The sequence below is a fragment of the Peromyscus leucopus genome, chromosome 9, assembly GCF_004664715.2.
Source record: "Peromyscus leucopus breed LL Stock chromosome 9, UCI_PerLeu_2.1, whole genome shotgun sequence".
Classification (NCBI taxonomy): Eukaryota; Metazoa; Chordata; class Mammalia; order Rodentia; family Cricetidae; genus Peromyscus; species Peromyscus leucopus.
The window spans coordinates 62395121-62517016 of NC_051070.1; the positions used below are offsets into that span (position 1 = coordinate 62395121).

Consider the following 121896-nt stretch of genomic DNA (forward strand, 5'->3'; position numbering starts at 1 on the left):
TGCAGGCCAGGTAGCGGTGGAAGGGAGATAGCCGGGGCGCGATAGGAGTCCACAAATATTTAAAAGTGTTAACGCAGAGGAAACCAAGTCCTTATTTTGCCTGCATGGAGGAGGCATGGCTGCCTCATACCTCCAACTCTGCTTCCTGGCTCTCCAGGATGGGAAATAGCAAAGGCAAAGCTCACAACAGAGAAATGTGTCCAGAGGAACAGAAAATATTCCTAACAGAGAAAATACAAACTACATCTATCTGTCCAAAGCAGGAACTAACCATGAATAATATCCCTTGTTCACAAAGCACTGTGCCTGAGACTGCCCTCTTTGTTCCTAATTAGCACGTTATTTAACACTCTACCTGACCAAATGCTTCCCCGTCTTTTTGATCTTATCAGTGACACTGGGTGTGTTTTCTGAGTCTCCCTGTGGAGCTCTCTGTTGGAGGCTTAATATTCAGCGTGAGGTGGTGGAGTATGCTGTACACCTTCAAGAAATGGGACCTAGCTAGAACCTAATAAGCCTCCAAGGACATGGAGCGCTTTCTCTTAGGAGTCCGAGTTAATTCTCCTGCTACAGATGCAATAAAAGTCAAGCATGTGCCCAACCGGCTCTCTAGGCAGCCCGGGATGAAACGTGACCACTTGCTCCCACCATTGAGTGACACTGCGCGCCCACAGGATGAGGCTTCCTGCCCAATCAGAATGGAGGCTCTCTGACCGGCAGGAAACTTTAGCCAGGAGGACAACGGAGCGATGGCAGAAAGAAAAGAAAAATTCCCAACCTCAGCTTTTGAGACACAGAGAGAGAGAGAACCGGGGCAAAGCGGCGGCCAGACTGGAAGATCAGCAGATGGAGGTCTACAAAGACGCTGCAACCAGAATGCTGGGCAGCTGACAGCTAACTCTTCTCTGATTGGCTGGATGTGGTTAAAGACTTGGGGAATCAGGGCCCACATTGGTGGTCCCGGGACTTAGACACCCTTTCTCTGCAGAGCTTGACCAAGGAGGGAGGTAGGAAGACTTCAGAGCTGACTCCTTGGGCCAGGCCCCTGTGGACTGGTTGGTTCCCCACGCCATGCCTGAGACTTCTGGCCAGGCAGAGAGATCGTGTGAGCCAGCTTCCAGGACTCCCCCAGCAGTAGTAGATAAAGGGACTCATTCCCTAAGCCACCAGAGACTCCATTCTCAAAACCTACCAGAAATGAGAGGCCGGTGCCCACTACTTCTGCCAGTGACCTGCAGACTTGCTCCACAAGGGCCTGTGCTCATCTGGTACCCGGGACTCCTGAGCTTTGGGCGATAATATTTTTTAGAGTTTTACCGGCTTCATCATCCCACTACCTAGAATTCAAACTTGTATCATTGAAATTCTTCCTGACAATCCATTTTGTCATCTTACCCACATTGGCAGTGAAGCATCGCTGGTTGGTACTCTCCTCTCTGCCCACTCCATTCTTAGAGGCAGAGTAGACAACAGGGTGGGAAATAGATGTGTCTCTGCCCACTGACTGTTTCAACACCTTCCGCTGCCCGCAGGGGTTACCTGAGCTCGAACTTTGAACATCCACAAATGTGAACTAAACAAACTTTCTTATAAGTTGTCTGTCTCCAGTATTTTCTTGCACTAACACAAAACTAACTACTAGTCTTTGGTAGACTATGACTCATGCGACAAAGCCACTGGCCCTACTTAAATAGGACAGCATTTGAGCAGTTGCCATAGTCCAAACACAAGACCTTTGTTACCTTGGGAGGGTGGACTTCAGAAGCACAGAGTTTGAGCAGCAGAAGCAAGTTCAAGGTGACCCAACCCAGACCAAGAGCCTTGATGAATTCTCCAAATGCACAAGCAAGATGCAATGGTAGAGAATAGCCTGAACCTGATGATGACAGCAGAGACTGTTGGATAGCTGGTCACTCATGACCAAAATCTTCCCTCTTAAGGGAAAAGGAAATTCAGAAAGCCTTAGAAAACTAACACAATACAGGCCTCACTGGTCCCCATTGTTAAAAGGCAGAAAACAGACTGGTAGAGCTGCCCCCAAGCGGAGGTGAGATTCCCCATGCATGCAGCTGCTTGTATTGGTTCACAAAGCTAGACTTGGGGGACTCTTGGTTTTTGTTTGTTTTGTTTTTCTGTAGTCTGTGCCCTGTTCCCAGGAAAAGTCACAATGTAGATGCTATTAACTCTATCTTGAAAGAAAATGTGAGGTCCCATTCCTACCTAAGGAGTTATTGGCAAATGATAACTTCAGGGAGAAAGAGAGTTGTTTTTTTAAGGATGTGGCTCCTGGTAAGAGTGACCTCAATCGATCCAGTAGAAGGCCACACATCCAAAGGTATATGAGTAGCACAGATTGGACTAAATGGGTGTCTTAGTTAGGGTTTCTATTGCTGTGAAGAGACACCATGACCACGACAACTCTTATAAAGGAAAACATTTAATTGGGGTGACTCACTTTCAGTTCAGAGGTTCAGTCTATTATCATCATGGTGGGACATCAAGGCATGCAGGAAGACATGGTATTGAAGCAGTAGCTGAGAGTCCTACATCTTTCAGGCAACAGGAAGTGGTCTGAGTGTGACACGAGGCAGAATCTTGAACACAGGAAACCTCAAAGCCTACCCCGACAGGACACACTTCCTCCAACAAGTCCATGCCTACTCCAACAAAGTCATACCTCCCAATAGTACCACTCCCTATGAGCTTATGTGGGGGCCAATAATATTCAAACCAAAGAGGACAAAGAATTAGATGGTGGATCTGGGAGGAATTAAGGGAGTGAATATGATCAAAACACATTGTATAAAATTCTCAAGGAACTAATTAAAATTGAGAAAAATACAAAGCAATAGTTTTTAATTAACAAATCTTGGACTTTTTTTCTTTTTGTCAGATTCCCAAATTTCCATTCTTTTATCACCAATAAGGTAGTGTTAAAATTGAAAGCTAGGTTTATGACAGCACAACACTTGTCTTAACGGAACATGACTTTGGATCGGGGTGTAAGTGGAAGTCATCCCAACCATGTTTTTGCACCCCGTGAGATGCTTGGGTAGAGAAAGAGCTCATCCTCACACACAGCATTGCTCTGTCCAACCTCCCGACTCATCTCACTCCACCTTGAGTAATTAAGATCCATGAGGACTGCTGGGAGCCAGGTCCATCCAAGGCTTTTCCCTGAGGCCCTGATGTTTGGAGAAAGAATGTAGTTCCCTGTCTAAAACCAGTAACCTGCTTGGCAAGGCCAGTGATAGCCTGGGACCAGGGCCTTGGGGGCGCTGTGACTTTGAATCCTGAGAACCCAACTCTTCTGCCGAAAGGGCTATGGTTATCAGTCCCAAGGCTGTGTGTGCTGGTCTGCGACACACTTGAGATATCCCGTGTTCCCTTTGAGGAACATTGTTTGATTAGCTTCCTGCCGACTTCATCCCATTGATGATAATTTTTGCTTTGTTGCCCTTTCCCACCTTCAAACCGTATATAAGATGCTATGCTTCCTTTTATATGTAATTGATTTATCTTATGTGCATTGGTGTTTTGCCTGCATGTGTGTCTGTGTAAGGGTATCAGATCTTGGAGTTAACAGACAGTTGTGAGCTGCCATGTGGGTGCTGGGAATTCAACCCAGGTCCTCTGGATGAGCAGCCAGTGCTCTTAACCACTGAGCCATCTCTCCAGCCCCAAGATGCTGTGTTTCTTAATAAACTTGCTTGCATGAGCCATCAGCTTGTGAAAGATTCTCCTGTTCCCAACTTTCCTATGTTTATTTTCTCATTTCCTGGTCCTCTTTCTCAGGAACCTGCCAACAAATGACAAGGACAAGATGACATTCTGACAAGATTTTGGGAATATCCTTACCAAATGAAGTATACCAGAAAGTTAAGATCATGGTGATTTCTTCTGACTGAGGTATGTCCAATCAAAAGATGACTAGCGATTCCTACTCCGTTGAAGAGCTAGGTGGTCCTCAGTGTTGAGCTAGCCAGGCACAGTGGAAAGGGTATGCCATGGTTTCTGCCTTCAGAAAGCAAAGTGGAAACAGAAACCAAATTTATAGATGGTATTCTTTGTCCTTGGAGAGCTAGTTCAGTGCTGTGATGAGGGGTCAAAATTCAAAGACAGTTAGTTAAGAAAGCCTCCAAAAAGAGAAGTACTTTATACAGTGTTCATCTCTCTATCTCCCTGTGTGTATGTGCCTGCATAGATACTTCCTATGGGTTTATAGCACACATATTGTTCTGTGTGATGGTTAGTGTAGACTGCCAACTCGACAGGATCTGGAATAACCTAGGAGACAAGCTTCTTGGCACCCTTGTGGGGAATTGTCTAGACTAGGTTTGCCTCTGTGCATGCCTGTGAAGGGTTACCTTGATTAGGTTAACTGAAGTGGGAAGACACACCCTCAAATGCTGTGGGATGGTCTGTATGTCAAATCTGTTGCTCTGATTTGTCAATAAATAAAACACTGATTGGCCAGTGGCTAGGCAGGAAGTATAGGCAGGACTAACAGAGAGGAGAAAAGAAAGAACAGGAAGGCGGAAGGAGACACTGCCAGCCGCCACCATGACAAGAATCATGTGAAGATGCCGGTAAGCCATGAGCCACGTGGCAAAGTATAAATTTATGGAAATGGATTAATTTAAGCTATAAGAACAGTTAGCAGGCCGGGTGGTGGTGGTGCACGCCTTTAATCCCAGCACTCGGGAGGCAGAGGCAGGCGGATCTCTGTGAGTTCGAGGCCAGCCTGGGCTACCAAGTGAGTTCCAGGAAAAGGCGCAAAGCTACACAGAGAAACCCTGTCTCGAAAAACCAAAAAAAAAAAAAAAAAAAAAAAAAAGAACAGTTAGCAGAAGCCTGCCACGGCCATACAGTTTGTAAGCAATATAAGTCTCTGTGTTTACTTGGTCGGGTCTGAGCGGCTGTGGGACTGGCGGGTGATAGAGATTTGTCCTGACTGTGGTCCAGGCAGGAAAACTCTAGCTACACTCAAAGGAGGTGGCAACATTCCATGGGCTTCAGTGGATCAAATTACAGAGAGGAAACTGATGAGCAGCAGCACCCATTGCTTGCTGACTGTGGGTACCATGGGAGCAGCTGCGGCATGCTCCTGCCGCCAGTTTCCCCGCCATCACCGTGCACCCTCAAACTGTGAGCCAAATGGAACCCTTCTCCCTGAAGCTGCTTCTGTCAGGGTGTGTCATCAAGTATCTAATGCATTCCATAACTTAGTTTTTCTTTTAAGACTCCTAACATAGCACACGCATCCTCCTGTGCATATAAACCTCATTTCATCTGACAGGTACAAGGTGTACGTTTCCCTTTTTATTGCTAACATAGTCGTGGAAGATAGCTTCTCTTTCATTATGGTCTCTACAAGAGGTGTTATTAGTTGACTATGTCCCCCCAAAGGTCACACTTCAGAAATCTAGTCCCTAGATTTGTACACTGACACTATTTAAAAGTCAGGCCTTTGAGTAGTAGAGTAGAGGAGGCCATAAGGATGAGGCGACCCGGCAACCTTGTAAGAAGGAAGAGCCGGGAGCTAGCAGATGGCCCCGCCTTGGCACCTGCCTCTGCCATATTGTGATACACCACAATGCCGAGCAGACACTGCTTTCCTGCTCTCTGGTTTTCTAGCCTCCAGAGATGTGGGCCAAATAAACTTCCTTATAAACCGCTTGCTCAGACCCAGGTCTGTTGTCATAGTGGCAGAAAGCAGGCCCATGCAGGAAGTGTCTGGCTGCCTCCTGGAGGGGAGTAATGACGGGCCAGTGAGATTACTCCTGAAGCCCCTGGCCCTGGTCCTCAGTTGCCTGGCACCCTGCTGACCTGATGCTTCACAGCAAGTTGGCTGATGTTTTTCAGAAGACCATGATGAGGAGACATGCTCTTTCAGAAGGAAAAAGAAACATGATTCCCTTCCGCTTCTTTTTTTTAATCAGAGACATTTCCCTGCACAGATGCAGGAGTGAGACATTTCCTGAAATAATGATGCAATGCTCCAGGTGTCCTGGAGTATCTTGGAGCTGGTGGGGGCAGCTGAGGAACTGCAGTCATAGGTTGTCCGTTCGTTTTGATGTTCCACACAGCATCTCTCTCTTTTGACCACTTATGAGGCATCCATGACTCCCCAAGCCTCCTCTGCTCTCCTAATGGTCAGTCTCCTGTCTGCACCCCATCATGAGAGAGCAGGCTCCATTCTGGAGGGCACAGATTCAGCCCCTTTCTCTGTCCGTGTGCTCTAAGAGGATCATGCCGACATAAGGAGGGTGGACGGGAACAGGCATGTCTAGGTGCTTCTCCTAGAGAAACCTGAGTCTGGCTAATCTCCTCAAGGACTTGAAGAAAACATAGTTTACCACAAATCTGCACCTGCATAGAGAATCTGTGACCAAGCTGATGTGCCCTCCCACTTGGACTCAGACCCCATTGCTTACAAAATGATGACCTTCCTGAACTGTGTCAAAGGTGCACGGACCCCCACCCAGTCTTGCAGCTTTCCCAGTGGACAACTGCTATTCCACCCCTGGAGCTGCTCTCGCCCCTTCTCACACAGGCCCCCAGGGGCTCTCTCCTCAGCCCGACACAGACACCTTTCTCTCAGAGTCCCTGGGTTGCTTCTGTCTTCTGCAGCCTGGTCTCAGAGATGCTTCCACTAAAAGAATGATTGTCGGGCTGGAGAGATGGCTCAGCAGTTAGGAGCACTGGGCTGCTCTTCCAGAGGACCCCGGTTCAACTCACAGCATCCACATGTGGCTTACAACTGTCTGTAATCCAGCTCCAAGAGATTGGATACCCTCACACAGCCATATGTGCAGACAAAACACTAACACACATTAAAAAAAAAAAAAGTGATTGTCAATCATGTCTGTGATAGAACATGATTTCTGATGAGGATGTGAGATCAAGTGGTGACGACACAATTCAAGAATTAACTTTACAATTCAAGAATTAACTTCACTGAAGGAACAGCCCCTCCCCCCCCTTCCCCGCCATGCTCCCACCCCAGACATCCAGGAGAAAACAGGAGAGGAGGCACACTGTTGGAAGAGGCTGCCTTCTTTATTCAGAACTTGCCAGAAAAAAAGGCAGTGTGGTGGCAGAGCTGAGTCAGGGCTCCCAGCCCTGGAATCTGTCTGGAAAGGGGTGTCTGGTAGTGCACAGGAGGTATCTGAGGATGATGGGGAAGCAAGGCTTCCACCTCTTTAACTATTTGCAACCAAACCATTTTTAAAGAAGAATAAAAATTACATGTAGTATTTTTTTATTTTTTACATACTTACCTATTTTCTGTAGTATTCAGGAGAAGAAAAAAAACAGAACTTGAAAGTTAGTAATTTTGTGACAATGTGAATATTTAAGACATTATTTATTACAGAGGGAAATAGAAATACTGAAGAGAAAAGGCTTATCAAAACACATACACAAGGGGCAGAACAGAACAGCACTGCAAAAAGAATACCTAATGTCCGGCGGTGGTGGTGGTGGTGGTGGCACACGCCTTAATCACAGCACTTGGGAGGTAGAGGCAGGTGGATCTCTGTGAGTTTGAGGCCAGCCTGGTCTGCAGAGAGAGTTTCAGGACAGCCAGGCTACACAGAGAAAATCCTGTCTCAAACACACACACACACACACACACACACACACACACACACACCTAATAAACTTGCAGGTTCATATGTGTACTGAGTGAAACAACCTGACCAGCAAATAACACAGTGGGATACACAAAGATAAAGGCTCCATAGTTCAGGAAGACCGCAGCTCCTGGCCCTGGGAGTCTAAGCAGCCCAGTAAGTTAGCAGCTGTGAACCCTTAGTTGGCAGTGATCCCTACATTCCTACACAAACTGCCTTTGAGAAAGACAGTTGTCAAACAAGGGCCTGGAGAGTGGAGGCTCCTGAGGTGGGTTTACTTTTGTGGCCTTGCAAGGTGACTTAGCTTTCCTGCCCCAGCTCCCTGCCTTGTGAACTGGGAACTCGGATTAAGAACTAACAGAGCGGGACTGAGGTGTGGAGTGTAGCTCAGTGGTGGAGGGCTTGCTTGGTGTGCAGAAGCCCCTGGGTTCCATCCCTAGCCCTGCAAAAACAACAGGCCCCAGGACAGCACTGGGGTGCAAGGAAAGGAACTCTTGGGGACCAATACACTGCCCCCAACTTCCAAAACAGGTGTGAGCTACCTCACTGCAAAGCAGGCGAGGGAGACCTGGGCACGTTGCTGAGCCCCCAATCCAACGGTGTGGAGACAGAGTCTTTCCTCTCCCACCATGCCTGGATTCGCTCAGCAGGTGGACTTCCTTCTCTTCCACTAATGTCTTTTTACTCACAAACCCCCCCCCCCAACCCTTGGCAATTACAGGCTTTAACTTAGTGCTGGCTTCGTGGCGCACAACTTTAATCCCTGTGCTCCAGAGGCAGAGGCAGGTGGATCTCTGTGAGTTCGAGGCCAGCCTGGTCTACAGAGCGAGATCCAGGACAGCCAGGGATACACACCTCCTCCCTAGATTACCTCCTCCCTAGACCCCTTCGACCCACATGCTCTGGCCTGCTCTGTAGTACTGCAGATGTCCCTCCATGGTACCACCTCTCTACCCTAGACTTGGGGACTTTTGAAAAAGCAAGCGCCTTCACTTGCCCTGGCTCTCTCTGCTCTGACATTAGGGGCCGACTCTAGACAATGGCTCAGAGTCTAATAACCTGCACAGGAAGCCGGTCAGTCACTGGAATTCACACACAGGTACCCACATGTGCATGTGTGTGAACACACACACACACACACACACACACACACACACACACACACACTTTATGCCTTCGTTTGAGAATGTCATGTATAATTTCACATTTCATCTAAAGAGTGGCATAAACCTAACCTTGAATTCTAACATAAGTGAACTGTTCCTTCTAGAAAAATTCATAAAATTCTTCGGGATTTTTCAGCTCTGTGATATCATGACAGTACTATAGAGATTATTAAAAATCAAAGTGTCACTTTCATTTCTGGGGGAAAAATCCAGTTTTAAAGTACGTTGTGAGGTGTGCTATGAGGTACATTGTAATGTAAACTCTTTAGGCTTCAGAATGAGAAATGCTTGGGAAGAGCAGAGTACATTGTGTGGTTCTGTATTTCTTAAGGGAATCAATGTTTTTTTCTCACCTGCTAAGAATTAGAAATAAAGTCATTTTTTAAACCAGTGCTATTTAAGTGTGCAGTGCTGGAAAACGAAATCCAGGGCCTCATACATGCTAGGTTCACACTCTCTGAGCTGCATCCCAGCATACTCTTGATGCTTTAAATAGCTGGTTAGTGTGCTACATGCTGTCAGCATGATTTTGATCTACAGTTTAAGAACTCCATGAACTAAGTATTCTGCTATGCCTTTCATCTTCCATATCCCTTAAAGGCCCATGTGCTATAAGTTCTCAGTCCCCAGCATGCTGTCCTTGAGAAGTGCTATCACCCTTTGGGAGGAAGTCGGGTCATTGGGGCCATGCCCCTAAACAAGCTATTGGTACCCAGCCCCATCTCCTGCTTGGCTTCTTCCAACATACATCGCCACCCAGGATGGTGACGTTAACAAATGGTAAGATGTCATTGGGAACACTGCCCTCCGGAAAGGTTAATGTAGTTCTAAGGGAACCCATTATTTCCTACAGGAATGAGTTGTAACAAAGCTTGCTCGGCCCCTCAGTCCTCTGGTTTCCCGTCTTGCCTCTGATCCCCTCTACATTTGTATCACAGTGATACCATCGGCCACAAAGCCCTCGTGAGAACTGGGCAGAGGCCAGTGCTTTTGACTATAGCTGTGGGCCAAATTGACTTACTTTCTCCTTACAATCCTGAGACCTCCATGTTTTGTCATAGTAACAGAACATAGGCTTCATCTTTTTTGTTGTTGGAAGCACTAATTATAGCTAGCTACTGACCTCAGAACTTCCTGAAGGTGGCAGATTATCCAAACCACTAGTGCTTTGGTGTCCTGTAATTATAGTTAATTGATTCTCGCTTCTAAGTTTACACAAGGGACATTTAAGAGTTGAAGTTAACGGTGCTGTGGCAGCCAACATGAAATAAACATAAGGTCACAAAAGTCAAGAACTGCGGCAGGGCGCAGTGGCTCATGCCTGTAGTACCAGCTACTTAGGAGACTGGGAAAGGGGGCTTGAGTGAGTCTGGGGGTTCAAGGCCAGCATGAATGACACAGAAAGACCTAGCTTTAAAATACATTTTATAAATAAGTTCAAAGAAAAGTTAAAAAAAAAAAAAACTAAATCCTAGAGGCTAAAGAGGCAGCTCAGTGGTTAAAAGTACTGGCTGCTCTTCCAGAAGACCCAGGTTCAATTTCCAGCACCCACCTGATGGCTCACAACTGCTTGTAACTCATCCCAAGGGATCTGATGTCTTCTTCTGGCCTCTGAAGGCACTGTACACACACACACACACACACACACACGCACGCACGCACGCACGCACGCACGCACGCACGCACGCATGCACGCACGCGGTGCACAGAAATTCATTCAAGCAAAATATCTAAACATATAAAAACAAATAATAAACATGAAAAACAAAATCCTAGTACCAGATATGAGTGAAATGGATTGTATTGCTCTAATGGCTGAGCAATAGTCCTCTTCATTAGACTCATGGTGCAATGAATTTGTGTGTGTGTGTGTGTGTGTGTGTGTGTGTGTGTGTGTTGCATGCATGTGTGTATGCATGCTCAGATGAACAGAGGCGTGTGTATGTGTACACATGCATGTGTATGTATGTGAACATAGAGGCATAAAATTGACATTGAATGTTTCCACCATCGTTCTCCACCTTTTACTCACTGAGGCAGGCCCCTCATTTGAAAGCTGAGCTCACCTGTACAGGTTGCCAGGCGAGCCAGCTTGCTGCAGGATCTCCCACCTCCACCTTCTAAGGCACTTGTGACAGTTCTGAACTCCGGTCCTCACACTCACATAGCAAGCACCATGTTCACCGAGCCTTCTCAGCCCCATAATATTGAGGTCACAGAGAAAGCCACAACAAATCAGATCTTGAAATAACACAATTCCCAGTATTTGCTCACGGTTTTCATTCAAACAGATTCAAACTGAGTGTTGATGGCTAGGAAATGATAACACTACAGATGAAACACACATCAAAATGAAAAGTGGTATCTGGGTCATGATGATTGTGGAAGCACTGTGGTGTTCACAGGACTTCCGGTTCCCACGTCTGTGTGTGAAGAGCTTGGAATGCATCATCCCATCTGCACAACACAAAACAAAAAGCTGAAAGTCAGTGACTTCTAGATCCACCACCAACGGACTGGGACTGAGTTCAGAGGCCAAACCTGTTTCCCCAGTCTGGTAATCTATGTGAATACAGCCTCGCCACATCATCTTAACTCAGGCAGATCTCATCAGAACCAGCAAGTCTGAGGAACACCTAAGTGATGACTTGGGTGACTTCCCAGAACTGTGTGTAGACTCCTGTGCCTTAGAGACCCTTGGAGGACCAGTCTCAGTGAGAGCACCACACCTTCTTGGATTTTTACCTCCAGAACCACCCCCCCCCCGCCCCCGCCGCAAGGTGCTCACAGAGAGAGACAAGGGAAAACCCTTGGCATTTGGGACAAAGATGGGGTGGGCAAACATCTGAACTGTGGTCGGGATAATCTCCATCATACGGCCCGCCTCTGGAGGATGCTGTCTTACCCAAGCCTTACCTGTTGTCCCAAAGAAAGAAGACAGCCCTCCACTCCTGCCATTCTGCTTCCTGTGAAGCCTTTCTGAAGATCTCCAAAGTCCTTCTGGAATTCACAGGGCGAGGATGTGGGCCGCTGACACCTGAGCTCTCACAGGAAAACACAGGAAGCTTCCCACCACAGCAAAGGCTCTAGGAAAGCAGCAATGGGTTACACAAGAGAGCGGCAAGATTGTGGAAGGAGTTCCTGGGGATGCCAGGTCTGCAGGGGGAGAAAACAGAAAACAGGAAGGGGTGAGAGGAAACAGTCCTGAGGCTGCCATAGGAAACACTAAACACAGATTCTGCACCAACAGCATAAAACTTAACACTAAAAGCCTCCTCACCTCCCTCCCAATTACCTCACACATTGGGACCCACTTTCGGCAATTAATTAGTTGACTGATTGATTGAAATCGCGAGGCATTAAGAAGCAGTCTGAAGGAGACATGGCAGCGCTGGAACCAGACTCCTGCAACACAGGTTTCATGGTGTGAAACAACCACTCAAGTTGTGGCAAATGAGTAATGGGGATTTGAAAGGAGAAAAAGAGAAAAACGCAGAAGAAACGCCTAAAATAGGAATGGGAACTGGAAAGACGGCTTGTTAGAGCACTTGCTACGCTCTGGGGAGGACTGGAGTGCAGTTCCCAGAACCCACATTGGATGCCAATTGTCTGTGACTCTAGCTCCAGGGGATCTGACATGCTCTCTTGGCCTCTGCAGGCGCCTGTACTCAAGAGTACATGGACACACACACACAGACACACACACACACACAGACACACACACACACACACACACACACACACACACACACACACACACACACACTTAAAAAAGCAAGCAAAATAAAATCCCCAAATCTTAAGTAGTAAAGACTGAGAATTTTTCAAAATTAACAAAAACCTTCAAGTTACAAATCCAGGAAGCTCAGGGGCTATCGGCCAGGAACAGAACAAAACCAAACACTGGAAACATCTACACCTTGGCACGTCACATTCAAACAGCAGAAAATCAACCAAAGGTTAAAAACAAAACAAAACAGGACACCTGAGCATGTTGGGCACACCTGTAATCTCAGCACTCAGGAGGCTGAGGCAGGAGGAGGGTGAGTTCCAGGCCAACTGATGCTACCCAGAGAGACGGTGTCTAAAAAGTCAATCAAACCAAATCAAATCTGGGCAGGTGACGGCAACAAGGAAGCTGAGGTCCCGCTGAGGGACCAAGGCCAAGGACACAGCAGAGAGAGGAGGGCAAGGTGCACACAGAGCAGGACAAAAACATGGAATTCCAATTCTGTAGAAAACGAAAGCCTTCAGAACAGAAAAGGAAAAGGGACTCACCCAGGCGATCAAAGCTGGAGGCATCTGTCACTAGCAGGAGCCTGGGGAAGGGGTTCTTCAAAGAAGAGAAAATGACAGGGGTCAGAATTTTGATCTCTATAAAGAGAGAGAGAGATAAATGACAAAATCTTTAATTTTTATTTTTATGGCTACCAGATATTTTAATATTTTATAAGGCTGCACTATTGGTGAAAGGATAGAAAAATCCATCAGTGGAAGCAGACACTTGGGGATATGAGCATCTGGTCTTAGACACAGAAGATATGGGAACTGAATGGAAAAGGAGTCCCCACCCTTCTCAGAAATTACCTGAAAATGGGTCTCAAATCTAATTTACAAAAACTCAAACTTCTAGATGAAATATAAAGGAAAATCTGGATGACCTTAGATTTTTGCAGGGTTTTTTTTTTTTTTTTCACATAAAATATCACAGACACAACCTATCCAATGTTAGTGAGTGGGTCTTATTAAAAATATAAAAGTTTCCTTCCTGTGAGATCCTGGGGTGGGGGGAGCACAGACTAAAGAGCAGAATGACCTCCTCCTCACCCACCGAGGGTTCAATCTGACTCAGAAACCCCTCCAAGCCCCACATACGCTGTACACGACTGTGGGAACATTGAATTTATAAATTAGAAACAATATGAGATTAACAACATCTGAAAATAAAATAGACAATGACAACAAATAGGCTCAATTAAAAGTTGTGTAAATGTTGTTTCTCAAAAAATATCTGCTGAAACGCTGATGTCAGCAACCTCTGCCCACAACTTTTCTCTTCCTTAATAAGTCAAAACCATTCATCCTTTCCTTGTTGGAAATGTGGCTTTGCTTCACAGCGCTGCTCTTGTGCTTTGAAGCTGTTGTCAAATGACAAAGTCAGGGTCCCTTGAACATGGCACCATCGATACCATGAGTCCATGTGGTGGTTTGAAGAAAAACGGACCCCAAAGCTGGGTAGTGGTGGCGCATGCCTTTAATCCCAGCGCTCTGGAGGCAGAGCCATGTGGATCTCTGTGAGTTTAAGGCCAGCCTGGTCTACAGAGAGAGAGATATCCAGGACAGGCACCAAAACTACACTGAGAAACCCTGTCTCGAAAAAACAAAACAAAACAAAAAATGGATCCCATAGGCCCATTAGGAGTGACAGTATTAGGAGGCCAAACCTTATTGGAGGAGGTGTGGCTTTGTTGGAGGAGGTGTGTCACTGGCTTTGAGGTTTCAGAAGCTCAAGCCTGGCCAGTATATCACTGTCACTTCCTGCTGCCTGCAAATCCAGATGTAGACCTCTCAGCTACTTCTCCAGCACCATGTCTGCCTGCATACCACTGCCATGACAACAATGGATTAAACCTCTAAAGTGTAAGCCACCCCAGTTAATGCTGTCCTTATGAGAGTTGCCATGGTCATGGTGTCTCTTCACAGCAATTGAGCCCTAACTAAGACAGTCATAAGATGTGATAGCCAGGAGAGGTACCAATCAGCCAATCAGGTGAGTCATAGATGAAGCACACATGAGAAACTGGACATGAGTGACTCACGCCCCAGACAAAACAGAACAGACTGAGCTATTCTTTTTTTCATCACGTTGCTCACCAAGACATGTATACTGTTATTTTTCTCATTGTGCTGACAAATATGTGCAAAAGCTCTGGAAGGAAGGAAGGAAGGAAGGAAGGAAGGAAGGAAGGAAGGAAGGAAGGGCTTATTTTGACTTGGTTTGAAGGGACAGTCTATCATGGAGGGGAAGGTGGGGTGGCAAGAGTGTGAAGCACGTTGTGTCAACAAAAAGGAAGCAGAGAGAGACGGATGCTGTGCTCAGCTTGCTTGCTCCTTTGGATTCGGTCCAGGAGCCTAGCCCACGTGACAGTGCCATCCACTCTGAGAGTGGTTCTTCCCACTTCAAGGTCCGATACCTGGCACTGGAGAACAAACAGTCAAACCCCAAACCTTTGTTTTATGTTATTGAGAGAGGGATCTCATGATGAGCTGGCCTCAAACTCATCATGTATAACTGAGGCTGACCTTAAATTCTTTATATGCCTGCCTTTACCTTTCAAGGGCTGTTATTATAGGCGCGCGCGCACGCGCACGCGCACACACACACACACACACACACACACACACACACATTATGACATTATGCTTGGTCCCCAAATTTAGAAACTGTCTATTTCTGGAATTGCATATCCATGCTTTCTGATAGCTGTTGACATTGATGACTGAAACCATGGAGACAAAATTTCAGATGGGTGTAAATACTCTCCAGCTGTATATATGTGTTTATAAAACATATATCTGATATAGAATGTATACCCAAATAAGCAAGCAATTGCTAAAATGCAGCAGTTTATAGCGTGGTAAAGATCTGAACAGACACTTCTCTGAAGATGGATTATAGAGGGCAAATTAACCTGCGAGAAAGTGCTCCATGGCATAGGCCACTGTAAACTAAAACAGGGGCAGGTCATTACACTACAGCCTGGCCAAAGTCTCAACTGACCTAGCATTGCTGAGGTTGCAGAGGACAGAGCAAGGGTAGTTTCCTTTGCTGATGGTGAGAGTGCAAAACACAGGTATTTTATAAGACAGAATCATGGCTGACTCTTAAACACTAGCCCTAGTCCTGCTCTATGACCCTGTCACTATGGCCCTAGGTTTTGACCATTATTCAGTTGAAAGCATATGCCCACACCAGAAACCTACACGTACATTCACAGCAGCCTTATTCACAGCTGCAAAACTGAAGCAGCTGAGGTGTTGGTTCACAGGGGAATGGATACAGAAATGGGGGAATGTCCAGACAATGGGGTACTCTCAGTAACTTCAAAAAATCCAATATTTTTTTCTCATAAAGATCTCTCCCCACCTCTCTCTGTAAGTGTAGTTGTTTGAATAAGAATGGCCCCCAGAGGATCATATATTTGAATGCTTAGTCATCAGGGAGTGGCACTGTTTGAGAAGGATTAGGAGATGTGGCCTTGTTGGAGTAGGTGTGGCCTTGCTGGAGAAACTGTGTCAATGAGGATAGTCTTTGAAGTTTCAAAAGACCAAGCCAGGCACAGTATCTCCCTCTTCCTGCTGCCTCTGGATCTGAATGTAGAACTCTCAGCTACTTCTCCAGCACTGCCTGAGTGCTGCCAGGCTTCCTGCCGTGATGATAATGGACTAAACCTCTGAAACTGTAAGGAAGCTTCATTTAATTACTTTCTTTTATAAGAGCTGCTGTGGTCATGGTGTTTCTTCACAGCAACAGAACAGTGACAGAATAGAACAAGACAGAAGTTGGTTCCAGGAGTGGGGTATTGTTATGATAGGCCTGACTGTGCAGTTTGTTGAAGGAATATGGAAGACTTAGGAACTCAGGATTAAGGAAGCAACTGAACATGTTAAATGGAGCTTAATGAGCCATGCTAGTAGGAGCATGGAAGACAGTGGTGCTGAGAACAATGTAGATTATGATGGCCCAGCTCAAGAGATTTCAGAGGGGAGGAATATTAGTAAGTGGCCTACAGACCATTCTTATGGTATTTGGCAAAGAATGTGGCTGCTTTCTGCCCTTGTCCAAAAAAATCTGCCTGATGATAAATTGAAGAATTTTGGATCAATGGTATTGGCAGAGGAGATTTCAAGACAGCCTAGTCTTGACTGTGTGCTGTGGTGATTAGGAATCACTCTTATACAGATCTATAATGAAAAGGAGCAAGCTGGACAAAGAGAAATACAAAATGTACAGTTTGAAGGGAAAAAAGAGCACCAGAAAGTATAATGGAGCTAAATCCAGTGCTCACAGAGATAAGTTTAAAGAAAAACATGATGGTAAATGGAATAAAGGGAGTGGTAACCCCAGGAGGAAGACCCCATCCAGACAAACTTCCAACTTGTGAAAAGGAATTAAAGAAAAGCTTAAGAAGTGAGGGAAACTATCAACAAAGAAAGCTGATGTAGATGTAATTGAAAGAGGGGGCGTGTTCTATTTCCAGCAAGCAACAGAACTTGACCATATGGTCCTAGCTTTAGAGTCAAGGGTAAAAGAAAGGGGTTGTGAAATCTCCCTCTGTGACTTAGGAAAACCACTGAGGCCAGGCATGTGTCAAGGATGTCCCTGCATGGAGGCCTAGAGAGGCCATTATGTGAAGCTCTGAAGCCTGGATTGCCTTGGAGACCCCAAAATGTTGGAGATGCCAGATTCTTAGGATGTCTACCAAGGAGATCTTTTAACAGGGTGTGGAATCAGTCCAAGAGAGAACAATGTGTTGCAGTCAACAAAGCTGAAAAGAGTTGGTGTCCTGAAGAGAACTTTGACATCAGACATAAAGATGCAGAATTTGGAGTTTTCCTTGTTATTTTTAGGTCTTACTTTGGTCCAGTATTTCCCAACCCTTTACTCTGAGGTAATGTCTGTTTTTGAAGTTGAGGTGTGTTTCTTGTATGCAGCAGAAGGATGGATCCTGTCTTTGTACCCATTCTGTTAGCCTGTGTCTTTTTATAGGTGAATTGAGTCCATTGGGGTTAAGAGATATTAATGGCCAGTGATTGTTAATTCCTGTTGTTTTGTTGTTGGTGGTGGTGGTGGTGGTTTTTTGTTTGTTTGTTTGTTTGGTTTTTGTTTGATTGTTTGTTTGTTTGGTTGGTTTGGTTTGGTGGTAGTGGTAGTTAGTATATGTGTGTTTCCCTGCTTTGGGATTTGCTGGTGTGAGATTATCTGTTGCCTGTGTTTTCATAGATGCAGCTAACTTCCTTGGGTTGGATTTTCCTTCTAGTACTTTCTGTAGGGCTAGATTTGTAGATAGGTATTGTTTAAATCTGGTTTTGTCATGAAATATCTTGTTTTTGCTGTCTATGATGATTGAAAGTTTTGCTTGTTATAGTAGTCTGGGCTGGCATCCATGGTCTCTTAGTGTCTGCAAAACATCTGTCCAGGACCTTCTGGCTTTCAGAGTCTCCATTGAGAAGTTGGGTGTAATTCTGATAGGTCTGCTTTTATATGTTACTTGGCCTTTTTCCTTTGCAGCTCTTAATTCTTTCTTTAGTCTGTATGTTTAGTGTTGTGATTATTATGTTATGAGTGGACTTTTTTTTCCCATAGGCATTTCCTTCTTTAGGTTGGGAAAGTTTTCTTCTATGATTTTGTTGAATATATTTTTTGTGTCTTTCAGCTGGAATTCTTCTTTTTCTATTCCTATTATTCTTAGGTTTGGTCTTTTCATGGTGTCCCAGATTTCCTGATGTTTTATGTTAAGAATTTGTTTAATTTGATGTTTTCTTTGACCAATGAATCTATTTCTCTATCATGTCTTCAATGCCTAAGATTCTCTCTTTCATCTGCTGTATTTTGTGAGTTATGCTTGCATCTGTAGTTACTGTTTGTTCACCTAGATTTTCCATTTCCAGCAGAGTTGTGGGCAGGGCCCAGCTGTCTTGCTGGGGCTGAGATGGCAGGAGGAGGAAGGATAGGATGTGCCCTGGGGCTTAGGGCCTAGAGATTGGGACAGTTTACATAGGAGACCAATCACTCACCTCTTCTAATTGGCGCAGGTGGTGCTTGTGCCTCTAGGGGTTGTTGAAGTTGCAGGGGATGGTTAGCCAGGGGGAGGATGATGGGTTCAGTGGATTTGAGCAGCAGTGGATCTTGTAGGTGGCGATGGTGGTGTAGTGGCCTGCCTGCAGGACTCTTAACTGCTGGCAGGCTTCTGGGGCTAAAATCTTATCATGGAGGTCTTAAATGCACCCTGCTATGTGAAATAGACACACAGAAAGGCCATGTATTGCTATGTCAGGTATGGTTTGGACCTGGAAACCTGACTGGGGCAATTTGGGAAAGAAAAAATGACAGACACTGAAGAAACAGCAGAAGCATATACCCCAAAATAAGCTGAGATTGGATGAGCTGTTTGACATCTGATGGAGGACTCCTACTTTGCAATTGGGAAACTTGGCCCCCATATTATGTGCAGTACAAGGAGGTAGGTTAGCTAGTCTCATTGGGAGCTGACTGCAGGGTAACAGTCTCAGTCTGTAAATATCCTGGAGGTTGAAGCTGGGTTGATGCTTTCAATACATTCAGCCAACACTGGAACACACACTGGTTTTAGATAAAGGTCAATCTTTCCTCAACACAAGGATTTGGACCAGAGGAAGGCTTTGTCATGTCTGTGGGTCTGGGACATTGGCTGTGCTCATGTCAATGACACATCTTCACTCAGGATTTCATCCACTCCTTATATCATAACTTCCATCCATCAGCATCCTGGAGAAGGCAAAACCATGTGACATCAGAGATCATTGGTTGTTCTGGGCTCTAGGTCAGAGCAAGGGAGCTGTAATTCCAGCACTTGGAAGGCTGTACTGCTCAGCTTTTACTGTTAACTTGGCTGGATCTAGAGTCATCTGGGAAGAAAGACTCTCAACTGAGAAATTGACCTGATCAGATTATCCTGTGGCCATGACTGAGACATTGCTTGAATGATGATTGATGTTGGAGGGACCAGCCTACTGCAGGATGCACCATCCCTAGGCAGGCGGGTCTGGGTTGTAGAAGAAAACTAACTGAAACGAGCCAGAGAGCAAGCCAAAAAAGGGCAGCGTTCTTTCATGTTTTCTGATGACTTCCCTCAGTGATGGGCTACGACCTGGAGACTTAAACTGAAGCCAAGCCTTCTCCCTTTCCTCCCCACGTTGCATTTTAGTCAGAGTGTTTTATCACACCAACAGAAAAGCAAACTAAAGGCCAGTGGCAGGAGGTTCATGAGTTTGAAGCTAGCCGGGGATATATAGGAAATTCTGTCTGAAAGGAAGGAGGAGAAGGAGGAGAAGGGAGACGGATCTGCAGGTGAAGAAACCAAGAAGAAAGAAGAAAGAAACCAAGAAAGAATGTTTCAGGTGTTGGGGAAATCAGGGGCAACATGAGACTCCTCTCCAGAAGCCTGCTCCTTCCTAGGTATAGATGGTGGCTGGATGACTCCTCAGTTACCGGGTTACGGAGCTGTGTCTAACTCTCCACTGGATCAGAGGGCTGTCTCCCTGTGGCGGTTTGTATAGGAATGGCCCCATAGACTCCTGTGTTTGAATTCTTGGCCCAGAGGAAGTAGGAGGTGTGGCCTTGCTGCAGCAAGTGTGTCACCGTGGGGGTGGGCTTGTGAAGTCTCAGAAGCTCAGGTCAGGTCTCTCCCTGCTGCCTGAGAATCAAGATGTAGAACTCTCAGCTCCTTCTCCAGGACCATGTCTGCCTGCATGCCACCATGCTTCTCACCATGTCAATAGTAGACTAAACCGCTGAAACTGTAAGTCAGGCCCAGTTAAATGTTTTCCTTTATAAAAATTGCTATCACCAGGCAGTGGTGACTCATGGTTTTAATCCCAGTACTTAGGAGGCAGAGGCAGGTGGAACTCTGTGAATCCAGGCCAACTTGGTATTCTTCAGAGCAAATTCCAGGATAGTCAGGGCTACATACAGAGAAACCCTGTCTCAAAAAAAAAAAAAAAAAAAAAAAAAAAAAAAAAAAAAAAAAAACCAAAAAAAAAAAAACGCAAAAGAATTGTTGTGGTCATGGTGTCTCTTCACAGAAATAGAAACCCTAGCTAAGACACTCTCCCACTGCATAGTCAAGTGACCAAAGAGAAATTTTGTAAAGAAAGTAAGAGGCACCATTTATGTTGTGACAAGGTGCTAGGAGTCAATGGTAAGATACTGTGTCTAGCTGTTCCTAAAACAGCATTGCCCTAGAATGATAGTAGGGTCAGTGAGGGACAACAAGTGTGAGGGTGGAATCTCAAATCTCCTAGAGATGTTGGAGCAATTTGTTACTCATGTGTGGTGTGTGCATGGTGGGGAGGGGCTGGGGCTGGTATAAACACACTATGCTGCCCATTGCATAAAAATAAAGCCATCAAATTAGGGCTATTACATAATCCTTGTTAATAGTAACAAACAACCATGCTACTGGTTCATGTATTTGTGTTTTTCATTATCAGGAGTATATGTTTTCTTTAAAAATTTTTTAAAGGTCACTGTAACACAATAGGCTTGTTACTCTGCCACCAGCTTTGTGCATCTCACATCTACTGTATCACTTTCTCCGTGTTTTGAATTTAATATTACTTGGTTCATCGTGAACAATATGCTAGACTGTGTGTATGTGGTGTGTGTGTGTGTGTAAGTGTATACCAGATTCCCTAAGTGTATGGTAGATGACACCCTAAGACCAAGTTCTCAGCACAAAGGAGATTTATTTGCCCCAGAGGGACAGAGGGCAGGGAATAAGAGTCAAAGACAGGAGATAGAGGAAGATGGAGAAGGACAAGGAATAAAGGAGATTTATTTGCCCCAGAGGGACAAAGAACTGCCTCTGGGTAGAGAGGAGACAGATGTGGGCCACAGGAAAATGGCGATTTATAAAGGGAATACAGGAAACCCTGTGTTAGGAGGAATTGGTTTGTTTTGATTGGGCGTGTTAATTAGGTGATCCAAAAGGGGGCTTTTGATTGCTGGACTTCAATACTTTGATAGATGGACATTGGTAATTAGCCTCAGGAGGAGGAAGTGGCCAAGTAAGGGAACATACATTGGTGACTAACTTTAGGAAAGTAATCTAATGTTTTTTAGCAAGGCAGAGGGGATGGGGGAAGGGCAAGGCCTGCCATAGTCATGGTGGCTATGTTTGGGCTGGCTAGAGTCCCTTTAGACACCGTCAGATGTGTGTAACACATTCTGATGTTTGTATGACATATTTCTCAGAAGAAATCCCTGTGATTAAAGACACATGACTATGCCAGGCGGTGGTGGCACACGCCTTTAATCCCAGCACTCTGGAGGTAGAGCCAGGTGCATCTCTGTGAGTTCGAGGCCAGCCTGGTCTACAGAGTGAGATCCAGGACAGGCATCAAAACTACACAGAGAAACCCTGTCTTGAGAAAAAAAAAAAAAAAGGCACATGACTGTATGTCAGGTATAATGACATGTTTCTTGTCACAAAGTGTCTAATTTTATTTCACTTATCTGTGTTTCCTTTTAATTTTTAAAATTTTATTGCATTTATCTATTTATTGTATGTGTGTGCATGTGAAGGCAGAGGATCACTTGTGGGTCCTGGGGATGAATCGTATGTCATCTGATTTGGCAGCAAGTTCCTTGACTGGCTGGGACATCTTGCTAGCTCTCTTCTGTGCCTGTTGGAGGTAAGGGGTAAGAACCTCCCAGTCAAGTTCTTCACAGTGCTCTTCAGGATTGCAAGGGCTGGGCCACACCTCACATTGTGGGGAGTTCAGTCAGTTGAGCAAAGTGCAGACAAGCTTCAGGTCAAGAGGTCATTCTTCCTTGGAGGCCAGCCTTTAGCCACACTCTGCATCTGGGGACAGAGGAGGCTCTGCCTTCAGGCCTCTTTCATTTCACTTCGCATAGGGATAGTTCGCATCGAAAAGGGCCAACTGAAAACAGTTCTCAGTGCAAAGATGTTTGAACAGCCAGGGTTGTTTTGTGTGATTCATCTAGAGCTGTTTTGATGGGCGTGACTGTCCACTGAAGCTGTTGCTTCTAGATGCCTTCTGGAAGCTTCTAGAAATATAATCATGTGACTGGAACCCTTGGATTATCGATGGGTGGTGAACTGTAGAGACTACGATCCACCTGCTCACCCCGAGATAAGAGCACTCAGCTCTTTCCATTTGCTGTGATGGGTATCAGGAACAGCACAGGCTGTGGAAATGGCCCCCATGCCAGGGGACAGCTGGGTGACCTCAGAGAAGAGTCAGCCTAGGCCTTCTTGGAGATAGTTTGTCCCTGTTCTCCGGAGTCCCAGGGGCTGTGTAGACACAGGTGTCTCAGGGTGGCATGCAGAACCATAACTGCCAGTTCAAGGATGTGGTTCAGTGCCTGTCTAATAGGCATGAAGCCCTAGGTTCCGTCCCCATAATCCCATAAACTCGGTGTAAGTGCATGCCTGGAACACCAGCATTTAGGAGGATCAAGTGTTCAAAGCCATCTTTGACTAAACAGCAAGTTTGAGGCCAGACCAGGATACTGGGGACGAAGAAGTACGATATGAGTTCTGTGTGTCTCAGGTTGAACTTGTATCAAAGAAGACTAGGGCTTAGAGATGGAAGGCTTACCTAACATGATCAGGGCCCGGGGTCCAGCCCTGGCCACAACTGGGGAAAAAAGGGAAAAAAAAATCTATTGGAAACTAAACAGACCTATCTAAAGGCTACGCTGAACTCACATGCTATTCAACCCACATATTTTGCTATCAAGATTTACCCAGGATTCAGAGATGGATGGAAATGGACAGACCACAAACTGTTTTCAAATATCACATCAGGAAAAATGAGATGCCACCGATAAGAGAGGGAGTCACAGGAAGGAAGTGCGCTCTATTGTCCTCTGAGCGTGCCACAACAGATAGTTTTCACTGCCCTTCTGCAAACTGACCCATTTCCATCATAGAAGGGAAATCTTCCTCCCAGAATAAACAGCTCCAGGTTCAGAAAACCGCCGCGTTTCCCCTGCAGTGGTTTATCCACCATTGCGGGCATTCTTAATAATGGGCAGCGAGTTTCATTTTACAAAGTGACAATGAAAAAAAGGAAAACGAGGTGGCAATTTCTTAGCTGGGTCCAAACTGTGGGTTTGTGCCTTGACTGAGCCAGAAGCTGTGGAGTGACCGGAAAGCAAATGTTCACCTTTAAGTAACTCCTTTGTGACTTTTCGAATTCGAAAGAACTCTCCATGAAGTATGTCTAAGAAGGAAGCATCCTTAAATCGAATTGTTTTGCTTTGTTTTGTTTTAAAGATCCCAAATTTAGATTAAGAGGTTTCTGACCCAGGTGTCCGGTGAGCATGCGGTTGTCTCCTGATAAGTTGTAGGGGGGGCGGGGGGGGGGCTTTCACTACTTAATGAAGCCACTACTTGAATGACGCCATCTGTAACCATTTATTTCACCAGGAAAAGACATTTTATTAATTCTTAAAGACCTGTCACAGTGTGTGTGTGTGTGTGTGTGTGTGTGTGTGTTTGGTGGTGGGGATGGTGATCATGAGGGGGTGGGGGATGGGGATCAAGCTTTTAAAAACGTTTGCCTGTGACCCTGGCTGTTTAAGGCAGGTGTTCGGAGAAACGGCCTAATTAAACACTGCTGTGGAGTTCGGCTGCGTTTCGGACACCCTGAGCTGGTGGGACTTCGTGCTTTTTGTCACAGTCCGATGCTGCCTGTCTTCGGGAATCTGCACGGGTCCGGGACCTTACCGGCCAGGAGCACAGAGGTAGCAGTCCTGATGTGTCCCTTCCCAGTCAAAAGACACACTGCAGGACTGTCGCGGGCGAGGCACAGACCAACGCGACTAGAAATCAGGCTGGCTGGCTTCTCCCGACCAGCCCCACGGCACGGCATGATGTCATGGGAGCTGCCACTCAGCGAGATGAAAGGGATGCGGCACAGCCCGCTGGCACTAGGCAGCCCCGCTGGGGCACCGCGAGAGAAAGCTGCGGATCCAGCGACTCAGTCCAGGCCGGGGAAAGCCTGCTCTCCAGAGCCGAGGCAGAACAACGTTTCCCACGTTTAACAAAAGAACGTGTGGCCAGGGAGGCGGGAGCCCAGCTAAGAACCCGAGGGTGGCGAACTTTCTAGATCTGCGTGCCTGGTGAGTAAATTCATTCAGCCTTGGCTTTGATGAGCAGCAACTGATAGGCGATCAGATTACAGGCACTCCATCTCCCAGCTCGCCTGCCTTTGATCTGCGCGGGTAATCCATTTTCTTGGATTTGAAGTTTCGTCTGGGCTTGCGCCCACACACATTTTTTGGGAAGGTAGAAGCGTTTGGCGCGGAAGTGTTACCACGCTGCGGAAAGCGTGGGGCTGGAGCACAGGCGGGTAGCAGGTAGGCGTTTGTGTGTGGTTGGAACTTTCACTGAGTTTTCCTCGCGTGTTCAAAATAAAAATGGCTTTCTATCAACTCCCAGCAAGCATGCCTGTAGCCAAGTCCTGCACCAGGCTGCGTGCATGTGAGACTCAATTTGATTCTTGATGCAACTGTTTCGCGGTTTGCACAAGAGTTTTCGATCTGTCATGCAAATCTTACTTGGAAGGCAGTAGTTGAAACAGGACAAAAAACAGCCGCACTAACTTATGTTGGAAGCAGGGTTTCAGACTGGAACTGGGCTGAAAAACGACTTTGTTTAGTAAACGGCGAGACTTTGATGAAAATTCTCTCTCTCTCTCTCTCTCTCTCTCTCTCTCTCTCTCTCTCTCTCTCTCTCTCTCTCTCTCTCTCCCTCCCTTCCTCCCTCTCTCTCCCTCCCTCCCTCTGTCTCTGAGCAAAACTCATCTCTGGCAATACTATCAGTTTATTCTCCGGCCTCCAAGATAAAAATCTATCACACGTGTGTCCTTGCCATTTGCATTCCCAAGGGAACCTCTGCAAGGCATTTAGGATTGAAGCCTTTCAAGTGCAAAGCGGAAGAATTCAGAAACAGTGAGGGCCAGGCTGCCCTAGGTTTGGCTAAAAATACTCAGTCAGTCTCTGTAACCTTTGAAAATAGCCGGAGCTTTGTTTACAGAAACACTCACGAGGTTAATATTCTTAAATTAACATTTACTCTAAATATATAGTGACAGCTGTTGTGAGTTACAGTTTGCCAACTGTTTACCAAAACTATCTGGCAATCAACAGTTATTATGTTACATGAAGTATTTTAGCCACATTTTCACTTCAATTAGTGCCTTAGAAAACCAAATTATACAGGGCACCGAGCTTGCCAGTTAACTGCTAGTTGTGAATTCATCACTTCTACATACAAACACACACACACACACACACACACACACACACACACACACACACAGAGACAGAGAGACAGAGAGAGACAGAGACAGAGGCAGACGTGTGTACACACACACACAGAGACAGAGACAGAGAGAGACAGAGATAGACAGAGACAGAGGCAGACGTGTGTATACACACACACACACACACACACACACACACACACACACACACACCTCTGCGCTGAGCTGCAGGCACTCAGGACAGTGGGAATCAGCTCTGTACCCACACTGGTCTGTTCTAATATTCTGGCTCCAGGTTTATCTGGTAAAATACTTGATTATTGTCATAATGGCTTGTTTTATGTTAGCTGGGGACGAGGAAATGTAAATGATAAGAATTCTGATGAGAGGTCTAGAGACTCACTTTATTTTGTGATTAATTTTTCTGATCCAACTAATTAAATTACTTTCACAACGTCCCTCCTGATAATAGGGCACTTTGCTTGTTTGGGTTAATGTTAAAACCTTAAGAACCATGAAGCGAGACTATTTAGAATCACAGTAGTTACTGCGTTTAGAATGTATCAGTAGGAATTGAGCCCAAGGTTCTAACTTGTGTTCAATTGCACCAGGACATTTGCTTTTTTAAAAATTGTTTGTTTCTTTCTTTCTTTCTTTTCTTTTTTCTAAAAGGGGGTGCTGCCAGTCATACTTACCACAGCCTGATTTTTAAACCTTTGATTAAAAGGTTCTCTCCAAATAATAATAATAAAAATAATAAAAGCGGTGCTTTAAAAGTAATACAGAGGTAGTGTGCTTGGAATGTGCTGTCTTGGTTCAGTTGTGGAGCTCTGGAGGCATTCTAATGACTGTTTATTCTGCTGCTAGGTTCATTTTAACAAACAGACTCTCCTCAGCGCAAAACAAAGGGGAGAATTAGCAATTATCTGATTTATTTAGGCTTTGTAGAAAACTAGCTTGGGCAAGTCAAGTCCTTGACAATCCACTTCAGTGCCTGAATTAATTCAGTTAATTGTTTACTCCTTGTGTCTTTGTTGGGAACTGAAACCTAGCGCATTTGGTTTTAAAGGGAAGACTCTTCCTATGGCACAGGGGTGCTTCAAAAGGCCTTTCTTAATTAATGACCACAGATGCCCCTGCTGGGGATTTAGCAGATATGCCCATGACAGCTCTCCCTTACAATATTCCAGTTTTTACAAAGCATTTCCTATCTCTTGCTTCAATGGCTGCTTTGTTCCTGCAGAAAGGCCAAGGCTTCAAAGGACTCTTCCAGTCCTGATGCTGCTACTAATTAGCTCTGTGACCTTAAGAGGGCCTGCACGCCGTGTGAAGTGAGGGCCTTGACGCAATCGTTTTCTTTTCCTGGAATGAACGCCACTGGAATAGCTGCAGCCCTTTCACATATGGGGAAACTGAGACCCGAGAGTGCGCTCTGTCTTTCCTAAGTCCATGGCTGAGCCAGCATGGTCTACTTTCCACTTAAATGAATGTGCTAGGGGGCCGACCAGAGAACAATGTGGGTTTGAAAGGTAGAAATAGCCACTTCCTACTATAATCCCTTCCTTTGTTCCCATGAGAGATATGTCAACTGGATCTGTTGGAACACTTCCCAACCCTTCCTCTGCTTCTGTTTTTCTAAGTATTTTGGAGTTGTCAAAAGACTCGCAGCCACCGTTTTCTTCTACCATATATATATACACACAGACACACATACACACACACACACACACATATATATGTTTAGTTCTTTAGAATGGCCTTGTGCTCCTGTTATGCCTCCACTTCCCAAACGCTGGGATCACAGATATTCACCACTATGTCTGTCCTCCTTAACAATTAAAATAATTCTCGTTTATCAGTGATCTATGGAAAATGTATGTTAGATTGGGGGGGGATAAAGACTATATATAGACGTTGACATTATACAAACACATCTCTGTGTGTTTTTTAAAAATTGGTATTTCCTTAGGAGGTGTCAGTAGGGTCCATGAAAAGTTTAATAGCTAATTAAAAACCACTACTAAAAACGAAGATTTGCCATGGGATTTTGTGGAAGTTCAGTTTGTAAATTCAATACAGCTTCACATATGATGGGTTAGCCTGCCCCACTTAAGTGTATTGAGAATCATGATGTGCATTCTCGTGAACTCTTTTGCTTTCTTGGAAAAATTTTGTTGTAAAAAATTTTAATTTGGCTATTGATTAAATCTTATACCTGTCTATTGCTTTCAAAGCCAAATAGCTAGCTGTCCTTTGTATTCTTTCTTTTTTTTAAGATTTATTTTTATTTATGTGTGGGGTGTGGTGTATGTCTGTGTGTGTGTGTACCACATGTGTGCTGCGGCCAGAAGAAGGTGCTGGATCCTAGGGCCGGGTTTAGAGGTGGTTGTGAGCCACTAACACGACCTAGGTTCTGGGACCTAAACTTGGGTTCCCTGGAAGAGCAGGAAGTGCTCTTAACTGGTACACCACTTTCTAGTCTCTTTTGTACTATCTGTCATCAATCTTATAAAAGTTCATGTAAATCTTTATGGATTGTTACTTCCATTTATTATTTCACTAGTTATTGATGTAATAATATCAAGCATTTCAGCCACACGAATAGTATATTTTAGAAACGTTATCATTTAAATAAACAACTAATAAAATTGCGACTCCCCCCATTATATGCAGAGGAAAAGTGAGTTTGAGAGGAGTTGAATTACAAGTTCAGGGTCACAGGATTAATTCAGTAGAGTGCAAGCGTCTATCTAACTTCAAATCTTACATCCTTTGTTCTCAGGCTAGGCTGTTCCTCCAGTTACATAAAGCTGAACTCCACTGTGAGCAAACACTGTACCTAAGATTTTGGCCAAAACAAACAAAACAAAATGGGTTCTATTTTTTTGTCTTTCTTTAGACATTTTTTATAAGAATTAGCTGGCCTAGACTCTTAAGTCCTAAAGGGACTCAAAACATAAACCTTTCCTTTAAGAGTGAACTGAACTCAGGCACCCATGGCCACTGGCTGCTCAGACACTGTAATGGCCATGCCACTCTAGGGCATTCCGGGAAAACTTAGGATTCTGCACTCCTCTAAAGAGGAGTCCTTACCTTTTATGCATCTGGCTTAGAGGACTGGATAAGATGAATGAGGAGAGGAAAGAGGAAGGCTCCCTGGTGTGTTCTGTGTCTTCACAACCCCTTCAGCGTGCCTTCCAAAACCGCTCTTGTGGATGGAGTTGGCTTGCCCAAGGCTCACATCCTAGATTGAGAAGCCGCTTACTATCTATCACCCATGGTGACTTCAGTCTGACAAGAAGGGAAGGAGAGGCCAGGAGGAGGAGGTCAAGTGACCTTAAGAAGCTTTTTCTTCCAATAATAATACATTTTCTTCCATCCTGTTAGCTGTCTCCAGTATACCAGTAGCCCAACAGCCTTACACTGTGGGCTGTGGCCCAGCCAGCCTATTCCTCAATCTAGCCTCCTGTGGAGAAGGGCACAGAGCAGAGTGAGTGGATGGTCATCTACTTGGGGGTTAGAGGTCATGAACTCTAGAGTATCATTCCAAGGGCTCCAACTTGAAACAAGTTTGCCCTTTGTTAGTCACAAGGTTGACTAAACAGCCTCTTTCCCGTTGGTGTAGATGTTAGTGGTATGGTCAAGATTATGTTAGAATTCGGGGAGCCCAGAAGTTGATCCTGGCTTGATTATTAACTTACTGTATGACTTTGAACATGACTTCCATCTCTGGGCTTCAGGACTCCTGACTTCCCACTCTAATTGGCAGCAGCGGTTTTTAAAAATACTTGTACAGCTGGGTTTGGAGTTCCACCCCTATTTTATTGCTTATATTTACAAACTTGTTTATTATCCTTTGAGAGTCTCCCTTCTGAATTAATGAATTCAGTAATTATTTAAAGTATATTTTGTTTATTTTGTGTACGTGTGTATGTGGCAGGGTGGGGGTGGTGAGCACGCGCCACATCTTGTGTGTGTGTGTGTGTGTGTGTGTGTGTGTGTGTGTGTGTGTGTGTGTAGCTCAGAAGACAGCTTGCTTGAGCTGGTCCTCTCCTTCTACCATGAAGGTCCTGGGGCTCGAACTTGGTAGCTAAGCCTCTTGATGCCATTCATTCAACTGATTTTCAATAAACATTTACTGTGTCCCATGTGCTGTGAACTAAGCTGATGAAAATCCACTGTTTTCATGTAACTAGCATTCTAGTCCATTTTCCTGTGGAATCATGCTTTCTAGTGGAAACCCTAGGAGTCAGGCAGCTTTCCATGAGCAATGAACAATGCCAGTGAGCCAACCACACAGTGAGCGGTCATCCCTGAAACTGTCCCCCAAGAAATGTTACTCCAATACTTCCCATTTTGGGTGAAAAGATCCTAAACAAGTGTGTTCTGTGACACTTGGATGTTGCCAGACCTAGATGGAGAAGCCAAGCATAGGCTATGGCTGTGGTGGCAGATGCTACTTAGCCCAGTACTCCAGAGGCAGGGCTGGGAGATGCTGCAGACTCAGGGCGAGCCTGGTTTGCTTGGTGGATTCTAAACCAGCCAGCGCTATGCACTGACACACAGGACCCTGTCTCAGATGATAACAACAAAACCCACCTTAAATCTACTCTGAAAAACAGTAGCTCTTACGAGATCTGCACAGCAACTTGGCTTTTCCACTTAAAGTCTTAAACTGTCGATAAGATCCAGTGCTTAGCGAGAGGAAAATGTTCCCAGCCCTAATTCAAAGCACAAGTTTCATTCTGAAGGAGCTGAGCGACCTCTTCTCTTTCTCTCTCCGTTTTCGACAGCGTCTCACTGTGTGGCCCAGGCTGACTTTGAACTTACAACCTTCCTACCCCGGCCCATTGTTGACCTCACACTCAGCTTGTGATTCTTCTGGGAGGACCATTGGTGCTCAGTTGTGAGCCTTAGTGCTCACACAGTGCTATTGTTGGGTGGTACAAACACGTAAGCGAAGCAAAGGGGAGACCCCAGTTGAACTTGACGGCCATCTAAGGGCTAGAATGCAGAGTTTAGTGTCCCATTGTCAGTTGGTATCTCAGTAATTCACTGTCATTTATTGACCAATGTCCTGCCTGTGAACGGTGCCATTTACCAAGTATGTGCTCTGTGCCAAGTACTAGCCCAGGAGTTTTAATACCTGGTGTTATTTTTTCAACCTCCAGTGAAGTGACTTGTTTTACAGATGAAGGGAAATATCCAGTGGTTAACTACTCCAAGGTCATGCAACCATTGGGTGCCAAGTTGGCATTGAGACCAGATTGTTTGATCCCGAAGCCTTGTGTGTTCACAGTTGGGTCCCTCTGCACGGTGAGCTAACAAGCTAACTGGCAAGATCAATCAGACACGTGAAAGGATCCAAGAACTAATGAGCTGAATAATGGGTTGCTGTCTCGGAGTACAACAGGTCAGACAGGACAGCAGGACTCGGCTGGAGTCGGAGAAGGTAGTTCCTGGCCGGCAGATCAAATTCCACCAAAAACCATTTAGCTAGCTAGCATCTGTGCGAACGGTCGATGCTATCAGAGGCACAAGCTGGAGCGAAACCTGCCTCTTCTCTGGAAGCGTTTGAACTCCTTGAGGAAGAATGCTCAGGCCACAGATCCTCTTGCCACGAGGACTGTGACAAGTGCTTAATTACCACAAAGCTTGGAGGGGGGGGGTGTAGAGTTGAGGATTAGAGGGGAATGTGGGGGGTCAAGACTTCCTGAAATATGAGAAAAGAGTCAGGGAGGTAAGCAAGATGCATGGGCATGATGAGGAAGCTTCCAGAGCTCAGAAAGGGCAAATTCAGGACACAGTTGAGGCCAGGCAAGCAGACCAGTTTGGTCAGAATATAAAGCGAGAGCTCTAGAGGCAGATAAGGCTGTACGTGTGGGTGGAGCCCAAATGTGGAAATCTTTACATGCTAATCCAAGGAGTATAGAAGTGCCTTCTCCCCACAGTGGCAGCTCCGAAAGACAGACCACAGGCTGGAGGACTATGGTCCATATTCCAGAGGATTGGGGGTAGGGGGTGGGGGTGGGGAGACACTGTACTGTGGAGGAGAGGTAGGCAGGAGGTAAAGGAACAAGAAGATTACATGCCAGAGATCTTGCAAAGGAAGAAGCAGAGGTTTAGTTTGGTAAAGATGAACTAGCTATATACTCTGTGAGGCTCTGGGCTATCAAGAAGGTAAGACATGGCAGTGGTGGCGCACGCTTTTAATCCCAGCACTCAGGAGGCAGAGCCAGGTGGATCTCTGTGAGTTCGAGGCCAGCCTGATCTACAGATAAGATCCAGGACTGGCACCAAAGCTACACAGAGAAACCCTGTCTCAAAAAAACAAACAACAACAACAACAACAACAAAAAAAAAAAGTAAGGCACATCATCAAGAGTCAGGGAAAGAGAGAAACACTATAGGGATTGGGGATTGCTTCACCATGTTAGAAGGGTGCTCAGGAGGGTTAGTGCTGCACAGGTCACGGACAAGCACTCATGCCATTCAAATAAAGTCAAGCACATTCACTGTAAACCACCCACGAATAAATCATTCTGGGTGTATTATATTCAAAGTCTCTACTTTAAAGTTGATTCCTGCGGGCTAGGGAGATGACTTAGTGGTTAAGAGCACCGACTGCTCTTCCAGAAGACCCAGGTTCAATTCCCAGCACTCACATGACAGCTGTAACTCCATTTCCAGGAGACCTGACACCCTCATACATACAGACATACAGACATATAGGCAAAAACATCAATCCACATGAAATAAAAATTAAAACAAAAAAAAAAGTTGGCATTTGGGCTGGAGAGATGGCTCAGAGGTTAAGAACACTGGCTGTTCTTCCAGAGGTCCTGAGTTCAATTCCCAGCACCCACATAGTGGCTCACAACCATCTGTAATGAGATCTGGCTCCCTCTTCTGGCCTGTGGGGATACATGAAAACAGAACATTGTATACATAATAAATAAATAAACCTTTATTTTAAAAAAAGTTGACTCTTAAGAATGGTAAGGTTTTCTTCACAGGTGCTAGTACTCCACCATGTTGTTTGCAGTGTGGGGTCATAAGCTGAGTTTTCAGAGATTAATGATAAAAGCCACTCACCTGTACATTCACTCAACAAGATATCCATTGAGGTTCTAAGAAGCAAATTTCATGGCAAGAGAAGCACAGTTGACTTAAGGAAGGTCATGTCAACAAAGAAAACGGCAATGTACCTCTGCATCAAAGTTGTGCACAGTTCCTTGGATGTGAAGGACCTTACCCACCAAAGCAATCACTGACCATGTAGGACAGTGATGGCTTAATTCCTGTAGCACAGCACAGATCTAGCTTGTTTTGTTTTGTTTTGTTTTTTTGGTTTTTCGAGACAGGGTTTCTCTGTGTAGTTTTGGTGCCTGTCCTGGATCTCACTCTGTAGACCAGGCTGGCCTCGAACTCACAGAGATCTGCCTGGCTCTGCCTCCCGAGTGTTGGGATTAAAGGCATGCGCCACCGCTGCCTGGCCTGGATCTAGTTTTAATATGAAGTGAATACTGCTCTCCCCTATTCCTAAACGCTCAAACTAAGGCCAGGAATTATGAACATTACCTGTCACACAGCAGAAGGAAACCACTGAGCCTGGACCTGCCTTCTGCTATGTCCCCTTCCCAGGTTTAATGGTGACCTTAGTCCCTTGGCAGTCTGGTATCCCAGGGCTGGTTCCTGGAGGTATCATGCACCCAGCTGGTCCTGTTTGTGAGCTGAGTCCTAACAGTATTCAGTGACCCAAGCTGAGGGGGTCACAACTGTGAACTAGCCATCACCTTCTCTGGCCTCTCCTTCCTATGAACAAACAGGCTCTGGGTGGGATGTGCTCTGGCAAGGAAAAGCTCAGGGATCCTAGGGAAATATGCCTGGAGGGGAAAGAAAGCCTCCTTTCCTGTTCCTAACAAAACCTGATGGTCTTAGTTCCCCTACCTAGTCTTCCCCTGTTCATCCTGCATCCACTGGCCTAAGCAGCCTGTTGCGGGTGAACCCATAACTAGAGTCTAGGGCAGGGGTTGGGAAAGCCAAGGTATGCCTGGCCACAGCTGTGGAGGCAGGTGAGACCCAAGGAGTGTCAGGACCTGGGTAGGGGCATGGTGACATATTAGAGGCGGGGCGCCGTCAGTGGGAGTGGCTACGTTTGGGCTGGGAATTTGGTGAGGTACCTGGATTAGATTTCTAGCTCCACAGGAACTAACTAGGGCCATAGTGAGATTCTGGGAGGAGAGCATGATCCGGGGGCGGAGCTCCCGGCCAGCAGGGGCGGGGCGGGTTCCGGCAGCGGCGGTTGCCGGGCTACCGAGCAGAGAGTGGCGGCAGGGCTGCTCTGGATCCCGGTGCAGCCTAGTGCCCGCACCCTGCGCTGCCCCATCCTCGGACTGCAGTCGGGCGCTGCTGGGCAGGACAAGGGGAAGGTAGGTGCCTCTGCAACTGGGACTGCAGCGCTGCGGGGCCCAGCTGGCCTGGGGGGATCTGAGCCGAGGGGAGGCGGCTGCTTGAGGAAGGAGGGCTCGCACACACGTGCGGGGAGAATCGCCCAGGACAGCCAAGTCACTTGAGGGGGGCGAAAGCGTGAGTGACAAGACTTAGCTAGGGTCTAGTCTGTGAAGGATGTGTTTGCAAGGCACATGTGCGTGGGTGTGCAATTCGCGCCTAGCCCACCCACCCTCTCGCTTGCCCCCCGTCCCCGGGCGGGCACCCGGAGCCCCCAGCTGGCGCCCATGCCCTACTGCGCAACTGCGGCTGGGAGGGCCAAAGGGGAACGTTTAGAAGATCCGTCTGTATGTAGCCCAGAATCATTCTCATTCCGTGCAAAAAAGGATTCTTGAATGCCAGAGTTGCTAGTGCTTATGAGCAGAGCATGTCAGGGATCGGAGGAGAGGAGCCAGCTCTCACCGGCATGTCAGCGCCCCCTTGCCATTTCTTGAACTTCTGTTATTATTTTATTCTGTTATTTCGGGGGGGGGTCTCCTCTTTTAGCTCAGGCTGGGCCCAAACTTTTGGTGCTCAGGCTGGCCTTGAACTGAATCCCCCTGCCTCAGTCTTCCGATACTGGGATTACCGGATGTGTTCTTGGATCTCAAGTTTGGCGGCATCCAAAACCTAAGATCAGTTTGAATAGTAGTAAACTAACCACTAAGCCTATAATAATAGGACTCAGTTGGTAAACAAAGCTATAAACACTGTTGGGTATTTCTCTAAGTGAAACAGTTTAATTCAATTTATTTATGAAGATGCGTTTTTTGTTTGTTTGTTTTTTACTTCAGCGACATGTCCTTTGACACACAGGAAATGGGTATTGTTAGACACAGCTTATGTACACAGAAGAACTTATTTTTGTGTTGTCATTTGATGAGCACTTCTTATATGCACAAGGAGGATTTATTACATTAGTTTGGGATTTGCTTGGGATCTTTTCTGTGGAGGAAGATATGTACCTAGAGGGATGAAGAATTAAGTACTAATGTAGAAGACAGTTTTGAAGTATTCAGAGGGATAGGTAACAAAAACGAATGTTTCTTTGCATGTGGACTTGGTGTGAAAGGAATATCACAAATATAAAGAAATACAAAATATAAAAGTGTGTTGTGAAAATATTGCCTTAGCATTAATGCATGAAGCGTTATCATAAGCTCTGTAAGTTCTTTTTAATCGATGAAAATGTCTTATGATGTCTACTTTATTACTGGCGCTCCATGGCTTTATTGACTTTAGAATTTTCTTTTCCATAGTAAATGTTAACTCTTGAGATGGTATGCTAGTACTTTCTGAGACAATTTTAGAAACTGTTCCTTTGGTGGGAGTGACTAATGACAAGTCCAGGCTAGATTTTAATCTGAAGCCAACAGATATGAACTCTTATGCACTGGAAATGACAGTAACTACAGTGTAAAATGCCTTTCCCAGGAAAAGACTTGTACAAGGGACATTGCTGATGTGCAAGCAGTGTGTGTGTGTGTGTGTGTGTGTGTGTGTGTGTGTGTGTGTGTGTGTGTTAGACATGTGGAGGCCAGAGGACAATTGAATATCTTTATTACCATTTGCCTTTATCCCCTTGGGACATGACCTCTCACTGAACCTGAAGATTGTTCTTTCAGGTAAACTACCAGAGAGCCGTGGTCCACCTGTTTCCGATCCTCACACTGGGTTATAGGGAGTTGTGCCCAGGCTTTGTTTTTTAATGTAGGTGCTAGGAATCCAAACTCAGATCTTCGTGTTTGTGGAGCAAGTACTCTTCCCTACTGAGCCATCTCCCAGACTCCTATAAAAAAAGTTTAAAACTATTTTTAACCTTTACTTTTACTTATTGTATGGGTGTATGGGTTTTTTGCTTGCATGTATGTGTAATATGTGCATGTGGTACCTGCAGAGGCCAGGAAATGCACTGGAGTTACAGATGGTTGAGAGCTGCCATGTGGGTGCTGGGAATTGAACCCTGGTCCTCCAGAAGAGCAACCAGTGCTCTTAAGTGCTCTTAACCACTACTGAGCCTTATTTCTAGCCCCTGAAAAAAGTTTTTAACACCTCAAAAAAAAAAAAAAATCCCAGGAAGTTAGTGCAGATGATGAAATGATTCAGAACTTAATTGGTGTATATTTCAGCGCAAAGATAATGAATGACTTCGACTGGCGTTGTGTGTGATTTGGCATGTTCTTAGTACATTAATGGAATTTACTAGTCCCAGCACTTAGGAAATTGAAAGCGGGTTTGAGACTTGAAAAACCAATGTGAGGAATTGTGCTAACATTCACGAGAATTTCCTTCTCCTTTGCTTATTTAAATCTCTGAACCCGGGCCGACTCTAGTTCAGTTCTCTAGCCCAGTTCCACCCCAAACTTAACCTCAGTCAGAAAGCTCCATGCATCTGTAATCACAAAATTCCAAATTGTTTTAAATCTGACAACCCAGCATTAAAAAATCATGGGTTTAAAATGGTAGACAAAATCAAGTTCCACCAGTGCTGAATCTGGTTGACTAAGAGTGTCCTCCTAGAATAAGGGTACACTCCAAATGAGTCAGCAGCTGCCAGAGAGTGGGCAGAGGCCACAGAACAGTTAAATACATGTGTCCCGCAGCAGGTGACTAGTGGATGTCCATAGGCTTTGTAAAGGAAACTCCAGAAGTAGAAAAAGATAAACAAGGCCATAGGAACAGAATTGCCTCTGGTTAGCAGGCTGAGCAAGGAGTTCATTCATCATACTTTATTTGTTGGAAGTGTTTACATTTGAAAGTAAGATGTTTAAACAGGACTGGGTTATCTTCTAGTCCACACATCACAAAGCATATACTTTTTGAACTATAGGATTAAAACCCAAGGTTTAAAAAGAAAAGAGTCATCTATCAGCAGTCATTATTGAGCTTCTCTAAAAAAAAAAAGTTTGGATGGGTCTCATGAGGAAATTCTGAATGAACCGAGACAGCCTGACGGCCTAGGAAGAAGGGCATTCCAAATGGTATAAAGACGGTTTGGAATCTACCCAGGCTTCCTTCCAAAATAAAAATTTAAACAGCTGTGGCGTAGGGATGGCTGTGTACAGTCCTGAGAGCAACTGTCCTCTGAGCACACAGCGTCGATGATGCTGTGATTGTTGTATTGTATCTTAGGATAAACATTCAACACATTTCAGGAAAAGGTCATGATTTACTAACGGCATATTTGTTGGGTGGACATCTTGAGAATTCTGACTTTTCCCTAGAGCAAACATGATTGAGTTTACAACTCAAGAGGTAAAAAGAATTCATTTGAGGAAAGTCTACTGTAGGTTAATTCTGTTAAAAACAAAGCAAACAGACCTAGAAGCCTGATGGTGCCCCCTGGTTAATTTCAACTTTGTTGTGTTGAAAATGAGCAGAAAATCTTAAGGTGTGTAGAGTGTTTAGTCGCAAACATTTTGTTATTTGGAAGACACACAGTGTGCACACTCCTCTCAACCTTTATGCACCTCTGCGAGCTCCCTAGGCTGCCAGGGATGCCGGCTCCCTTGTGTGAATAAGGAGTTTCTGAATACACTGACGTTGAGATTCAGAATAGCCACAGGCTGAGGCTTATTGTCCTATTTGAAAATGGTGTCCGAAATTTCTGTTTTTCCTTCTGTTAGCATGTGGGACTCAGTGTTTCTAAGTCACTGCTCCCTGGTCACAATTTGCATTTATTACATGGGCCTCATTTCCACGGTGATTTTTTTTTCATTTTTTATTGTTAAGAGATTTTCTATTCATTTTACATACCAACCACAGATTCCCCTCTCCCCCCCTCCTCCCTACCCTCAGCCTTCCCTCACAACCCACCCCCCATTCCCACCTCCTCCAAGGCAAGGTCTCCCATGGGGAGTCAGTAGAGTCTGGTACATTCAGTTGAGGCAGGTCCAGGTCCCTCCTCCCTGCACCAACGCTGTGCAAAGTGTCTCACCATAGGCACTAGGCTCCAAAAAGCCCGCTTATGCACCAAGAACAGGTCCCGATCCCACTGCCTGGGACCCCCCTAAACAGTTCAAGCTAAACAACTGTCTCGCCTATCCAGAGGGTCTAGTCCAGTACCATGGGGACTCCTCATCTATTGGTCCACAGTTCATGCATTTCCACTAATTTGGCTGCCCATCTCTATACATTTTCTCATTATGATCCCTTGCTCATTGAATCCCTATTCTTTCTTATCAGTTGGACTCCTGGAGCTCAGCCTGGCACCTTGCTTCTACAGTGATTTTTATAAGCAGTAAACTTGTGGATTTGCTTTATTGTGGTCCCATTTCTTTAATGTTTTATCTTGTTGCACATTAGAAAAATTCACGGGTTGAACACTGATTTGATACATAATATTGTTATACTTTTACTAGATGAAAACTTACCTGTTCTATCCACTTCATCTGTGGGTTAATAAATAGTTTTCAAGAGCTAGAAAAATAGGGACTGAGTGTGGTGGCTTGTACTTATACATTCTGTAATAGGAAGAATGAGGCAGGAGGTTTGCTGTGAGTTTGCCCTACATAGTGACACTCAATCTCAAAAACCTAAAATAAAATAAAATAAAACAAAGAGATGTAATAATAAAGAAAACTACATGATTTAGTCTGTGAAAGATTATGCAGAGTATTCTAAGCATCCCTAGATTCGTATGCTTTGAAAATTTACCAGATTAAATATAAAGATGATTAAATATAAAGATGTTCTCTGAAATGTTACTTATTCTTTGAGCTAGGATGATAAATATCAGCTTTTCCTTCTTAGAGGATAACCGAAGTTGATCATCCCTAGCCCAGAAATCCAGAATCTGAAATTTGCCAAAATCTTAGCCCTGTATCCAAGAATGAGTTCCTGACCTGGAGTTTGTCTTTCACAGTCACGATATTTCAGTCTTATGTCATATTGCTATATATTTTTCACTTACATTACTTCATCCCTTACAACTCTAAGAGATAAATATTATCACCCAGGTGGTGGTGGCTCACACACATGCCTTTAATCCCAGTACTTGGAAGGCAGAGGCAGGAGAATCTTTGAGTTCCAGGACAGCCAGGGCTATATGGAGAAACCTTGTCTCAAAGAACAAAAACAAAACCCAACAAAATACTATCTCTAATTTATTCTTCATTTAGCATATATCAGGTACATACTCTGTGTGAGTTACAATTCTGCACTGAAATTGATGTCCTGGCCATTAAGTCTCCAGACCCTGACTGGGGGCAAACACACGTGGCTGGTAGGTGATCGGATATGGGAAGGGATCCCAGCAACACAGTAAAAAGGGGAGATAAGAAAACAATGTGTTCTGACATGTGAAGGACAACCCATGCTTGGCTCTGGTTCATCTCACCTCAGTATGGGCTCAGGCCTGACAGATCGGCTAATGTCAAGTAAGTCCTTCATAACACTGAAAATTACTTTTAAAAACCCAAGCACTGGGCCTGGAGAGGTGCCTCAACAGTTAAAAGCCTTTGTTGCCCTTGCAGAGGACCTGAATTCAGTTACCAGCACCCACATGGCAGCTCTTGGAATTGCCAGTAACTCCAGCACCAGGAGAGCTAACACCCTCTTCTGACCTCCAAAGGTACCAGGCACACACATGGCACACATCCATGAGTGCAGGTAAAACACTAACACACATAAAGAATGAGTATTTTTTTTAAAAGCCCACGTATTGCCTTACCTAAAGAAAGTGTTTGCTAGAGACTAGGAAAGAGAAGTAAGCAGCTATGAATGCTGGGAGGTTCAGTCCAGGGTACATCACACCAAAGTACCCAGGCTGCATTCATGGGGTCTGATAGTTAAGCTGGGGCGGACATTGGTTTAGGAACTGCTCTACAGGTCTGCTCAGCCTGGCAGACTGAGAGTCTCCTGGACATTGCTCTCCTGAGCTGCTGCCTCTAAGGCCCCTTTGCCCATGTACACATGGCACAGGTTTTTTTTTGTTTTATTTCCAACAAGTGCCAGGGGTGTGCATCTACAGCACCTGTTGTATTTCTGTCGCTGCCAAGCTAGGCCGGTTGGGACACATCTGCATTAGTACCCATTCCCATAAATGAGCAAGCTGGGTGGCTTTGTGTGTAAGAGCCTCTTGAGTGCAGCTGGAGAGATGTGTGCCAGCCCTGCACATTGAATTCCTGTACCTTGGCATTCTGGCCTAGATCTGATACCAGGAGCCTGCTTAGTGTGGCTGCAGTCAGGCATCTGGGCACGACTGCTTCTTCTGAAGTGCCAGCTAGGGGCAGTTTCTCTGCACCTGTTCTGTAAAAGTGAATGCTGGGTGGTTGGAAGGTGTTTCCAGCATGGACATTTTGATAAACTATAGAATCTTCTGACTTACAGGCTATTATACAGGAACACAGCAACTTGTATTTCTGGAACTTAATGAGTTGATGTCAGATACACGGAACCCCGAAACATAAATGCAGATTATTTGTCTTTGAGCAGAACCCTGAATGCAAAATTTTGAAAACAATTTCACAAATAGCCTTTTTATTGCCTTGATTTTGCTTTACTTTAAATATTATAAACACTAGTTATTTCATTACAGTTTTCTTTTTTTTTTTTTAATGAATGCCAAATAATTTTATAAGGGATCTAATTTTATTCTAGGAAATTCATGGTCACACTCTTTACATACCACCAGTGAAACTGTTTTGTTTCTAAAGTGCTCCTTGGCCAGGGTATAAAAGGCACGTAGAGGAAAATGATGCCTACTGAGCTGTGAGCTGCTTCCAAATGTACCAGGCCAGTACCGTCCCCATCCACGGCACCCCATGACTCTTCCCTCAGACTGGGCTGAACAAGTGGAGAAATGATTGACTTTGATATTTTTCTTACATATCTGTCAGCAGCTTTGTTGAAGCAATTCTACTTGGTTAATCAAAGAGGTCACTGGATGCAGCCACACAAGACTCAAGTCTGCAGTGACATGACAGAGTGTCTAAGACCCTGTGTGGGGTCACCAGACAGGAACTTGATTTGACCTCCATCAGCTCTAGTAGTTTTGACTTTCGACCTTTTGCTTTCTCTCCCACTGTGTGGAGATAGAGACCTACTTTAAAGAGAGAAAAGGGTAGTATGCTTTTTTATAAACACAGGACTTGGCCTTGTGTGAGTTTAGTTCGAACAGTGGACTAGTTCTCACTCTCCACAGGCCACACTGTGATGTCCCACTCAGCAGGTGCTGAGTCTTAAGGAGGATTGTCCCATGTAAAGTAATTTGATGCTCAATAAAAATGTCATAACTTAAGGGGGGAGGGGGGAGGAACACAGAAGTAGCATGAAGAGGGAAGGATATCTAGGTGGAGAGAGAGGGATGGGAAGGCTGAGCAGAGGAGGGAGTTGGGTGAGAGATGGCTATAACTAAGGATGCTTGAAAAAGCCATATGGAAGCCTACTATTTTATAAGCCTTCTACACACACACACACACACACACACACACACACACACACACGCACGCACGCACGCACGCACGCACACACGTGCACACACACACTTAATTGGAGGTAGCCTACACAGAGAATAATGTGCCTCCTAGAAGCTGTAGGTTGCCAAATTAAAAGCTCAGTGTCTGGTGTAGGGCACCCACGTTGAGCTGTTGGTTGTGGGTGCTCCGAAGACCCTCACACAAAACTGGTTATTGCCATTGTTCTTAGCTGCCCACCAGAACTTGGTGTAAAGACACAAAGATACCATAGACTTTAGTCATGGTACATGGAGAAATCAAGTCGATGCTGGTCAGGAAACTTCCTTCCTGATGGCTAGCTTTCGTAGTACTGGAGGCACTATGTAGATTGTTGGGAGAAAGTCATCAACCGTCTTACCCAGTTGGGAACTCAGTGAACTCCAGTAACAACTGGTGTGACAAGATATGCCTGTGGGTATCATAGTGCCATGGATGTTATGGAGGTAACCAACAATTATCAAATTATATGTGAGGCCTGCTCCACAACATGAAATGTATGCCTAGTATTGTAAATATGGACCCAGACCCATGGTTGGCAAGTTCATGGGCTCCAGAGGTAAAATGTACTACTATTCATAGTCTAAATGACATGGTAGCAAACAGCCCTACAAATCCATATCTCTATATCCATAGATCAGTGCAGCTCTCAGACCTCATTGGAGAAGTTTCTTTGTACAGTAGATGACATTTAACACAGAAATTGTTAACTTTCTGGCCAAAGTCCAGAGAAAAACTATCTATGGAATTTTCAGCCACATTTAGGACATCTGTATCACATACGTTCCTACAAAGGCTCAGAGACCATTAAGGAAGACAGAATGGAAAGGTTGTAAGAGCCAGAGGTCAGTGAGGACTGAGGTGAAAAAGTGTCTTCTTTTTTAGTCAGACAGGACTGTGATACTAGTGAACTCACAACAGCTGTGCTGGCCCGTGCAAGACCTGCACAAAATCAAGCCATTCAACATGCTGACATGGGGGAGGGCATCGTAGGCCTCCAGCCTCTAACTGAGCAGCTATTAACACTTAGTAACTTCTTGGGGAGGGAGAGTCGGTAGGTCTCTCCTATGTTGGTAGGTCCACCATCCAGTGGATGACCGCACACCCATTAGTACATGGGCAGCACACATTAGGTGCAGTAGATTATTTTTAAAAGGACTCGAAGCTGGGAGAGGTGGAGAGTGGGAGTGGATCTGGGAGGAGTTAGGAGAAGGAGTGGGGTGAAATATGATCAAAATGCATTGTCTGCGTGTATGAAAGTCTCCAAGAATTAAAAAAGACTTTTTTAAACACCGTAACATGATGGGCAGCAGTTGCTAATACTTGATAGCAGTTGTCATGTTCCAGAAACCCTCTGTATCAGTGACCTCTCCCACTGTGCTGGAGGACTCCCTGTCCTGCTGGGACTGTTTGGCTTCTTCCCCACAGGCCGAGGGGCTTGTTCTTGTTCACACAGCTGCACTGTGATGCGCCCTGTTAGCAGTGGGACCGGGAGCTGTGGCTATCATTGACTGAACTTTATCCTGAACTGGGCTTCCTTGAAGCAGACCCCTAATCCCAACTGTGTGGGAGACTGAGGAGATGAGTTCAAGACCTGCCTGGGGCAATTTAGCACAGCCTTATCTCAAAACAAATAGAAAACAAAATCCTCATGGGAGGGTTGGGAGATGGATTACTGAGTACATTCGCATAAAAAGCCAGGCACGACTGTGTCTACAATCATACCAGTGCTGGACGGTGGAGACAGGAGGATCTCTGGGACTTGCTGCCCAGCCAGTCTCAAAAAATAACCTGCTGGCTGAGCCAGCTCAGTAGCCCTGGGTCTCTGCATTCTGAATTCCCCAGCGCTTCATATAGCATCCCTGAAAAGCCTTCTGTTGATCATGACCTTCACTGACTCAGGCCATCCGTCTCTTTCTCTTTTATTTGGTCTAAGTGCATTGCTTTTCCAGGTTGGAAATTTGAATTGTTTGGGATGCCAGCAAGCTGGGGATTCCACCCAATGGAGACTCTCTCTGACATACACAATCATTTAAAACCTTCAGGCTTGTTTGTTTGTTTTTTGTTTTTTGAGACAGGGTTTCTCTGTGTAGCTTTGTGCCTTTCCTGGAACTCACTTGGTAGCCCAGGCTGGCCTCGAACTCACAGAGATCCACCTGGCTCTGCCTCCCGAGTGCTGGGATTAAAGGCGTGCGCCACCACCGCCCGGCTTAAAACCTTCAGGCTACACGTTTAAGTTGTAGATGAAACAAATGTAGCTTGAGTTGACTTGGTCCTCACACCCAGCGTGGTATATCATGTAGTGTATGTGCCAATATCCCAGAGTCAGAGAAAATTCGATATCTCAAATTATTCTGACCCTGAGCATTTCATGTAAGGGATGCTCAGCCTGTGCTTGCTTTTTCATGTTAGGTTGTAATTTGTAATACCATATAAATTACACACTTTTTAAAAGTGTTTTTTTAAAGCTGTATGTATGTATGTATGTATGTATGTATGTGTGTGTGAGTGCTCTATTGCATGTATGCCTTTATACCAGAAGAGGGCATCAGATCCCACTATAGATGCGAGCCACCATGTGGTTGCTGGGAATTGAACTTAAGACCTCTGGAGGAGCAGCCAGGGCTCTTAACCACTGAGCCATCTCGCCAGCCCCTTTTTTAAATGTTTCCAAGACAAGGTATCACTATGTAGCTCTGGCTGTCCTTGAACTCACTCTGCAGATCAGGCTAGCCTTGAACTCATAGAGATCTACCTGCTTCTGCCTCCTGAATGCTGGGATTAAAGGTGTACACCACTATGGCCAACTACTAATTACACCTTATTAGCTTTTAGAGAATCACACATTTTTCACATTTTAGGACCATGTCAAGAGATAACCTCTGGTATATACTTCAGGGAATGCAATGCAATTCATCTCCTTAGCCATCCTCCCACCCGCCTCTGCACAGGCAGGGGAGTCCATGGATAAGTATGAGGTATGTTGGGGAGAGACATGACCAAGAAGGTGAAAGGTTTGAATTCACCCAAAACTGGTATTTATTCAGAGCACTCGCAGCAATGATGTCTGTCCTGACAGTGTGCGTGTCCCAGGGAGCAGCTAGAGTGACACCTCTGGGTCCCAGCATTCCCAGGGCTGCCGGCCTCAGTCTCAGCTCTAGATAGCGGCTCCCACCCCTGCTAGTCCTGCTGTTTTGCTCGAGCTCTGTGGCCCCCGATTCTCATGGTTCTAACTAGTAGATGGCATCGTATCCTATCCTAGTTAGCTATGGAAGATTCCATTTTAAAAGAAACCAAACTGCTGTCTGCCTTCCTGATAGATGGAACCACCTGGGGAGGCTTTGCTTAGAATAAAAACAATACAAAACGAACAAACAAACGAAAAAACCCAATCACCACAGATCTCCTCTCCTGACCTTATGAACATCTGAAAAACAAAGCAAACAAACACACAAAGATAGCTTTGTTTTGTTTCTACATTAAAAAAAAAATCATTCCTGGTGAAAATCAAGAGTCTGGGTTTATGTTTTATTGAAATGTCGTGTCCCTGCTTCGTTGAATCCCTTGTTTAAGTGACATTTAGATGTTTTTATTTTTTATTTTATTCATTTATTTATTTTTGGTTTTTCGAGACAGGGTTTCTCTGTGTAGCTTTGTGCCTTTCCTGGAACTCACTTGGTAGCCCAGGCTGGCCTCGAACTCACAGAGATCCGCTTGGCTCTGCCTCCCGAGTGCTGGGATTAAAGGCGTGCGCCACTACCACCCGGCTACTTAGCCATTTCTGATGCTAAGTTTCCCCAGCTCTAAGGTATGATAGTGTTGACGGTCTAGAACAGTGGTTCTCAACCTTAGGTCTTGACCCCTTTGAGGGTTGATTGAACAACCCTTACACAGGGAAAACGCAGATATTTATATTACAATTCATAACAGTAGCAAAATTACAGGTATGAAGTAGCAGTGAAATAATTTTATGGTTGGCGTCACCATAACATGAGGAGCTGTGTTCTAAGGTCGCAGCGTTAGGAAGGTTGAGAACTCGGACTGCTCTGGAAGGTCTCTGAAGTAAGCAAATTAGCACGCTAGAGACACGCTTGTGCTTAGAAGAGTTGCTGCTCTGTGGCTGTCATTACCCTGTTGGCCCCACCCACCCATGCAGGGAAACCACACATACACATAAATTAAATAAAGTAAAATGGTTCCTTTAAAAGATAAGGAACATTCAGTGCCTTGTGTGTACAGAAAGTGGTGGTCACATCACTGCATCGTAAGTAGAGAGTGGTCCCTAAGACTTGAGTAACTGTGTCTTCCTTCTTACCTTTGACTTGTCCTCAGGGAGAAACACTCTGATGAGAGCCATGGCTTTAAAGGTCCGGCGTGAGCAAGGGAGAGTGCTCTTGATCACCGTGCTTTTCCTAGGCTATTTGGTAAGTACACTCTTATTCCTTTCATATGAATATGTATAAAGAATTCATACAATGGTCCCAGGATTATGAGTGCTGTAATCTTAGCACTGAGATCTCAGTCTGAGGCCAGAAGATTGCAAGTTCAAGACCAACCTGGGCTGTGTAGCAAGATTCTTTCACAAAACAAACAAAAATACTACCAAGACTATTTTCTATTTATGAGATCATTTTTTAAAAATTTCTTTCAAACTATGCTTGCTCTCTTTTATATTTAGGTAGTGCTGCTAAGCCAGGAAGTTTGCCACAGGTGTTAAAATTATTTCATTTAAATCTAGGTAAAGTCATAAAGCTAGTTGCCTTGTTACTCTTAGTGTTATATTAGTATAATGACATTATTTTGGGTTTATAGGCATATTTCCATCACAATACACCCCAGAGAAGTGGTTCTCAACCTTCCTAATGCTGAGTGAGACTCTTTACTCCAGTTCCTTGTGTTGTGGTGACCCCCAACCATAAAATTATTTTTGTTGCTACTTCATAACTGCAATTTTGCTACTGTTATGAATAGTAATATAAATATCTGATATATAGGATATATGATATGCCACCCAGTAAAAAGGGTCATTCGACATCCCCCCGACTTAGACTCTAAGAAGACGATAAATTAATTCTAAGTTAGTTTCCAGGGTCTACACAGTTTATGAAGAAATCAGAATAGTTGGTTGTTGTTTGGTGGGATTGAATTCAGGGCCTTGTGCATGCTAGGCAAGTATTGTACCACCAAACTACATCACCAGATAAACTATTTGCATCTACCTTAAGCTCAAAAAGTGTTGAAGACAGAATTTTTAGTGTTTTTGAAAGTGTAATAAAAGGCCTGTGGAGGTAGCTGGTAGAAGAGACATTTATTTAATCTGGAGATATAATAAGGACCTACAACTATAGAGAGAGGTTGTTAACACTGGAGACAGTACCCAAAGACTTGGAAGGTGAAGTCAGTGGACATGAAGTCAGCCTGGAGTCTGAAGCTATGAGGAAGAAGCTGTGCACCTGGGAGGAAAACCTCCTTTCCGGCCTTCCAGTTGTCAAACACTGAGCAAATGGCCTGGGACAGAGGTAGAATCTCTTCCTCAAGGAGATTACATTTATTTGTGGCAGAAAGGAAACTTCTCTTTGAAGCTATGGGAGGTAGGGAAAAGGTCTGTTAGACCTCCAGACTTTCTACAGAGGCCTTTCTAGTTCTGAGCCTACCCTGGATTCTCCTTCCCGCTGGCCCCGGAGATGGAGGCTTTGACTGTTGGAAGGGCTGGTAGCAATGATGGGAGGGAGCTCTTGCTTCCAGTGGGAAGATTGGTCTGTGGTGTGATGAGTCATTATAATGTGTGTGACATGTAGATGTAACAGTGGCTGTCCGCACAGGATCTCTAAAGACTTTCAGCTTTAGTTTAGAACAGCAAAATGGTCATCAATTAGGTTTATCACAGTGTCCCTGCTTAGGGTAAAAGGTTGAATGGATTATTTTCTTCTGAGACACCATTAACAATACTGCTCTAGAGGCTGGAGAGATGGCTCAGAGGTTAAGAACACTGGCTGCTCTTCCAGAGGTCCTGAGTTCAATTCCCAGCAACCACATGGTGGCTCACAACCATCTATAATGAGATCTGGTGATTTCTGGTGCAGGCATATATGCAGATAGAACATTGTATATGTAACAAATAAATCTTAAAAAATAAAAAAAAAAACCCACAATACTGCTCTATTCATTACTTCCCAAATTTTTATTCTTAGAACTTCTAAGTAAATAAACAGTAAAAACAAGAAGTTTTCAGCCTTCTTACATCTCAACAGGTATCTGTTGTTTTTGTTATTCTTAGATAAGGTCTCCAGTTGCCTGTGATGGCCTCAAACTTGCTTATAGCAGAGAATGGCCTTGAACTGATCTTCCTGCCTGAGTGCTTGGATTACAAGCACAGACTGTCACACTTACATTGCATGATGCTGAGATCAGACTTGGGGCATTGTGAATGCTAAGTAAACACTCCACCATTTGAGCTATATTCCCAGTTTGAGATAATCTCATAAATGTATTTTTAAATTTGTATTGAATTATTTTTCAGTTCTTGTACAGGTTATTATATGTTGAAATCACCCTCCCCTCTGTCCTCCCTGTTTTCACCACTCTCCCTCCCATGTATCCCCTTTATTACAGTTTCCCTTCTATTTTCATTTTTTCTATAGACACATGATTTTATGTTACTATGAAAGACAACATTATGTAGCTCAAGTTGGTCTCGAACTCTCTACTCTCTAGCCAAGGATGACCTTGAACTTCTGATCCCCTTCCCTATACCTCTCAAATGCTGCAATTATAGGCATTCACCCCACTGCATAGGCTTATACGGTGCTGGGGACTGACCCCAGGACTTCATTCATGCTAGGCAAGCACTCTGCCAACTGAGCTAGCTACATTCTCTCTTTTAATAGAACATTGTCTGTCAGTAAGCAAGTAAGGGCCAGTGAGATGGCTCAGTGGATAAGAGCCTGATGACTTGAGATGGATGCCTGGGACCCATACAGGGAGGGAGAGAACCAATTCCCACAAATTGTCCTCTGACCTCCCCAAGTGCTGTTGCATGTGCACTGCATACTCACAGGAATAAATAAGTCAATAAACAAATGTAAATAAAAAGCAAGTAAGCACATGGTTATAGAATGACAATAATGTGAACTTGTCTTTAGTAGGTAAGTAGATGTCACTAAATATTAAGCTAATGAATGGGGGGGTACTTATTACCTTGTGTTTTGATCACAGGATAATTTTTCTACACAAGGTCTATGCTCTGAGCTAAAGCACACTGTTCAGTCCCAGGTAGGGCTGGATGGTGGTCAGAGAGGATGTGAGTTGGGTTCACACAGCACTTTTATTTGGAAGAGTTGGGAGCCGGCCATTGGTCATGTCTGCTACCGCCGCCATCCTTAGGAGGTGGGAGCTCATGGTTGTCAGATAGGGGTTTTTAAAGAGGGTCCCCAAGTGAAGGTAGTGCCCCTGGATCTCCACCCACCCAGGTGGCAGCACTTGGGGAGAAGAAGCATGAAGATCTGGAGTTTGAGGCCAGCCTGGGCTACATCTTGAGATCCTGTCTCGAATAAACCAAACCAGATAAATGAACAACAGCAACAACTCTTCACAAATTAAATGCAGGGGTATCTAAAGGATAACCACAAGTCCTTGTGGGGGCGTGAATCCACCTCACCTGTGTATGCATTGTTAGAGTTGACTATATTCATATTCCTTTAAGATCACAAAAGGTTGGTTTGTGTTTTAATTCAGAAATTTTTAAGTGGCAAAAGCCTTGGGGTCTCTGAGAGATTTCTCCTTCATCCATCATGTTAGAGACAATCAGAAGAATAACTATAACAGAGTTATAGTTAAGTCTAGAACAAGGGAACCCTGGTTATGGGATGAATGAACATTCTCCAGGCTAAGAAGGATTTGTTATAGATTTTCTTGTCCCATGGACTCATTCAGAAAGTAGCATTTCTTCTTAAAAGTTAAAGTCAATGCCACGCTGAGGCAGTCTAGTGTATGTGCATAACCCTGAAGACATCGTTCCTTTCTGGCAAGCAGCCTGAGGAGTGCAGTTGAAGATAACATTTTGGGGACCATTTTTCTTTTTCAGTCCTGTAAAGTGATTTGTGAAACTGGAGACTGCAGACAGCAAGAATTCAAGGATCGGTCTGGAAATTGTGTCCTCTGCAAACAGTGTGGGCCTGGCATGGAGTTGTCCAAGGTACATATCAAGTACACACTTGTATTTATGTTTGACAAAGCATTCTTTTAAACCAAATTCTTTTAGTTGGTTGTTAGCAACACTTCGGGTAACAAGACAGAATTCTTGGCTCATTATGCCACTTTAGCAAGATATTATAGAATTCCCCTTTAATACTTCTAATCCCTGTATCGTTTTGAGATAAGTAGATCCTAACAACCAGGATTCTACAAATACCATTGATGTATAGAACTTGGTATTTCGCTGATAGGATATTTTAGGGGTTAATTGTAAAGAACCAATATTCAACTTAAAACTTAAACATTAAAACACAAATAACTAAGGGTGAAATATTGAAAATAGAAATCCTACCATTTTTCTGGACCTTCTTTTTCTTAGAATGAATGTTACCATTGCTGGTCAGTCGGTCAGTCGTGTTCTGAGCAGGGATGTGATGAGGCAGGCCAGGGTATTGAAGGAAGCAAGCATTATAATCTCACCACTGTAAGTCACTCCCAAGAGCACTTTGGAATGTGCACTTTAAATCCTCCTCATTAAGAAATCTTCCTCATAGCTGTTCATATTTCACAGTTTCTCCTCCTGGCTTCTTCGAAGCTACATGCCCATTTGCTTTATTTTTTGATCTTTGGAAGATGTTATTAGTTGTGGGGAACTGGTGTAATGTTTTGTTCTCAATAAAGCATCAAAGCCTTCTGTTAGGAAAGAGACAACGGATTCTCATTTTTATTGAAAATGACTTTTAAAAGGAAAGTCCTCTCCCCTACGGAGCACACTTTTGTAAAACTGAGTCTTAGTTCTTAGATTGTTGATCAATAATCTACAGAGAGCAAACCACAAAGAGTTATGCATCCCACAAGTCCCGCGCCTACGGGGGCTTTTCTTTCTGGTTGCTGCGTTAAGTAGGTGGAGGCTGTCAGAGTCCTGACTTTGTATCTGGATGGAAATGGCTTCCAGCTCTCTGACAGCTAGTTAATTACTGCATCTCACCAGAAAGGTTGCGGTCCCTCTTAACTATACCAGTGTTTATTTCAGATATAGGCTCCCCCATATTGGGTAGCTAGCAGGGCCAGCAAACAAAATCAAGTGCTGGGCCGGGGGAGAGGGGGAAAATAGATGAGTCTTCCATCCCCTGAGAGCCTGTGCCTAACACCTTGAAAAGATGAGTGGAACTTCACAGATGCTGAGATGAATAGACCATTTCTGAAAGTTTATTCTCTTCTCCTCATCCTTTGACTGCAGAGAAGAGAAAATAAATATCTAGAGAATCAGGTCAGAAGGTGAAGCTTCAATCGGCTGTAAGTTTTTCAAACGAAAAAAAAAAAATCTTTCTAAAGTCTCTGTTTGCACTGACCAGGCGCTTCTCCACAGCTGAACAAACTCAAGGATCAGCGGGCTCTGAGATCTCTCAGAGAAGCGAAGCCTTGGAAGTCAGGCAGATACAAAGTACAATCCACTCACAACCTCCCTCTGGGGCAGGAAGCCGGAACTTTCGCTGGCAAATTGTCAAAGCTTTGGTATGGAGAAGTAGGAGAATGCAGAGCTCTGGAGCCCTGTGTGGCGTGGCCTCACTCCATTTTACCTCCAGGGTATCAAGGAGATTCTCATGATGCATCTTAAAGAGAATTCCTCTCTTCCAACAAGGTTGGTTGTGGTGGGGAGGGGCGGCTTTTTGAAAGAGGCCAGAGCAATGTACTCTTGAGAAGAGCACCTTTGGGAGAGATTGGAGGGAAACTGGAGGGATTACCATAGTCTAAGTGACAGGGGAGATGGAAAGTCCAGTGCCAACAAACTCCAGCTATCCTGTCTCAGAAGCAATGGGGAGAGAGGGTAAGGGAGGAGGTGAGGGTGAAGGGCAGAGGGAGAGAGAGAGAATGGGTGGATGGATGGATGGATATATGCATGTATGAGTACCTTGAAGGTCGTAGTCCAGGGCACACGGAAAGACAGACATAGTAAAAGGGTCAGGACCTGCTTTCCATACCTCAGAGCTTTCCCACACCAAAGGGCTATATAGAATAATCCTTTTTACCCAGTTCATCGGGCATGATTTGAAACAAAACACTACAAAGCACAAAAAAAAAAAGCATACTAACAAGCAAAAACTCAATCTGAAGAGACAGAGCAAGCACAGGAAACAAACACGGCAGAAGAATCGGCATTCTCATAAAGAGAATTTAAAGTAGCTGTGACTGACTGCTGTAGAAGATAAAATGGCATTATTTGAGATAGATGGGTGGGGTGAGCAGAAAGATGGAAATCCTTAAAAAAGAACCTAAATAAAGACGTAAGTAAATAAATAATGACAAATGCTTCTACTGGTCCATTGGTCGACTGGATATCTACTACTAAGGAAAGATCTCGGAGCTTGAAGACTTATCAATGGATACCTCCAAAACCAAAAACCATGGAGGAGAAATATTGAAAGAAAAACAACAGTAGAACAGAATATCTGAGGATTGTGGGACAGGTACAAGACATATAAACTTTCAGAGTGGGAATACAAGAAGAAAAGAGCAGCAGAAATAGTTTGAAGCAATAATGACTTAGAATTTCTCCAAGTCAACGTTAGACACTAAGCCCTGTAGCTGCCATAGAAGCTCACAAGAATAATAAATAAATAAACTAAACTTGGGCAGCCGTTTTTAAACTACAGAAAAATGAAGGTGAAAGGGGAAAGTCTTAAAAAAAACAAGTGAGAAGTTTTAAAAAGTACCTTCTCTGCAAGGGCGCAGAGATAAGAATGACCTCTGACACCTCAGAGAGCATGCAAATAAGAGGAAAGTAGAGCGACTGTTTTATAGTGTGAAGAGAACAACCCGCCAACCCAGAATCCCGTGCAGTGTGAAGGTGTCCTTTTCAAGTGAGGGAGAATCCAGGCACAGTGGCCCTGGTGTGTGATCCCAGCCCTTGAAAGGCTGAGGCAGCAAGATCCTGAATTTAAAGCCAACTTGTACTACGTTGTGAGTTCTAGTCTAAAAGAAAAGGGAAGGAGGGTCAGGGATTTAGCTCAGTGGTAGAGCGCTTGCCTAGCAAGTGCAAGGCCCTGGGTTCGATCCTCAGCTCAAAAAAAAAAAAAGAAAAAAAAAAGAAAAGGGAAGGAGTGGGCAGTGGGCGGTGAGTGAGTGGGAGACTGAGTGATGTATAAGCAGCAGCAAATCCTCCAGGAGAGTGGGGACGTCAGCACCCCTCTGTTAGAAACCAGCAGAGCCATAGCAGACTCTTAGCAAGGTCATAGCTGATGACAACGCCACTGTCAATCAAACCAGATGTCACTGACATGGAGAGAGAGGCACCTTTGTCCAGCACCAGCAGAATATATCTTCTTCTCCAGCAGACTATATCTTCTTCTCAAACTTTCATGAAAGATTTAGCAACCTGGACCGCATGTCAGGTTGTCAGGTCCTTCCTAACACATTTAAAAGGATATTTGACGTGTAAGTGTGATCTGTCCTTCAACAGACAAATGACAACAGAAACCAGGGACAGGAAGATAGTGCGAGAAGGTCTTTACGTTCTCGGGGATTTAAAAACAACCATGCTAAATAACCCAAGGGCCCAAAACAGAAGAAATTTACTTTTCCTAAGAAAATAATAACAGGCTTATAAAAATTTATGGGATGAAATGAAATAGTATTTAGAATAAATATGTGGAATTAATGCATTTATTAGAAAAGAAAGCTCTAAAGCCACCTAGCTAAGCTTCTGTATTAGCAAACTAAAGAACAAATCAAATCCAAACTGAGAAGAAAATAAATAATAACAGAGAGAAATGGATGAAAACAGGAAATCAAAGGGAAAAATTAACAACAACAAAAAAATCGGTTCTTCGGAAAGTTAGAAAAAAAATCAAACAAACAAAAAAAACCCCAAAGATAATCCTCTAACCAGGCTAAGTGAGGAACTAGGAACTAGGACACATACTACAAATATCATAAGTGAAGGAGAGTGTCACTGCAGATCAAGGACGTGAAAAATTTGACATCTGTAATCTCACAGATAAAATGTACCAAGTCTGTGAAAGACACAATCTACCAAAACAGGCGAGAGAAAACAGTCTCTGAAGACCGTTACCTACCGAGAAGGTCCACTCTGTCATCATGAGTAAACTGCCAAGCAGACGGTGCCAGGCCAGAACGAGGTCACCAGTTTAGAGTGTTCCCCAGTCTCCCCTGTAATATAGAAGCGGAGGGCACAAAGTCACGCAGTGAGTGTCAGGCTAGCAGCACCTACTATCAAAATCAGACAAAAATAATTCCGGGGAGGGGGGGGGGAGCTACAGAACAATAGCTCTCATGAACATAGACATGAAGATCTTGGACAAAACAAATTCATGCCAAGAATATACCACTTTGTCCTGATGCTATCTCACCAGACAGTGTACTATCATGACTAAGTAGGGTTTGTTCTCGTCATGCAAGTCTGGTTTACCATTTGAAATTCAGTGAGTGTAAACCATCACATCAACACAGCAAGGCAGAAAAACCATGTGTCATATCAGTAACCATTTGAAAAAACTTTCAATACCCATTCAAAATGAAGACTCCCAGTAAAGTAGGAAGGGAGGGGAGGAATTTACTCAACCTGCTGAAGAATACCCTACCAGAACAACCCTTGGTCCCCAGTTGGTTAGAAGTGTCTGGAAAGGATTAGGAATCATGCTCTTGTTGGAGGAGGTGTCACTGGGGATGACATTAAGGTTTCAAAAGACTGGTGCCATCACCACTGCTGTCTCTGCTTCCTGTTTGTGGATTAAGATGTGAACTTCTAGCTGTTTCTGCCACCATGCCTTGGTTCTGCCATCTTGGACTTGAACCCTCTGAAACCGTAAGCCCAATTAAATGCCTTTTATAAGTTGTCTTGGTCATGGTGTTTTGTCACAGTGACTAAGACACCTAGATAGCAGTTTTCCCTAAGCATAAGCATCGAAGCAGCCAACCAACCATACTATACCCACAATGCCCTTGGAGCAGCACCCACAGCACTCAGGCGTGTGCGATCTGCATAGATATGTTAATACATAGACATGTTAGCACATGGCCTGTGGTGTTCCCTTGAGGGTGGCAGCTCCTGTCAGTACAGCTTGGTTGTGTTACTGTCCCAGCCCCCAAACACAGTACATTTGTCCAGGGGTTGAATGAATATACCACCTTGGGTATTCTTTTTAAAAGATACTTAATATCTAACAGTGTGAACATTTATTAATTTATATATAAGTAATACATTTTGTAAAGTCTTTAATCTTGGTTTTTTGCTCAGTGAATAAAATTAATAATAAAAAAACCCACCAAACTTCTATTTAAAGAGTAAAATAAAGTTTGTTCTCCCTAGATATAAGAGCCTCTGGATAACCGTATTATTTTAGGCATAACTTAATACTTAGGTCCAGTGTGTGTGTGTGTGTGTGTGTGTGTGTGTGTGTGTGTGTGTGTTGCTGTGCACTAGACTCAGACTCAGACTCAGTGTACATCCTAGGCAAGCACTCCAGTACTGAGCCGCATCCCCAACCCTCCTTTTTCCAAGATGAGGTGTCTGTTTGAAGCATCTTACTCCAGGGTCATAATGTGTTTCCCACTGCAAGCGCATATCCGTGTTTTCAAACTAAAGTTGGAGAAACTTTGGGTAGGCAGGCATAAGTATATTTTCCATCTGTGTTTTTATTACTCCTAATTATGATTTTCTTTGTAAGACACTCAACTCTGTTTTTCCTCAAAGTGTCTAGGCTCTCCTATTGTTGGTTAGGTTTCCACCATCTTTGATAGGTAATTGGGACCTGCTGGTAGCTGCTGGATTGGTGTTCTGGAGATAGTGTGCCTTGGCGCACTTGTTGTATGGGACCAGCGGGTCTTAGCCTCCTCCACCTCCTGTCCGTTATTAGATAATAAGTCTGCTTAGAGACCCCTGCTCTGATAAGTTGGCTATTTTGATTGACATACTTTCGTTCTGTGCCACCAGAACTTAGCTATCAGAACCTCTCATGAAACCCAGAGAATTGAGGTTGCATTGTGTTCTTTTTAAGGACATCTTTTAACAAAATGGACCATTTTTCATGTATGCTTTGTTAGTTTATGTTTTTATATTACTTGTTTTTAATGCTTTGCCTGCATGTATGTCTGTGAACCATGAGGATGCCTGGTGCCCATGGAATTCAGAAGAGTGTGTTGGACCCCAGGGGATTGGAGTTACCGATGGTTGTGAGCTGCCATGTGGGTTCTGGGAATTGAACCTGGGTCCTCTGGAACTTCAGTCAGTGCTCTTAACCACCGAGCCATCTCTCCAGCCTTACTTTGTTTTTCTATAATAGATACCTTGCAGCTGTGATGACAGATGATGTGGCCATAATAGGTTGGCAAATGTTATCATGTGACTTGTGGGTACTAACTAATAGACTCTTTGTACTGCATATCCTAAGTAAGGACTCCGATTGTTCCCATCTTAGGGGCGGACAACACTCACTCAGAAGCTGGTTTGTCATTGTGGCTAGTCCACCGCACGCCAGGGTCAGGGGTGGTGCAGCTCCCTGGAGTTAAGACCTTTTTCATTTGGATGGTGCTCCCGTGGATTACTGTCTAGTAGGTCTGTGAGTCTGCCCCCCCCCCCACTTTGGGACCCACTAGCCACCGGGGCTGTTGAACATTTGAAATGTCTTTTGCCCGTAGCTAGTGCTACTGAGAAAACAGACATTTAGTTTTATCTCATCTGAACATTCTTAAGTTAAGTGAAGCCCTTTGAGACCCCGGCATATGAATTGCCGAGTACAGCTGAGGACTGATAAGATGTCTTCCAGAAGTTCTGACTGAGGACCACATTCTAAAGCGGGTCTCCGAAGCACGCACGCCTGCTGACACCAGAGGCGGAGCTGCCTTGCCAGCTACCTGCCTCCCATCTTTCCTCTCCACAAATGTCCTTGACCCCGCCTCACAGATGCGGACCCCCCAGCTTGCAGCCTCTAACCCCATCCTTTCCCCACACCAGACGGACGATGTTGCGGGTGCCTTGTTGAGCAGTCTCATTTCTTTAGTTCTGTTTGGTTCCCACGCTCCTCTCCTCAAAGTCCAAGGTCTCGCTCTCTGCTGCTTCTGGTTGCCTTCAGTCATGTCGCTTACTAAAGTCCCCAGAACCATACTTTAGGAAAGAATATAGGACAGGTAACTGAGCCATTTGGAGTCTGTTTGGGGAACTTAAGCTTGCCGAGTTGTATTTTCTCCTCTCTCTCTCTCTCTCTCTCTCTCTCTCTCTCTCTCTCTCTCTCTCTCTCTCTCTCTCTCTCTCTCTCTCACACACACACACACACACACACACACACCCTTATAGATTTCTCTTTTGAAAGTTTCTGACATTGTTGAGAATGTTTTTTCCATGTCAGAGTCAAAACTCCCAAGACTGTTCACACAGGCCCTCGGGTGGTACCTGCCAGGCACATGGGACTGTAAGCGTGATTGAGTGCCACTTGTTTTCAGCATCTTTTAGACTCTTTGAGATACAGGGGAGAGGGCAATTTTTGTTTGCCCAAAGTAACCACACTGGAGTTTTTAATTCCTACTGCCTAGAATTCGCCAGCCCTGGCCTCTCCTCCCCCCAGAGAATGAGTGCCAACAATGTGCTTTAACATGATCGCCTCACAGCAGGAAATCAGGAAACTAGTTTTTGCATGAACCACTTGAAGCAGGCTTCAAGCCTCTGGCATGGTTTTCAAAGTAAGCTTTTCTAACCAATTATTGGGATGACTTTCGTTAATGTAAAAAAAAGGAACTCTTGTAAACAACCCACTTTCCCCACAGGGCGAGTGTCCAGGTTTGGGTTTTAAAACGATGTCTAACTTTTGAAAATGGTTCTCATCCCTGTGAATAAAGTCACCAAAAATTAATATAATTTTCAACGATACATTTCAAAAAGCCTCGTTTCTGTCTTTTTAGTTGCTCAGTGTTTTCTTTAGCCATTCTGGGGAGCCGGTAGGTACCCAGCTCGCAGCAAGTCACCTCCTGTAATTTTTCTCTAAAACCCCCCAAGTACAGATTTTCGGAGCTCTTGGGTGGTGTTTTACTGAAGGAAATTAAAAAGCCATGTAAACCAAATTTGACACTTCCATTTTTCATGCCCTTGATCCCCGCCCCCTCCCCGCGCTCGAATAACTTTTTCCCCCCATTTAAATTTGGAATTTAACATTTAAACTTTTAAAGTTCAAAGAACCAAAGCAAATAAATAACTTACTGGCTGTGCGGATACATAGTGCTGTTAGGCCCAGAGGCCCTGGGGAGCCATTCCTGGACACAGAGGGTCTAGGAGGCCCCTGCGGTCTGGGGAACTATCCTTCCTCGGGAGGTGGCACCAGGCTGTGTTTTGTTAAGTGTTGACTTTGCAAAGGCAGAAAAGAGAGAAGGGATTTAGGGACTGTCAACTTTGAGTCATCTTGCTACTGGATAGCCACCAAGTGTGGCTTGAGAATCTTGGGCAGAGAGAGCTGCCAGCTGGGGTGGAAGCAGCTGGGCTGGATCCAGAACCTGGAAAGGAAGTCTTCCAGGCTCATCCCACCCTACCCCCTGCCTTGCCTTCCTTCTTCACACACCCACATCACCTAAGGAGACTCCTGGCTGAGAAGGGAGCCATGGCTGCAGCCCTTGTAGACCTTTCTCCTGAGGCTTGATTTTAACAGGGGATCCTCAGGAAATATTGCTTTGAACAGCATTTGCTCATCCATTGGTTTATTCGGCATGCAATCCCATTTACCTCCCTGCCCTGCTATGGTGGGTGCAAGGGTTGAGGAGAGCCCATATTAAGGATGGCTTCCTATACAGTTTTAGAGGGAAAACAAGAACCCAAAAAATGATCCTTTTCCCAACTGCATTGCTATTTTATCTTATCTATGTATATATTTTCTCACTTGAAAAGTTTATTGATAAAACAGTTTGCTTGGATATTGAAATGCCAGGTACTTCCTTCAAGCTTTTACGACACCACATCGTTATTTAAAAAATAAAGATGGTAGGGTATTTTAAAACCAAAAAATTAATTTTGACCCTTGGTATTTATGGTAGAACCTCCCCTAAAAAAGAAGAGAAATGCAGTTCTAAGTCCAGGCAGGTGATGCTCACCCTCCTCTGCTCCTTCCCTCCACTGACCCTCCATCCTCTCTTCTACCCTCCCACCCTGGGCAGGGTCAAAGAAGGAACAGAGCTGGACCGCAGAGTGCTAAACCAGATTTCGTGTAGGGCTACCCCAGTAAAGAAGGGCCTCAGACGGTGATTGAAGTTACCCATGAGAGCAGCGTAGGAGAGGGATTTGCACTCACTGGGGGGGGGGGGGGGGTGTCAAGGCAGGGGTCAAGGGATGGGAAAGGAGAGAAAATGATCCTGGGGATTTTGGTTAAAACTGACCAAGCAGGATTTTTACTAAGACCATCCAGAATGAACAGGAGCCACCCCAGGAACGGTGCAGGGTGAGGGGCCTGATCAGCTGTGGTAGAGAAGTTTGGATGAAACAGATTTGATAGATTCCTTAGACAGCTGAGCTCTTGTAGACAAGGCCCATCAAGGGCACTCCTCAGAGGAGCCTGCCTAGCGTTTGACCTTGAGGACTCTTGTGGAAAAGCTAAACCCAAACACAGCTTATGCCTTTACTCATCTGCCTGCTGCAGGACAGAGTGGAGCTAGAGAAACTATTCCCTTTTGTTAAGCAGTGTAGGGAATAAGATTTGAAGTTGTTTTCACTTGATGCACAATGAGGTGATCTGATCAGTGTACAGGCAGCTGGCCAAATGTGGATTCCTTCTGTGCCCAGTATGTGGGTGCCGTGTGAGTGGACAGCACCAGCCAGGCGCATCCCATGGCATCTACACAGTTGGTGCTCCTGGTCGCTGATGGAGCACTCCCCTAGCTATGCCAAGTGTGAAGCAGCAAAGAGCTGTGGAGTGGTGTGCCCAGCCTGTGCACAGGAGCAGGTATTTTGGAGAGGTCATCCCCAAACTCATTGCCAGTGTTCCCCTGTGTAGCAGGGATGGAATTTTAGGGACTGAGATAGAAGAAGGCATATTGTGTAAGTTTTTAAAAATATTGTATTTAGTGGGTTTCGATATACAAAGGAAAAGACATGGTCCCAAGCTAGGGAGGGGTACAAGTGTGCAGAGATATGGGTCATGGACCTGCCAGGAGTATGATGGTGGGAGGCTGTGTGGATTGTGATGGTGGGAGGGAGGCTGTGTGGATTGTGATGGTGGGAGGGAGGCTGTGTGGATTGTGATGGTGGGGGGCTGTGTGGATTGTGATGGTGGGAGTGGGGCTGTGTGGATTGTGATGGTGGGAGTGGGGCTGTGTGGATTGTGATGGTGGGAGGCTGTGTGGATTGTGATGGTGGGGGGCTGTGTGGATTCTGATGGTGGGAGGCTGTGTGGATTGTGATGGTGGGGGGCTGTGTGGATTGTGATGGTGGGAGGCTGTGTGGATTGTGATGTGGATTGTGATGGTGGGGGGCTGTGTGGATTGTGATGTGGATTGTGATGGTGGGGGGCTGTGTGGATTGTGATGGTGGGGGGCTGTGTGGATTCTGATGGTGGGAGGCTGTGTGGATTGTGATGGTGGGGGGCTGTGTGGATTGTGATGGTGGGGGGCTGTGTAGATTGTGATGGTGGGGGCTGTGTGGATTGTGATGGTGGGGGGCTGTGTGGATTGTGATGGTGGGGGGCTGTGTGGATTGTGATGGTGGGGGGCTGTGTGGATTGTGATGTGGATTGTGATGGTGGGGGGCTGTGTGGATTGTGATGTGGATTGTGATGGTGGGAGGCTGTGTGGATTGTGATGGTGGGGGGCTGTGTGGATTCTGATGGTGGGGGGCTGTGTGGATTCTGATGGTGGGGGGCTGTGTGGATTGTGATGTGGATTGTGATGGTGGAGGCTGTGTGGATTGTGATGGTGGGAGGCTGTGTGGTGCTGTTCACCTCGTTTCCTCTTGGTCGATCTTTCTTGACCTCTGTGGGGAAGATTTCAAGGCATTTTAAGCACCTGGTTTCACTGAATGAAATAAAAACATCAAAGCAGACGTGTATATTAGGGGTAATTTAATGTTTATGTGCTGTTTACGGATAGCATGGATTATGACTAATTACAGTGCTCTGTGTTTATGGTGCTTTGGACGTGTGACTGCTCAGAGATGTTGCCACAGCAGACCTGATTTCATTCCTTGGAAACAGGTTCTCTGAATTCCCAGTTAATTCAAAGTTTCTGCTTAATTTAATGTGTAGAATTATACATTGAGCTAACAACATTAGTTTATTAGCTTGTCATGAACTACAGCTATTTTATTTTTTGAAAATAACAAGTCTTATAGAAAATACATTTTAAATAAAATTCTCCCAATAAGTTGATAGAGTTTCCAGTAGACTATATGATATATATTTCATGAATGTTATTTTATTATTTATATTGGCTGTGGGCTTTCTTTCCTTCCTTCTCTCTCTCTCTCTCTCTCTCTCTCTCTCTCTCTCTCTCTCTCTCTCTCTCTCTCTTCAGGACAGGATTTCTTCTTGTATTCCTGGCTGCCTGTAACTTGCTATGTAGTCCAGGCTGGCCTCCAACTCACATAGATGCTCTGACCTCTGCCTCCCGAGTGCTGGAATTTTGGGTGTGCGTCACAATAGCTGGCATGGATGTAGGTTTTCATTCCCTTAAACACAACCCAGTGAAAATGACTCTTGCGGTCACCTGAATCTGTAAGTTCAAACACAGTAAGTTGGTATCCAGTAAGGAGATCTAAGTGTGAGAATCCGGAGCCTGGTTGCTCCTTTTTGTACAATTAAACTTAGTGTAGAATGGACTATGTATATACATATGCATGTACATACACACATGCATGCACACACACATACATGTATATGCATATTCAAGAAATGCTCATTCTTGATTAATTGGTATAAATGACACAGAAAACTATATGGCATGAACACATTGGTCAAAATGGTGTTTATGTGGTATAAACTCTAGGTAGTCAAAATGAAAAAAAGCGTAGAAGATCTCCCTGTGTTAGAATACCCATTCTTTTTAAAAATGAGCCCCTCAAAGCTCTTATTGATTTTCAGTTACCATTTTGTTTTCTGAGATAGAGTCTTACTACAGAGGCCTGTCCATCCTCCTTTCTTAACCTCTTGAGTGCTGGGATTACAGGCACATGTTCTTCTGGCCACTCTCTTAATGATCTTTCTGTCTAGTTGGATGATTTGCCTGGTTCTTCATGGTGGGAGGGGGTGGAGTGTGGAGGAAATGACCCCAGCAGGAGCCAGGAGTGCCAGTGGGCTGCCTGGCAGGGTCCTGAGGCCAGCATAGATAGCACTGAGGTACAGCGCTGAGGTGACTCAGCAGCTGAAGTCCACCGGCACTGAACGGTGGTTGAGATTTATTTTTTTCAATGTAGAAAACTTGTAATGCATTTTAGGATATTTTTTCCCCCATAAGATAGGTTAGGTGGAAAGTAGTATGCTTCAGGTAAACTAGGAAAAGTTGGGGTTAGACAACCTAACTGTGTTTCTCAATGGAGCATTATTGTCGTCACCCCCCACCCCCTTTCAGTCCTGGGGATTGAGCCCAGAGTCGTCACATGCTCGACGAGCTCTTGACAAGACAGAATCTCACTATACTGCCCAGGCTGGCCTGCACTCACAACCTCCCTGCCTCCACCATCCAAAATATGTTATTAAACTTTAATCAGGAAAGTTGGTTTATTGGTTTGTAGAAAATCCAAAATAATAATAGCCATCGGTATAATTTGTTTAATGAGTGCCCACTGTGCTTGATTTAGGTTTTATATGTTTTCCCATTTATTCTTCAAAACAACCCCGTAGGGCAGATAGCACTCTTCCCATCTCACTGATGACGAGACTGAGGATCAAAGTGCCCTGAATAATGGAGCCAACAAGCGGCAGAATTGGCACACCAATCCGTGCAGTTTGGGAGCCAATGTAGGAAAACACATCCCTTTTGCTTCTTATTTCAAATCCTGGCTTGGAAAGAAAGAGTGAGCCCCATTTCTCTCCAGTTACCACACATTTTCTTCTTCCTCTCCTTTCCCCTCTTTCTGCCTCCCTCCCCTCCCTCCTCCCCGTTCTGTTGTGTTCTAACTTGTACATGGGTCTCTGGCAGTCCTGGCTGCCAGGATCAAAGCCTGACTTTGAAACACTCTGCTCTGGCTGGAGCCTTTGACTAGAAGCTTCTCATGTGAACAATGTGGCACCCGCCCCCCCCATCCCCCGAGTGTCACGTGTACAGCGCTTTGATCCCTAGAGACGGTGTGGGGGAGGCCCCTCTGTACTCAGAGAAAGCCTTTGCAAGCTCCGGGTGCTCTCAGCAACAGAAGTGCTCAGCAAAAACATGAGTCTGTCCACAGCATAGCCACAAGCCCCATACAAAGCCCCAGAGCCTGAACAATGGCCTCCTGCAAAGACCCCTCACAGTCCAAAGAAATTCCTTCTGAATGCCTATCTTTATGATTGTTCTGATTTCAGGGGGGGATAGATGCTTTTGCGAGCACTGAACTATATAAATGGTAGAATTATAAAAAAAAAAAAAAAAAATTCAGAACGTCACACAACTGGCCAGGAGACAGCCTCTGTTAACATTAAAGAAATTCTAATTTATGAGTTAGTTCTTCAAATCATGTGTGAGGTTTTTGCCTTGTTTTGTCCTGTCTGTGTTTGGTTCAGGACATCATGTAGGTGAAGCACTCCTTATGAAGAGAGAGGTTGACATCCTTAGCCACCCCAACAATGCAAATCAAGACCACTTTGAGATTTCATCTTACCCCAGTTAGAATGGGTAGATGAAACAACAATAAAATAACAACAAATGCTGAGTGTTGCTGGATGTGGGGGAAGGGGACACCTATTCACTGCTATTGGTTATGCAAACGTGTACAGCTATTATGGAAATCAGCGTGAAGGGTCCTCAAAAAGCTAAAAATAGATCTACCACGTGATCCAGCCACACTGCTTTCAGGCATATACCCAAAGGATGCTTCATCCTACTACAGAGACAGACACTTGTTCGCCCATGTTCACTGCTGCTGTATTCAGAATAGCCAGAAATTGGAAACAGCCTAAATTCCCATCACCTGATGAATGGATAATGAAAATGTGGTACACTTATGCAATGAAATATTATTCAGCTTTTAAGAAAAATGAAATTTGTAGGTAAATGAGTGGAGCTAGAAATGGCCATCCTGAGTGAGGTAGCCCAGATCCAGAAAGACAAACATCTCAAATTCTCTTTCATATACAGACATTAGCTTTGTATTTTCAGATATGTGTGTTTCATTTGGAATACTGGTAGAGGTTAGGAAACTTAAAGAGGATGTCGGGGAGAGGAGCTTTCAAGGGAGGAAGATACAATGCAATGATATAAAGGGGGAAATAATGGATCATGAAGGATTAAATGGGGTGGGGGATGGGAGGGGAGGGTAAAGGAGGGAACATGGGGAGGGAAAACTAACACTAAAGGCCTTTTGAAAAAGTCATGGAAACTTATTTTTGAAGAAGCTTCCAAAAATATATACATCATATACACATATACATATATGAGTTTAAATGGAGTTACCCCATAACAGGGACAGTGGATAACCCTATGTTAGAAAATAAAAATCCTAGTGCAAGGATTTTTGGAGTTGTTGGCCAGTTGGTTCCCGTAGACCCCTAAACATCATAGATTATTACCATTGCTCATAATTATCCTCCAGAGCTTGACCATAAGACCCTGTTGTTGAAGACAACACATACTTGAATCAAGAACATTTGGTGCTGACTGGGAGCATTCAGCCCTGTGGTACTATGCATGTACCAGAGGAGAGAAGTAATCATCCTAGCTTGTGAGCTAGAATAAAGAAATGCCTACTGATGCAAGAGCGGCACCCAAGTTATGGAGGGGACCAAGCACTCTTGGATTGGATTTAAGGCCTGTGCCATGAGGTAGAACCAATGCCTGGCCCCATTAGCAGGGCTATGAACCTGAAGCTAGCTAGGTTACAGGCCCTAGGGGAGAATTGACTACTACTGTTCTGCTAAATGGACATAGTATTGAGTCAACTCCTAGTAACAGCTCTATGCCCACAAACCAGTGCATCTTTGAACTCTCATCAGGGAAGTTTCTTTAGGCTGTAGATGGAAGTTAATACAGAGACCCACAACCAGTCAACATCCAGAGAATAAGAGGTTGGGGGTGCTCAGCCATAAATGAGCCACCTATAACTTCCCCTCCTTCCCCTCAAGGCTCAGGGATCGTCTTGGAAGAGGAGGTAGAAAGATGGTAAGAGCCAGGGGTAATAGATGATTACAGGGAAACAGAGTGAGTTCAAGGGCAGCCTGAGTGCTTAGTGAGATACTTCCTGAAAACAGACAAACAAATAAACAACAACAAACCAGCTAACCGTGGGATTAGAGATGGAGCTCAGGGATAAGCGTTTGCTCAGCCTATAGAGGTCCTGGGTTCAGTCTCCAACCCTGGGAAGAGAGAGGCCCATGGACTTTCGACCTTTTTCCTCTCTAAATGTCTCTGGAGTGTGTGCAGGATGTATACATTGGAAGGGTGTTGTGGTTCACACTATAATCTCTGTGGGAAGCTGAGGCAGAGGGCTGACTGGCATTAGAAGCCAGTTTGGGCGACAGAGTGAAACTCTTGTCTAAAAACCCAAACAAAAATGCATTTCAAAGAGGCATAAAAAACTGAAAGGACAAAGGTTCTGGGAGGCGTCACTTATCCCAAAGGGGAAGGTGTTAATTAGTGGATCCTGGGTTGATTTTGCCCATCCTTTATGACTGACTAGCTTCTAGCACAGGCAGTCTGACCTTAGTGTTGGTTCAGGTTTAATTTTTTGTCCAGTAAGTGATTTTATACAAAAATGAGGATGAAACTTTATGGACAAATGGAGATTTTTTTTCACAAACTGGACCCTGTACTCCAGCATTCAGGGCCACAATTGAGAAACTGAAGCTCTAAGGGATCTTGCCTTAGCCCTGCTCTGGGGTCCCCCGCCTGTGTCTGTGGCCTTGCTTAAGCGCTCTCTGCAAAGGTGATCATCTCAGATCTTAAGCTGGTTCTGTGTTTAATGTCACCAACACTGATGGCCAGTGTTCTCGGTTTGTAGTCTCGACCCTGTGGCATAGCTTTGGGCACAGTGGCTAGGTGAGCCTTTACAGCAGAAGGCAAACACTTTTCTAAAGCGCCTTCCCCCCAGGCATTGCCCACAGGAAGATGTTTCCCTCCCTGGGAGTGAGTGTGGCTTTATGCTTTATAAAATTCTCACGGAGTAAGCACCCAGGAGTGCTAGGACTTTCCTCTTCATAATTAAGATTTTATTGGTTGTATTGAGAATCTGTGCAAAGACACTTCCGTTTGGACACAATTCTTAACAGATGTGCTGAAAGTCTAAAAGCCATGAATCGTGATTCTTTTAACAGACACTCTAGTGATTTTCTGGCTTCAAAGTTAAAGGCAAATTTTCCTTAAGAGGTTACCAAAGACTAGTGTGTTTCCAATAGCTGACAGGCTGGACGTGAGTCCACCAACTTGAGTTTTTACCACATAAACCATGTCCCCTGATTCTTAACCTTTCACAGCACATTAACAAAAGGATCAGGAAAACTGGACTTTGAGAACCAAAGATGTTACAGAGTGTGCATGCGTATGTGGCCAGGCAATGAGTGCCTCTGGGAAGCAGTTCTCCTGTGAGAAGCAAAGTAGCAAGCGGGTGGGTGATGTTCTCTGTGGAGTCGCAGGTCAAGTTCTCTGCCATACTTACTGTGATGGCTATTCTTGGTTGTCAACTTGACATATCTGGAATTAACTAAAACCCCAGCAGCTGGGCACACCTGCAAGGGATTTTTTCCCCCTTAATTAAATCATTTAAAGTGGGAAGACCCACTTTTAATCCAGATCTTTTGAGGTGGGAAGCTCCACCTTTAATCTGGGCCACATCATCTTCTGGCAGCCTATAGAAAGGACTTGGAAGAAGGATGTTTTCATTCACCTGCTTGCTCTGCTCTTGCTGGCAAGTCCATCCCTTCACTGGCATTAGAACCGACTTCTTTAGAATTCTGATGTATACTGAAGAACAGCTGAAACATCCAGCTTCATGGACTGAACAACCAACTAACTACTGGATTCTTGGACCTTCTGTTGTAGACAGCCAGTGTTGGACTAGCTGGACCACAGCCTGTAAGCCACTCCAGTCCCATATATATATCCTATAAATTCTATTCCTCTACAGAACCCTGACTAATACTGATTTGGGTACCAGAAGTGATTCTAGAGCAATAGAAGTATACAGATGAATTTTTTAAGTATCTGGAATAAGCGTTTCAATTTGCTAACACCTACAGTTCCTGAGCCTCTCCAGTTCCTGAAGCCTCTCATGAGCTCACAGAGCATTGAAAGCCCATGGTGTGTGAACTGTTTTATAAACTTAAGGAGACAAATGTATTTGATTATCCTAATTCACTAATGGTGAGAGGCAACGGGTTTGGTGACTTATAAAACCTTTAACAATGTGTGGGAAAAAATGGTGATGCTGCTTGGTTGCTCCTAGTATTTCTGGATAAATTGGCAAGGGAAAAGAGTGAACTCAGTGATAAAATTAACCGACTTCAAGCATCTCAGAATACAGCAAAGGATGACAGTAAACTCCGGGATAAAGCTGACCAGCTCCAGATGCACATTAGCAATCTAAAGTGTGTTTAGACCAGGAGAGAATCTTCCCTCCAGCAGCCACAGAGCTCAAGTTGCAGAAAATTAAACTGAAGCCCTCATTATGAGGTTGGCTGAATTACAGAGAAAATTCAAGTCTCAGCCTTGGAGGATGTCAGGAGTTGAAGTAAGGGCATTAATTGGTAAAGAAGAGGACCCTGTGATGTGGGATGGAGATGAGTGGGAGGACCCTACTGAGACTCAGATTATCGAGGGTTTATCTTGCCTGAGGAAGTAGTCTGTCCACCCTTAGCAGAAGATGTGCTCCCACCCCAACATCCTGAAATATTCCCTTTTCCACTTTTGACTGAGGAGATTAATCCTTCATTGTCTGCTAAACCAACAGTGACTTTCCTCAAAGGAAATACCTAGCAAAACAATACTGATGCCCCCCAGGGTCTACCAATAGTCACCTCCGGACATATAGCCAGACTGAAGTCTAAACTGGCTTCTAGAGAGGAGATAGAAAGTTTGCTCCACGAGGAGGTGCGCTGAAGATCTTAATGAGTTTGCTAATTCATTCAAGCAGAAGTCTGGAGAATGTATGTGGGAATGGATTTTAAGGGTGTGGGATAATGGGTAGAAGGAACATAAAACTGGATCAGGCTGAATTTATTGATATGGGCCCACTAAGTCGATATTCTAGGTTTAATATGGAAGCTCATACAGTTAAAAAAAAGGGGGGGGGATGTCAAAAGTCTGTTTGAATGGTTGGCTGAAGCATTTATCAAAAGATGGCCTGTTGTTGGAGATGCCCGATATCGCTTGGCTTAGTGTTGATGAGGGATTTAAGGCTCAGGGAAACTGTGATGCTAGAGTGGGCACACTGTGTAAAGTCTAATCCTCCCCAATGGGAAGGCCCAGACAACATGCCCTTCACTGATCCTATAAGACACAAAATGGTGAGAGCGCACCAGCACATCTGAAGAGCTTTATCGTCACCCTTTTTCTCGTGGCAGGCCTTAGGGTTGGAGAGGCTGTTGCTCAGCTGGATGAATTAAATGCAACGGATTTAAGTGCGCCCCAAATATCAGGGGCCAGGTGGCAGCACAGACTCCCCAAGGCAAGTGGATCGTAGTTATTGTGATGGGCAGCACAGACAAAACAACGTCTATAATGGCCTGAGCCGTGATGGGCAAAGTGACTTTTACGGGAACATGACTTGTGTGGACCTTGTGTGTATTGGCTGATCAATCATGGTACTTCCAGCCCTGAAATACATGAGAAGCCTACTGCATTTCTGTTTGATCTGTGTAAGCAGAAAAGTTCTCAAATCAACGGAAGAAAGGCCACACTGGATCATGGGAAAAGGGAATCTCAATCTGTAACCAGTTTCCAGACTTGAGTCAGTTTGAAGACCCAGAATTCCTTGATTGAAGAGACATCCAGGTTCTCTTGAGGAAGGACCTTAATAAAATACCTAAGAGTTTTACTGTTAGCCTTTCTCCTCCAGCCTTCCCCAGAGGGACCTATAGCCTTTTATAAGGATAACTGTACACTTAGGGCAAGGAAACAATCAGACTTTCTGGGATTAAAGGCGTGTGCCACCATGCCTAAGATTAGTGGAGTTTTTGGCTGAAATCTGGCTCACAGTAGGTGCAGTGGTCCTCAAACTCATCCAGTGGTTATTTCCCCAGCCCAGAAGGAATAATTGGGAAAGATATACTTAGAAGTTGGCAGGATTCTCACATTGGTTCCCTGACCTGTGGAGTGAGGGCGATTATGGTTGAAAAGGTTAAAGACTTTGGAGTTGCCTCTGTCTTAGAAACTAGTGAATCAAAACCAGCATCACATCTCTGGAAGAATCACAGAAATTAGTGCCACCATCAAGGACTTGAAAGACACAGGGGTGGGGTTCCCACCACGTCTCCCTTTAACTCTCCTATCTGGCCAGTGTAGAAGACAGATGGGTCATGGAGAGTGACAGTTGACTACTGAAAACTCAATCAGGTAGTGACTCCAATTGCAGCTGCTGGACCAGATGTGGTGTCCTTATTTGAGCAACACATCTCCTGGCATATAGTGTGCAGCCACTGAGGCCTTTTTCTCGGTACCTGTCCTTTAGGACCACCAGAAGCAATTTGCTTCCAGTTGGCCAGGCCAGCAGTATACCTTTACAGTTTTCCCTCAAGGATACCTTAACTCTCCAGTCCAGTTAAAAGGAATCTTGATCTGCAGAGATCCACAACCAAGCACCAGGCCAAGCTCCGGGAGTCCAGTCGAAAAGAGGGAAGAGGGATTATGTGTGCAAGGGAGGTCAAGGTCATGATGGGGAAATCTACAGAGACAACTGAACCAAGCTCAAAGGAACTCACAAACTTTAGACCGACAGCTTGGGACCTGCATGGGACCGGACTGGACCCTCTGCATAATGGGAGACAGTTGTGTAGCTGGGTCTATTTGAGGGGCCCCTGGCAGTGTGGTCAGGATTTATCCCTGGTTCACTGATTAATGGGCCATAGTCAATGGATTGGCTGGACCATCAGTGACTTGGAAAAAATATGATTGGAAAATTGGTGAGAAAGACATCTGAGGCAGAAATATGTGACTAGATCTCTCCAAATGGGCAAAAGATGTAAAGATACTTGTGTCCCATGTAAATGCCCATCAAAAGGTGACTTCAGCAGAGGAGGAGTTCAATAATTGAGTAGATAAGGTGACCTGCTCTGTGGACAGTCAACCTCTCTCCCCAGCCATTCCTGTCATTGCCCAATGGGCCCATGAACAAAGTGGCCATGGTGGCAGAGGTGGGAGTTGGGCATGGGCTCAACAACATGGACTTACACTCACCAAAGCTGACCTGGCTACGGCTGCTGCTGAGTGCCAGATCTGCCAACAGCAGAGACCAACACTGAGCCTTAGATATGGCACCATTCCCTGGAGTGACCAACCAGTGACCTGGTGGCAGGTTGACTACATTGGACCACTTCCTCAGTGGAAAGAACAACTTAGTCCTTACTGGAGTAGATTCTTATTCCAGTTATAGATTTGCCTTTCCTACATGTAATGCTTCTGCCAAAACTACCATCTGTGGACCTAGAGAATGCCTTCTCCACTGTCGTGGTATTCCACAGAGTATTGCTTCTGACCAGGGAACTCACTTCACTGCCAGAGAAGTCCAACAGTAGGCACACAATGAGGGAATCCACTGATCTTACCCTGTTCCCCACTACCCTGAAGCAGCTGGCCTGATAGAGAGATGGAATGGCCTCTTGAAGGCACAGTTACAATGTCAGTTAGGTGTCAGGAGCCTGAAGGGCTGGGGCAGGATCCTCCAGAAAGTGGTATATGCTTTGAAACAAGGTCTAACATCTAAACATGATGCAGTTTCTCCCATAGCCAGAAACCACGAGTCCAGGAATCAAGCTGTGGAAAAGGGAATAGTTTCGCTCACTATCACCTCAGTGACCCACTAGGAAAGTTATAGCTTCCTGTTTCCACAACCTTAAGTTCTGCTGGCCTAGAAGTTTTGGTTCTAGAGGGGGTAGTGCCCCTGCCCGGAGCCACAACAAACATTTCACTGAACGGGAAGCTCAGACTTCCCATGGTCACTTTGGGCTTCTGATGCCCTTAAGCCAACAGGCTAAGAAAGGAATAACAGTGTTAGGAGGGGTGACTGATCCAGATTACCAAGGGTAAATTGGATTGATTCTCTACAATGGAGGTAAGAAAGATTGTCCGGCATGGAGGAGATCATTTAGGGCGTCTCTTGGTGTTACCATGTCCTGTGATGTTAGTGGGAAACAACCAATCCAGGCAGGATGACAAAAGGCACAGACCCCTCAGGAATGAAGGTGTGGGTCACTCCTCCAGGAAAAGAGCCTACACCTGCTGAGGTACTTGCTAATGGTGGAGGAAATGGGTAGTAAGGAAAAGTAGTTACAAATACCAGCTAAGGCCACATGACCACTTGCAGAAATATTGATTATAGTTGATATGAATGTTTCTGTCATATTTTATTAAGAATGTGTTTATACAGATATTTGTATTTTCTTTCCTTGTTATCTTTATCATATAATACAACATCAATTAAGAGACCATTAGTGGTTATCATATTTAAGTTTTGAGATACCAAAAGAATGTCCCTCAAGGTACACTGCCACCTATTCTAAAATTTATTATGTGTTTGTGGTTTATGAGGGACAGTTACATCATATTAGGTATAATTATGACCTGATTAAATATATAATGAGTTTGCGATTGTACGTGGAATAGTTCTGTCATGTTAGATGTAATTATGACCTGGTTATTGTTTTCATTTGGAAATTATGCAGGTCATAAGGAGATAAGATTGTGTGTCAAGTTGATAAGGGGTAGACTTGTGATGGCTATTCTTGGTTGATAACTTGACTACATCTGGAATTAGCAAAAAAACCAAGAGGCTGGGCACAACCGTCAAGGATTTTTTTCTTATTAGATCATTTGAAGTGGGAAGACCCACTTCTAAACCAGATCTTTGGAGATGGGAAGACCCACCTTTAATATGGGCCATACCGTCTGCTGGCAGCCTGTGTAAGGACATGGAAGAAGGAAGCTTTGCTCTTTGTCTGCTTGCTCTAGCTCTCACTGGCAAGTCCATTCCTTCACTGGCATCAGAGCCTACTTCTTCAGGATTCTGATGTATACTGAAGACCAGCTGAGACCTCAGCCTCATGTATTGAACAACTAGTCTTGAACACACAGCTGCAACCTGGGCTTTCTACTGCATTACAGTCATATTCTGTGATCGCCCTAGCTTATTTTGCTCTTGAACCTGTGGAAGTAGTCTTCTGGGTGCCAGAGTCTTTTATTTCATTCATCCCGTAAAGCCAGCTCAGTGTCCTGATAGGCATCACACCTGAGCCTTGAGGCCTTTGGGTGTTTTGTTTCCTTTGCAGTACAAAGGATTGAACTCAGGGCATCCTGTATGCTAGGCAGTCCCTCTACCTCTGAGCCACAGCCCAGGCTCTAGCTTGTGACCCTTAGTACCACTTGAACTCTCTTTGAACAGATCATTAACAACCCTTCCGGTCACAGAAAATGTTCAGCCGGTCAGCGTTTTAAGGCTTATGAAATCTCTCACGCAGCTGCCTTTATCTTCTGAGGTTGCACTGCTGATGGTGATGTGCTTATTTTCTGCCTTGATGGGTGAACAAGTGTCTGAATGTTCCACTGGCTTCAGCTTCTGAGCAGTCACATGGCTGACTTAATTAGGAGAGAAGAAAAGTGCCATAATTCTGCCCTAATGCCCCAGTGGGAATCTGGGAGATCTTTTCTTATGCACATGCTCACCACCTCTGGAATAAAGTGGATGGCTAAGGACACTTGGGTAGGTCACAAGAGAGATTATTAGCCAGGGAAGACACATTTGAACTTGCTGAAAGGGCTGCCTTTGTGCCGGGGAAGGCGGGCCTCGGTGGGTCTTCTTTATCCGGCAGCCTTTCCTTTTTCAAGCTTGCAAAGTATGAATAGCTGTCTTTTACCCACTAATCCCCACAGGAATGTGGCTTCGGCTATGGAGAGGATGCACAGTGTGTGCCCTGCAGGCCGCACAGGTTCAAGGAAGACTGGGGCTTCCAGAAGTGCAAGCCATGTGTGGACTGTGCGCTAGTGAATCGCTTTCAGCGGGCCAACTGCTCACACACCAGTGACGCCGTCTGTGGGGACTGCTTGCCCGGGTGAGTTGGGCCATTTCTTCTGTTGTTTAATTCGAGGTTTTCCCAGGCATGTCTGTGTTCCCTCCAAACTTGAAAGCACAGCAGCGGTAAGAACTTGAGGATGTTTGGGCAACATTTGCAACTCCTGTCTCCTTCCTTCTACGGCCTCTGAGCTTGCTCTGTTCCGGGCACTTGTGATAAGACAGAGAGCAGTCACCCTTAAAAGGGATGTGCCCTGAAAACCTAGAGTTCCTACAAACCAGGGGACAGAAGCATGCAGACAAACGGACAAAGGGACTGACAGGCAGCTCACAAGAGGAGCCCCGTGAGCCGCAGCTTTGGGCGTTCCCTCAGTCCCTGCAACAGGTCAGAGGAGAAAGTAGCAGAGATTCTTGACTGTGTGGAGCTTGTCTCCCCCCCCCCCCTTTTTAAGGCTTCATCCAGGCCAGTAGAATCGTTCTACAGGTAGGAATGATTGCCACCAAGCCTGCTGATCTGCGTTGGAACCCTAGGACCCTCCCAGTGGAAGGAGAAAACTAACGGCCCACAAGCTGTCCTCTAGCATGCATGCCATGCTGTACACCCACCCACCCCATAAATGTTTGAAAAATACCATCTCACAGTATTTTTAAAAAGAGACAGGGCTAAGGATGTAGCTCAGCGATAGCGTGCCTGCCTTGTGTGAGCAAAGCTCTAGGTTTGGTCCCTTACCTCCCCCCCCACACCCCGAACCCCGCCTCTGCAGAGAGGCCTGGTGAGTCCCAAGAGGAGAAGAGTGGTGTAGGGTAAGATTAGAAGAGACAGAAGGTGTGAGTGGGGAGAACCTTCCATGAACTCACTGACATGTATCCTGGGAGGTCCACTTGTGTCTAGGCAAGCGCATCTGTTGTGACATGTGGGACTTAACATTTCAGCCTGTTCTGTAACTGTCTCTTCACTCTCTGGATGGTGTCTTTGAGGCCCACAGTTTTTTAGTTTTGAAGAGATGTGAGACATACCTATTTTTTTTTCATATGTGTATTTGGTTTTAGACTGCTACTTTCGCAGCCCCTTAGTTAGGTTCTGGGTCTCTGCAGAGAGAGCTGCCGACTCACTGTGTTCTCATCAAGAATACATGAAGAATTCCTGCAACTCAATAATTCAAAAGAAAAAAAGACAATTTGAAATAAGAACAAAGGCTTTGAATAGATGCTCTCTAATAATACAAGCTAATGGCAGAGATGCAGTAAAGCTGCTTGCCTATCGGGAGCCGCAGACCCGAACCACATCCACTCACGCCCACTGGAGAAGCCAGCCATAGATGAGAAGATGGTCAGTTACACATGTTTGTAGGCTGTGGGGAAATGGAAATCTTCCTATGTGAATGGTGATGGTGGAAATTGGGGGCCACATTAGGAAACGAGCTGACATTTCCTCAAGAAGTTAAATGCATAGATACCATAGACGCAACAACTCTATGCTTGAGCCTATAATCAAGAGATTTGAAAAGTGTTGTGCATACAATAATCTGATGTTTGTAGCAGCATTCCACACAATAGCCAGGAATCTGGGACAACCCTGCTATGTATTGAGTTGGTCCCCTCCAAAATTCTGGTGTAAATGTGTGTGACGGGTTAGCCTTAGCCCTCAAAGCCGTAATTGGGTCCTGACAGGTTCTCTCTCCTGAATTGGCTAAGGAGACTGGCATGGGGAATATGTCCCTTTCTTGCCCTTCTTGCCATGGAAGGACACAGTGTTTCTTCCTTCATGAAGATACAGCAAGAAGGCTGCCTCTTGTGGCCTCTTTCTCTGTCACCTAGACCCTGGGCATCTCACTTCCAGCCCCATGAGAAACGATTTGTTTTTTCTAAGTGACCTACAGCATTCCAGAAGGTGTTCTCTTACAGTGCTCCAGAAAGTCTTTAGACAAACCCAAATATCCATCAACTGATACGTGGATAAATACCATAGGGTAGATCTAAACAATGAACTATTACTCAGCAATAAAAAGGAAGGAAATGCTGATATCTGCTAGCATTGGGGAACCTGGAAGATATTGTGTTCAGTCAAAGAGAACTGTTATAAAAGGCTGTACATCCGGTGGTCACCTTAGTCACATGTCCAGAACAGCAAATCCACAGATATGGAAAACCAGCCCAGGCTGCCTGGACTGAGGGCTGGGGAGTACCGTGAAGGATGTGGGGTGATGGTAGTGCTTAGCAGGTTTGTTCCAGGGGTGACAAAGTATTCTAACATCAGCTGTAGAGATAGTCACCCAACTCAATGACTATATCAGCACCACTGGCAGGCAACCCTTTCAGTGGGTGACTTTTATGGTATGTGAATTACGTCTCAACAAATCTGTCATTTAAAAACTGAACTAACAAAAAGTACCATAGTTTCAAAACTCCAAGTAATGAGTAAAGATAGCTATGGGGATTGTTCTGTTGCCTTGCTTTGAGACAGGATCTTGCAGTGTAGCTTGGAGTAACCTTGAACTCCCTATTCCCTTGCCTCTCTCTCCATACTAGATGACAGGCAGGCACATCATGCCCTGCTGTTAATAGAGTTTTAATCTTAATGCGCCTGGAACATCTGACATGCCCCTATAGCCCCGTGGTCTACAGTTCTGTGATAATAGCATGTCTGTGTGTGCCTTGTCTCCTCATCTGGGAAATGGGGTAAACTGAGGCCCCAGGAATGCAAACCTAGGCTGAGCAACACTGGAGTGACTGGCAGGAAGCCAGGACCTGGGGACTTGGTTTTTCAAAACCATCTCCTGGGATTTTATCAAAACCCCACTGGGCTGTGCTGTGCACATGCGCATGTGTGTCAGGGCTCCTGGACATCTTACTACTTCTGTTCCTCGTGGGTAAGCCCACCCATTGTCACTTGAGTCCAACCCCATACTTCCCATTCATTCTTTAAGCAGATGCTTAGATACTGGAAAGTTATCAATGAATAGACATTTGAATGATGCGCCGCAGTTTATTTCTATGATTCATTTAAAATTACCTCCTTTCTAAGGCAGCATTCATATATGAGCAGGTGATAATTCTACAGTATTTTAAAAGGTTAAAACTCCTATAGTTTGACTAGCTTTCTGTGGAGAAGGCAAATAGCTGAAACCTATTTTTGCAGACAGATAAATGAAGGCAAAAGCAAACTATTTCTTGCGTCAAAGTCAGTGCTGTCAAGATCGGGCCAAGGTGGCCATTGTCACTTCTGATGCCACCCCTGCCTCCTCAGCCTCACTGCTTCAATGAACACAGCTAGTGTGGCAAGGCCACACCCACAGGAACCGTCTGACCTCCGTGTGTGTGTGTGTGTGTGTGTGTGTGTGTGTGTGTGTGTGTGTGTGTAATCCTAGCTCAATGTAGCCTGTGTGATGAACTCCAGGCTAGTGAGAGAAACCGTCTCAGAAAACAGAGGAAGGAATGACCCTGGAGGCTGACCTTTGACCTCAACAGGGTAATGGATAATACAGTAGGAAGCTGTCGCACTTACAGTGGGACCAAATCCAAAACTGGGTAAGTTAGATCAAATCCCGGCTGCATTCAGTGATTGGTCAAACTTCTACCTTGATTTGACTAAGAAAATACGTTCAAATCTGATATAGTGGTTTCCTACCAGATTTTAATAAACTCACTGATTTAAGAACACAGACAATGTAAACAGAGGAAGCTGAAAAACTCATACTCCCTCTTTTTGAAGCATACCACAAAGCTACAGAAATCAAACATGTGTATGGGCACAAAGACAGACACACAGGCCAGAGGAATACGAAGGGGAGCCTAGAAGTCAGCCCCTGCAGATACAGATTTTGACACAGGTGCCGAGAGCAGAGAGTGAGAAGAGGACAGTTCTCCTGGAGACAGAGTCGAGAAGATGAGATATCCATAAGGGAGCAGTGAATCTGGACTCTACCTCACTCCCTGCACAAAAATCAACCTCAAATGCCTTAAAGATCTGAGAATAAGCCGGGCGGTGGCGGCGGCGGTGGCGCACACCTTTAATCCCAGCACTCGGGAGGCAGCCTGGTCTACAAAGCAAGATCCAGGACAGGCACCAAAACTACACAAAGAAACCATCTCAAAAAAAATAAATAAATAAATAAAAAATAAAAAAAAAAATAAAAGAAAAGGTCTGAGAATAAGACCTAATGTTACAGAAATACAAGAAAAAAAAAAAAAAAACCCACAGGAAAAACCTTATGACACTGGATTTGGAGAAAGTTTCAGGCACCAAAAGTGAAGATGACCGGTCACCCTCAAGATCTCTTGTGCAGCAAATAGGGCCACCGTATGATCCACACGTCAACAGTTGACAGACAGACAGACAGACAGCCTGTGGAATGGAAGAGAACAGCTCTGCCTGGTGCTGGGGAGCTGCCTCAGGTGGTCAAGTCCTGTAAGTACAAGGCCCTGAGTTTGAGCCCCAGAACCTGTGTAAACAAGCCAGGAAGAGTGATGCATGCTGCGATCCTAGTGTTGGGGGGTGGATCCTGGGGCTCACTGGTTAGTCAGCCCAGCCTAATTGGCTAGCTGCCGGCCAGTGAGAGACCCTTCTCAAAAAAAAAAAAAGTGGAAGACAGCTGAAGAATGACACTCAAAGTTGACCTCTGGCCTCCTTACACACACACACACACACACACACACACACACACACACACACACACACACGGGTACAAAAGTTTTAAAAAAAATCACTAAAAATATGTACTGGTTATAACTCTCTGATAAGGGGTTAATATCCAAATATATAAAGAACGTCTATGACTCAACAACAACCAACGTTAAATAACCTGGTTTTAAAAATGGGCAAACAACTCAAGCAGCATTGTTAGAAAGATGATCGGCAATCCTGCAAATGAGCCTTTGAGAAGATGTTCACATCACCAGTCTTCAGGAAGCTGCCAATCAAATCACACGGATTTGTGTGCCTTCATTCTCACTAAGATGACTACTACCAAGCGAAACAGAGCTAAGGAAAATAAGGATGTTGGGGGGAGTCAAGGGCTGTCTGCTGTGCACTGCTGGAGGACTCTGTGGCCACTGGGGAAGCAGAGTGGCAGTCTTTAAATACTAATAGAGCCATCATACGACCAGCAATCCATCTCCGAGTATGTACCTGAAAAATCTAAAGCAGAGTCCTGAATCGACATCCATACACCCATGTCATTTCGGCACTATACACAGTCTCCAGAAGGAGGAAGAAGCACAATTGCTCACAGACATGGATGAGCACCACATAGAACACACCCATGTTCCCAGGGAACAGGACAGAAGGTTGCTTGGCCCTATGAAAGACATTAGTCCTGTTACATGCTCCAACATGGATAATGTGCTCTAGAATAGGCCAATCACAAGCAGACGATGCTATAGCTGCCCTTTAGATGAGGGATGTGGAGTCATCCAGCTGCAGAAACAGAAGGCAGGGGAATCAGGGAACTACTGAGCATGAAGTAGGGACTAACAGGACCAGAGCCTTAGCCTGGGAAGCCGAGGAAGTCTGGAGCTCTGCTTTACAAGTGCGTGCAGGCAGCGCCGTTCAAGGGCACCCCGCTGTTCAAGCACACCCCTAAAACTGCTTATGATGGGAAACTTGCTGGTGTGCCTTTTTGTCACAACAGAAAAATGTATATAAAATTTTTAAATAAAGGCAATGGATGCCAAATGTGGTGCATACCTTTCATCTCAACATTCAGGAGGCAGAGACAAGAGGATAGTGATGAATTTGAGGCCAGTCTGGTCTACCTAGTGGGACCCTGTCTCAAAATGAAAGAAGCAATGGTGTAGGGAGATTTCTTGTTTGTTTGCTTGCTTGCTTGTTTGTTTGTTTGTTTGTTTATTTATTTATTTATTTATTTATTTATTTATTTATTTATTTATTTATTTATCTGGAGCTGAGGACCAAACTCAGGACCTTGCACTTGCTAGACAAGCGCTCTACCACTGAGCTAAATCCCCAACCCTGAGATTTCTTATTTAAAATGTGTCTTGTTAAATACTGTAATACATATCGGGGTGTGGTGGTTCACACCTTTAATCCTACCACTCAGGAGGCAAAAGGAGATGGATCTCTGAGTTCCAGGACAGCCTGGGCTACATAGACAATCCCTGTCTTAGAAAAACAAAAATAAATGAGTAAATATTGTAATATATGTTGATTATTTTTATACTTACAGCCAGAAAATTACCAAATATAATTTAGTTAAATATTGACCAAAAAATTAAATATTGACGGAAAAAATTTGTGTGTAAAAAAAAAATGAAAAAGTAATATCCAACATTTTCAGCAGTAAACACTAAAGGCACAAAATACCTGTTCTAAAACCACTTAAAAATAGAGATAGATCAGGTATTGGAATTGAATGTGGACATTATTTAACATTTTAAAAATAAGAAATCCCCTATGTGGTAAGACTTATTTTGGTGTCTGTGTTTTCCCTAATAAGAAAAAAAAAAAAAGTCCAGTTGCCAAAATAACTTGTTAAAATAGATAATGTATTTGAAAACCAGCGTGCTTGTGAGGGTGAGGTGAAGAAGTCCTGCCGCGTTTGAACGCCCACTAAGGACTGAGAAGAAGCACTAGCCAGGAAGGGGTGCCTGGGGCACCGTGCACAGGCCAGGCCAGAGGAGCCACAGATGCTGTTGGACAGTCAGGCAGAAATGTCCAGAGCTCGGTCGGCCGCTGTTTTCCTCGGTGGCTTACCAAAAGAATCTAAGAGTTTGGGGTCCTGTCTTGTTTTGAGGGGTCTCTCTGCGTAGTTCTGCCTGGCCTCAGTCTCCTGGGTTTACAGGCATGCCACCACAAGCACACTCAGCTGAGACCTTCTTCCAACTGCTGTCCAGTTTCCAGAGTCACCAGCCTGCTCACAACACACAGGGAACTTAAGGTCACAGGTGCACAGGATAATCACTGAATTACAGTCAAGTGGAAATGACTGAGACGTTGGTTGTAATTTAAAAAGCCAAGATTCAGAAACCAGAGTTAAAGACAGGCTGTGGATATGTGAGTACGGTTTAGTAAACCTTAAAGCTTGTCTTCTTTTCTCTCTAGTGTTTCCACTTTTATTTGGTTCTAAGGATGGTACCAGGGCCTCTGTTATCATCACCCCCCACCCCCCACCCTGTGTGTATGCACTAACCTTTTCCCTGCTTTCCAAATCAAAATGATATATTTCCACATCAGTTTGCATCCATTCGCTTATTTAGGAGTTTAAGCATTTAAAACCAATTGAAGCCGGCAGTGGTGTGCACACCTTTAATCTTCACACCCAGGAGGCAGACGCAGACTGATCTCTGGGAGCTTGAGGCCAGCTTGGTCAACAAAGCAAGTTCCAGGACAGCTAGGGATACATAGATGGTTTCCCTTGTCTCGAAAAACCAGAAAAAAAAATTTTGTTGTTGTTTTTCGAGACAGGGTTTCTCTGTGTAGCTTTGCATCTTTCCTGGATCTCGCTATGTAGACCAGGCTGGCCTCGAACTAACAAAGATCCACCTGCCTCTGCCTCTCGAGTGCTGGGATTAAAGGCGTGTGCCACCACTGGCCGGTCAGAAAAAAAATTTAATCCATAAAAAAATTTAAACCAGACCTTGGTTTAGTTATGAATAGTGCTCTTCGGAGGGAGAACAGATTCTTGGTCTCTTCTTCAGTTATGACATCACTTTCCCAGGAATGATTGTATATGATAATGATTGTAAGTTTGTCCTTGTAGTTTAATTTACAGGCAGTAAATAATAATAATTTTTAATTTGATGCAGCTCATTAGCTATATTGTTTATGCTTTATGTTTTCTTTTAAATAAATTTAATTTATTAATTTATTGATAGAGTTTTGAGTGTCTTGAATTCCTACCATCTAGAAGCAACCACAATTAATACTTAGTATGTAACAATCCTACAAACATTTCTAATGAAAATGTATGTGTTGTGTTTGGGCTCCTAAATTTCAAATGCTAAATCTAGTACTTTATTTAAGAGGTGTTTGTGGTTTAGGTCACAGCAGAATTGGCAGAGCCCACTGGCTCCGGATTCCCTCTCCAGCGTCCCACCCCAGTTGGGAAGCTTTATGCAGGGAACCAAATCTGTACAGTGTCCACCATCTGGTCAGCCTCTGGGTGCCTCTTACTCACCAAGAGCTGGTTCTAGAGGCAGCTGGTGACTGGTAATGTGACTGACTGACACCCGGCTGCAACAGTGAGCTTGGACGACACCAATAACCAGGACTCTCTCCTTCCTCTTCCAGATTTTACCGGAAGACCAAACTTGTGGGTTTTCAAGACATGGAGTGTGTGCCCTGCGGAGACCCACCTCCTCCTTACGAACCACACTGTGAGTGATGTGCCAAGTGGCAGCAGGCCCTTCAAATACCCTGCCTCTACCATGGGACCCCTAGTGTGTGCTCTTATCCAGACTTTAGTTGAATCTCATCAACAGTGACTTTTGATTTGCATCCCCCAGGGAAACAGACACTTTGCATTGCTGCTCCCGGTTCCTTTGAACGCTTCCTCTCAGATGCTCAGTGCAGGAGACCTGGCCTCACTGGGATGTCCAGGTGCTAATCCCCAGATATAGCACGCTGACCCTGATAGGATCACACAGGGGGGTCTGCCTTTCGGAAGTTCCTTCTGGGACACCCTTGCCCTCCATAATCCAGTCCCTGCACTTCCTGGCTTTTGTTTTTTTTCTCACCTCTCAAATCAGTGAGGAGAGAGGACTCATTGTACTCGCCCAAGATGGGGGCAGCAGCACAGGAGACACTTGAGTCTTTGTGTTGACATTAGTTTTTGTGACCATTAGTTTTGTGGTTTGTCCCCCGGCTCTCCCCCCCCCCCCCCCCCCCCCCCGGAAACAAGAGCATTTATTGTGTTCTAAGCCCGCATGGTGGCTGCTCACTGTCTTAATGCTAAGGAAAGCTGGCTAACAAACACCACAGGCAAGGGATGGGGTCCAGCCAGGGGTGAGGCGTGGTCTGCTGTCCCAGCACGGCTTGCATCTGGGCTTCAACACACAGGAAAAGCTATGTCCAGGCAGGAGGGTGGAGGTGCATGTTTCCTCGCTGGGATCATTGCTGGGTAGACTTTCCAATCCATGGTATCTGACCTCTTGTTTCTTTCTGTAACATTTGATAAGGTCCTGGGAGGGCTATGGAACTTCTGCAGTCCATACTCTACTACCTTTACGAAAATACATTGCTTTGTGTTCTCCGTTTGAAGTGATCAAAATGAAAAACAAACAAACAAACAACAAGAAAACAGACTATAGACTCTAAGAATCTATCGTCTAGGAAATAGCGACAAATCCTCTTTATGCCGTAGACTCTTAAGAATCTACCGTCTAGGAGATATTGATGAATCTTCTTTATGCCCTAGACTCTAAGACTCCACCATATAGGAAATACCGATGGATCCTCTTTATGCATACACGTGACACGTCCTCTTGCCAATTAAAACTCAAGGACCTGGTCCTGCTTAGCTGTGTGTTTTAGCAGGCAAGCTCTTCTGTCACTACTTGCTATTGAACAATTGACGTCAGTACTGCCGATGTACAGTAGATCTGGAAAGTGCTGAGGTACTTCCCTCCCCCACACACTTCATGTGCTGGATTTGGTATGATGTAATCCCGAGCCTTGGGAATGTTTTGCCTTTAGGGTTCTAGCTAAACTTAGATAGTATAAAAGGGCCTTTGAACACAGAACTCACATGCAACTCTCATGTGTTATGCAGCCTTTGGTCATACAAACTTGGAAAAGACTATCGATTAGTTTAACGTATAGAGGTAGACATTTCTCCATGGGTCAAACTTTCTAGAAAGTAAAGAAAAATATTTCTGAGGCCGGAAGCGCAGTGGGTCTAGTTGAGGACTTTCACATCTCAGATGGAGAGAGCCTGGGGTCTTGGTAAACTTCATCTCTGTCAAAGAAGTTTGCTGTCTTTGGCACCCTCCTTGGGAAGCTGTCCAGAGCTTAACTAATCTCCTCAAAGGAGATCTGGAAGTCTTTGGGGGAAATTATGCATGGCGCCTCCTGTTGTGATTTCTCCTCCGGGCTTTTCAATTTATCCACAAAGAGCTTCTTCTTCAGCCCCCCTGAGGGGTTCCTGTGCCCTGGAGCGTCCTGGCTGTCCTGGCTGTGGGAAGAAGGCATCCTTCAGGCTGCCTCAAGCCTGCTCAAGCCGTGGGGTTTGTTTTAAGGGTGTCTGTGGAAACAGGTTCAGCTGGGGCTTCCAGGCTCAGATAAAGAGTTGTGGTCCCTCACCAGGTGGTGGTGGCGCACACCTTTAATCCCAGCACTCAGAAGGCAGAGGCAGGTGGATCTCTGTGAGTTCGAGGCCAGCCTGGTCTCCAAAGTGAGTTCCAGGAAATGTGCAAAGCTACACAGAGAAACCCTGTCTCAACCCCCCCCCCCCAAAAAAAAAAAAAAGAGTTGTGGTCCCAAGGACCCTGGACCCTGGATATTAGATTTGAGGAGGGTTCCAGGACCTTGCCTTCTCTTCTTCAAAACCAAACCAAACCTGGACTCACACTGCTGTGGGTTTCCAAAGATTGTCAGTTCATGTCTTTTTAAACTTTGTTTTTGTTTTCTTTTAAAAGAATGTTCTCCAAACACTTGATGATCAGATCGCTGAGCACTGCATGTAGAAAGATGGAAGTTTTAGGGTCAACTCAGGCATGGTGACTTGTCTGTAGTCTCAGTGCCGAGGAGGCAGAGGCAGGAGGATGGCTTTGAGTTTGAGGCAAGCCTGGGATATAGAGTAATACCTTATCTCAATGCATCAACAAAAAGCAAAAACAGAAGAAGTCCTAGTACGTTTGGACACTCAGGCCCTCAGGAGGGGAGGGGGGTGTCAGTCTTCTGGAATGGGAAAGCCTCCAGCCTACCTGTGCAGAGGAACAGCAACATGGCTACCAGAGACAGCCTTGGTCCAGGTACTTCTGTGACATGATGCTCATCAAAGCTTATGAGTAATATGTAGGAAAACCCATAACTGAAGTGGGAAAGGGTACAAGTAATGTGCACAGCGCAATCACCTACCCTATTGGGAACAGAACCCAAGGTCTCACACATATACTGCTTTCCCACAGAGCTGTCTCCAGCCTCTACCTACGTCTATCTTTTGAAAACCCGTACAGATAAGAAATAGACTGGAAAGAACTTCAAAATGCTGCATTTTATGTTTTGCTTGCTGGATTTTATAAAGCTCTGATGTTAGAAATGTGTTGCTGGGGGGTGGGGAATTGGTGTCTCCCCTCTATTTTTTCCCCTTTAAGCAAACAAAAATGTCCAATAAGTTCAATTTTTTTAAAATTAATTTTGAAATGACTTTGATTCGTTCTATAAGAAGGCCTTTTAAGTTGCCATTAGAAAAGTAATCACTGTTTAACAGTGTGGCTTACTAGGCATGGACGTGAGGAGCTGGGAGTGTTTTTTGAGGGCCACACCACACCCAGCCTCCAAGCCGGCAGGTCATCGAAGCTCCAGCTTTTCTTTCTCCCACACACAGGGATTTATCTGATGGGTATGACTTCAGGTTCACGTGGCTTGTTATACAAAGCCCTGGAGAACAAAGCAAACATCTAGTTTAAACACTTTAAACACAGTTGTACTCTGGTGAAAACCGCTTTGAATCATTTCTAAACCACTTACCTCAACCACATCAGCATTCCAGATTGAATAAACATTACTCAAAAAGAAAAAAAAAAAATCCCACAGATTCTCCATTTCTCATCAGACCCAAGGCAGGATTTAGCTCTAAAATGCCTTGGATGTTTTCTTCTCTCACCTTACTGTCTCAGATGGGTGCACATTTGATACAGTCAGAACAAAGCCTGCAGTTGGAAATTTGACATAAAGTGCCTTTGTCAACAATGCCACCGTCAGCCCCATGTCCCAAGATCAACCAAGCACCACCCCCAATTAGTGCTTAACGACCTGGCAGAGGGGCTGTGGGTGGATGCGAGCCTCACTCTCACAGACCACGCTGCTGTGGAGGTTCTCAGTGTGCCTCTGGTGGGGACCGGGAATGGGAAAGGAAAAAAAAAAAAAAAAAAACAAGCTGAACTCAGGGCTCCTGAGCTATCAGCATATCCAAGAGTAGACTGCCCCCTTTGTACTGTCCTTTGCTGGGTACCTATATCAGAGGTAGATGTGTCCGGACACTGTCCTGGGAGGAGCCAACTCCTGGACTACCATATTCCCTAAGTGCATGCTCAGGGCAGGAGGAACTAAAGGCAGGAGGCAGGCGAAAACATAGCCTGAACAAGGCAGACCAGCACAGAGATGGAGGTCCTGAGTCTTATATGGGGCTTGCAGCACCACACTGGACACTAGTTCTCTTAAGTTACGTGCCAGACCTACTACCTGGGCACTATTCTTCCTGTTGTCCAGGGAGCAAACACAGAGTCAAAGAAGAGAGTGACTGCCCAGGTCACAGCGCCAGGCAGAGCCAACAGCTAGAGGACAAAACTCTGCCGGCCAAAGCCGGGATCCATTCTACACTCTCTATCACAATACATCCTCCAGACTTCATACAAAAAGATGATGATGGTGATGTCAGTGTTAACAGTCACCTGGCAGGCTCAGCGATCACCTAGACTTTAAGCCTCTAGGCACACTGGTGAGGGTTTTCTTAGTTAGGCTAGCCTCTGGCCATGCCTGTGAGGGATTATCTTGATCTGGTTAATTGGGGTGGGAAGACCCGCCTGAACACCCTGCCTGCCTGTGTGCTAGGTGTGGCCAGCTGCCTCCGGCTCCTGCCGCGTTTGTGTCCCACCATCGTGGAGGGCACCCTCCCTCACACTGGGGAAGGAACTAAACCTTTAGTTCCTAAACCCTTCCTTAAGTCGCTTTTACCAGAGTGTTTTGTCACAGCAACAGAAAAGTAACTATGGCAATGGGGGACAGGGCCCTTCTTTCTTGTGTTCAGATAAATCACGTTGGGGTGGGGCACGGGCTTTCCCTGTAAAGGAAGAGAATGTCTGTTTATTCATTTATTGTGCGGTGCTGGCACCGAGCCTTGGGATGCCGGGCAGCGCTCTGCCACTTACTTGGTCTGCAATCTCACTGTGTTGCCCAAGCTAGTCTTGAACTCATCTCAAGCGATTCCCTTGTCTCAGCCTGCCCAAGTAGCTGGGCATATGGGCATGCGGTCCCCTTTTAGCCTTTCTTCCTTGTACAAGTGAGCTGTGGAGAGATTTGTTCTCTATTGACCAAAATCATCTCCTCCGTCTCCCATCCGGTATTCCTAGTGCACAAAGCTGTTCAGGGGCCGCTCTGATTTCGCTAGCGTTCTTAGAACGACCGCCTGCCGGTACTGAACAGCACGCTGCTTGGATAGTCCCCGGTCCCTCTAGGAGACAGCAGCTCTCTAAAGCACTGGGAGAGGAAGCGTGGTAAAGGGTTGGCTGTGCAAGCATGAGGACCTAGTTTAGATCCCCAGGACCCACATACATTCTAGGCATGGTGGTAGAACTGAACCCCAGCACCAGAGCCTAGCGGGGACCAACTGCCTCCAGTCTAGCAATCTGTGGGCTCCAACTCCAATTTTAATGAGAAATTTTGTCACAAAAAAATAAGATGGGAAGTGATAGATGAAGACACTGAGCCATCAACTTCTGGCCTTCAACACGTGCATACACATGCAAGTGTGACTGAATATGCACATATCCGATCAGAGAAAAATGGCAATGTACAGATGCAGGAGAGATGCCCATAGAGCAAGGTCTTTTCACACTACAGCAGTGTGCGGATACAGGAGAGATGTCCATGGTGCAAGGTTCTCCCTCCACACTTGCTATGTGTACATGTTGGGGTTTTGTTTCTACAGTAGTTTTTTGGTGAGTTTGCTCACAGTCAGAGGCCAGATTTTCCAGGATGCCTACTGGAACCCCTGCATTATGATCCACAAAGCCGGTATGCGCTAATGAAGGGCTCGGCTTACTGGGGGTTGTGGAGTTGTCTCTGGTCCCTAGACCAAGTCGCGCTGGTGTCCAGCCAGGTCACCGCTGGAAAGGAGGCTGTTCATGGAGCCTCACTGTGGCATTGTATGGGAGAACAGCGAAGTATGGCTGTGTGCCTCCAACAAATACCTTCAGCAAAACATGGAGGAAGCTGCTCCCAGACATGTCTGAATTTAGCTCTCTCCTGCTCAACAGAACCTACAAGAGAGGGAGGATGGAGATGATAGAATCAGAAGAACAGAGCAGAGGAGGCACAGCCCCGGCATGGGGGTGCAGCTTAGAGTGGCAGCCTCCTGACCTGATCTAAGCAGAGACTCCTCACTTCTTCCTTTTTGATGCTGGTTTAAGATGCCACTGCCCATGCGATGCTTGTCTCCAGTTTATCTCTTCTTTCTGCTGCTATTGCATAATTCCATTAATTTATCAGAAAGTAAACAGAAGTGGTTCTCACAGGTTGCTTAGTTGAAGATGCATCAATGAAGAGGACAACTCCAAACCAAACCTAGACACCTGCACAGCCCCCGTCATTACGGCCCCCTCTGCAGAGGACGCCATTCGAAGGCCTCCCTTGAAATCTACTTTTCTACGCTAGGGATCAAACCCAGGGCCTTTGCACGTGGCAGGCAAGTGCCAGACCACTGAGCTATGCTCCCAAGTCTTAGTATTTTGAGACACTGTCTTCCAATATAGCCCACGCCGGCTTTGACCTTGACATCTTGTCACCTATGTCTCTAGAGCACTGAGATTCCAGTCCTGTGCTATCACCCCAGGCTATGTGCTGGTCTTTTGCTGTAAGAATCACCAAACTGGGAGAGAGAAGGCCCCGGAGACAGAGCGCTAGTGAACTGGACGCAACCAGAAGGCGGGGACAGACCATCATTAAGGCATCATCAAGCCAGGGCTCTTGACCCCAGAGCAGCCGCAGGAACCCAGAGCACACTGTCGTCTTGTGACACTGAGTGCAAGACAAGCAGACTTGGTCATCCTAATGACTGACCCCTGAGGTTTTTCTCTAATGGCATTGAGTATGGTGATTAGAGGTCTTGTTTTTCTAGATCCTCAAAGGGGAGGGGCAATCAAATGACATTGTGGGAGTCTTTTTCTTCTTCTTCTTCTTCTTCTTCTTCTTCTTCTTCTTCTTCTTCTTCTTTTTTTTTTTGAGAGTCTCACTCTATAACCTAGACAGTGGTTCTCAACCTTCCTAATGCTGCAACCCTTTAATACGGTTCCTCATGTTGTGGGGACAATTTCATTGTTACTCCATAACTGTAATTTTGCTACTGTTATGGATCGTAATGTAAATACCTGACATGCAGGATATCTGATATTGGACCCCCAAAGGGTCGCAACCCGCAGGTCGAGGACCATCCTGGCAGTGTGTGCCAGTCCTTCCTCGGCCTCCCCAGTGCTGGGGCCACAGATGTGAGCCATTGTACCTTTGTTTGCTGATTTGGGTCCTGGTCATGCTTGGGATCCTGGGTAAGCACTGTACCTGAGCAGCACCCCTCACTGAAGCATTTGCAGGGAGGCTGGAGACTGTTGCAGTTCAGGCCACATGTCCTGGCCTCTTTGGAGAACGGCTGTGCAATTGCTCTGTGTGGTTGTCCAGCTGTCTCAGACTCCTGTCCCTAAATGGCTCCTCAGCTGTGGCCTTCCTCGGCTGAAGGAATCAGCACTTCTTCTAAAAGTGTTGTTCTAAACCCACACATTCTGTAGCCATCCTTTTCTCCCAGTAGACATTTCTAAATGCAAGCCATCAGGTTTCTCTGGTACCCTAGAAGAAGGAGCAGAAAGTTAGGCGTTTTGACTAGATCACACCATCCCCTGAGCCTGGAGCTGCTCTGGTGGGTCCTTGTCTGCCCGAGTCTGGAGAAGGGGATTATCCTTCCGAGAAATGGGCAGTCACTTCTTACCCAGCCCATCTGCCTTCTCAGCTTTTACTCTCAGTCCTGCTAGACATTTAAAGCCTATGGGCTGATTTAAATATTTACTCATGGAAAAATAAGCTACATCTGGTTAAAGGACACTGCTAAATTGAATGAATTTTAGATTAGATACAGCTTATTTTAAAGATAATAAATGAGATCGATCAGGCCCATTTCACTAAGCTGTGGAGGTTTTGGGGTTTTTTTTTGTTTCTTGGGTTTTTTTTTTTTTTTTTTTTGCAAATGTACCTGCGATCCTCAAGTGCCCTGGAAACACCGGAAAGACATGAGTGGGCGGGAACGACGGAGAAGCAGAGCTGTTAGCGGGAACGTTCAGTGCAGCCAAGGGTTCAGGGGCCATACTCCATACTGTTGGGACTCAGAAGTCAACCTTTCATCCAGAGTGTTTATTCTCAGGAGGTTGTGGTATGTGAGGGGGACCACTCACATTCTAGTGGGGACCAGGTTAGTTGGCCTTTAAACTTGGTGTCTCCGAGGAGGAACCTAAGAAGTTTTATTTTGAGATTCTAATGAAGGAAGAACCAGGAGAGCGCAGCAGAGCAAATCCCTCTTTATTTCAAGAAGGTACCAGAATTCTTACTGGCATTTCTCAGCCTGCTCTCTGTGTTCCTGGTCATGTGGAAGAAGAAAAGGGATTCAACTGGGGTCTGCCTGACAACGCAGAACTGCCCAGCTCAAGCCTGCTTCTCAAGTGAACTCCCAAATGCCAAGATGAAGAAATTATAAATCACAGTGTGACTAGGAATGTGGTTTAGTGGTACAGTGCTTGCCTAGCATGCATGAGGCCCAGGTTCTATTCCCAGAACTGTAAAAATAAAAATAAATACACCGTCATGCCTTGGTGTCCCCAGGGGATTGAAATGTTCTAGTGTGAGACTCCCAGCCACAGATGCCAATGACCTTGGATGCTCAGATATCTTGTACCAAACAGTTCGGTATTCACTTAAGACCCAGGTACATTTGCATAATTTAAATCAACTCTAGATTTGAATCAACCTGCATGGATCTACTGAACTATTTTGGGAATAATGACAAGGAGAAGAAGCCTGCACATGTTCAGCACAGATGCATTAGCTTTTCAGATTCTGTAATTAACACAGTGAGAGAACAGTCAACAGTGTAATTGAGTCCCTGCCGAAAAATACTAGGCCAAAATACCCCACAGGCCGACAAGGATATTAGGCAGCCAGAGCTGGCGCACGCCTGGCAGCCTCTGCCTGTGATTGCAGCACTCAGGAGACCCTGAACACAGGCCCAGCCCCTCCCTTTAAAAGTAGACGTGGGCTGGAGAGAAGGCTCAGCAGTTAAGAGAACTGGCTGTTCTTCCAGAGGTCCTGAGTTCAATTCTCAGCACCCACATGATGGCTCACAACCATCTGTAATGAGATCTGGCATGCAGGCAGAACACTGTATACATAATACACAATAAATAAATCTTTAAAAGTAGACGCTTGAAGTTGAATTTCAAGTAAGAATTAGTCCAGTTTAAAAGTCTCTCCCTCTGAGCCTTTAAAACATTGTCCTAACTGCCCTGTTTACTTTGAGCATCTCAGAGGAAGTATTTTTAAGAACTATAAGAGGGGTTTTATTTGTACTGTGATTCATGGCCGGTATCTCCAAACACACCTACATACATGCACACATGAACACAAAATTAAGCCCCGGACAGCTTGCTGGTGGTGACAGGGATTTGTACTTTTCCTTAAGGTCAATGGCTCTTTAAAATCTTCAAGGGGTTGCTGCTTAACACAGGCTGCACGTTAGGGAATGCCGGATGCAAAGTAGTTTATAAAGGTGATAAAATGTGGAGGAAAGCCCAGATATGGAGACCTGAGGACAGAGTCCTACCTACAACAGGCAGAACCCACTCTGCAGAGGCTAGTTCCCCGTGTGAGCGGCAGATGGAGTTTGCTCAGGATGAGAAGACTCTGTGGGCAGGGCAGTGTTAGCCACAGCCATGCGGTCGTTGAGAATAGACTTCAGGGGACCAAGGGCTGAAGCAGGGACTTAGTATCCTAATTAAGCAAAATATGTCCAGCTGGTACATAAACACATGTACTTTGAGGAACAGGCTTTCTGCTCCTTTCTCAAGAACTGATAATTAATTTAATTAATGCAATTTAATTAATTTAGCTTAAATAATTGTCATTTGGCTGACTTAATTACTGGTTTTACTCTGAGAACATAATAATCTTAGTTATATAGCCAGCCCTCCGTATCTATGGATTTCACATTTGCAGATTCAACCAATCGGCGTGTCAAAAACATTCTAAAGACATGCTTCTGCACAGAACATGGACAGGCATTTTTTTTGTGTGTCATAGCACTGTATAGCTATCCACCAGCCTGGACATTACAAGTCATGTAGAGGATGCATGTACCTTTCAGGAGGATGTGTGTGGTTCTATGAAATGTTACCTATTTTATGAGAGACTTGAACACCACAGATTTTGAAATCCAGAAGCTAAAGTAAGTCCTAGCAGAACCCCTAAGGACACTAAGGGATAACTACACACCCCACCCCCATCCCTGACATCAATGGAAATGACAAACATCTGAGTGATTTTTTTTTTCCCCCTCAATTCAAGGTGTGGAGAGGTTTAGTGGTAGGCCTTATGAGAAGTGTGCCACTGGGAACAGGCTTCTAGAGGAAAAAACCAGCTACCTCCATTAGCTCCTTCTGCCTCATGCTCGCGGTTGAGATGTGAGGTCTCAGCTTCCTGCTCCGGCTGCTTCCCCACCACGATGGACCCTTGTCCCTCTGGTACTGTGAGCCGAAATAAACTCTCACGTAAGCTGCCTTGGTCCTGGTGTTTTATCACAGCAACAGAAAAGTGGCTAATACACTGTTGCTGTGATAAAACGCCCTGGCTAGAGCAAGGGCGGAAGAAATTCTTTGACTCACAATTCCAGACTTGTCCATCGTTCTGGGGAGGTCACGGGGACAGGAAACTGAAACAGCTAATGTGTTCCATCCACAGTCACGAGCAGAGAACAGTGGGCGAACTCCTGCTTATGCTCAGCTCACCGTCTCCTTTTTTATTCCGCCCATGGTCCAGCCCATGAAATAGTGCTGCCCACATTCAGGCCTAGTCCTCCCACCTCTATTAACCCAATTAAGAAAAGCCCTACAAGCTTGCCCAGGCCGGCCTGATCTAGACAGTTCTCAGTAAGACTCCCTTCCCCAGGAGAGTGGACCGTCATACTCAGGAAAAACCACACATTGGCAAGAGGATAAGCAAGCAGAGTTTCCATCATCCTGTGTGTTTATCATCATCATCATCATCAGCAGCAGCAGCAGCAGCAGCAGCAATGTTTTCTGTAGCTTAGGCTCTAGGGAATACAGGTAGATGCCTAAAACTGCACCCAGCAGAAGTCCTTTATCATCTCTAATGCCACTAGGTACTGCAGCCTGTCTCTTTACATGTGCACATCATTTGCTCATCCTCAGCCTGCGGCGGCAGAACAGTGCCCATTTGATGTCTTTCTTGGATGGCCGCGTTCCACACTCACCATGAAAAAGTCTTGATTTTGAGTCCCGGCCCTAACCCCTGACAGACAGTTCAATTTTTTGTTTTGTTTTTTTGAGACAGGTTGGTACCTGTCCTGGATCTCCCTCCCTCTGTAGACTAGGCTGGCCTCGAACTCACAGAGATCCGCCTGGCTCTGCCTCCCGAGAGCTGGGATTGAAGGCGTGCGCCACCACAGCCCGGCGACAATTCGATTTTTGTGCCCCTGTTTTTCATGTACCAGGCGGAGGTCCAATAACTACAAGCAATAACAAGACATGGGTTGAATTTTCAAATTCATCTCGTGACTAAGACTCAAAGAACTGCCCTTTCTAACTTACTGCAAACCTCTTCGCTCTTTCCCCTGAGCCCTGTTGATTTAAGCCCAGGAGCAGTTCTGCTGGGGTGGGAGGCGGCGGGAGACACTGTCTATAAGTCTAGATCTTTCTTTTCCTCTAGACCCAGTCAGTAGTTTCAAATTATGCAGAGACACTTGTTTTGGGGGGTGGAAATAAATAAGTATCATCTAATGAGGACTGTCCCACAGCTTGCCTCTCACTTCCTGCCCACCTCATTAATTAGGGATCCTAGGAAGATTTCTGGGGCTACAATGTGTCTGTCTCCATATGACCCCCGCTGACCCTCCTCCCCCTCCCCCACAAGGCCCTGCTTTCCAAAGGCTGTGGTAGCACCTGGCACTCCAGGGGTTAAGGAGAGTGCACCCTCAGAGCTGGCAGGCAGAGCCCAGGTTTCCCTTGTTTCAGTTCCCAGATGGCAGTCTGGCCCCTGTCCCTTTGAGGTCTTATTTGAGCTTCCTGTCCCTCACCACAGATGTGCAAATCCATCGTAATGTGTTTCTCTTTTATGGCGTCTTTTCTGTTTCTTGGTGCAGAGCTTAAAAGCCTCATTGTTTCTCCGGGCGAATAAACACTTAGAGACTTTCAGGTGGGTGGGTAATAAAAAGAGCAAAACATCCTTGAAAGCAGGAAAAATTCTTCTTTCAACTTTATTGTGTTTGCGAAGAAACGCTGCGGATGATCAGCTGCTGTTCGATGGCTTATAATTTTTTCCAGGGTTAATTATAGTATTTATGCTAATTAAAGTACCAAATGGAATCCAGCAAGTGCTAAAGAGGAATGGGAAAGAAAGAGCTCTTCTCTGGAACAGACTTCCTTTGAAGGCACAGGACAGTCTCCTCAGACTGTCTCAGTGGATTTAGTCATCACCCAGGGCCTGAAAACCTCCCTGCCCTTCCAGCCACTCTCCTGCAGTGGTCAGCTCTTCTTGACTTCCTTTCTTTCTTCCATTTCTCCTCAGAGACTTGTATGATAATATTTGATTTGTCTAATCCTGGTGCGAAATATATCGCTAGGCCAAGTGATCTATAAGCCAGGAGAACTGTGGAAACTAAGTCTGTAAATTCCCAAGATCCGGTCTTCTGGTAGCGCCATCCCGCCTTGGGTCTCTCCGGTTGTTTTTGTGTCCACATCTTGCTTACACTTTAGGGTCTCACCTCTCTCAGTACCCGCCAAGCCTCCCTGGATGGACACTGTGAGCCAAATACCTTTTGCATCACCCCAGCCTCTGCAGTAACCCTGACTTTCAGCCGTCCTGCTTTGCCCTGCCCCTGGCTACCGGTTCCCTCTAGTTTTATCTCGTTAGCATCTCCAGCGTGGACTGTGTGACGAACACATCTTGAAGAATAGAGAACATCTTTATCTTTGTCCATCTATAACTTTCTTATGTCTGCTTGGGAAGAAGCAAGAACCCTATAGCTCACTCTGTGTCAGTCTGTTTCCTAGGGAAAAGCCATCCCAGTCTATGCTAATAAAGCCCAAGTTGGGTTTGAAGAAAATTTTAGAACTCTTGACCACTAGCCACTGACAACAGAGCCAGTGGTGATTTGGAACCAGATAGCCTGGACTGGGTTGGGTGCTTTTGAGTGAGCGACCCCAGATCTTGTGGGGAAGGACACCTATGGCACAGTTCCTTCTCCCCCCCCCCCCCCCCGAAAAGCTACCTGGCCCACCATTGTGAGGAGCAAACCACTGAAGGTCATGGTCCTGAGAAGCCATACTTTCTATTTCCCAGGTGGCTTCTGAATCAGTAAAGTTTGGACTAAACAGGCTCCCGTAGCTGATTTAGCTGAGAGAGCAGTGACCTGTGCATGCTGGGTCCAGGGTCAGGCAGGAATTTGTGACCACGCACTTGAGAGAGGAGAGGGTAAAGCAAGGACCAAGGCCGTGGCAGGAGGGTATGAAGGACACTCCTAAGGTTTAGTAATTTGAGTTAAGGGCTATACTAACAATCTTTCTTTCTTTCTTTCTTTCTTTCTTTCTCTCTCTCTCTCTCTCTCTCTCTCTCTCTCTCTCTCTCTCTCTTATTTATTTATTTATTTTTAGCAATTGAGATTTAAACTACTTACTATTTCAGTCATAATAAATGATGAGACTGTCTTAATTTTTTATTTTTGGCTTAGGAAAAAGAATAAAACTGGATTGGCCAGAGCACAGTGCTTCGTGCTGAGGCTGTTAATGCTACCGGTTGACTTTATGGTATAGATGGTGTTTACACTTTGGTGAATCCACTTGTGTGCTGGTGATCCGTGGTGAGGAGCGGTTGGGGTGCTACTGTCTTGGAAAGGAGTTTGGCTGCCTGAGACTGTGAAAACCTGCCGTGAGAGGCCAGCTATGTAGCTAGAGGTTCTGCATGGAAAATAATGGTCTTGGTTGGACAAAGAAACACGCCCATGTCTACACTCAGCAAACAGAGACTGGGTTTTGAAACCCAGTTTTAGTGACAGTAACAGAAGTCAGAAAACATGGCTAGCTGTGCCCATGAGGCTGACTAGAAACGCCTCCATTTCTACTGCACCCTCCCAGTTCACTGACAAATGTACTGTTCCAGCAGTGGTTGTGGGTCAGTTTGCTCTGTTCCGGTGGAAACAGTGACTGAGCCAGGATCAGTCCCTCAGTGTTGGCAATCTGGAGCACGCCAATGCCAGAAGCTCATGGGCTAGGCTTTCAGACCCCCACAGCCCACAGCATGAGGTCCTAAGAACTGGAGCCTTCCAGCTCCCAGCTTTAAAAGCCAGATACTTACATTCTGGGTGCTCAGGTCAGTGCAAGCTCTGGGATCTCAAAGCAAGAGGCTTATGACTTTGTGCCCCAAGACCACAAACTTGCTTTTCCAAGTTTTCCAAACCAGAAGGTTAAGCATTTGTGTAGATGCTCAGGTCAGAAGCTTACTGCTCTGGGCTTTGAGTGTCAGTAGGGCAGCACCCAGTTCATGTTATAGGCTCCCAAGCTTCGGGTGTCAGGACCCCAGAGTTTTTAACCATGGTGGCTTTCTGCAACTCTTCCAGTGATCAAGGCCTGTGGCACTCACCGTCTCAATGTCACGGCCTGTTGCCTCCCATCACCCAGGCTCCTCAGTTTTCTGCTTCAGACTTCACTCTGGAGTTTTTCCGTTGCTGAAGAGCACTCATGGCCACTACTGCCATTGCTGGGGTTGAATCCCAGGGTGTTGTCTGCTCTTTGTGAAATTAGCTCTTTCACTCTACTGGTGATAAACACACACATAGGCAAATGAAAGGCCACACTCCACTTAGAACCATACTGAGGCCAATGTTACACCACCAGGTGTGGTGGTCTATTTGAATGCTTCGTCACCAGGGAGTGGAACTGTTTGAACGGATTAGAAGGGCTAGGGGGTGTGGCCTGGTGGGAGTAGTTATGACCTTGTTGGAGGAAGTATGTCACTGGGGGTGGGCTTTGAGCTTTCAAAAGCCCATGCCAGATCCAGGTTGTCTGTCTGTCTGTCCGTCCATCCGTCTGTCTGTCTCTCTCTCTCTCTCTGCCTGCTACCTGAGGATGTAAAGTTCTCAGCTACTTCTCCAGCACCATGCCTGCCTGCTGCCCTTCTTCCCTGCCGTGGTGATAATGGTCTAAGCTTTGACACTGTAAGCCAGTCCCCAATTAAATGCTTCCTTTTTTGAGAGTTGGGTTGGTCACAGTGTGCCTTCAGAGCAATAGAACAGTGACTAAGACACCAGGGTATAGTCACTCACAGAGAAGCTTCCAGATTGAGAATAGATAGAAAACGGCACAACCTATTGGTGCACAGCCTCCTAATCCCACTAATTTTGAGCCTCAGACGTGCTTCAAGTCAGCTTTTTGCTGAGCCATCAGGGAAGTTCTCTGCCCTGGACCACGATTCGATGAACGGGGTCATCAAAAGGTCACCGAGGCTCATCTTAGCTAAAGTGAAGTCTCTCTAAAATGCTGCAGGCTGTCTGGAGCAGTCATGAGTGGACCAAGGCCTCCCGAGCAGGGCCATGGCTTCAGCAGCCACAGCTGCAATGGTCTCTGCAGCTAGCACAGTTCATCAAAATATCCAGGAGGTGTTCAAGCTCTGTCCAGTCACCAAGGGTCAAAGAAGTGGCTGCTTGATTGACAGCCAAGGCCACTGGGCACAAGGGAAGGGTCAGCTGTCTGTCAGATGACCTGGTGACTTGGCCATAAGAGCTTCGGTCATCTGAAAGGAGAGGCATCATAGGAAGCTACAACAAAGCTCACATGTGGTGACCTGCTCAGCTGAACCTCACAGTGCTGAAGCCCTGGCCATTAAATGCCCTCAGGGAGACTTGATCCCCTCTCAGCTTCTCACCACTTCCTTGATTACTATAGTGTACCCCGCCTTGATCGACAGCTTGATTCTCTCCAGCTAAAATTAAAAAGGCATAGTCGAGGAGAAAAGGAAAGCATTGGGTAGAGTGTCCTCACTGCTGGATGTAATTTTCATGTGTTAGCTCTCTTTGAAGTTGTATGTGCTTTGGCTGGGGAGTCGTCCGGACCTTCTCTCCGTGTATTTTTTCCCTTTCCCTCCCAAGTACAAGAGTTTCTCTCCATGTCACTAACCCAGCATATCAGAGATGCTTGGCTAACCATTATCAGTCCCCACTTGTGACCCAATTAACCCATCCACGAAGAGAATTATCATACACTACTTCTTTTTTTTTTTTTTTTTTTTTTTGGTTTTTCGAGACAGGGTTTCCCTGTGTAGCTTTGCGCCTTTCCTGGAACTCACTCTGTAGACCAAGCTGGCCTCGAACTCACAGAGATCCGCCTGCCTCTGCCTCCCGAGTACTGGGATTAAAGGCGTGCGCCACCACCACCCGGCCATACACTACTTCTTACTGCTGCACCTTTGCACATTTGAACAGTGAAGCAGACCTGGACAGACACTTGTGTGAGCGATATGGATTTCTTCTCTGCCTACTTTCAGGCTCGAGTCCATCAACCCTGATCCCTTTTCCTTTCATATCCATTCTGTATGTGATTTACATACTGTTCTGTGCTTAATGTTTACATTTCTATTTATTTGTTGTTAATCAGTCCAAACCATTACAAGACAAACCTCTAACAAATCTAGATAGACAGCCTGCTGGATGCTGGCTTGTCTCTGTGTTACTTGAGCACTGTTTGACCTCTAGTCTGCTGTGATTGGCTGAGACTCAGAACTTGATGCGAGAGCGGGTTACAGTCCTTGTACACATCAGGTTAGGTTGTAGTTCACTATTACAGAGGCGACCATTAGGCCAGACAGATAGGTGAATTCTGCGTCTCAACTCTCCATCCTCTTTTGGTTAAGCCTAAGACCCCAGGCTGTGGAATGCCATGGCCACATTCAGGGTGAGTTTTTCCACGTCAGTTTAGCCTCTCTAGAAACATCCTTATAGATGCACCCAGAGAGTACATGTCCCAGGTGACTCTCCATCCCGTCAAGCTGAAGGTGAAGAGTCACAGTAAGAGTCGGTAGCTGGCCTCCCTTGAATGAGAATGTTCACCATGAGGGTTCCCTGAAAGATCTGGCGGGAGGCCCTCACTGAGCTTGTCTGAACAAGCTCTGTAACTGACGATACCTTCAAATGCTCTTTGTTAGCCTGGCAAAGAACTTTCTCTGGAAGCATTTTATTAGTTGTGGCTTTATCATTTCCATTCAGATAATCCTTAAAGATTGATTATTTTGCTAATTGTTATTAAGTATTGCTTAATTGTCACTGGATAACTTTGATAAAGTTCTTTATAGTAGTGTCCATGTCATTTACAGAAAAGGAAATTCCACCTTCAGAGCAAACACTTGCTTTGTTTCTATCATTAGTTTTGCTTCCTAATTTTCCAGGGTTTGGGGATGTGAGGACCCAAGTCCACTCCATCAATTCCAGGATGTAGTCGATGGCCCTGCTTCATATAATCTCACTCCCTGCATGAGTTGTGTTCCCTGTGTTGTTAGTTTCAGTTGAGTTTAAAGGGACCACAGACACCCCACAACACAGTAATTACAACATCAAGTTCCATAGTGAACTTATGGAGATAGGCTGTGAGTTGGGAACCATGCCGATCCTTTGAGAGCAATGTTCTTCTAGGACCTAGAGTCTAGGTGCCCACAAAAAAATTCCTACTAACCAGTGATACTTCTTGATTTCATTAGTAAGGAAACTGAGGCAGGAGGTTACCATTTTCTGGTGATAGCACAGGCAGAAAATGGCAGCATTAGGCTTTGAATACAGACTTGGTTGCAAAGCCTTTAACTGTTAAAGCGTACAGCACACACCAGGAAATTTAAAGGCAGAAAAAGCGGGAAGGCTGAAGGAGCAAAGGTCAGCTGATGTCACCCGGGGACCAATGGAGGGAGGCTTCCAAAGAAATCCCTTTAATCTCTGTCCAGCTCATAATTATTATTCATGTTTGTAACGTACCGTGAGGTGCTTCGACTTGTGTCTGTTGGGGCCGTCTAAATCATACAGAAAATTCCCTCTGTGTTTTCTCAGGAGCAAAGGCTCAGCTTGATTAACAAGCAGTACTTCACGTTTTCACAACATCTACCCCCCCCATGCCCTGCAGACGTACATCCGCCTTTAGAAGGTATACACGTTTGCTAATGTTCTCCATTAGTAAAACCAGGTGCTGTGAGCACAGCTTGAAGATGAGTCTGTAGGAAGTCTTTGCTCCGTCCAACCTGCTCATTCTAGATAAATTAAACGAATCGATCTAGAAAGTCATTGATGGCGCTTTCTGCGTCAGTTCTAAAGAAAACAATGGCTCTTTAGAATTAAAATACTGACATTGTTCCTTTAACCCTTTGCTTCCTGGCAGTGTCCTAGCTAGTTCAGGACCAGCTATGTATCTTATTTCTCTATGCACTTTAGCAAAAATGTGAGTGCATAGCTAAGGCACCGGCTGAAAACTGCTAGGGTGATACTGCAACCAAAGAAACCTTTCTCCTAACAGCCTCCTGCTGTAAGAAAACCGGCGGCACACTCTGATGAAGGAATTGTGAAGCTTGGACCTTCCCTTCTGGAATCCAGAAGATAGAAAAATGATAAGGGAAATCATCTTTGAATTTCCACTGTGAACATCTCTCTTAAGATGTGTTTTAGGAGAGAGTAGAGTTTATTGCCAATAAATATGTACAACTATTTTTTTTTTTGTCAAATAAAAATAAAATGAAGGGCCTGCAAGATGGACCAGTGAGTCAAGATGCATGCTACCAAGCCTGACAACTTGAGTTTGATTCCCCAAGCCCCTGGTGGAGGGAGAGGGCCAGCTCTCACAAGCTGTCCTCTGGCCTCCATGAGTGCACAATGGTATGCATGCACTCTCCAAAAAATAATAAAAATAAGTTAAACTATAGAAACTTAAATAGCCGCCATCTGGTAACAGTGCCGCTGAGAGGGCCCACTGGTGTCTTTGAAGTCTAGGGTGGATTTCGTATGTTCCAGGCTCTGCCTCTGACCTTACCTATGCTGTTTTTGCCTTCATACATAATGTGATACAGAAACCCAAACTGGGAAATGCAGATACAAAGCTGTACCTGGCTGGCGGGAGTGTCCTGCTCAGAATAAAATACTGAAGAATCGGTCACTGGCTTGACCATTGAAACCAAGACAGCTTGGAGCCATCGGGACTCTGCCTCAGGTCCCTGGCTTCTAAAGCTTGAGAGAGACTGACTGGGAGGGAGAGCGGTGCCTGCCGGAGCGGGTGGGATGGACAAGCAGGCTCCAGAGTTGTGTGTTTGTAAACCCCGCATTCCTCCTCATAGGAGATGCTCTGGTGGGACTTCTCTGCTTTTGATGTGCACTCGGGTCAGTGCAAAGCTGAGTGAGAACTGGAAACAGCCCTGAGAGCGTGGGACAACAGTGGTCTCATGGGGTGAGATTTGCTTCTACTTCATGCACACAGCTGCTATCTGTCCTAGGTACAGATGCAAGAAGCTTGGCTGGCTAGTGCTCCCCAGTCTCAGCTGCTGGTAAGCAGCGATGTCAGCAAACAAAAAACCCCAACAGACAGGCAGGCAGGCAGACAATGATTTCTTAGGGAAAACATGCAAATTCTTCTATAACCTTTTTGTTGTTGTTCACTTGAAAAATGATGCTTTTCTGGTTTGACTAGCTTTATGGATACAGATGGTAATAACTATTAAAAATTTCCACCTAAGTTTTGTGTTATGTTTCCAAATCACGTTTTGGTTCCTTGGGTTCAGGTGCACCAAGTCACCCCCTGGGTTGCCATTTGGTAGGGATTGCAGTCAAATCTGGTATCACCGAGTTATCTGGTCCTCTGAACAATAAATAGCAAGTCTCCCGATCTCCAAATGTCTTTCTGTGTACTCTGTGCTTTTAAGTGCTTTTAGTGGTATTTTATAGTTTTCACTGTACAAATATTGGAGCCATCGAGGCTGTGCTTCAGGTCCCCGTGTCTAAAGCATTGAAGGAGCAGTGTAGTTCTGAGTTTCTAAGAGCTTTAGTCTTTTTGATGACTGCAGATAGAATTGTGCTCTTCCTTTTTCTTTCTTTGTGGTTGGTTTGTTTTTAAACAGGAACACTTTATGCCTAGCAGGCTGGTCTTGAAAGCACAGACATCTACATGCCCCTGCCTCCCAAATGCTGGGATTAAAGGCGGGCACCAACACATTTAGCCTTCATTTTCTTTTTTGACTCATTGCTGACACTATATGAAATATAACTGGCTTTGCATATTTATTTGTATCTTGCAAATCTGTTGAATTCTTTTGTTCTTTTCCATCATTTTTAGTAATGCTTATGGTTTTCTGCACTAATGACCATGTCATTTGCAAACAGAGGTGGTTTTAATTCTTCTCTTACAGTTTGGGTGCTAGTTAGTTAGTTAATTTTGTTTTTCTTGGTTAATTCCTCTGGCCAGGTCTCCAAATACTATGCTGGATAGAAATGGTAACAGTAGACGCCCTTGGCTGCTTGATTTTCAAAGAACTCAGTTTTCCTCCCCATATGCGATATCAACTCTGCGATGCTCTGAGTGGGTTTCTAGCATTTTGAGGAAGATCCTGTTGCTTTGTTTTTAATCAGGAAAAGAGGCTGATGAAAGATGTGATTTTTTTTTTTTTTTTGGCTTTATTGAGATTATTTTGTAGTTCTTTTTTTTCTCCTTTATTTTCTTCTTATATTGATTGATTCATTGAGTAATTGATTAATTGGTCAGTTGGCTAATTGACATCTGTGGTTAACCCTTGCCTTCACGGAACAAATCCTTCTTAGTTGCCTAGTCTGGGGGTCTGCGGTTGTTCCCAGTGTTCTTGTAAAAACTTTTTGCTTCATTTCCTGATCTTAATAGTTTTAGCCCTACCTCTTCTTTTCTCCAGCCCACCCAAAGTTTGTTGATTTTGAAGATTTAAAAAAAACAACTGTTTTGTTCTATTGATAATGATTTATTTTTTCCTATTCTCTTTCATTGCTCTCAGCTCTAATTCTTCCTTTAGAATGGAAGATTAGATTATGAATTATTCATTTCTCTCTCTTTTTTTTAACCTCAGTCATTTATTGCTATAAATAGTACAACTGTTGACACATCCTACAGATTTTGGTACATTGTATTTTGATTCATCTCAAGTTATTTTCTAATTCCCTTGCCATTTTTTCTATGACTTATTATTTAGAAATACGTTGTTAACATACCAAGTATTTTGCTCATTTTTCCAATTTCTTTCTTCTGTGATCCCTAATTTTATTCCACTGTGTTTGGAAGATATTTTGCGTGATTCCAGGCGTCTCAGATTTGTTGACACCCCCTTCGTGACCGTCCCGGACACACTGGAGACTGTTGTTCCGGTGTTGTCGAGTACTTTCCATTCTCCTTAGAGTAGAGTCCAGGTCCCTCACAGAAGTTTGTAAACTCCTCCATGAGCGAGCTCTGCCCAGCAGCTTTGACATCATTTTCTTCAATCCCTAGTTCTCATTTTTGTTCAGGAAGTATTTTTGACTGACTTATACAGATAAGCTTAATTACTATAATTTCAGTAATGGATGTCTTGAGAGGATGTGGAACAATTGCAATGTATGTTTGTGGAAAGTTTTAAAATATATTGAAAAGGCTTGTATCTGAATGCTCATGGCAGCATTACCTAAAATAGCTATGAGGATTCAGAACAAAGATCATCAGACAGATGAACAAACCAAGTACAGTGTATCAGTTCAGTGAAATATTATTCAGCCGTTAAGAAGGAGTGAATTCTGACGCATCTAACCCTGTGGATGAACCTTGAAGATATTGTTAAGTAACAAAAGCCAGACACAATGGCCACGTACTATTGTGTAATTCCTTTTATGCAGAAACACATGAAAGTAATTGATTTTATAGCAACAGAAAGCAGCTGAATGCTTGCCAAGGTCTGGGTAAGGGAGGGATTGCTTAGGGGGTGGGCTTTGGGAGGTATGTTGGCGGTGACCATGTTCTAGAATTAGCCATGCTCACCACACAATGTGTTGAATATACTCAGTGTCTTTGCCACAGAACCTTGTGCATATGTTTTTACAGTAAGAAAACAAGGGCCAGTGAGATGGCTCAGTGGGAAAGGGTGCTTGCCGCCAAGCCTGGAGACCAGAGTTCTGAGTTTCCTCCCCACGACCCACATTGGTACTCATGCTCAGACATAATACGGGCAAGGGGCAATAAGATAAATAAAGGTGAAAAGAGCTAAATCGAAGAGAATAAATGTTGACACGGTTTTAATTAAAATAGAATTATATCGCTTCCCTCCTTCCCTTTCTTCCCTCCAGAAAAAAAATCAATTTCTAAAATATAAATATGGCTATAGATAGAAAAACAAACATAAAAACCTTATTTTGAAATCATGTCTCTATCAGATATTAAAAAAATAAAGATCAAAGTCTAGAGTGAAGAAAATGTGCATGACTAAGGCTTATGTTCATCCATCATCAGAATGCTTGGTATGAAGTAGATGAAACACCCAGCCCTTTCGTTCATTGGCCAACTGTGGCACATCTGGACTTCACATGCTGACTGTTATCATGGAGTTTTGTTTTCACCAGTTTAGATGAACAAGATAAAGCCTTTGCTCTGGGGCTGTGCTCTTGCCTGGCTAAGAGAGCACGCGCTCTGTGTTAGCAGCTTCCATTATCATTGAAGAGCCTGCCTGGAAAGAGTTCATCATCAGGTTCTAATTGTGCTGAACCTCTATTCAATTTGGATTTTGGTTGTTGGTAATGATGGAAAGTCACAAAAAGCAGTGGAATGAATTGTATCTTTCTCAAAACAAATCTAAAAGTAAAGCAGATAAAAAATATTCTATTGAGAAATGTTGTAAGATGTCTGAATTGTACTTGCATTCCAGGATTATGAATAGAATTGCCTATGCCAAAATGTGGCTGTCAGCAGGGAAGAGTACTGATGCTTCTGACTGTGTTACAGTTTCCAGAGGGCTCATCTCACACAGTACAAACCCAGATTAGCATCTTCGTGTCCCAACACTGAGAACACACAAGGCATTAGTGAGATCCTAACTGTAACATAAAAGGCATTAGTGAGATCCTAACTGTAACATACAAGGCATTAGTGAGATCCTAACTGTAACATACAAGGCATTAGTGAAATCCTAACTGTTACAGCCCAAGCCTGAAGCATCATTAGTTCATCTATCACTTGTTCTTTCCCGCTGTAGTAGCAAGACATCTCATTATGTGATGTGTACTTTAAAAATAGTATTTTAGGACTAGCACTAGAAAAGCCATGTGTTGTTTCTCCTCTTTATTCTTAAAAAAGTATCCTCTTTATTCTTAGGGATAAAGTGAGTTGAACTTGAGAAGCCATATTTGTGTTTGATATTAGGTCAAACCACAATGTTTATGTTAGCTGGTTAACTAGAGTTTATCTACTGGTACAAAACTTGATCCAACAATCCCTTACGCTATAGTTTGCATATATGTTTTAAGTGGTTGCAAAGAATTCAACGTAATGTAAAAACACTAGCATGGGCTAGGCCTGGAGAGATGGATTGCCATTTAAATTAGATCCCCAGAACCACGTAGACACTGGGTTGACATGGCAACCCATCAGTAGTTCTGTACTGGGAAGGGAAAGACAAGGGATCCCTGGAACAAGCTGGAACTATCCATATGGATGAGATCCGAGAGACCTCGCCTCAATGAACAAGGTTGGAGTCCAGGAAGACTTCCTCAGGACTCCTATGTGTGCACATGTACATATAAATATTCCCACATATATGTGAGCATACATGTATGTATGTATATATATATGTATATATATACACACACACACAGAGATATGCACAAAATACATGCATGCACACCATGTTCACAGTGAAAAGGAAGAAAAAGGCTTAAGCTTAAGAATCTGGCAAACTGAGGATTAACTATCTACCCAACTTACTGGCTATTTACATGAAAAAAAGTCTGTGAATACATATGGATTTCTTAAGTATAAAGCCCTTACTGTGAAGCGTTATGTTAACACTTGGAAAGTGAGAGGTTGGGAGTTGAACAGGTGTTTCTAACTGTACTGGTCTTGATGGGAACCTGGAGAATGCTTTGTAGAAGGTGAACGTGGGCTCTGTTGGCAGTTCTCGAACTGATCTGTCATTTCTCTTCACCCCCTACCCCCCACCTACTGTATTAGGGTCGGGATAAGTAGATGTTAATATGCCTTATTTGAATAAGCTGATATGAATGCATATTGGTTCCCTTAATAATTATCTTGGCACCAGATTAGCTTTGGTTGGGCAGGAGACACGACTGCTGGGCATTTCTTGTAGATCAGCTGTCATTTTCTGTGAGTTATTAGTTAGGATCAAATTTGACATCCCCTCCCCCCATAGCTTCATGAGTTGTCATTACTAGGGGAGGTTGAGCTTTTGTTGGGTGTTCATTCTGAGGATGAGGTCATGATCTTCAGGGTTTGCATACTGATCAATGCCCACAGTAAGACTGTACTGAAGCTGCTCTTCGTAAACACAGCAAAGGCCATAAACGAAGCTGCTCGTTGCTCAAGCTGTTTCCACCTGTACTGCCATCAGACAGGAGGTACTCAGGAAACAGTCTCATCTCATTGACCTATAAGGTCTCATAGAATCAATGCTTGGGAGTACTCAGGGGCGAGGGTTTCTTCAGCAAATACCCCTTTGCTCCACTGTTCATCAAGAAGCAAGGGTGTGCCAGAATCCCTTGGAGGCATTATAGATAAATAGTAAACAAGCTTAACAAGAGGATTGCTTTGTGTAAGGAATGTAGCTAGCTAGAGAAGAGGCCAGCTGCTGTACTGAAAAGACTCAAAACTATTTCTGCCAAAGTAAAACAGGAGTTTTGTGCCAGCCCAGCCAGCTGGGCCAGGGAGCATTTCTGCTGGGTGAGTTCAGAGGACAGCTTCCCACCCCGGTCCTGGGCCAGCCTTACTGGTATGCCTCACCTGTTGGGTCTCTTGCTTTTCCTACTTCCAGCTCACAGGTCACAGTGGAAGGGATGATGATTGGAGAATGATTTGTCCATGAATTGAGATGATCCACACATCTCCATCCATCAACCACCCCAGTAACTTGACCCTAGACATTGTCATGTCTAGCTGCAAAGGAGGCTGGAAGCATGGCCTCTTTCCAAGCCAGCCTAACTGCATTCGGGAGAATAACAATGGGCCAAAGTGAAGTGTATAGAATATTGGATGACAGCAGTGTCATGGAGGAAAAGAAAGCAGGGGGGAAGGGTGAAACCCTATGGATTGATAGTGCAGCTTTAGTTCCGTGAACAGCACCACTCAACAAACAACAGCTGAGGGAGTGATCTGCCTGGCCATGTGGGAAGAGCAGACAGAGGCGGTGACGGATAGGTGACAAAATGCAGGTTAAAGGAGGCAGTGTTTATTTGGGTTCATGGCAGGGGATACAGTCCATCATGGTGCAGAAGGCACGGCAGTGAGACCAGTTCCTGGTCGTGGCAACATGAGGCTGCTTGTTCACATCTCATTGAATCAGGAAGAGAAAGGGATGCTGGTGCTCAACTGGCTTTCTCCTTTACCCCTTTCAGACCCCAGCACATGGGATGGTATTGCCCCAAATCAGGGTGGGTCTTCCTCAATCTTCTCTTCAGACTCTCACAGGCAAACCCATGGTTGTGCCTCACTACTGCCTTAGGTGTTTCTTAATTCAGAAACAAAATGGCAGTCCAAATTAGCCAATGCATAGAGAAATGGATGTTCTTTTAGGAGAGATGGCCATGGTTGCAGTGAGGAGCCTGTCTGGGCCTATTGAGCTCTGGTATAATTCATAACCATGGAGACAGTTAGCAACCATGGTCCGTGTGAACCTGGCGTGTGGGCCACATGAACCTGGGTGCTGTGGGATGTTCTGTATGGCAAATGTGTTGCTCTGATTGGTCAATAAATAAAACACTGATTGGCCAGTGGCTAGGCAGGAAGTATAGGCGGGACTAACAGAGAGGAGAAAAGAAAGAACAGGAAGGCAGAAGGAGTCACTGCCAGCCGCCACCAGGATAAGCAGCATGTGAAGACGCCGGTAAGCCACAAGCTATGTGGCAAGGTATAGATTTATGGAAATTGATTAGTTTAAGCTATAAGAACAGTTAGCAAGAAGCCTGCCATGGCCATACAGTTTGTAAGCAATATAAGTCTCTGTGTTTATTTGGTTGGGTCTGAGCGGCTATGGGACTGGCAGGTGACAAAGATTTGTCCTGACTGTGGGCAAGGCAGGAAAACTCTAGCTACACCCGGGGCTCAGAAAAAGCAGCCCACAAGTCAGACAGCCATGGGGTTCAGTGAGCTGCTTCATCTAGGTCTGTCATGTAAAGGCCAAGTTCCTCTCCATGGGAAACAAACAGGTCACAGGGTGACCACAGCATTCCCCTACAGCCCAAATGCCTGGACCTGGCTGGTTCCAAACTCCTTGGGAGGAATGTCAAGCCCCTCAACTTCACAGGGGCTCAGGATCTGCAGAATAAGCCACTCTTTGATCTACCCTGGAGGAAACATACTCAGGAAGGAGAAAGGTTTGTTAGTGCCAGAGTGTAAAGTGGTAGAATTCCCTGGATTTTTTACCCTAGTTCCCTCCTTTTCCAGCCAGCCCTGTCTGAGCAAGGCCCTTTGTTTGGAAGGGTCTCCAAGTTGAAGGAAGGAACTTTTGGGTTGTTTTTGTTTATTTCAAAGTTTTTTTTTTTTCATTTTACATACCAACCACAGTTCCCCCTCCCTCCCCTCCTCTCACTCACTCCCACCTTCCTCCCACCTTGTCCCTCATCTACTCCTCAGAGAGGGTAAGGCCTCCCATGGGGAGACAATAAAGTCTGGCATATCAAGTTAGGGCAGGACCAACCCCCCCCTCCCCCCATATTGAAGCTGAGCAAGGTATCCCTCCATAGGGAATGGGCTCCAAAAAGCCAGTTCATGCACTAGGGATAAATCCTGGTCCCTCTGCCAGGGGCCCCACAAACTACCCAAGCCGCACAACTATCTCATGCAAGTTCTCCAGCTATCACTCCAAAGTCAGTGAACTCCAACTAGCTTGGGTCAGCTGTCTCTGTGGGTTTCCCCATCATGATCTTGACCCCTTGCTTATTATAATCCCTCCTTCCTCTCTTCGACTGGACTCCAGGAACTTCACCCAGTGCTTAGCTGTGGACCTCTGCATCTGCTTCCATCAGTCACTGAATGAAGGTTCTATGATGACAGTTAGGGTAGTCATCGATCTGATTACAGGGGAAGGCCAGTTCAGGCACCCTCTCCACTATTGCTTGGAGTCTTAGCTGGGGTCATCCTTTATGAGTCCCTGGGAATTTCCCTAGCACCAGGTTTCTCTCTAACCCCATAATGGCTCCCTCTATCAAGATATCTCTTTCTTTGCTCTCCCTCTCCGTCCCTCCCCCAACTCGACCATCTCAATCCCTCATATTCTCTTGCCACCTCCCCTAACCTTCCCCTCCCCACCATGTTCCCAGTTTACTCAGGAGATCTTATCTATTTCCCCTTCCTAGGGGAATCCATGCATGTCTCTCTTAGGGTCCTTCTTGGTACCTAGTTTCTCTGGGGTTGTGGATTGTAGCCTGGTTACCTTTGCTTTACATCTAATATCCACTTATGAGTGAGTACACCATGTTTGTCTTTTGGGGTCTAGGTTACCTCACTCAGGATGTTTTTTTTTCTAGTTCTATCCATTTGCCTGCAAATTTCATGATGTCATTGTTTTTACAGCCAAGTAATACTCCATTGTGTATATGTACCACATTTTCTTTATCCATTCTTTGGTTGAGGGGCATCTAGGTTGTTTCCAGGTTCTGGCTGTTATGAATAATGCTGTTATGAACATAGTTGAACAAGTGTCCTTGTGGTATGATTGAGCATGCCTTGGGTATATATATGCCCAAGAGTGGTATTATTGGGTCTTGAGGTAGATTGATTCCCAATTTTCTGAGAAACCTCCATACTGATTTCCAAAGTGGTTGTACAAGTTTGCACTCCCAACAGTAAAGGAGTGTTCCTCTTGCTCCACATCCTCTCCAACATAAGCTGTCATCAGTGTTTTTGATCTTAGCCATTCTGACAGGTGTAAGATGATATTTCAGAGTCATTTTGATTGCATTTCCCTGATGACTAAGGATGTTGAGCAATTCCTTAAATGTCTTTTGGCCATTTGAGATTCTTATGTTGAGAATTCTCTGTTTAGCTCTGTAGTCCATTTTTTTAATTGGATTGTTTTGATGTCTAGTTTCTTGAGTTCTTTATATATTTTGGAGATCAGCCCTCTGTCAGATGTGGGGTTAGTAAAGATCTTTTCCCATTCTGTAGGTTGTCATTTTGCAGGACAGAACTCTTGTCTGTCCCCAAGGTTCCATCATTAGGACTGAAAAAAGTGGGCACCTCTAGGCATATGAATCTCTTGAATTACCGGACACTTCGATTCCCTGTTCATGTAAATAAATCTGTGCCTTTTCCTCCTTTTAATCTGTGTATTGTCAGCTTATGTCAGCAAACTTTCCACAGGTGGGAGGAGAGAAGGAAAATGTCCACTCACTCCAATACTGTGGTATGCCAAGCCCTGGGACATTCAAGCCCTGAAGCTATGGAGGTCAGGATGACCATCCAGCTCTCTGCTTCAGTGGGCCAAGGGCAGGTTTCTGAACCATACCATGTGTTGAGGGCTGTGTGCTCCCAGTGTTATGGGGGCAGTGGGTGGAGTTCTGGGGTATTTGGGGATACAAAGTGCAGGGGTAACATGAAAAAGGATGGGGTACTTGATCATCTTCAGACCTCTCAAGTTGGTTTTCTCCACTTTTATTTTTATCATGTGAAAGCAATTGCTGATGGTATCCACTAGCTTCAGTGTGTTATGTCCAGGTTGCAACCGCCAGGCTGGGCATAGCCAAGAATAACTATGAATGGGGTTCAACAACAACAACAAAAACCCATAAACTTGTTTAGTAACCAGACTACAGGGTTCTGGAATGTGAACGTGGTGGGTGACAAGAACATGGTGTCATAATGAGATAAGGTTGGACAGGCTGGAAGCATTTCAAGTCCAGGCTTGCAAAGGGTGTGCTGACCTGTTCCTTCCTGTCCCTTTCAGGTACCAGCAAGGTGAACCTTGTGAAGATCTCGTCCACAGCCTCCAGCCCTCGGGACACAGCCCTGGCTGCCGTCATCTGCAGCGCTCTGGCCACGGTGCTGCTCGCCCTGCTCATCCTGTGTGTCATCTACTGCAAGAGGCAGTTCATGGAGAAGAAACCCAGCTGTAAGTCTCCCGTCCCCCTGTCTTCCTGTGAAGTGAGCTTCTTAGCATTGCCACACAAAAGACCTAGCTAAGACAAGCATCACCAACTGTTTAGGATACAAGGCACAGGAAAACAGCCCTCTGCAGGAATTTTGGACCATCATTGGGATGCTGACAAGGCTGTAATGTCCCAAGGGTGCAAGGCAAAAATAAAAATTGTCTATACCCCACATTCTTAACAAGCTATTTTAAACTGTGTGTGCCTCTGTATAAGAAGAGATGGGCAGTCCTCAACTTGCCATCATTCAGCTTAACAAGTCTTCAGAGTTATGATGGTGTGACGGCATACCTCTTAAGCCTCTCTGCTTCTCAATTACATAGGCACTGTTAAGGAACAGGCCAGGCCATAGCTTGGTGGTAGAGCACTTGCCTAACATATACAAGGCCCTGGGGTTGAATTCCCAGCACACACAAAAGTGTGGAGGTTAGACGCTGGAGAGATGGCTCCGTGGCTAAGAGCACTGGCTGACCTTTTAGAGGAAGATTCTGTTCCCAGCATCCACAAGGCAGTTTACAAGTGTCTGTAAGTCCAGTCCCAGGGGATCTGATGTCCTCTTCTGACCTCCACGGGTCCAGACATGCATGTAGCGAGCAGATACACATGCAGGCAAAATACCCTTACGTGTGCGTGTATGTGTGCGTATGTAATGACACAGGCTTTGTATTGATTGATTGGCCCACTGTAGGCTAGCAGAAGTTTATGATCCAGGTTAAGTTATTCTAGACCAAGCACTAATGTTTGGAAGACTGGCATACAGAGTGTCTTTATTTTATAGTGAGTGTCTTAGGGTAAGCAGGAGTCTATAGAATAATGGTGTTGCCTCATTAAAAACACAAAATGCCAGGCTTCCTATGGAGAAGTGTTGACTGTGGATCTCTCCTTTCCCCTAGGGTCTCTGCGGTCACAGGACATTCAATACAATGGCTCTGAGCTGTCGTGTTTTGACCAGCCTCGGCTCCGCCACTGCGCCCACAGGGCATGCTGTCAATGTCACCGGGACTCAGCCCAGACATACGGTGAGCTGAGCTATGAAGGGCCCAGAGGAACCAGGAGTGCAGAATGGGACCGCAAAACAGGGCATTGCCAAGTCCAGCTCCTATTCTTCAGAGCGGGAGACAGCGGGTCACAGGCCGATTTCCAGCCACAGCTGCTCCGTGTCAGACTCCCCTCTGCCCGCGATTGGTCTGGGTGCTCCAGGTCTCTTCAGTATTAAGAAAACAGGAATCCCCGCAGAACTTGGGACCATTTTAGCAGCTGTCCAGGCAACTCGGCCTTTCTCGTTTAGAGTCCGTTTCACTTAGAATCCCTGTGCCTGCTCTGTAGAGGTGGGGCTGACATCCTTGTGTCTGAGTCAGAGTTACTGTTGTGATGAACACCGTGGCCAAGAGCAGCTTGGGAGGGAAGGTTTCATTTGGCTTCCATATCTAGAGCCACTCTCCACCAAGGGAAGCCAGGGCAGGAACTCACACAGGGCAGGAACCTGGAGGCAGGAGCTGATGCAGAGGCCATGGAGGGGTGCTGCTTCCTGGCTTGCTCCCCATGGCTTGCTCAGCCTGCTTTCTTATAGAACTCCCCCCACTACCAGGACCACCAGCCCAGGGGCAGCCCCACCCACAATGGGCTGGGCCCTCCCCCATCAATCACTGATTAAGAGAATGCCTCACAGGCTTGCCCACGGTCTCTTCTTATGGAGACATTTTCTGACGTGAGGCTCCCTCCTCTCTGCTGACTCCAGCTGGGTCAAACTGACATCAAGCTAATCAGCACCTTGGTCGTCTGGCCAGTTCAAACCCAACACTCATGTGACTGGTTTTAATGACATCTGTGAGAAAGAGGGAGGTCCAGGCCAGGGTCCAGCCACACCTGCCTCTTGGTCTGTTGCTGGAAATAGTCATTAAGGAGAGTTGGCACAGGTGGATATGTGCATCTGACCCAGCCAGGCAAAGGTGACATGACTTTTCTCTGCCCCTGACTGATCGGCATCAACCTGAGGTTTCTACTTCATGTCCAGTCCCAGGCCTCAGCAGGTGACACCCCCCCCCCTGCACATAAATCCCGCATGGCTAACAGTACTTCTGGTGTCGGTCTGGCCCATAGCCCTCTCTATTGTCCTGAGTTTCTGGCCTGTCTGGGTATAGTGTCTATGACAGCGCCAAGTCATCTCTTAGACGCTGTGATCTGTTTCGAGTTCCTCGTATTCCAGGCTGGCTGGACTGGCCCCTTGGAATCACCCAGTGTCTCTTTGTAATGTTGCAGAATGGACCAGCTCAGTCCCGTGTGTCACACATAGAATGAGATTGTTTCACCCTTATCCCCCCTTCCCTCCTTCCTGACAGGTCTCACTGCACAGCCCAGGCTGGCCTAAAGTCCTCTGACCTGCTTCAGTCTTGGCACCCATATGCAGTTGTGGCTCTGTATTTGAAATTTGCATTCCTCCTTCTGCTAAATAGTCACCCAAACGGGATCCGCTACCTTTCCTAGGGGACCAAGGCTTAGCTGCTATGAACAAGGAAGTTCAGGAGGAAAGGCCTGGGCCTCACGCTTTTCTGCCTTTCTCAGGGCCTGTTCACCTGATTCCATCCGTGTGCTGTGAGGAGGCCCGAAGCTCTGCCCGCGCTGCCCTTGCCTGTGGGCTGCATTCTACGGCTACCCTTCAGGAGAGGTAAGTGCTTGCTCTTATAGTCAACAATGCCATACTCGTTTGCAAATATGTGTTCTCCTGATGTCCCAGCCTCGTGTTAAACTGTAGAGATCTGCTTCCCAATGACTTCTGGGAACCTGAGGGGAGAGATTCCCAAGCAGGGATTGTAGGGCCCGAGGCTGCTGGTAACTAGTCCCGTTTCCTGGCACTTTTCTCCTGGCCACTTTATTTGTGTATTATGTTCATGACATTCCTCTGTTTTTCCAAGATTTTATTTTAAAGCATAGATGCGTGTTTCTGTGTGTAAATATGTACACACAGTACAGGTGCCCTCAGAGGCTGACAGCGTCACACCCCCTTGGAGCTGGAGTTACAGGTGGCTGTGAATCTCCCGATGTGGGTGCTGGGAACTGAGCTCAGGTCCTAAGGAGCAGTGTGCACACACACGTGCCTAGCTGCAGAGTCGTCTCTCTAGCCTCTATTCCTGACATTTTTGTTATGTCAAAGTATGCTCACTTGTCACACTCTGCTGGCACACTATTCCAGAACAACAATCCAGAAAACTCAGTTAAGATCTAAGAAAATGCAGATGTTAGACATTGGATATGCTTATAATAATTAGAAATATGTATAAAAGTCACTTTTAAGGTCAATGGAGTAGCTGCAGTTGCTGCACAGAGGAAAATTTTTTGCTTGTTTGTTTTTCAAGACAGGGTTTCTCTGTGTAGCTTTGCTGTGTAGCTTTGCGCCTTTCCTGGATTCGCTCTGTAGACCACGCTGGCCTCGAACTCACAGAGATCCGCCTGGCTCTGCCTCCCGAGTGCTGGGATTAAAGGCATGCGCCACCACCACCTGGCTACACAGAGGCAAATTTAAAGCAATAGTTAGCACTGGGATTCTCAGCATGTTGCTATTGCAGCCATAGAGTTAAAACTAGCTGAAATGCTGTTCTGTAGTAGCGGTTTCTGTCCCTCACTGTATAATACTTACAAACCTTCCGGATGTGTGTTCAGAAACGCAGCTTCGGTGGGGGACACAATGCCAGCTTTCTTCGGGTCTGTTTCCCGTTCCATCTGCGGGGAGTTTTCTGATGGCTGGCCTCTGATGCGGAATCCTATGGGCGGCGACATCTCTCTTTGTGACTCTTATCCTGAACTCATTGGAGAAGATATCAACTCCCTCAGCCCAGAAAAGGAAAGCTCCACATCTCTGGATTCCAGCAGTGGTCAGGACCTGGCTGGGACAGCTGCTCGGGATTCTTCTGGAAATTTCACAGAAACTACTGACTCACCTAGAGGTGGTGATACAGTCTGGGAGCAGACCCTAGCTCAGGATGCTCAAAGGACTGCAAGCCAAGGAGGTTGGGAAGGCAGTGGCAACCTGAACCTAGCCACACCTGCGTCCTTCCAGGTAAGACACTGATGGGTTTCAGAGTGAGCTGGCTATGGCTTGTACTAGACGGGTGGGATCCAGTCTCTGTTCCCACTGTGAAATCTGGGGAGGTAGAGGAGAGATGGCTGTAATTTATTATTTCTCATACTCTACTGAAGACTGTTTTAAAGTGAATTTCAAGTCCTTTTTCCTCCTAACAAACAGAACCATTTTATGAGGGCACAAAGGGCCCTCACACTCTTCACTGGTCGTCTGAAATCTGACTGCACTGATGTGGAGTGCCCCTGACAAAGAGGTGGCTAGTGGTGGCGGTACCTGGCCATCAGCCCCCATCTCCGCTGTGGTCAAGGGATGATGGTCTTAGGCTTGACATCCCGGGCATTTATTCGTCATCAGCTCAGTTAGAATTGAGCTCTCTAACTCCTCTTTGGCTCCTGCACACAAAGCCACTGTCACCCTCTTGATGGAGTTGACTTGGTCCCATAGCGTGGGCCTCGTTTGGAATTCAGAGAGACTCTTAGTCTCCCACTGGGAAGCAGCCCCAGCCTTACAGAAGTTGTGGTCTTTGCCTGGTGGGAGGCTGTGCTTTCCGAAGCATGATGACATCGTTTCCTGAACCGGTATTTTTGCACACTGGTGTTCTTGTGGGTGACTTAAGACCCCCGGGGGCTGGCGGTGATGGTCCCTATGCAGGATGAGTATGTAAGTGTGAGAGCCACCGTTAGCCTCCACATGTGCCTCCACATGTTCGCATCTGTGCAGGGTGAGGGAATGTGGGGTGTTGGTGTTGAGCTATTTGAGGGAAGGAAGCGAGCCTGTTTCCTGACAGGAAAAGCTTTCTTGGTGATCTTACAATTTTGTTTTTTTGCTATTATTGGGGCAGAGAAGCACATGTGGATATCAGGGGACAGTTACAGGAGTCAGTTCTCTCCTTCTACTACCGGTTCTAGGGATTGGACTCCACGCATGACCGGTGCTTTACCCATGATCTCTGTTGCTGGCCCTCTTGGTACTATCTTTTAATGTCAACAGTGATGCTGCTATCAGGGAGATGGCTCGGCAGGTAACGGCGCTTCCTGCCAAGCCTGAAGACCTGAGTTTGATCCTTGGAATCTACATGGGAGAAGGAGAGAGCTGACGCCTGCAAGTTGTTCTTTGACCTTGACGTGCACCAATGGCACAAGCATCCCCCCCCCCCCCACGAAACACACAAAATAATAAGCAACAAAAAACTCAACAGGAAGGAACAGAAGGTTGGAGAGGCTCTGAGAGGGCCTGTAGCACAAATCTTAAATGGTCTTATTAATAAAAAACTTGAGGCCGGTATTAGGGTAAATGCTGAAAGATCAGGGAAACAGAACAAGCCACATCCAACCTCACCTCGCTAACTTCTCAGTTGATCTTGTTTCCTCAAACTGGAAGCCTCTGAGTCCTCATTCAAATGGACTTCAGCTGAACTGCTGCTAAAAAGCCTAAAAGTTTAAAAGCCTCTAGTTCCTGGTCCTCATACCTTATATATCTTTCTGCTTCCTGCCATCACTTCCTGGGATTAAAGGCGTGTGTCACCATGCTTGACTGTTTCCAGTGTGGCCTTGAACTCACAGAGATCCGGATGGATCTCTGTCTCCAGAAGGCTAGGATTAAAGGCGCGTGCTATCACTGACCTCTATGTTTAATATAGTGGCTGTTCCATTCTCTGACCCCCAGATAAATTTATCAAGGTGCACAATATTTCAACCACAAGCGCCCCCTAGTTCTCTAGTCTACCCATCTGCTTTTTGAATATGATAAAATGAGATGATTTGCTTCCGGCAGTAGGGTCAACATGTTGGTACTAGAGCATCAGTTGGTCAACATATTTGGTAAAAATTGTTTCCCAGTATTCAAACAGACTTCAGACCCACTGGTTTCTAGATAACCTCTTTACCTAGAAATGTTTTCCGTAGGTTTACCTGTGTTGCCAATGCAAATTGCTGATGAACACATTGCCAAAGGGCAGTGCATGAAAGCAGGGTTCTCAGCAGCACTCAGCTGGCCGATGCCTGATCTCTTTTAGAGGGAGGCCATACTTTCTGTGATACTACCCCTTGCTGGGGGTACTCATCTTGAGAACACTGTGTCTGTTCAAGGGAGACCATTAAGAGACATCCTAGTCTCTTTTTCTTTGCAAACATCTGCAAGGAGTGGGAGACTGAGGTTCTGTGACTCTGACAGATAGGGCAGCAGTGTTCAACTGGCCACCTTCGTTTCTGGAGGCCATGAATGACTTACCTCCAGATGTTTTAGGGGGCTCCATACAGAAGCAGAGCCTTCAAATGTTTGGATGAGGTTGATGAACAAAAGAAATGTTTTGTTTTTTTTTAAGTCCCTGTGGTTATTATGGGTTACATTGTCATCTTTCAAGTACTCAGCACATACTGGTAATTGTGTTGTTGCAAGACTTTCATTACTTTCTCAGAGGACACAGTAAAGGATGCTTGAGTATGTGACACCACCCTTAGTAGGCATGCACAATCAGGTTTAGAAGGACCACGAAGCAGCTTTAATGTAGAAGATACCATTTTTCAAGCCTTTCCTCTGTTGCTGTTTTAGGATGCCTGAAAGCCATCTTCCTGAAGTGGAGGTGTGGGTCTGGACACGCCTGGGTTAAGGCTTACAGACCGAGCAGTCTTTGACCTTCTATGGCTTCTGGAAGCAATAATAAATCTGAACCCAACTGGCAGCATTTCCAGCCTTTCAACCAGTTGCCTCTGAGCCAGACCGGCTGTAAGCTGAAACCCCAGCAAGAATCAAGGAGAGACTGTAGGCGGCCTCAGGACCCGCACATCTTCCCTAAACAAGAACCTCAGCTGAGGGCAGTTCGGAGGACCAATGGGTGGAATGTGCTGCCTGCGAAATTGTGGGCACAGCAAGACCCAGCCTGGCTCCTGCTTACATTCATGGTGAATGTGGTTTCACAAGACCCAGAGTATAAACTTTCATAGACACTCTCTTTCAGAACTAACCCGTTACCCTACGAAAAAGCTATGGCAGATTCCTTACTTAGATTTTAGTTAGAGCTCTGGGGATTTCTATGGAAAAAAAGTCAATTTCTCATCAGCAGAATGGTACATGTCAGTGGTTTGAAGGGGTTTTGTAGCCCTGCCTAAATCGTGGTTTGGTGAAGTTGACTGGCCTATCCGTTATGAGTAGCTCTTTTGGCCTCTTCCCCACGAATGTGTGACAGAGCTGAGAGGAGGCCTGGGTTATGGACTGTGGTCGTGAATGTGGTTAGAAATGTGGCATGAGGGGGGAGGGGGGAAATGGCACTACCCTACTGTTAAAACCACCTACTCTGTATATCCTAAAGTGTGGCTATGCGTGCCAGGGCTGGTGACTGTGGAAACGTGTGTTAGGTCTGCCCCTGTGCTGAGCTTACAAAGCCCAGGTCTCTTAGGTAGAAAGGAGATATTTATAAACATAGTAATCTGTGATCTGCATCTGAGCTTAGACAAAAGGCTTCCCTACATCCAGTGTGCTACTGAAGAACCCTTCAGTGAGCATCCAGTGCATATTAGAACGAGACATGGAAAGTGTGGTTGGCAGACAGTTTGGGAGAACAGGCTCCCTGGTGCCATGTACCTAACCTAGGCTCTGTAATACTCATGGTGTTCTCATGTGGGAGTGTTCTGTAAGGCATTCCATCTTCTTCCATGATGGCATTTGCCTTCCAGAACAGTCTCTAAGGCTAAGGAAGTTTTTCTCTTCATCTTATGCCTTATGACTTCGTTGAGCAGGATTTACTTGGTTTCCAGGTTGAACTTACATCATCAGATCTGACCTCTGCCTTTCAACCCTTTGCTCTTGTTCTGTTACATTACACTTTGAAAAGAGCATCAGTGTGATAGAATTCACTAGCATATCTGTTCTGAAGATGCCCTGCTTAAATGGGCTCTTTTACCCAACACTAAATCCAAACATTGAGATGCAATCTTCCTAGACTTTTTTATCTTCTGTTTCCCCCCCATGGTTTTCTCTCTTTGTAAGACATGAGTAGAATTTAATGAGCCCTCTTACTGTGGCCTCTCTCTATTCATTATTATAGCTTTTGATGTGTGTCTTCGGGCTTGTCCATATCTATTGCTTCACATGGCATCTGTTCTTCTACCAGATGTAGGAAGAACTTACCATAGTGTTCCATGGTAGTCCACATCTGTTTTCATGTCCACATGGTACCCAGTCATAACTGATTGGCATTTTGTTTGTGTGTCCCCAACCCTGATGAGAATTTGGCTTTAGGAAAGTCATAAAATATTTAGGATTTAACCAGCTGACTTCCATGAGGGTGAAAACTGCGCTCCCCCAAATGGCATTCTCATAATGCACATGTGTATGCCATTGTTTGCAACCCAATCATCTGTGTTATGACAGAGAGATGATCAAAGCCAGCAGGGTTGTGTTCCTTTGTGTAACCTGAATATATTTCCCACATGCCGAGCCCTGATGGACTTCAAAGACAGACACTGCTGAGGAAAGCCAGACTGATTGGAAGTGAGACTTTGGCCCCAAATCCCGAAACATCACTTTCAATCAGAAGAGAAATGCTGAGGGTTAAAAATTGATTTCATTTGATACTGCATTTGGAAGATCCCAGATTATCATCAAAAAGGAGACTCCTCCCACTGGCCACTCTAGAAAGATGCAATTGTGTTTTACATTTTATACTCTGTAAACAAGGGGGGGAAGCTGCAACCTGCACCCCATGTTATTGGAACATCTTACAAGGCTGTTTACAAGGAGCTGGAGCGCTGATGCCAGACACTGGGATAGAGAGGCATTCAGGCCTAGGGGGCACTGGTGCCACCTTCACATGGCAGAAGCAAGGACAAGATGGAGAAAAGGATTGTTGGATCAGTCAGGGCAAGTCATGTGTTTTCTATTTTGAATATATGGAATATATTTTGAATTGTGGGGTTTTCTACTTTCAAGTTACTGCTGCTGTTACTTAGGATAAGAACTGCTCTCTGTGTCAGAAGAAAAAGAACAGAAAAGGAAAAAGAAACAATCATTGCTTTTAAGATAGTTTGTATCAGCTTAGATATCATCACAACTGTTTTACATACTGGAATTTATAAATTGTAAGTTATCACTTTCCAATACAAACCTTTTTTAATGCTTTTTAAAAATTGTGAAATAAAATCGATACTTGTCATTCTTAGTTACATGTCATCTGAGTGTTACAAATCATAGAGAGTGCCATGCAAGTCACAGTTGAGGGCACACAGAGCCATTGTGGAGGACACATAGTCATTGGTGAGGGTCAAAAAGAGTCATTGTGAAGGTCACACAGTCATGGTGAGGGCACATAAACCACTGTGAAGGTCACAAAAAGTCATTGTGAAGGTTAAGCTGAGTCATTGTGAAGATCACACACAGTCATTGTGAAGATAAGAAGAGTCTTCCTGGGGTTAACATAGAATAATTGCAAAAGCACAGAAGTCTTTATAAGTATACACAAAGTCATTGTGAAGGTCACAGAAAGTCATTGTGAGCATGATAAAGAGTCATTGTAAAGAACATACATTTGTGAGGGCAAAAAAAGTCATTGTGAAGAATAGCAGAATCATGTTGGAAGGCACACAGTCACTGTGAAGGCACATAAAGTCATTGTGAAGCAGTTACTATGAGGGCATACAAAGTCATCTGGAGGGAACACAAAGGATTGTGAGGACATGCAGTCATTGAGAGGCCACAAAAAGTCATTCTGAAAGTCACACAAAGTCATATGAGGACACAAAAAGTTATTGTAAAAGTGACAGATTAATTGTGAAGGTACAGAGAGTCATACATATTCATAATAAAGACCAAATATTAATTATGAGTACAAAATTATTCTGATATCATATGTAGTCATTGCAAGGGCTCAAAAGTCATTGAGAGGATATATAATGTCACTGTGAAGGTCACATGGATTGTGATGGCAGTCATTCATGAGGACATACAAGTGATTGTGAGCTCTCAAAGTCAATGTTTAGGTCATACGGAGACATTGGGATGGAGCACAGAGTCATTGTGAAGTCATTGTGAGGGCCCATAGCATTTTTGAGGACACACAAGTCATTGTGAAGGTCACAAAGAATCCTGTGATGATTACACAGCCTCGTTGTGAGGGCATAAGTCATTGCTTGGATCATACAGAGTCATTGTCAAGGTCACAAAGAGTCAGTGTAGAGGTCATATAGTCATTGTGAAGGTGACAAAGAATCATTGTGAGGACACCCAAAGTCATTGGGAGGATCACACAGAGTCATTGTCAAGTTCATATAGAGACATTGTGATAGTTACACAGTCATTGTGAGAGCCAGACATAACCATTGTAAGGGCATGTGAACTCATTATGAGGGCACACAAAATCATTGTGAGGTCACACACAGTCACTATGACACCAAACAGTCATTGTCAGAGTCACAGTCAAATTTTAATGTGAGAGTATGATGTCATGATAAAGATCACAGCGAGTCATTGTGAGGTTACAGAGATTATGAGGGCACACAGCCTCATTTTGAGGGCACATAAATCATGAAGTCACAAAAACTCATTGTGAAAGTCATGCACAGTCATTATGAATATCACACATTGCCATTGTAATGGTGAACAAAGCCATTGTAAAGATAACACAGTGTCTTTGAGAGAGGACACAATGTAATTTTGTGAATCACAGAGTCATTGTAAGGACACACACTCATTGTGAAGTCACACATAGTCATTGTGAGGATACATAAAATCATTGTGAGCATCAATGCCTCACTCTTCATCTCACACAAAGTCATTGTTAAGGTCATACAGAATGCATGTGCATGACACAGAGTTATAATCACACAGTTCATTTGAGGGCATCATTAAGGTCACACAGAGTCACTGTGAGACCACACAAAGTCCTTGTGTAAGCACAGAGAGTTGTCATGAGAGCACAGACGTCATTGTGAGGGCACATGATGTCATTGTAAAGGTCACACAATGTC

General features: G+C 45.1%; 1 protein-coding gene across 3 annotated transcripts; it reads left to right on the top strand.

Annotated features, from left to right (window-relative positions):
* The first annotated feature begins 24326 nt into the window (after window positions 1–24326).
* Window positions 24327–120086, top strand: Tnfrsf19 (TNF receptor superfamily member 19). Of its 3 annotated transcripts, none has more exons than XM_028870359.2 (10): window positions 24327–24716; window positions 46138–46229; window positions 49889–49999; window positions 73189–73367; window positions 81576–81661; window positions 110658–110822; window positions 111753–111878; window positions 113422–113524; window positions 114517–114913; window positions 117488–120086. In XM_028870359.2, exons 2-10 carry the CDS (start codon window positions 46152–46154, stop codon window positions 117494–117496), a joined length of 1254 nt encoding a protein of 417 aa, XP_028726192.1. In that variant the 5' UTR covers window positions 24327–24716; window positions 46138–46151; the 3' UTR covers window positions 117497–120086. The 3 variants fall into 3 exon arrangements, with proteins under 3 accessions (XP_028726192.1, XP_028726194.1, XP_028726193.1); XM_028870361.2 differs by lacking the exon at window positions 24327–24716 and adding an exon at window positions 24772–24953; XM_028870360.2 differs by lacking the exon at window positions 24327–24716 and adding an exon at window positions 34072–34293.
* The last annotated feature ends 1810 nt before the right edge of the window (window positions 120087–121896 follow it).

What these genes read in the sequence shown, in the direction of transcription:
- Tnfrsf19 (XM_028870359.2), top strand. Translation starts at nt 46,152, where the DNA reads ATGAGAGCCATGGCTTTAAAGGTCCGGCGTGAGCAAGGGAGAGTGCTC. An exon ending in CTGGCATGGAGTTGTCCAAG is followed by an intron (nt 50,000 to 73,188) that starts GTACATATCAAG and finishes TAATCCCCACAG; the next exon opens with GAATGTGGCTTCGGCTATGG. An exon ending in TGTGGGGACTGCTTGCCCGG is followed by an intron (nt 73,368 to 81,575) that starts GTGAGTTGGGCC and finishes TTCCTCTTCCAG; the next exon opens with ATTTTACCGGAAGACCAAAC.